The following is a 112328-nucleotide window of genomic DNA, read 5'->3' as shown; positions in this document are numbered from 1 at the left end:
CGTGGTTTAGCCTAAGCTAGTTAAAAAGGAGCATTTGTGTTTGCAAAGTATAAACTATAGCTTTCTGTCTACAGATAGAAGCTAATGCAACAGACACACTGGTTTTCCCTCTCTCTCTCTCTCTCTCTCTCTATCTTTGTCTGAGCCTAACAGTTGAGACTATATGACAACAGATGTGTTTGAGTCTGGACTGTCTTGTTCAATATTTGCTGATGTCTTTAGGAGATCAGGCCCACATGAAAGACCCTCTACTTGGCTTCCACTTGAAAGGCAGGGTTGGGCATCAGAACAGGGCAAGCCCCTATGGCAGGTGGCCTGTCGCCCTCTTTCTCGCTCAACTCAAACAACCCAAAACCCTGCTTGGTTACTCTACCCATGCACAGTGGACATCTTCCAGCCTAAATCACAGCTGGTCTCAGGAAGGAGAGCCAAGAACATGCACTTGGGGACAAATCTACTGAGTTATGCACATGCAAGCCTACAAACTGAATACAGTCATTAAAGAGTGAGCCTGTGGACTGAGTGGCCTAAAACATCCGTGATGTATGTTTGATAAATGTAGTTTTAACTTTTTCTTCGTATTTAAGAGTATCAATATTATATTGATATAAAGTAAAGTAAAGTAAAATTACAGTAGATGTACTGGCAGTAACTGACCTAGCTGCTAGTGGTAGGCTAACAATCTGATTCTTAGCTGGATTACAATTGGCCCAGAGTTACTTCGATTACGAGATATGCTCAAAATGTGCACAACACCATTAACCTCCTGAGACCCAAACTCTTCCATGGCATGCATTTTTCATTTCTCTTTGATATTTGGGCTGATTGGGACCTGATGAATGTAAAAACAAAGATTTACCAGATTTTTTTTTTAACCTGATTTTTGTTTCTAAGACAAATGAGAACCACATATGAGGATATTTGTTTAAAATTTCTCAAAAAGAGCCCGCACGGCAATCTTGCTCAGCTAGATACCAGGGAGGCCACAACTCATAGAGCCGTTTTTCACTAAAGCAGCAGAGCAGCCAGACACAATGATGATCACTGGCTGGCTTGAAAAATGAGGAACTCCATCATCTAAAAATAATTATATAACTGTGGCTATTTTCAAAAGCTGTTGTCCCAAAGACAGTGAATATGTGGCAGAAAGTACAGATGTTTTAAACATGAGATTGCAGAGTCGAGTTAATGAATGAAATGAGGCCTGTTTGGCTGCAAATAAAGTGGTTGCACCTTTGCATTATTACAACTGACAGTTGATGGAGGAAAAAGGGCAAGATGATTTGGCCATATTCCTGCGCAAGATTTCCTGAACACGGTGTGCCAAATTTCAAGAATGCGCCCAAAAAATGTAAATCTTACCTGATCCTGGGCATTCCCCTTTTAAGTTCAGCTTCTTGGGCATTTGCAGACAATGTTATGCTCACCTATCGGATTGCTCCCTGAACACCGAGCGCTTGCACTGTGTGCACATTGCTGTTTCACTTTAACAGTAACGTCTTTTTCTGACTGACTAAATTTTGCGTGAAGGATCACCTGGATGGATCGTGGATGATACCTGGGTCTCCAGCTATGATCTAGCAGTTTTCAGTTGATTTCAATTTATCCATCCATTTTCTCAAACGCTTATCTAATTCCAGGGAGCGGTGGGCAGGCCGCGAGTCTATCACATGAATATCCGCGCTTACATCACAACACCAGTTCCCAAAAAGTCGCCAGAAGAAGCTTTTAAGCGCTGTTAAGTCAGAATAAAGCAGAATTTTGCTCAGACCTTATTATGTCCTAGCTGAAGGTGCAAAATAATATTTATTTTAGGTTCACCTGTGTTGTTCATTAGTAAAATCCTCATCATAAAACTGAAATTGTCAGTTAATTTTTATTTTTATTGCTAAGTTACTGGTCTTCTTATAATGAGGATATACATGCATGCTCTTCATTTTTAAATTAAAAAACGCATTACAAAAACCACGAAAACAATGTTGAGATTCACAAACTCATTCGTTTTTACTTCACATTGGAATAAACTACATTTTTGTTTGTTTATTTTTTATTTTTTTAATGAATGTCTTTGACTAATTAAATATGATAGCACCTTAACCAAGTTTCAAACATGGAGAAAAATGGAGTCCAGGAATAAAGTGCCAAAAAACTGTAGTTCCTCTAGGTGCCACTTGTGGCTCTTTCCACAAGGGATTTAACCTGGTACCAAAAAAGAAAAGAGATGGAGTCTAGTTTATCCCTTCATAACAACTCTGAGTGAGTACATTTTGCATAACTGAGTTAAGGCTGTGGCCATATTGAATGGCAGGTGGCCTTCCAGTCTCATTAGGCCTCACCTCCGCTATGAAGTGAGTGTTTTAATGCATGCTGTTCTAATCTTGCGCAGCATTTTTAAAGGACTAGCTGAGTAATGTTTTGAGTTGCCGTGTGGTGCAGACAATCCTTTGCTTCAGATTTGATGATTGTGTCTCTGTTGAACCCACACAGTTTATTAATGAAACTTGTTAACCAGTCTAGATAGCTTAGCTGATAAATGACCCCTCCAACACTAACACTAAGGATTAATCCAAAAGGTGTTGATGCTGTCCAATGTTTATGGTGTCTGTGACCACTGTTTGACCATGTATTCAACAATTAATTTAACAAGTATGCATTTTTCAGACTCATTCCCCTGATAACTGACAACCTGATTCAGTTTTCCATTCTACCTTAATGATTTTATGGAAATGAATATTTAAATGTGTGACATATAACAGTATAATGCCTCAGATTTTCTACAGTGGTTAGATTGTAGAGTCTATGACCCACACCCCAAATGCACACACATCCCACCTTCCCCACTCAAACTTTAACTACACCCATGTTTACATGCACTTAAGGAAGTGCAGGATTTTGTTGTTTCCCTCTCAGGTAATCTGAGCATCTGATTAGAGATTACACTGTAATAACAGTTCTGTACATAAATGGATGATGAGACCCTGCCTACACAAGATGTGAAAAAGCAGAGTTTTCTAGAGAAAGTCGACTTTAATTCAGAGAGAAAATTTTGGCCAGCACATTTAAAATCAACCAGCGGACAAAAGTCGGTTCTATACTTCGAGCAGTAATTGCTCAGCCTAACATCTATGATTCAGAACTATACTCTAATGGATATTTGATGCACTGAACTGTTCCCACTGCTTCAAGATTCAAGATCCTTTTATTTGTCACGTACATAGTTATACAAGTATAACACGCAGTGAAATGTGACCCAACCTTTCCCAACCATCAGACTCCAGCTGCCTGTTTAAGAAATCAAGGAATCACACGGAGAACGTGTGCAAAAACCTCAAGATTCAAAGTGTAAAATAAAATCATAATCTGTCTTTCGCTGATACAGGTTGTAACAATTACCTGCATGTTTTTTTTTTTCTTACCTTAATAATGGTACCTTAGTCAATACCTGGGCAATAAAATGCTAATGTTAGAACTGTGCAGCTGGGCAGTGTTAACAAACTAATATGTAACACTGAGTGAACAGTTTGATAGTTTGCCATGGGGAAATGACCTTTCAGGATTTTTTACTTGTTTGACAATACCTCCCTGTAAGTAATCCTTTACACACACACACACACACACACACACACACACACACACACACACACACACACACACACACACACACACACACAAACTGCATTCAAAGTGATGAAAGTAAAAGTAAAGAAATTGTTTTTACCAGGGTTTGAGCTTAAGATTTAAACATTGTCAGTGGTCAAATGGGTTAAAACTGTAACTATTTAATCTGTTGTAGGAGAGGTAATTATTTTCAAGCCTGTGCTGACCTGTGGCTCAGGAGGTAGAGCAGGTCATCCACTAATCGAGGGGATTAGAAGATGACCTTCCAATTTGAGATTGGAGATACTGAGGCCTGTGTTGCTCCTGATGTGTTCATCCAAACTAATGTGTGAGAATGTTAGCTAGAAATCACCTAGATGTTAAAAAAAAAGTGTAGAAAATGAATGAGTGAATGGGGCATGTTGTTTAAGGTGCTCAAGTAGTAAAGTGCAATAGAAGAATCGGTTTGTTTACAATTTGGCAAGTAACTAGCAAGTGCAGGTGGCAGATGAAAATATAGTAAAAATATACAGAGTTGTCCTCTAAATGGACCCACCCACTAATAAACACTTTGACTTGCCATGACTAGAAAGGAACAGGTGTATTAAAGATGTCTGCATTCCATTTATGGGAGGCCCTGCTATTACGTATGTTGCTGCAGGGTCACGGTTTACAAGGACATTGATTGGAACTGAGTCATGAGTCATTAATGTCATCAGCTCCACCTGTGATTTTCCTGCTGTCAGGAATGAAAGTCTGTTGCAAAAACACTGTGTAGTCCTGTGAAAAACAAAACTCTTACTGCTTCCATGGGATTTAAGAGGGTAGGTTTCAGCTGCTAAGTGAGAACCAACAACCTTTACAAAAGCAGAGGGTTTGGTTTTCTGTCTGAAGCATCCAGGTATGTTAACACAGTAACATGGTCTTCTCCGGAATGGTCTTCCCAGCAAATCCTCTCCAAAGTAAGACCATACAATGTTCAGAGAAATTAAAAAAAAACAAAACAAAACTGAGAACTATGCCTCAGACTCTACAGGCCTCAGTCCATGGCAGAAATTAGAAAAAGACTGAACAAATACGCGTTGATTTGGAAGCATAGCATCCAAACATAACACAAAACTTTGTACACGATTTCCTTTGAACAGATAAGACCAAAGTAGAGCAGTTTTGCCATGATGCACAGAGCCATGGAATCCAAACACAGCATATCAGCATAAACCTTGCATCATGGTGGTGGAGGTGTGATGATTATCTTTTAGCTATGGGACCTGGGCACCTTGTAGTCATTGAGTTGACCATGAACTCCTCTGATAAAGTTTAACTACAACTGAAACTATAGAGCGACGATTACATACACACCAGCAAATCTATAACAGAATAACTAAAAAGAAGAAGAATCAAGGTGTTGCAATAGTCCCGTCAAAGTCTAAACCTCAATTTGATTGAAATGTTTAAGAGACGTGTGCATAAATGAATGACTGCAAACCTTAATCAACTGAAACTGAAATGTTGTAATGAAAAGTGGGAAAAATTCCTCCACAACAATGTGAGAGACTGATAAAGTCACAAAGGAAGCAATTACTTCGACTTTTTGTTGCAAAAGCTGTTGAATCATGGGGTGTGTTTAGTATTCTACTGAAATTCTGTAGAACTTTCCTTTTTTCAAAAAGCCTCAAAAGGTAAGGAACAACACTAAAAATATCAAACTTATAACAATAATTCACTTTCCAAATAATGTCTCAATATATAAAAATATGACAATTTTAACTTTGACTTTTGGTGTGATCAGTGATTCAGTCCCCAAATGGTTTTTTGTTGTTTTTTTTCCCCTTCTCATTGTCATGTTAAAGCCTATACTTGTGTTGTTTTGTTTTTTTACATTTTATTTTTCCCTTACTTTTTGGTGTGTCCATTTAACCTCATATTCATATATTGATGGCTCATAACGTCTGTCATCTCCCATCTTCCACATACACATTTGTATAGTAGACATAAAATTAATATAGAGCCCACTAATAAGAAGCTTTAGTCAAAGTAGATCAAGAGAGATGGAATAAACTAGTTTTCCTTTGCAGTACATTCCCCTGCTTTAGTAACGGCCCAGCAAACTATTGACTAATTCATTGTACTGCAGTGCCTCCTGCAGGCAATAGCATGCAAATACACTGTTCTCTACTGGTGCCTGTAACAGCTGAATGCAAAAAATATGGTTTCTACTATATATAACTTGTAGCTGTTCTAACAATAATATTGTTGTATTAACTTGACAAACTTAGAGATTCTTCATTGCAATACATGGAAGATTTTCATTGTAGTAAATACAAATTTCCAAATCATATACAATATATAAAATAAAATCTATGTAGAAGTTAATGCATAGGCAGAAAATTACTTAATATTACACGTGATCACACATGATTGGATTCAATGGGCAGTTATTTGGGGGGTTTTCCAGTGCAGTAGTCCTACTTTTTCATTGGAAATTAATATGATTTTAAAATACACAAACTGGAAATGAAACATTTCTTATATAAATTCTGGGTTTTTTCAAGTTTTTAGAAGCAATGTGCTGCCTGTTCATCTTGCATCAAATTGACAATGGCAGTGGGCCCAGTGAACCAAATAAATATAGTACACCGATATAAGAGACGAGGAAAAAAAAGTCTTTGCATAATTCAAAGATAAATAGACAGTGAGATCAGACTGAGCATACACTGAGGTGTTTAATAAAGTTGACAGTTTCTACTGTTTGGGACTTCACAGGAGAACAAATTCTATGAAAGAGTTGTTTACTTCATTTTATACAGAATAAGAGAGATAACCTAAATTACACATTAAAAGCCAATATTTTGTACTTTTGTGAAGAATACAAATTTTGTACAACATCTAGCATAGTATCTTAATTGTTTAATAAAAAGTTCACTTGAATATTTATGCTGAAAATAAAGGAACACATTCAAGGGAAATAAAATGTAGATTAACTTCAAATCTATTTTGATTCTGAAACAAATAATGTCATTATTGGCAACAAAGTCCAGCTTGTGCCGCCAAACGGTCTGAGCATTCAAACCGAAAACAGCTTCTTTAGTTAAGTGAACTATCAACTACAAACACTTACCAAACACGTAGTTCTGTTTATAAAAGCAGTGAAGCAAAGCAGTGTACTCTTGCACAGCAAAGTGAAGAAAGTCCTCGACAGAGGTTCATTGATTACCCTTTCCTTTCACATTCATCAGTTGTGCACAACTTGGACAGAGACCAAAAGAGCAAAGTGTATCGCAGTGCATTCGCCGTGCGTTTTCTTGCGTGTGTCCTATCTGAGACGAGGCAGGTCTGGTCATGTTTGCTTGAAATCTGCATTGTCTTTGTTTTACTGAGGGAAAGTAAAAGCGGTGTCATTTCTCTTTGGGATAAGGCATTTTCCTAACTGTGCATATAGATAGAGCAACTACAAAATTCCCTGATATGTTATCGAGTGCTAAAATATGTGCTCAACTTCAAGGTGATGCTGCCCAGACAGGCAGATGGTTTTCGTTGTAGTCTTTTATTATTGCTATTCTCACCAGCTGTGTTAAAACTACATTACATTATGGATTACTATACACCATGTGAGTATGTGGAAATTGACATAGGGTATCCAAATAAATAATTTAATGAAATGTATTAGACCTAACTTGTACTCCAGCAACTTCCTTCTGTGGCACTTTAGGAGGCTAACAGTCTTTAACACTCGTCTTCCTAATGCACCGCAGACTAAACGTGACCTGTAATGACATCATATTCTGTATGTTTAATGTGAATCGGGGTTAACTGCATAGATCATTACAGATGTGAGCAACCATGGAGCTGTTGATGGGGGCAGCATAGGTCAGAAACCTCAGAAACGCACACAAGAAAAGCCATGGCGAAGACACAGCAACACTCGTCTTGTACAGCAAACTTCTCATACAAATGTGTGCCTTTCAGCAGTGAGATTGAAGTCAGTCAGTGTGTTTTATTATGATTTGGCTGCTGAATGATTCCTTTCCAGTGAGGATGAAGAAGAAAACAAGTCACAGCCCCTCCCCCTGCACACCATCTCCTGTCTTTACATGACCTCAACAGCTTCAGATTTTCACTGTTCCTCAGGCTGCACTACTCTAACGGGAAATGGAGATAAGATGAAGTTTGCGTAGCCAATTCATGACACACATGGGTGTTTTTTGCACGCAATTGTGACGGACAGTTCAAGCAGACTTACATATTTACAACTACACGTGGGAACAGGCATGACTGGTTTTGTACGAAGGTCAGCAGCCACTTCTGCCATGTCCATGTGTCTTCCTTTAATTGCATGAACCAATAGCACGATAGCGGAAATGGCTTGAGAGATGACGCGTCTTTCAATTGAGCTACACGCATTAACAATAGATTATTCCTCAGTGAGGGCTTGGACCTTGGATTTGAATGGTGGCAGTGTATTCAGCAGCTGCTAACACAGGCCAGCACAATAGGTGAGAAGAAACCCTATTTCCCCTAGCCTTGTGATTATCCTTAAGAAATATGAAAATAGTGGAACTTCAACCTCACAGCATTGTTATTACAATGTCATCAGGACAAACAATCACCACTAAACCACTAAAAAGAGAGACAAAACAAATTAGCCATCTGGAACTAAACACATGGGAGTTTTATGTTGGCAATTCATTTTCAAAGAGACTAACATAATAGTAAATATTGACCAGTGAATGATCTACTTTTTTTTTCTTTTTCTTTAAGGGTGTACTCTTGTAAACTTGGCTGTAAACCACAAAAATATACTTTCCTTGAAAACGGTGATCATACAGTACATTCAGCATGTACTCACACCCTGGTAATATATATTAAAGTCGCTATTTACACAACAAAAGACGACGTTTGGCTCAAATGATCAATTACACAAACAGAACAGCAAATGTTCATGGCTTTCGATATCGATTCAAGATCTGTTTTACATGACTTTAAACTATATTAAAAGCACAATAACAAATAAGAACTGTGACGAAAGAAACGGTGCGTTTGAGTGAGTTGTTAGGAGAAATCAATGCAACTGTACAAAACAACACAAAAGAACAGCTTTGGCTTATATTACTGATGAACTGTTACACAAACGTGAACATGCTGACTTTCTCACCAGCTCAACTGGGCATTATCTTAATTGCACATTTACATACCCTAATCTTTTAAATTATAAAATGAATAGTTATTGTCATTATTGCAATAGATTCTGCTCCTATCTCATTTTTACCCCCGACATTTATGTTTCACGTATTCGCTAAAGTAGTCTCAACTGTTGCAACGATTTACTGTAGGATCAAAATACCTGTGTAACTTCGATAAAAAGGACCAGTGTGCTGGATGTTTGAGTATCCAACGGCAGGCGTATATTACAGCATTCACAAACATGTTTGAATTGGTGTGTAGTCAACTGTAATTGAATTTGTTTTTTACGTTTTGAAGGGAGGGAAGTGTGGCTTATAATTAGAGCAGTATTTTCTTCCACGGAGTCGGTCATGTGGGACAAACGTGGACAAACCTTTCACGTTTCTACATTGGCGGCCTCGGAAGGGGAAAAGTGAGGGATCAATTTGCAACACACACCATCGCAGCTAAATTCTACCAAATCCCACACACTGGTCCTTTAAACTGATGCGCGCCTGATCCACTCAGTCAATAAATTAGGAGAGGCCACTTAATATAAAGGTCTTGTGTGATTACAGCATGATTTTAAAGACAGTTCTTGCAGTGAAATATCATATGCACGGGTCCTCAGCCTGAAAGCAACACAATTTTCTCTGACTGTTTGCAACTTGCAAGCACAACAGCAAAAACAGCAACTACATGTAAGTGTCTGACTAGACCAGTGACTAAAGTAATTCACCGCCTATTGTTTAACGATTTTCTTTGAACATCTTTCTTCTGCAGCGTCTCCTGAATTGCACCAAGTACCTGATACCACCTGTTTGTGCATATAATTCAGTCCACCTAGCTGAGTTTTTAATCTTATTTTATCAGTCTGAGAATTAACTTTAGATATGTCCTGACACGTCTTATTACATTACATCTCAGTCATACAAACTGAAGTGGAGTTGAATAATAGCATGACAATGATAGCTGTAAGGACCCTTGCTCTCTCTCTCTCTCTCTCTCTCTTTCTCTCTCTTTCCCTCACTCTCTCTTTTTCCCTCTTTCTCTCTCTTTTATCTCCATGTCTAACCCCTCCCTCTCTCTCTGACCGGCTGGTGACTGGAGGCTTGATCAGAGCTCTTTATGTCACCCATGTGTCCATGCGCAAGCGCTTGACCGATGGGCTCTCCCTGTCCTCCGAGCCAGCAGGGGGTCTGCCCAGCCCCAGCGGGGAGTGGAAGTCTGGCCGGTGGTCCTCACGATCACTGCCATCATATGAGCTACAAGACGAGCTGAGGCTGTCGGCAGGTGAACGTCCCAGAACTTCCTGTCGGCTGGACCCTTGCTGCGGCTGCTGTGAGGGGAACCCAGACGGGGTGACGCGCTCCCGTGGCGGTGAGATAGGCTCAGACTTGATGTTTATGCTCTGGCTGGTGCTGATAGATAGGTTGGAACCCTGAGGTAGGTGACCTCCGCCACTGCAGCAAAGATAAGCGAGACATTTTGTTCTTGGTCAAAAACAACGAGCGAACAAATATGAACTGAAATAATGTGAAAAGCCAGGACTGTAGATGTGTGATTCAGTATGATATCACAGAGCACAGTGGGTGTTGCTTTTATGTGAGGGCGTCTGGAGAGTGTGCTTTTGTTTGTAAGTGTGTTACTCACACCAAAGAATTAAGAGCTGCTTGGCCCAGTTGATGCTGTTGCCATGCCGACATGGAGCCCAGCGAGAGCCCAGGAGAGCTGAAGCCCTGTAGGGAAGAGATCTCTGCACTGCTCAGGGAGTACTCTGTTAAAAAAAAAAAAAAAAAGCAACCACGCACACTGAGAACTCACTCGCATTTCAGTTACAACACTGTGTGCCACTGAGAAAAGAGCAGGAACCAACAGCGTGTTGTGCAAATAATCTCGGCCAAAAAGGTTGTTGTCAGTCTGGGAGGGGGGTGAGCGAGTCCAGACTCACCAGCAGGATTGTAGGAGGTGGTCATGCCTGAGTAGACCAGGCCCTGTGGGGGTAAGCTGGGGGTGGTGACAGACACGACTGGAGTAGCCAGCGGCTGGGTGGACTGGGAACTGCTTATCCTCTGAGTGTTCTGCAAAAAACACAAACAACAAAGAAAATACTTTAGCTCAAAACATGGCACTATAAAAATATCACACTTGGATGCTAAACAGTGCCAATAGTATCATTTAAAACACTTCATTTAGCGTCGTGTTACTCGACTTAGAGGCTGCGTGCCAAATCAGCCATATAATGCCAAGGGCAGGCTGCACTGAATACGACTTATTGATGAGTTTTCACCTCTGCCTAATGTTTTCAAAATGTAACTAAAGCATTTTCAGTTTAATGAAGCTGTAGTCACTGAATAAAGCAAAATCCTTTCTTTGTTTGTCTTTTGATCCTTTTATTATTTTACCTGATAAATACTGCAGATGATTCAGTCATTTCGCTAAAGTAGCTCTTGGGCAAAGTTAAAAGTCCCTAATGTAAAGGCTACAAATGATCCAGTTTTTTTAATGACTATTTTTTTTCAAAGTGTTCCATATTCTGTACTAAAGGTCGTGTCAAGAATGTGCATGTAATAATAAAAGCTGCCACAAGGTGGCAGTGTAGCTTCATTGCTGTAAATGTTCTGCTCTTTCTGATTTATTATTGACTGTGTGCATTAAAAAGTTTATGAAAGTAGATTAAAAAATGAGGACACCTAACGATAAACTGATATATTTAGTCTGATTACCTACAGATTCGTTTATATTTAATATATACAGAAAAACGTTGAGAGAGCTTTGCAATAAATTTAGGTAGAATTCTGCTATTCAAAGTAGAAAGCTGACCGACGTCAGTACAGAATTGCTGATGTGCAATTAAAAGCACGACAAATACATTTTGTTAGTGTTATTAAAGAGTTAAGAACACTCGTTTTGGGCAAGCTCCACTCCACAAGAGTCCACCGCAAAAACAATCAGAGTGAGCCATTAAAGTGAGTCTGGAGATCAGTTTCACACCCGAATATTATGTATATGTATATATATATGCGTATATGACACATATCAGCACCCAGAGTGACACACAGCAGAGCCCCAGTGGTTTTTAGTGCAGTGACTGGCATGCAGTCCGCAAAAAAAATGCAGCTTGTTGTGGTCATGCAGTAAACTCTGCAGTGAGTTGCAGATCCACTAATGAAACGCAGCAAAAGTTTAGAACAATACTATAAAATTCCCCAGTGTTTAATGTAACAAACATATGTGCAGCTGCCAGCAGTCGTGTTTGAAGCGCCATTGCATCATGATCTACAGTTGATGGCTTCCTCGCATTGTTCCAACACTCTCCAGCCAGATGACTTCACCGAGTATCTCGTAAGGTGATATCATGTAAGATGATGTAATCCTCTCTGGGTTAAAAAATATAAATGATTTATAATTTACTCATCACTCTTTGAGTTGTAAAACATGAAACTATGCGTAAAATAATTTTAAAAAGTAATCACTGATCTGCTTTCTCCCCCTCTTCCTTTCTCTCGCTCTCTTTCTCTGTCACACACACACTTTCACACATAAACTCTGGTGGTATATGACTAACATTGACGTGTTGGGAATAGAGGAGCCAATTTAACAGGCCGAGGCAATTTTCACAGGCCAAACCCAAAGCATGCAGTGTTAATGTTTTTGTCGTTGTTGTTTTTGTTTTTCCATGTCTTGTTTCTTATCACTGGGAGATCTGAGAGCCAGTCTCCAGTGTGCGCGGTGCCTTCAGTCTAGCATCAGTGATCACCGGAAGCACGTTCACATTGCAGCCATTTGCCCAGGCATTTCTCAAAACTCACCAAATCCATTTCCTCCTCCTCAGACTGCCCTCAACAGAAGAAAAGAAGAGAGTTACAGAAAAGCAGCAGAGCGGCTGTAAATCGCTCGGGGTGGGGGGAGGTGACAAGTGCAGGAATTTACAGTAAAAGGGACAATAATAAATATAAAAACTTCTGGTGACCAATCACTGGTAAATCCCGCTCTCTTTGAACAAAGCAGCTAAATTTGCTTTCTTAAATGTAATGCAAATACATGCTGTCACCAAACCGTAGCACGTGTGGGTATGAAGCGCTGGTGCTCCGGTTTGTTGGGCTATAAAATTCCAGTCTTGTAAATAAAGAAGATGGAGCAGTCGGACGTCAGTGAAGCTTACACAAATGAGAGCTGACATTTGTGAGTGGCACTGAGATCAAATCATAATCACCAGAAATTACGAATGAAGCTTCTCCGCTGGTACCAATAATGGCTGCTTAGTACTGTGCACTTAAAAATCCCCCCTGTGCTGGGAGGAAGAACAAGAAGCCCATTTTCCATCTTTTCTGTGCTGTGGGACATACTGTGTCCACGCCGGGGCTCTTAATACCCACACTCAATCAATAGCGGTAGGAAGACACGACAAGGGCGACAAGATATTATCTGGCTCACACCCTGGGCCCCTGATTAAGTCTTCATCTACACTCTGTCACACTGAGATGTGATTAATTTAATACCATTATGGCCTAATGACAGGCTGTCTGCAGACCTGCCACAGCCCACGCCCTCAACAGCCTCTACCAGTCGAAAATACTTCGTAGGCTCAGACAGAACAGGACCTCCCACCCTGCACCTCTTGCAACACAACCTGTCCTACTCCTACGTATTCCACAAGCAGACACAGTATCACACAGTTGTTTAAACACTGCTCCAGGCCAGCTGAGGCTCAGCAAAGGAGGAGCAGCCACAGTAACCAGAGGTTTATTTACAAAACACATCGGTTTTCTGGAAAGGCTCCTGTTACTGACACCACAAACAACACACAGAGGTGAATCAGGGTATTTGCTTGCCACTGTCTTTAAATCCCGCCCCAACCCCCCTTTTACAGTTTTCTGAATGTCGATTCGTGACTCCGAGGGTCCGCTTAAACCTCATGTGTTTGCTACGATCAGGGCACCCTGAAGCTTTCTTCTTATTATTGTTTTTATAGGCCTCAGAATGAATGTGAATAATGGAGGAAGGGTGCAGATCCATGGTTCGGTCCACACTGAAATAGAGGTGAACACATCTCAGACACTTACGCTACCACACTGAGCCCCACTTCTCAGATAAATAAAAGTCCTGAGTTCAAGTGTTCAAGTGAGGCGGAAACCTCAGCTGAACACCACGCTACGTTTTGTGATAACATCGAAAACATGTTTGGGCAAAATCCAGGCAAAGTGTTCTGCTACGAAGGGCTTGATAAAGACACCAAACAAAGCTCTGCTCTGCCCTGCAGCAGAGATATTTAAAGGTGCTTCAGCTAGTGATACTCGTGTGCAGTGGTGTGCTCTCTACTCACCAGCGGGGGCATCATCCCTTTGCTTGATGGAGGGATAACAACCCTCAGGTCTGGCTTGCGGCTTCCCATTCCCATGTTCCCTCCAGGGGGTGGCGGAGACTTGGTGGGCATGACTTTACCCAGGCCATTGCCACTGGCTGTGCTGAGGAGGCCTGGAGAGCCCCTGGGGTTAACAAAACCATTTCCTGCAGATGTGCACAGCAACAGAAACACATCATCAAACCATGCACTGTGACTGACAACACTCCCAGTCATCAACCAAACCTCTCGCGCTGTGTTGTTTTCCAGCTTGCTGCAGCATGCAGCGTTAAGTGTTTCCAACCCTCTGGGAAGTTTTAATAGACTGGGATAATTATCCTGCACATTTACAAAAATAAAATGTCCATTTCAAAATTGATGAGCCCTTTATTTTTACTGTGAATGATTACATCAAAGCCAATTCTTTGCATCTTGGGACGAGGAGCAGTTCACTGGCAAATGTACTGTGACTGCTTAAAAGAAATAGCTGAGGCCATTACAATTGAATAAGAACAATAAAATGTTGTTCTTTGTTGTTTTTCACTGTGCACACAAACAGCAGCATGTGCTAGACTATCCCCACACCATTCACACCTAGGCATTCATGATCATTAGTCATTTCCTTTTCTTGAGAACAATTCAACTAATTTTAGGAAGTTATTTTCTTGAGTTCCAACAACTTATTTTAGGAACTCCCTCTCCCTTTTCTCATTGGACAACCACCCTTGAAAAACATCGCTATATCCACTGGGTGTGGACCGATCGAAAATGAAAGAAGTAATCGTATTGAACCAATATTAAATATAAATCTTATAAAAAGGTGTTAAAGCTACAATAAATGCCACAATACAGAGAACGGCTTATAGTTATTATTATTATTAGGACTTTTTTTTTTAAAGAAATATGTTTTTGGTAGTTTCTCAATTAAAATAAATCTTTCCGAAACAAAACTGAAAATTTCTAAATCACCATAAAGTGTCTGCATCCATTAAGCATTTTCTTTTTAAAACACGTTTCACATAAAGATGTGTTCTTCCCATTTCTATCATGCTACAGTACCTTATTTTGAACCACAAGACACTGTATGACTCATCTGCACAAGATCTGCAGTGAGATTCTGCAGATTTCACACAAAAGAGCTCTGATAAAAAAAAACGGACTGCTGAATTCTTATGAAAACAATAACCAAACAAAAGTAAGATTTCAGGTGCACTTGAAGCTTAGCCTCACTTTATTTGACGTAAGTCTGGAAAGAAAAACTATACTTTAAGAAAAACACACTCGGAAATCCTGAAAACAAAGGGAAGAAGGAATTAATGATATCTAGCACTGCATCAACAGATCAGTAACACTTCAACAAGTTGCTGATTTCTCTATTGTGTTCAGTTTATCCCAGTGAAACACAAAGTGTGTGCGCAACAAGTAGACTCTTACATAGGAACATAATGGAACAATAGCCCGTCTGACTACAGATAAGGCCAGCAACAATTCAAGGTCAAATAAACAGTTATGAAGTGCACAATAGTATCTCACCGCTGAATCAACAGTATATGCAAGCAGCTACTGCCATCAGCCTTCACTTTGATCATATAAGACTACGCTGCTGCAAGACAACAATGTTTACAGAATTAGCAGATTAAATGTCCAAAGCCCCAAAAATAGCGAGCCTGATTAAAAGCATGGAAGAAGTCATTCAGTGGGAATGAGGAGCAATGAGTACAAATAGAATTTCATGTAAAGAAATGGATTTCAATTTGGCAATTTGGCAAATAAAGACCTCGCTGATAGCAATCAGTGAGCTCGAATATTTTACTTTGACAGAAGTCTGCCTTGTAACGCTGAGGAAAAACAACACGATGGAAATGACTAAAGGCCTTTTTCACATCAGAGATTTGTCTTGCAGCATTGGAGGCCAACCTTCGCAGCCAAAACTGTCTGACGTAACATTGTTTTCTAATAATGCTTTGCAGTAAAATATCAAAATGTAATCCTTGCTTTGGTTTAGTTTGTTTTTATTCCCTAATATCAAAAATCCAACTCAAAACGTATATCAAGTAATAATCATCTGGTGACACACACATATATATAGCCAAAAGAAGACATAAATGATTTTTCTTGGTTTAACATCAAATTTAACTTGCATATGTTTTTCTCAATTGCGTGCATAATGTATTGTTTTATTATGTAGCTCATTGATCTTCAGCTCAAATAGGCTGTTTAAATAAAGGATTCATTCATTGTTTTAAAATGTGTCCACATTACAATAATGTTTGTGGGTTAAATTTCCATGTATGCTTTATGTTTTCATGCACTTGCATATATATTTATACATTTATCTATATATATATTTCATTATGTCTTTCTCATGATAATCTGCTTAATTTTATTAATCTGGTTTAACTGTTTTTTTGTCTGAAAACACTTCAGGCTTAAGGTTGCAGCTTTGCTAAAACTGCAAGAAGGTTCCTTCAGAGATGTTTGTTTCATACCTGCAAGCTACGTAAGATACAACTTGCATATTCTTAGCACTTGTAGTCATACTAGCACTAAGGTTCTGTTGGTGGCCATGATGGTTTATTTATCAGTGAAAAATCTCCACAGCTGTTTGACACAAGAATATCACATCATTCATAGTGGCCACAGCACAAGCACACAAGTAAAAAAAAAAACAACAAATAGCAAAGGAAAAGATAGAAAGGATCACGAGATTAGAGTACAGAGTCTTTTCACATGAAAAGAAATGATTGCACATATGCAGGTAACGCGAGCGTTCAGCTTGACTGGCTTGTGTTATAGTTGGTTTATTATGTTGTTTAAGTATGTCCTTTTTGTGCCATGGAAACAAACTTTCATTATTAAAAACAGCCTACTTTAAAGTAGAGATGGCACGATACCACTTTTTTATGTCCGATACCGATATCATAAATTTGGATATCTGCTGATACCGATATGAATCTGATATAGTGTGTTTTTAATCAATAAAACAGTTTTTTAATATCTTGCTCCATTTTGTATAAGTTCATACTCAAGTTTAAATAAACAACAACACTAAAGCTATTCTGTTATACCTGTATGTAAAAAATACACTGCCCACAAAATATTTCATAGTTCAGCAACACTGATCAATCTAATAAACTTAAACCTACTCCATCCTTCCTATTCTGGTATTTTAAAGAGTACTTAGCAGAAATATTAAGCAACCTAACTAATAGGGCTGCAAACTCCCAGCAAAAAAAAAATAGGGAACCACCCCCACCTCATGATGCTTAATCCACGTAATCAACTTTAATTTGATGCAGTGTGAAAAAAAAATGGAGAGAAATGAATTATTTTTCAAGAATAATTAAATAGATTCAACATCTTTCTTCAACAGAATTGCAGACTGCACAGATGGTACCTTCCCAAAGGAAAAAGTACTATAGCTTACTAGGGTATATTAGACTTAACAGTTACTATATACAGTAATGGACTTCTATATATTTTACATCAGATTAAAACTTTGGGTGTAAGATTCAGATAATTATTTATTAAAAGCTCGACATTTTAAATGAGAATAAGAAAGAAAAGTATGTCTTTGTGCCCCCTTTTCCCTGTTAATGCCCTATCGGCCCCCCTGGCTAAACTTTGCTAGATCCGCCCCTGCACAGTTACCAGCCGTCAGCTACGTAGAAAAAGATCCTGGTGTAGAAAGTAATATTAAATAAATTCTAACAACAGCTTATCAAGCTTAAACGTGCTGCTGTTGTTCAGCCGCTGGTTTCCTCTTTCTGGTGCAAAGTGGGCCAAAAACAAACAAGAGAGACGGACTCGCGACAGAAAAGCCGATCAGCTGATCATTAAGCAGTTTCATGATTGAAGTAGCAGCAGGAGAGGGAGGGAGAGAGAAGAGGCAGTCGCTCCATATATCGGTTGTTAAGCTTAACGTGGGAATGCTTTACAAACATTCAGAGAAACTTACAGCACTTGCTGGTTTGGTAGGGAGGCTACAAATACACACAGCCGCTCTATCACGTGAGCACACTGCTCCGACGTGCTACGGTTATGAGCCTGAGTTACGCCGTGTCGCAAGTTTTGTGAGGTGCTTTTTTGATATTTAATGGATCGGATTACATTTTTTATTTCTCTCCGATATCCGATCCAGTAATTTACGTCAGTATCGAGACCGATACCGATACTGTAATATCGGATCGGTCCATCTCTAATTAAAATAAATCCTTAGAAGAATGCCTAGCGATGCCAACCAAGATCAGGAAACATTGAACAAAATATGCAAAACAAAACTAGAATTAAATGAAACTATTAATAAAAAAACACAATTCCTTATACAAAGACTTCGCTTGCAGAATTTTGAACACAGTAACAAATCAGGTCGATTTCTAGCTAACCAGCTAAAAATAAATAAAGAAAAAACAACTATATGTGCTGCTAAAGATTTATCGGGGAACACAATATATGATCCTGGAAGAATAAACAACATTTTTAGGGATTTCTATGAAACTTTATACTCACCACAAATAAACCCATCTAAAAATGAAATTGATCTGTTTCTTGACAACGTAACTCTTCCAAAATTACTAGACAGTCAAGCAATGGAACTGGATTCGCCACTGACGCCAAGTGAACTCCAGGAAGCCCTGATAAGTATGCCCAATAATAAGGCTCCAGGTCCAGACGGCTTCCCTGCAGAATTCTACAAAGAATTCTGGACAATTTTGGCACCAGTATTCCACGAATGTTCAGGAAATCAGGAAAATGGCAGACTACCATCCAAATATGAATTCTGCAAACATTAGTTCTGCTAAAACCAGGCAAAGACCTTTATCCCTCAAGCTATCGTCCAATTTCTCTTTTAAATGTAGACCTTAAAATAATCTGCAAAGCTCTCTCAAAGAGATTAGAGAAAATGACCCCCCTCTTAATTCATCCTGACCAAACTGGTTTCATAAAAGGTCGGCACTCCTCAACAAACACTCGTAGATTACTTAATTTAATAGACTACTCATACGATAAAAACATCGAAACCATAATATTATCTCTAGATGCAGAAAAAGCATTTGACAGAGTTAACTGGAAATTTTTATTCGCAACTTTACACAAATTTGGTTTTGGAAACTCTTTATAAACTGGATAAGAATATTATACAATTCCCCAACAGCTCGTATCAGAACAAATGACCAGACATCCTCCAGCTTCTGTCTCCTGAGGGGCACCAGACAGGGATGCCCACTCTCCCCTTCACTTTTTGCAATTTTTATCGAACCTCTAGCAGCAGCATTTAGACAGGCTACAACAATTAAGGGCATAAAATGTAAGAACATAGAACATAAAATCAGTCTCTATGCGGATGATGTGTTGCTTTTTCTGCAAAACACACAAACCAACCTCTCTGAGGTAATTACTTTAATAAACTGGTTTTCAAGAGTTTCAGATTATTCAATTAACTGGCCAAAATCTACAGTTCTCCCCATTAACTGCTCCTTCCATAATTCTTCCTCTGCCCCACTGCAATCCGGAAATATTAAATATTTAGGTATTAATGTCTCTCCTAAGCTTTCAGACTTAACTAAATTAAACCACATCCCACTTCTAAAGAAAGTAGAAGGCGATCTGACTAGATGGAAATCTTTACCCATATCACTCATGGGAAGGGTCGCCACTATAAAAATGATGATCTTGCCAAAAATAAATTACTTATTTTTGATGATCCCTAACAAACCATCACAAGATTGGTTCAGATCTCTGGATTCATATATTTCCAAATTCCTTTGGAAAGATAAACCCCCGCGTATTAGCTTAAAAACGCTACAAAGAACCAAGGATAGAGGAGGATTAGATCTGCCTAATTTTCACCAATACTTCTTAGCCAACAGGCTTCAGTTCATCTCAGAATGGTTAAAACATACCTTCTTAGTTGAGCCCTGGCTAGATGTTGAACAGGCACTATGCAAGGATCTAGAGATTTCAGACCTACCATTTATCAGCTCAAACATCAAAAGACATGAATGCTTTAAAAGTATCAACATCAGCTTTTCTCTGACAGCATGGTGGGAGTTTCTAAAAATAACGGAGTCTTCATTAATCCCATGCAAACGTACACCTATCTGGTATAACCCTGACATATTACAAAACAATAGATATGATTAATTTCCCAGAATGGAGTTGTAAAGGAATTAAATACTTAGAACATATATTAGAGAGGAACAGATTTATTCCATTTGACAGACTAGTTGAACAATATGGGATCAACAAGAAAGGATTTTTAGAGATATCAACAAATTAAATCCATAGTAAAAAAGAATTTAACCTCAAGTCAAGTTGAATTGCAAACACCACTAAGTGCGGCACATTTTCTTACTCTTAAATCCCCCAAATTATTATCTAAAATATACAGAACACTTTCTAAATTAGATGAATCAATATCCCTTCCTATTGCAAAGTGGGAAGCAGATTTATCAGTCAGCTTAGACCAAAACTTCTGGTCTCAGATTTGCTTAAAAACCTTTAAATTAATTAAAAATCCCAGTCTGCAATTAATACAATACAAAATACTACATAGAGTGCACTATACAGGTCATCGGATGTTCAAGATGGGCTTTACATCTTCCAACAACTGCTCACACTGTCAAGGCAATACACCAGACAATTACATCCACGCTCTTTGGTTCTGTCCACCAGTTCAGAAGTTTTGGCGCGAGATATGTGAAGACTTATCGAAGTGTCTGAAATGTAACATTCCAACTTCCCCCTTAGTGTGTTTGTTGGGCAGCTTAGATAATGTCACTTCAGAAAAGAATATAGCCCATATGGTTTTCACTGCCCTATGCATAGCCAAGAAAACAGTCCTCATGAACTGGAAAAATAAAAATAATCTTAATTCTAACCAATATAGAAATTATCTATTAGATTACATTAGTCTTGACACAGCCTCTGCCACCCCATTAGATCAATTGCTCTGGGCCCCTTTTATCAGCTCCATCACCTAGTGGGGGTGGGGGGTCATAGTTTGGTCCCGCCTTCACTGTTGTGATTGGTGAGGGGGTAAGGACAGGCTTAGGGCGTCGGGGGGTTCCCCGGAGGCATCTTCCTTGGGAGGCTCAACCCGGGGTAGCGGTCACGTCCGGTTGGGGGCTCTGTTGGCTCTCAGGTGACTGTTTCCTCGCGGCTGCGTGCAGCGGGGCTAGGGGAGGGTCTGTGCTGACGGACGTGGGTTACTGACCTGGCAACCTGGCTGCCCCTGGGTGGGTCCGGGATGGGCGTGAGGTTCTGGGGGCGCTCCGTCTCTGGGCTGGGGCCCGGGCCGGGCCTCGGGGGCTTGGGTCCTGGTTTGTGTGTTGCCGGGGTTGTGGGCAGGTGGGTGCATGGGGGCCCGGCCCTGGAGCAGGGTGCCGCCGGTGCGTCGAGCCGCCTGGGGGGCTCTTCAACTGGTGGGGGGGATGGTTACATCTTGCAGGAGCTTTCTTCTCTTCAGGAACTCTCTGCAGGAGGGGGAGATACAGGAGAGGTGGAGGAAGATCTCAGCCTGGGCGTTTACCGTCTTATGTAGTCTGGAAGATGAATGGATGGTGGGGTGGGTGCAGTTTTCTCTGTGGTGGGGTTGGGTGGACTGTCCAGGGCTCTGTGGAGCCGGGGGGCGCTACTGCACTGGGCCCCGGTCTGATGGGCCTGGGCCCCCTTTCCCTGGCGGGTCGCGAAGGGTGGGAGTGCCTACTGGGGTCAGCGGGGGAGCTGGCCCCAGGGAGGGGTTACCTGCCCCTCCCTTCCTTCCCTCCCCATCTCCAGCTGCCTCCCTCTTCCCGCTCCTTCACAACCACCCACACATGCAGGGCCTTGGAGTAGGGGTATGTCACCAGGGTGCAGAGGAGGCTACCCCCCCCTCTGTCCCCTTCTGGCTGCCTCTGCCTCAATTTTATCCCACAACTTAGACATTCACATTATTCACACTCTCATTACACATACATATAGGATCTTGGGGGTGGGCACAATCACGGAGTCCAAATTACCATCAGGGTGTATACCTCACCCCTGACGTCCTTGCCCACCTCTCAATTTTAAATACACTTAGTCATTGAGGGCTAGCAGGAGGGACTATGCGCTTACCTGCTGCTCCTTGGCAGGTAGCTCCATGCCCTCCTGGGTTTTAATTGCACCTTAGATCACATATGCATCAACACTACAATGAGCGGGTGGAGGGAGGTTTGGAGTCTTCTCCCACCCCCATTCTCTGCGGCCTGCTGGAGCGGGAGGGCTAGTAGGAGGAGTTGGCCGTCCGGCTGCGGTCTGGGGTGTGGGGCCTCCCTGCTGCTGCGGAGTCGGGGTGGTCTGCCTCTCCCCACCGCAGGGAAAAGGGTAACACCACCTGGGTCTGGGTGCAATTCCCCCCTCCAGGGGCAAGGGTACCTAGACCCGGTTTGTAGAGTACGCTTGGGGAGTGTGATTGTGTGTACAGCGTCTCTTTATGTCTGTCTCCACGTTGGTTGAGTGTGGAGTGAGTGCACATGAGAGCATGAGGGTGGGAATGGATGTTTGTGTCTGTGTGTGCCTGTATGTCTGTGTCTATATGTCAGGTTGGGTATCAGACGCCACCTCTCTGGGGACACCTCAGGCCCTCCAAGGTTTGGAGGCCTATCTCTACCCACCACCACTTCCCCTGCCGGTGGCGGACTCCCTCAGGTGTCGGTGTGCTGGTGGTTCTTTGTGTCTGGGGGTGGGCGTCCGGGTACACACCGGCTCACTCCTTGGCGGCCGCTTGTCGGGGCCTGGGGCCTGGGGCTCGCTCGGGCCCCCTTTGGAGGTGGGGTGCCCCCGGCCTCTCGGCCTGGGGCTCGGTCACTCAGGCACAGCTGGGGGCCGGCGGAGCTCACGGGCGCGTCACTGCAACTCCCCCTGGCTTCTGCTCCGCGGCTGCTGGGCGAGCCCTCATCTGGGACTCTCCTCAGCTCTTACTGGAACAGTGGCGCGGCTGCCCCTCTGTTGGTCTTCCGTGGTCTCTTGTGTTCTGGGGGCCTCTGGATGTCTGGAGTTTTGATCTCCTCCATACCCGCTTCACACCCTGGAGGACGGGGCTGTGGCCCCCCCACACTCCCTAGCAGATCATTACATGGAGAAACCTTTGGAATGCAAGCATGCTGATCCACACAGGTATGCACACAGGTGTACACATGGGTATTCACAGACGCGGACTAAAGCTTTCTTGGCTGCTGCCTCAAAGCACACTGTGCGCTGTCTATCTTGCGTGCTGCACAATATCGTTTATTATTCAGTAACTATTGATATCTATGACTAGCTAGTTTATTGTGATGGTGCTTTGTTTTCTCTATTATTATGTTGCTCTTTGTTGTTTGCTGTCTCCTCTGTTTGTTTTTTTTGTTGTTTGTTTGTTTTTTTTTGTTTTTTTCTCCATACAGGTGACCCAGGAGTTGTTGTTGTTTTTTTTTTTTTTCTCCCCCCTTCTCACCGTCTCTTCTCCCCTTTGGTTTTCTTTCTTTCTCTCCCCCTCTTTCTCTCATTCATTCCCCCTGTCCTATTTCTTAAAAAGAAAAAAGGGAAAAAAAAAAAAAAAAAAAAAAAAAAAAAAAAAAAATGTAGACATCCACTGATAAGTCGTCTTGCTTACTCATAGGCTGAGGTAGTGTATATGTGTATTGCATTCCTCATCCTCCGACTTGATAAACAAGCTGAAAACAAACGAGTTGCCCTCTTTAATCACATATTGAAAATTCCCTCACCATAAACACCCTGGCAGAGCATTTGAAAAAATGTTACAATCGAGGAGGCAAAAAATGAAGAACACTTTCTCTATTTTCCAAATGTGAATATTCTCAGAAACGTAAAAGAAAAACTCACAGCGTTCCTGTTGTAATATTTCTAATTCTACATGACTTAAATTGTAATATTGTCACACTGTATCTATTAACATTTCAGTTATGTCCTTTCGCCACCTCATTTAAAATACATTTGTGTCACACTATTGGCGATTTCATTACCGGTCGGAGACACAAAGACCCACAGTCTTGTGTTTACTGGCTCATTTAGACACGGAATAACCCACCTGACTTGCTTATGTGTGCAATGTGAGTTTGATTATGACTTCATACGTCTGACGATGAGTGAAGGAAATAATTCTTTGAAAATAAGTGAGGATGAAAACACGTCTGAACAAATACACGGCAAAGTTCAATGGGATCCAAGGTAACAGACACAAGTTAAGACCAAGCCTTCAGCATAGGGCATGTCACCGGGCCTTTCTGCTCTCATTCTATATTCAGACTTCTCTTAACAGATTGGTTGTGCTGGTAAATCCTCTCTGACTGAAACCTGTGCACGCTGAAAGCTGTTTGGTTTCTGTTCATTGTTCTGAATTATTAAAATGGTCTGGTAAGGGGTATTACATAAACCCCTGTGTTTACAAGTGAAACATTCGGTTTTCATTTTAAGTTTGGGGAAAGAAAACACTGTGACTTATTGTGTCCAACATCCCACACGCGCCAGGCTCAAGCAAAAAAAAAAAGGGAGGGGGGAGTCTTGATGAATGAGAAGAAATGATAGAAGTGAATCAAGGGGCTCCAAATGCAGTTTTCCAATAATAGCTAGATGCCATGTAGCCTGCGGTCCTTTTGTTGTATCTCAGCAAACTAATTTGAGACAGGATGTCCCAAGTGTAACTGCTAAGAATGAAGTCAGATGGAATAACTGTTCACGCCCCAAAAAAATTTTAGACTGAAGAAAAACTGAAACACGCATTTGACGTTGGAAAGTATCCCTCATTATTCAGCAACTGCGGACATCCAAGCAGCCTAAGATTAATAAAGTAAAACTACAACGAAGAAAAACAACTTTCAGAAAACAAACTCCGGCACCACTGAGCCTGTTACTTAATGACATCTGGTGGGCATGCAAACAAACTTTGAAAATGTGTTTCAAGACCTTGCAATCATTCAGTATTAATGAAGGCATGTATACAGCTCGCAACCATACTGCATACCAGAGAGCACTCTCCTGAATCCTTCGTTTTCACCACAACTTTCTCACCAGTCAAGGACCAGAGCTTGTAATTAGGTGTTATTGTATGAGCTGTTGTAAGAAGCGATGCACTGTCACTCAGTGAAGTACACACACTACTCAATCACATAAAATGAGGCTTAAAGAGAAGCAGTTTGGTTTGTGGAGGTGTATTAGCTTTCAAGCCATTAACTGAATGAGAAACTAGACAAGAACAACAGATGGCTTATTTTAGAGAGAACAACTGACATTTATCTGCCAGAAAATGTTGCCAGTGATGTTCGCTGTGGTATCGTGCATGCATATACAGTACGTGCGCCTGTAAGATGGAGAAATTTTACACAAAAAGCTAATAAATAAAGCGGCTATCACACTCTAATAGTTGAATGGGATTAAAAAAATTGCCTTTTGCTTAACTTAGAAAAAAAAGTTTGAAAGTACTTAAAACTATTAAATGGGGAGAAGATATCACACAACACATCTTCCATCTGGCTGCTTTGAAATGCCTCTACTGTGGTCACACTCGGCTACTTGGGAAAATCATAAGCATTTCAGGAATGGTCATCTGACATCAGGGCTAGAGAAGTTAGTCCTCCTCGTAGCCTATGCTCTGCTACACACTTGTTGCAAACAACAGCTGCAACATGCCCATACAGTGCCAAATGCTGACGCCCCTTGGCAGAGGCTCCTGACTTTACCCTGACCTGGTGCCACACCCAAACTTAAAACCAACCGAGCACTTTCTTTTTGGTTGTCTTTAAACTCTGTGACTAAGGCCGAGCCTAAAATCTCTTAAAGCTTATATCCTAGTGTTCTTCAAATTGTTATTACCTTTGATTGTCATGCAGTTTGCCAGTTTGCTAAACAAAATAAGGAAAGAGTTAAAAATCCACCTGCCTCCACGTGTCACACGACACTTTTCACTCATGACAGGCTGTCCGGTCATTGTGTACTAAGGACTTAGTGGAATGACATGGCCTGAATACCTACAGGGTTATGCTGGTCTAGGCATCTTACAGACCCTCTCCAGCCTTATAAGGGCTGCCAGGGCAGTCAGGGGGGAACAGATGCACCTGTCAACAGACGGGAAGGAAACAGGAGAAGAGGGAACTGTGTAGAGGCGACCAGCTTAAAGGAAACACTGGGTTTATTTACCTGCCCGTGTCAGTAAGACAGCTAATTGCCCCACTCTTTTACCGCTTTGAAGTACAAACATCACACAGGGTTTAATGCTGTGGAACCATTTCCCATCTCTCAAACGTGCGTTTACCAAGCATATTGTGCATGCTCTCTGTTAAGAGGACATGTGTGCCCTTTGCATGCAATGGAAAGACAGTCAAACCAATCAGTCAGTGGTACTGACGACTGTCTTTAGCCAATCACAAATAGATATGCTACTATCCAGCTCATTTGCTAAACAGGAAGCCTGTTGGGCAGAGCTACAGAGAGCTAATGAATCTCTCCAGGAGGACTTACCCGCTGGGCTAGAGCCCGCACCACTTGGCACTGAAAGGTCTGTGGTATCCAGCATGCCACCTAATAAGATGCACAGAGTGATATGATTAACCATCTGCATCTTTCTGCAAGCTAGCAGAGCATGTGATGGAGATGGCAGACCAGACATGAAAATGTCATGTAGCTCTATCTTCACAGTGCACGAAAGAGTGGAACGTGCTCTGCCAGGGTCCTTATGGTGAGGAAATTTTCAATATGTGATTAAAGAGAGCAACTTGTTTGTTTTCAGCTTGTTTATCAAGTCGAGGATGAGGAATGCAGCATTCCACTGTGAGGAGGCACGTTCAGAAAACGGTTACTTGTGTAATTCTGAATTTGTGCACCTCTGAGTGATGTTTCACACACATTTAAGCAATGCACTTAGGTCAAAAGAATATAATGCTAGCATGCCACCAGAATCATCTAAAAAAAAAAAGATAAATGCTTTACAGTTATTAATCACAAGGGATGAGTTATTCTAGAAAATTATCATTTAGTATACCCCCAGTAAACAAGAACATGTTACTACTGATATGTGGTCAAATGTCAGTGAGGCATTTCACACCTTGCTGCATGTGCTCCCATCAAAGGCATTGTAGTGAAATCTTGCAAAAGCCAACCGAACTGACTGAGTCCAACCAGTCATACCAGTACTAGTGTCACTGACATCATTTTTCCACTATGCAGATACAGTAAAAGGTGTAACAATGAGCATCTCAGAGGATGTGAAAAAAATATATCCACCAAAGATCAGATAAGAGGTGTTGAATGACGACTTGACATTAGCTCACTTACCCTGGAGACCATTTTGGACAAAAAGTTGAAAACCATTTGAGATAGAGACCACTCAGAGGTTAAATGTGGACAACCTAGATAACGCAAACCTATTTATGCATATGAAACTAAAGAGGTAAAAGCTAGATCAGTCAAGTTTTCTCTAATCTATCTGAAGTATGCAACATTATTGGCTTTGTCAAGTGCCTGAACTCTGTCATTCAGACATAGGTCACATTTATTGGTTTTTTTTTCCCCGTACCCTTGAGATGGGACTGCATCTCAATATCTAGCCCCAGAGCTTCCAGCATTTCCGTCCACACTGCCATGTGTGTGCCCCATTCCCACCTCTCATATTCCCTTGCCTCTCTGTGCACCCTGTCCTCATATCCCCCCTGCTCCTGTGTGCAGCCTCTCTTTTTACTTACGTCTCTTAGCCAAAAGTCTGCGCTTGTCCTCAAACGTCTGGTAATGTCTGAACTTTCTTTTTCTTTCTTGGGTTGTTCTGTTGCAGATCGGTCTTAATTGTGAGCATACCAATCCCATAACGTTAACTGGCATGTATTTATTTGAAACAGTAAAAGTGATACATAAATGTTGTTGATACAATTTCCATCAAAGGGGCCAGGATGCTTTTTTACAAATAAAGCCGACAAGTCTGGAAAATTGATTGGATCCAAGATTAATTTGTATGTCGATTCTTCACAACATATATCCCGCTTATAAAATTAAGTGAACTTGCATGCTGCTACCCATTGTCTCCACTCTTTATGCTAAGCTAGGTTAACAAACTTCTGGCCTCCAACTCCATGTTCAACAGGGATATAAGAGTGATACTGATCTCCTCAGCAAATTCTGAAAAGTCAAAAACAGCAGTTTCCAAATTTGTTGAGCTACTCTTTTCAAACTATTGCAAATAAAACTTTGATAATATTTCTGATGTTGGTGAGACCGACTCTTGTATCAATTTGGTGGGAAACTGCCTTAACCACCATTAACAAAAATCGAAGTGAGATTGTTATCCACTGACCTGCACTGCCTGCACTGGTGGGCCTCTGGGATCCTCCACCAGAGCCAACATTCCTGTGCAGAGAGGCCTGTGGAGGGGACAGCATCCCACTCTCACTCAGAGAAGCTGTGGCGGCTGCCAGGCCCTGGCTGCCCAGAGTCCCTCCTGCCTGGTACATGGCATTAGGATTGGATACAGGCACTGCCACATGCATGGAGAAGTTCTGCTGAGGCAATGCTGTGGGCTAGAAGAGGGAGACAAACACACAAATATTTACACAGATTACACTAAAAATCCAAGCTCCGATGAGTCTGATGAGTCACTGGTTGTCATGGCATCATTAACAGCAAGCTCCACTTGAAGGTTAGCTTTAATAAACAGATTCACAAAACAGGCAGGCAGGGCAGATTGAAGTACTGCAAAGGAGACCTCCTACATTGTCGGCTTTGTATGCTTTATAGTATACATAACATAATATTTATTCATGGTACTTTAATAAACATTCATAACCATCATTCTCATTAACATCATACATAGAGAATACACACAAATCTTCAAGTAATATCACAACATACACAAATAATAACTTACAAAACCCAAAATATAAAAACATGCTGTCAGGTGATCACTGTGCATTGCAGCAGTCAGCACTAGACACATAGATTTTCCTTTTGAAACACCATTGTGTAATGTGTTTCTCTGCAAAACACACAGCGGTGGTGGGGACTTGCAACCCAGACATCTACAAGAATCACAACTCATTTGCATTTACCCACAAAGTGCTGACTGTGCAAAGCTTTAAGTGAGAATGACAGGTGGCAGTGAGAACATTTCATTATAGCATTATCCAGTGAGCCAGTTGGGTGTTATCATTAGTTTGTTAATGGCAAAGTGATGCTCTTCATGTCAGGAACATAGAGAAAACAACTGCTTCTTAGTAAGCACTATGTTCTTGCACAAGTCTAATATTGTCACGTGTGATAAGATCACAAGAGATCTGTGATATCTTGAAAGACAGAGCCAGTGTGGTACTTGGAGAAGGGAACAGGACGGTGTAAATATTAGTGCAGTGTAACGATGAAGAGATATAATTTGAAAAGAAGAATGAAAATGTTGGATTATTAAGGTCCTACGGAGACAAAAAAATATTTATTTTTTTTACCAATCGAATAGAAATCTGGATTGAGATGGCAAAAAAAACACCCTTAAATTAAAGGATCTGCAACTGTTTATAATAAACACTCACATTACTCTTAGGGTATTTACTGTAAATTCATTATGTTGAGATAGTGATTGCAGTTTGATTTGTGATAACATGACTATGATACTAGGGTGTAATCTTTCTAGCAGAAGCATGCAACATTTCATCTGTTAATGAAATGTGATCTTATCAGGGTGTGCCAAAATATCAGCGGCAAAACAACTCAACGTAAGGAACAAATGCACACCCAGTAAAGGGGGCATTAATCTTTAGTGTAGGTCTGAAAGAAGTTAACGGAAATCTTCGGAGGGACAACAAAAAGAGGAAAGAGTTAAATGGAGAAAAAAAAGAGCCAAAAATCCGTTGTGCCACAAAGCCAAGCAAGAACATTGCATTTACAGTACTTACGATTTTATGATTTCTCATCATATTATCAAACTCCTCATTAATTTTTTTATACTTTTCTTCTGTGTGAGGAGTGAGGACATATGAGGCATCGGGGTCCGGGCTATCACAACCTCTGTGTTCTTTCTTGTTTAGCGCCTGTAGTGAACATCAACATAAAGACAGGAATCAACACAAAACAGCAGGGGACAAAGGAAGTACTTACACCGCAGCGCTTGTACATTAAATCACTGTCTTCGCTTAGTTTGCCGAAATGGTCATCCATGAGGGGGCTGTGCCCAAAACAGTCATCAGGATCAGGACTAGCACAGTCATTATGGCCTTTGTTTCTCAATTTCTGAAATGAAATTGCACAGTTGAAAAGAAACAATGTACAAGAAGTAGTCCTGTGTTTATGTTGCTTGTTACCTGTTATATACAACACTGTGCAAAAGTTTTATGAACATCAGAACTGTACATTTTTATACTAATGCTTAACATTAGGAGGAAACTGATCTGTCACAAAATAATTCTGTAGCATTACAGACACAGTCAGCCATAAATACATGTCTTCAGTGCTGAGAAAAACAACAGGTCTGTAACAGATGGTATGGCCCCCATACAACATCACTGAGTCAGTCTAGGATCAAACGAAGAGACAGAAGATGCCATAGACTGTATTTATAAAAAAGCCAATGTGATGTCACCCATTGGTTTGTGGACTCATTTTGAAGCCACAGACTAAGCACTTTGGCCGCTGCCATCTTATAGAGAGGTGGATATGGCTGATAAAGTGTCACATGTCATAAAGTAACTACTCCCTAAAGCATAACCTGCTTTACTGCCAATTTTACTCGGCTAGAATTTATGAAATAAAACAGCACGTTATGGTAAATAAGGCCTGAAACTAGCAATCGAGATCATAATCGCATAGGGGGAAAAAACGCTTACTGAGGTAATAAATAAAGTAGGCAGTAGAACAACTTAATAATAGACTTCCGTACAATAGGATTTTATTTTTGCAACCAGATGAGCACCACCCCCTTGCTCGCCATTAGAAAGAATGTAGGTTTAAGGCACATTGATGCCCAGTTTTTAAATATACAGTATAAAGCAGACACTGAGTTAACCCAATTTCAGACAAATAGTGGTGAGTTCCTCAAGATGCTTGAGATAATCTCACAGCTGAATAACTGGATAAACTCTGTGTAAGGCTATGTCATAGATGTGCTAACATTTTAAGGTTGAATAATAGATAACTTTTTTAAATCTTTGCACTTTTTGTCAAGGTAATCATTCGCAAATGTACCTGCAACCTTTGACCAGTACTGTACTTTAAACCAAATTACATGTGAAAATATTCTACTCTGTTTTTTCTTTTCAGAAAATCAGAAAAACAATTTACAAACACAGTGGGCTAGAGTGTAGAAGACTAGGATAAACTGGAAAAGTCACTTTCACCAATTCACCCTTCACCTGGAAACTCCCTTTTTCTTTTCTTGTATCCATTCCTGTCCCCACAGCCTATGCATGTGCATGGCTATATATTTCACATTTATTAGAATGCCCTGCACAAAACGACTCTACAGCTGAGCACACCTAGTCTGCAAATTAGTATGGTTGGCACTTGCATACTCTGATCAAAGTTAATGAATGTGCGATTATCAAAAATTGGTTACATATGCTTATTTGTGCAGGTCATTGAGAAATTATAGCAACATAAGGTGGTCCGTTGTGATGTTATAAAGAGCCTATTCTAACTTTAGCGAGGTAAGAAACATGCCATGAAACTAAGCTCTTTTGCTCACTTTCATACAGGCTATTCCCTGCTCCTCATTACAGCTCTGAAAAGCAGTGTTAACAAGACTTGCTGACAGCATGTGACAGTTTGTGATATCTAGGCAGTGTACATCAAAACATGATTTATGCGAGGCTCCCAAGACTTCTCTATCAGGCTGCTGCAGGTCCACAGCAGCACCCTGCCCCATCTTGAAGACCTCGTGTCTACAGGAAGGTCACTGACTCCTGTGGATGTAGGGGTTACAGTGCACACCAGAGGAAAGGAACCTACACACACTAATGAGACCTTACTCTCTTGTTTCTGGTCTTCATCATGCAGCAAAGTGGAAAATGTGTGTCTGTGTGTGTGAGAGAGAGAAAAACAGAAACTATGTGAGTAGGAGTGTGCGGTGCATATGTGCAATGTCTGTACGTTGTGTGTGTGTGTGTGTAAATGTGGTGAGGGGAATGGGGGAGGGGGGGTTTCTACAGCTGCTACATCCTCTGACAGCGATGTGACAGTACGTTTAGGTCTGTGCAGACAATGTGGCTAACCTAGCAGTTCTCACCACAACCTCAGTGTAAGTCACATTTCCTAAAACCTGGGTTGTATGAGACTCCTGCATAATAAAATTTCTCATTAAAACTAGACCACTTTAAACACCCGACTGCTCCTCCAGTTTTCGTGTACATTTTCTTTTTGAGGGATGTATATTTTAAAACTCAGTAACAATGTTGGTATGCAACATGCAATGAGAGAAATTAAGCTGTGCATAGCTGAGATCGAAATGAGGAAGCTCAGAAAGAAAGAAACAACAACAAAAAAACACCCACATCTCTTTAAACGTTAAGTGTACATAGTGCCCAAAGGAGCACAAGAGAGAGAAATCCTCTGGATAATGAATGACCAGCACTGTACCACAGATGCATTACTGTTTGGTGTGGTACAGAGTGGAGGCATTCTTCTCATTCTAAGAAAACGCCTTGCTGGTTCATTTCCTGTTTACTGAACGCAACCCCCTTTAGTTAGTGTCCTGAAAGGCCTGTGTTTACTGGGGTTAAGCTATGCACTTTCTCCACCAGTGAGCCAAAGATCTGATCTCAACCTGCTAATTTAAGTTCCAACCTGCTCATTATGGGAATATCTTGGTCGGATTGGTCGGGCACGGCTGTGCGAGATGGGCAGGGTTGCTCCACTTTCACAACAAGCCTGGCCAACCTTCAGTACACCACACCCACTAGTCCAAGCCTTTTAGGGAGGGGTAGCAGAAGCAGAGTGGGCGAGCAAGAACCAAATAGCAGTCAAGGGCAGGCGAGACTCAGATGTGTTTTATGATACATGACACGAGTCACTACAATACATATTATCTTCAAAGAGAAGGTGTTGTGTTGTGCAACAGTTCATCACTGTACTGTTCTAATGAATGCAATATTGAAGTGCAAGTAAAGCATGGCTGTAATTCTTTTTTTAAATTACTTGGCATGTTTTCGGGTGCCCCCCCACAGACACTGCCTACAGCTCTCAGTAAACGGATCACTAAATGAGCACATGGCCAAACAGGTGCTCCTCTTCCAAACACCTGTCAAGACCTGGCTCCCCATGCCAGCCAATCAGAGGCACACTCACGGAGACATAGCCATAGCAGGGACCACATGTATCCCTGAAGGCCCCCCAACCACAGACCAACTTAGTTCTTACATGCCAGTGTAAGACGCTACAGGGTTCTGACACGGAAAAGGAAGAAAATACATGATTAGGAAGCAAAAAACCCACTTTCTCTTTTCCGCATTATGAACAGCTTGTTAAAAGCAGCTTTAAAATGTCTCTCAAATGTTGAATCAAGCTTTGGGGTTCGTACTTTTTGGAAAGTATAGTTGGCTGGACGTGAATGCAGCTGAGGCTGGGATTTTCAGTAGCATGTCTGATGAAAGATACGGCCTGTTTGTTGCGGGAGAAGGTTACAAAGGCTATAGACAAGGGAACTTGTGTAATCTATTCACGAGGCCCTGAGAAGCTCACAAAGATGAGTGGGAACAAGGCCAGCTGCTATTTTCTCACAGTGGTCCAAACCTGTATTGATAGAAATTTGGCTCTTGAAATAAAAATGAGGCTGAGTGGCTGATGACAAAACCTACTGGGTCCTATTGTCTGAGAGTGCATCTATAGTAAGTGTGTCCATCAGTTTGCTTTTGTGATACTTCTCTTAAAAAATATTTTCCATTGCAGGAGGCCTTGAAGCTTCCTTGTCCTGAAGAAAACATTTATCCGTCATTTCCATCTGAGCCCTGACTAATAACCTAGTTGTTACCAAGGGAAGCATTCAGCGCAGTAATTGCCTCCTCAGGTTTGCACTGTATGTTCAGCACAGGAAGCAGCAGAGCAGTTAGATCTCACCTTGCATTCCATTTTGATATGATATCAATATAAATTCTCTTTTTGATTCAATTCTGCGCAATGACACGGACTGCTACTAAAATAAGTGAACTTTGAACAGTTTCTGTGTGTCATTAGGCATGACAGATCATCAGTTTACATCACTATGCTCAATTCTGCCTCCTAGGTTTACTTTTAAGCAGGATTTTCACATTCAACGGGTTAAAAATAAAACCCAAACTATTGCATAAGCCACCTACATCACCTGTTTCTTGAGAAGTACTTTTAGTGAGATGGGTCCAAGCAATTTACTCTGCTGCTGTGAGTCTTGGAAAACCATTTCTTTCTGATGTTCTCCCTCTCTTGTGTCAAGAGAGCTTTCTGCACTTAACTTATTCATGTACTGTACTCTACTGTACATGAATAGAAGGGAGGGTGAAAGGAGAAAGATAGTGGTTAGGTATAAAAGCTAAACTTCAAAACTGTGGGGGGGGATGGCTGAAAGGAGGGCATGAAGAGGCTGTTTCTGCAGTCTCTTCTATTGTGCCTGAATCACGGCAAAAGGCTATACTTACAGTAGCTTTCACTATTGGAAGAGCACCGCCTGACCTATGACTGGTTTACCACAGCTCCGATTCAAGGCCCTCTGTGGAAAGACAGTCTGTAGTTATAAACTGGAGTACATCATGAATGTTTAATTCACGTAGTGTTTGTTCAAGCCTCCCCGTTAAAAGCCATATTTTAACGGGTTGCCGTGCCTGCGGCCTCCCCTCACCTCATTCCAGCCGGGTATCTTGGCCCGCTTGCCCTGCAGTGCTGTGAATTAGCCCTTGTGTCTGCCGCTACACTAAGCAAGGTAGCGTGCTAATCCTCATGACATCACTATTGTGTCCAGGCCGTTCCATCTAATGTGCTTATCAAAGGGCTTCTTTGAGTGTTAACGTACTAGGAAATCAGCATGGGGAGGTGGCTTATAAGAAGGCTTTTATCTACTAAGGGATATTTCTGCTCTTATATAACATCTTAACAATCTTTCAGTGCCGCCATGTTCCCTTTCCTCTCTGGTGGTGCTGTAGTCTTCACTCAAGGGGAATAAACACTTCCTCAGGTCGGTCTTTAGCTGCTGTTTGAAACTGTCCAGCACTGGGTTACTAGGAATCCATTTTTCTCCATTTCCTACCGCATACTGTGAGACTAGAGCAAGGAGATTTTAGATAAGGAGTCCTCTGTAATTCCCAGACATATCTTGTTTAATCTCATGACCATTAAACATTACAGAGTGGAGTGATATCAGGATATGAGACTGGATTCATGTCCTTCCTTTAGCACAGTCCATTGTCTAGTTACTCAGTGGACAGGAAGAGCGAACAGGAGGGGGCAACTTGACTGCCTACATTACACTTTGACATTGTTCTCTTGCAGCTGTTAGAAAAACAACATAAATAGTGAGATTCAATCCCACCTGAAAGTAGTGACAATGGAAGACAACAATGATCTAAGGCCTCAAAGTCAGTGGACCATAAGTCGAAAGTGGGCAATGCTTGTTAAATAAAATCGTGACAGACAGATAGACATCAGGCAAACCTCTTATATTTTACTGCAAATGATTACCTGCATTTGGTTGACTAGATTCCCAATTTAATATAGTCCATTGATTTTACTGAATGAGGAGTAATTGCTGTGCAGTGAGCAGTCCCTTCAGAGCTTTCTGCTCTGAGACTGTGGTGAATGACTGATGTGACAAAGCTATTAGCTGCCAGAGTCAGAGAGAACAGTCTCAATCAGTGGACTGCATATTTTCAGTATAGACAAGAGGGAATTAAACTACAAATTGAGGATAAAGGCAAACCAATGTCATCATTATCTACAGATTAAAAAGAATGAGAACAAGCACCCTGTGCCCACGTGAAAGTAGTGGCACACATAAAAACTGAACAAACTCTAACAAACACAAAATCCTTCAAACCATTTCAATCTCAGGCTCTTCATCTCCCTCTTTCTCTGGTCATTGAGTGGATCATTAGCTGTCAGAGCCATTGAAACCATACCCCCAACCCTGAACTCCCATTCCTGCTCGCCTCTAAAATATTCATAAGGACAATTAGGAGTTCCGATAAGGCGAGTACGAAGGGCTGGGGGGCGTGCGGCAGAGAGGGCAGGATGTGCCAGCAGGACGTCTGTTCTGCAACACTCTATACCCAGACCACAGACCTGTCCTCATCAATCTGAGACACAGCAGCCTCCCTCTTTGCTCCCAGTCAGGCCGGGCAGTCGGGGGGAAGGTGGCACTGTGCCAGCTAACCCCCCCCATCCCAGCAGGCTTTGCTCTGTCCTCGCCCCTGGGCAGGAGGGGTTGGCTGCACAGCATGCACAATAGGAGGAGGGGGGCACAAGGGCAAAGTGATTGTTGCACGAACTAACTCACAGAAGCTGTTTTGAACGAAAGCAAGGTCACTGAAGAACATGGAGGGTGGAGTCGATGGCTTGAGGTTCTGCTAATCTTTATCATAACTAGTATCGCTGTTGATCTGTAACTAGATCAAACCAAATTAGGCCAGCTTAGTGTATGACCTATTTCATGTGGTTCGTGCCACAGTTGATGACAGGTATGTGGTTTGAGCTCAGTTTTGAGGCACTATGATACACAGAATTTGTGTTATTTGCTATGAAATATATAGTAAAGTAAAATCATGACACCACAAATGTTATAAAAAGCAATTAAAACTAAAAAAAAAAAGGGAAAAAAGGGAAAACAATTTCCTGCTAAATAACAGGTACAGAAGGAAACATTTTTAGAGTAAATACATGAGAATAAAATGTTGAAAGAAATCATGTCCATTACGTTGAACAGAAGAAATAAAATGTCTGATGACAAAGAAATCTAAGTTAATTTCTGGTGAATAAATTCCAAGGGCAGCTATGCCTCTGCAGTGACTTTAAAAGAACAATTCACAGAAAGCGAAGACAGGTTGGGGTGCTTTGATGCTAGGTGCAAGAAAAAAGCCAAACAAAGTCAAAATGCATAATAATGTAATCTATTTCTCAACAATCGATCTAACAAGTTTAAAAAATACCATCTAAGCACTGGTGCCAAAAAACATGTCCATCAATAGTTATCTAGGCTTTCTGAAGGTCTTTAAAAGTTCTTTGGGTATCTGCTGCGTACTGACTAATTTTCAGTCCAGTCCTTATACCTCAGCATTTTCACAAGAATACACTTCTCTTTGTTAAACCACTTAAAACTGACCAATGAGGCAGTCAAGCATAAAAAAGACATTTAATTAAAGGGTTGAACCACTTTGTGCCTACACATAACATAAAACTAAACAAAAAATCAATTTTATATTACATATATTTTGTATTTTTAGGCACTTTGTTACTAGCAGCCTAATGCAAAAATATTATTTTATTAAATCTATTAAAAAATGCCAATGAGAACACAGTTATTCCCAAATATCTGAGGAAACTGGAGATGTGGAGGACGTCAGAAGACATAACAGGCCTAAAGAACTATCCACAATAGATGAAATGTATCTGAAAGTATACCACACTTTACTGTCCTGAAGAAACAGGTGATTTAACAGCTCTGTTTTTGCCTTATATACGGCTCATGTATGTTTGAACATGTTTCAATAAACTTTACACCTATTTTTCATTTTCCTAGCAAAATAAAAAAGACATTTGTGGTGACGCTACTTTTTCACAAAAATCAGATAAAAACAACTTTTAACACTGAAATTTTTTAATGAGTATAAAAATATAACTCTCTCCTTAGTTAACTGAAGTGTGTTCAGTTGAACACACTTGATACCCTCGAGTCCTAGTAAGCTCACTGGAAAGTACTGTTTAGAATGAGACACAGTGTCTTGTGGTCCTTGTTGTTGTTGTTGTTGTTGTTGTTGTTGTATCTCTTTTCATTAGATGCTCACTAAAAGACCCTCCGTTTGAAATGACACATATGCAACGTAGTTGAGAGGGTGGAAAAAGAGCTCTGACGTCAATGAGGCACGACATGAGCCAAAAGCAAAAATCTCTTAGCAGTAACCTGGTAACAGGAATCGCATACACACACAGCCGAGTCATAATAAAACAATGAGATGTAGTACATGATGGATTAAAAATGCACAGAAAAACAGTGCTTGATTATGGAGTAAAGCCAGTCAGCAATTCAAAAGACAACTACAGAAAAGGGATACTGCTGGTTACCCAATAATCAAACTACATTTCAAGATGCCATTGGGTAACAACTACTTAAAGTATCAGTTCCACAGCAGAGCACACGTGTTAGAGAGTCACCTATAGCTTAACCATATATCTGCATGAGCATTGCAACATCTGTTTTATTACACTACAAAAGAAGACCGCTGACCTTTTTTCGCTAAAAGCCCAGAGGAAAAGGAGTCCTTGTCCTATAAAAAGTGGCACTTCTGAAACACAGCGTGTTGCTCGCAACAGAACCATTAATACTGCTCGCTGTGGCACGAGAATACCTTTCAGAAAACTCTCATCAGACTCCTTCGTGAGAGATATGAAGACATAAAGTGGCATAAGCTAAGTACTTATTTAGATAGAGTTTACTTTTACACTTTGCCCCACATTGGGTATCTCTACTCTAAATATACTGTAGACTCTCTGAGGCTATAAAATTTATACCCTCTGTTGGAACTATAAATGTATCAGAAGTATTCTAGTAGTCCAAAATAAATCGTCCGCTTTTACTATAAAATGTGTGAGTTTATTTTTATCTCATCCCACTGCACTAATCTGAAAATAACTTCTTATCTTGTATGTATATAACAGTTAGTATGTTGGCTCTGACACTCAACAAAAGTTAACTGTAGAGCCGACCTGGCCGGAAACACAGGCCCAAAGGTTAAATGTCTGCCCTCAGATACAAAAACCCCCCCAAAAAACAGTCTGTGCACACAGACAGGAAGAAGTGCATCATCTTAACAACACTGTTTGTTTATATGTACGCCAAATGAAGAGGCGATAATGGGATTTCAGAAATACTAATTAATGGCTGCCTTTGTTGCTACATTATCAACCTCTCCAGAGACAACAGACTGACTGACAGGTTTCATATTTATGTGGCAACAAGGAGAAGACACTAAAATAAAAACTAAAAAAATAAATACATTTTCATTATTACAATGCAGTATCACCGAAAACTTCTATTAACTCAAAACAAAAACTTCCAAAACACAATAACATCATATTTAGGTTGGTCTGCAGTATTGTATGTGACCTACAGTTATTAAGTATAAAAAATAATTTTAATATCACTTCAATAAGTCATAGAAGCCCCAAACTACATGTATTTTTTTCTGTAATATTAAAAATGGGCTGGCTGAAAATTTCACATATATTGAAAAGCCCTGGAAAATCAACATCAACCCAATAAATCTATGTCAACAGCAATGACATTTGATTTAGCTTAAAAGGGATATCTCATCACTGCTGCTGTGAGGTCTGTGGCGAAACACCAAAAAGGATGATGATGGTGCAGATAAAGGGTAAAGCAGAAAGATACTGGTGAAGGGCTGAGGCAGATATTGAGCTTTGCAGAGAACTGAGAATGAAGTCATTAAACCAGTCTATTTATTTATTCCTTTAAATAGCGCTCATTGCAGAGAACACAGCAACTTGTGCTTGTTTTGCCTCTTTTCAGACAACAGGGAAATTCTGTCAAAATCAAAACATTTTCACCGGCATATCATATATATATATTTGAAATATCATATATTATATATCATCATAATATATCATATATTAATGTATACACATTACTGTAAACACACCAGAAAAGTATGGATACTACCAACTTACAGAGAGAGCAAAAGAGAAAACTAATAAATGAATGCTACGTCTTTATGTTTTTCATGACAGCAGAATATAGAAACACTTAACAGCAAACTAAAAAACAAAACAAAAAAACATACAAAAAAAAAACTTTCTGCAGAAATGAAACCAAGACAATGAAAAATCTTCAAACATGCATAAAAACTTTGACTGGTGTCAGGTACAAGTAAAAATCCAAACAACAATTAAAACTAGTATAACTGAGTGGCTATCTGTTCACTTAATATAGCCACCCGACTCTTAGCACAAACATTGTGTTGTTGAAAATAAAATTCTATACTAATTCAGTTCTCCCCAATTCTAAATTTCAGTTAAGTAAATATATCTGTGTAGCTGAACTTGAATGACTTAATGTTACAATTGCAAAACTGACCATATATCATTCAAAATACCACCACCCGTTTTTCTAACCTGGAGAAATTCTCTCATTTTCCAAACAGAAAAGTATGCTATGTGTTGTTAACTTGTTGTGAAAAAGACTCTTTTTCATCGGTATGAATAACTTTCATAATGTGTACGTGTGTGGGCAGCACATACCTATTACTATATTACTTAAGTGACCAATGAATGAACAGTGCAATAACTGCAGTATCCACCAAACACATTTTGTAGCCTATGAGATAATACCTGAGAGATAAAGAAACAAGCAAGTATCGTAGGGCTAAAGAAAAAGCATGAATAGAAATAAATAATCATTTTATTGCCCTTAAAATATGTTTGGATATAAAACTTTTGGATGTTTAAAAAGAAATTTATATTAATGTGTTTTTTTATTTAAACACTGTGACATAAAACATAAAAATCACACTACCACATTTCTGTCACACTATGAAATTCCTGAAGAAACTAGAATTTTTATCTCTCTATTGTCTCCACTAATCAGCCAAGTTGCAGCAGAAGTTGCAAAGAAATTCATGCTGTTGCAGTAAAGCTGACTTTTAATCTTTTCAATTTGTGTTCAAAAGATTTCAATTACACGTGTCAGAAATCGTGTGCTCAGACCGCTCTAAATGCTTGGTTTTTCAAAGGGATTTTTTTTAACTCTTAGCTCTAATTGACATCAAAGAAAGGTGATGGCCTTAATATAGTCTGCTTGCACAAGACGGCCAATCACTTGGAAGTTGGCTTAATTGAGCTTGTTTCAGACCAAGGATGACTTAAGGGGCTGCACCAAGGCCCACTAGAGGGTAAATCGTGAATAAGGAATGATGTAAATCTAGAATAAAAGTGCAGAAACAGAAATGAGCATAATAGGAGCACTTTAAATTATGACCATAAATGTGTTTAGTGAGGTTAAAACTGTCCTTGACCTTGAACTTCTATTTCTAATCAGTTCATGTCTGAGTCCAAGTGGATTTTTGTGCTAGATGTGATAAAATACTTCCAGGTGATCGATTCTAATTATTTGCAAGACTGGGATCGACATGAGGTCAGAGACCTTGACCTTTGACCACTAAAATTAAAAATTTTCAACCCTAACTCCAGGTGAGCTAATCCCACCACGACTGCCGCCAGTGCAGAAGCACGAAATATAAATTTCAATCTACTGTTAACTAACATTTCAAGGTCTCTCTATAAACGTGAAGCTTCTGTCAGAGTTGTTTTCAGTTTTATTTATTTGTCATATGCAAGTTAGCACAGGGTCAACATTGCAATGAAATGTGTTTGAGTTGTGTGCAGTATGTATTCACCTGTTAACTCTAAATCAAGTATACCACACTTTACTGTTATTTTCTGAGATGTGAGGCTTTACTTTTATAAATTAAGATTCATTTTGAAATCAATACGTCGAGATATAAAAACATGCAATTTCAACAGTGCATGTTGCTCAGCAGCAATCTACACGACACATAATTGGCAAGACATCATCTTGAGTAAATCATGTAGCACTAATAGCAATTTAAAGCACAATTATAAATACACGCTCAGGACAAGCTGCCTCTGGTACTTGGAGTAGTTTCACCAATTCACTCTGATATTCAAGTATTTGTTCTTGCTGTTAAAACCAACACAAATAATCTGCACAGCACAATATCCTAGACAGACTTCAGAGTTGACTGAGTGCTGATCTATTAAATATTTGCAAGGCTAAAGCTCTTTTCTCTCATAAATATTTGATCAGTAATTCTGGTGATGAAGGGTGAGAACAAATTCAAATGCAATTTGTGTTGGGCTTTTTTTTCCCCATGTAAAACAAATAAAGTATTAAACAAAGCCGGAGCCACAGCCTGACTTTGTTAACACATTTGCTAAAGTAATATATTTTTTCAATTTTAATCTGAGCACCTGATCTGATCTCTCTGATCTCTGATCAGCTCTTTGGAAATTATTTATTCTGTCAAAAAGAAGTCGTTCAAAGATAAAAATCACAGCTTTTTCAAGTGTAGTTTGAAGCGTTTATTTTTAAGAAATGTCTGTAAAAAAGAAGCCTTCTTTGAGTAAAAGGACTCTCCGCTATTTCTCCACTCTCATAAAGTAATAAATAAGAAATCGCATTCACTGAATGGAGGCTTAAGACAGTTTTCTGCTTGTTTTTTTTCTCATGTTCTTCCATCTCTCTTCCTTAATCCCCCCCATCCATACACCCCCGGCCCATTCCCCAGCCTCCATTTCCAATGAGCCACCAGCAGGAGGATAATTGATCAATCATGCTAATTGAAGAGTCTGGACAGCTAGACCACCATAGCAGATGTGCCAATTTGCATTCATTAGGATAGAAATGAGCCTTAATCACTGCTCAGCCTTTGATTGACGAACATAAATATCTCCTGTCTGAAACTCCCGGTGCCCATTCAGCCCAAAGCTTTTCAAGGGATTCATTCTATAACTGGTAATAATATTTATTTTGCTTTGAACTGTAAATCACAGAAAGAAAAAAAAAACACTTGCGAGGCACAGCTCATCACTTAATGCAATGATCGTCTCCATCATTTAAAGTGTAACACGCAGAATGAGGAGAAATTAAACCTTGAATTGTGATAAATGCATGCGTAGCTTTTGTCGTCGCGAAATCTACAGCACACAATGTGTGACATTCAGTAATGGTCAACATTTACATACCTTATTAATACAGCTCAGTTTATGACAAAAGTTCATAGTGATCATGAAATAAAGCCTAATGGAAATTACCTGATAATTCTGTGCTCATTTCCTCTCACTGTACTGGTCTTGTGAGACGGGGGGACTGCTCGTTCATAAATACAGAAGGAATTGTCCCTTTCTCCCCGAGTCACAATAACAATGGCCATCTCTCTTTATTATGAGTATGATAAGCAGAATTTCCCTATGAATGATCTCACGCTGTTTATTCTCAGAAACCATCAGGGTAAAAGACATGAAAAGGAGCGCTAAAAAGTCACTTCTTTGCATATAGCACTCTCCGGGTATTTAAAAGGTATCGGTATTTCACTCCGAGCGCATTCCTGAAATTTGATTATAGTCTATTCACAAGCTTGATTTCATAAGATTAGAATTAAGTGTCAATTAATGTTTATTCCATGTGTCTGCAAACCTGATTAATGCTAACCTATACCATATACCTTAATTGCATCGAATTGCTTAAATAGGGGACAGATTGATGCCAAATTATGCCTGTGAAGTTAATATCTTATTTCAAGGTTTCTCCTGGAGAGACACAGGGATCTTTCTGTGTGCAGAAACACAGCGTGAGGTTATAGCAGAGCACAAATCTCATTAGCTCCACAAGCGGAGACGAGAGTAAGACTAAATATTATTAGATTAATCTAATGACTAACAGCAGCATTTTCATTTGTGGAATAAACAGAATTCAATAAGTAACACAATAGAAACAACACCATGGAAACTTCATTCAGGAATACCCGACTTAGTCCACTGTTACATTGAATAACCCTAATGCATGAGAATACGCTGAGACAACATGAGCTATAAATGCTAAATAAGTCGTCTTTATTTACAGTAAGAGACATTGCTGGTAGTCCCTCAGGCCATGTGATTCTGGCAAAATTATTTATTTAACAAATTAAAACAGTAGCTTGTATAAAAACACCCACCTGTCTTTAATAGTAAAAGCGGTGAAAGGTTTGTTTGATGCACACAGGTGAATTCATAAAAAGACAGATTTTACACCACTGCTCACCCTCGCCTGGAGTGACGGTAAAGTTAGCACATGCAGACAAGAACTACCAACACACACACACAACCAGGGTAGAAAAATCTGAGCCTACTGCTCTGCTTTGGACTGCGAGCCAAGTTTGAGACAAAGTCCATAGCCCTCCACTGGGTTATCAAACTGTGGCCAAGGCATGCATCCATCTGTGGAAAACATGGAGACTGTTCTCCCACACTGCACAGCCCAGCCTTTATCTACAGATGGTACTACTGAGCAAGAATGTGACCTTTGATTTGGTTTCTCACATGGAAAGGTCTTACCAATGAAAAGTGGGTGAGCATTTTTCTTTCCTCCAAAACAGGACAAATGAGCACATGGCTGTTTTTATAGCAAAGACTTGTTTAACACAATTTAAAAATTTAGATAAGTGTCCCGTGTAAGTGCCCTCATGTGAGGCCTATTTCAGTAGATAAATGAGGAAGGGGTGGATTCTTCCCATTATTATAAATGCATCAGCTCCTCTGTGTAGTGTACAAGGATTTGTACAGCTGTGGTGAAGCACAAAATCTGGGAAAGTGCTCACCAGCAAAGACGGTCAAAAAAAACAGCCGAAATTAGGCTTTCTCTTAAAATATGATCAGATCTGAGCGGGAACTTGTTGGACTGGAAAATAAAGCCAGCACAGAAATGCAAACAAAGCTGCAGTTCCTGAAGTGGCCACTTTTACAGTGGAAATAAACACAGTTTTGGCCTCAAAAGCTCATTTTCCCCTTCATTATGACTGAAACCTCTACATCACTCTATCACAGTTGAGATAGATCCCACCCCCTCACTACCCAGAAATGAACAAGCAGTTAAGAAAATGGATGGATGACAAACTGTTAAATGTATGTATTATGAGCTGTTGACAGGTGAGAGCCACCCAGGCAGCTAGTTAGCGAAACACGCCTCTCCACTGCATAACAAATAACATGGCTCAGTTGTGGCTAATTGTGTTAAATGCAGGGGCGGATCTACTGTGTTGGCATGTGGCTTAAATTGTAACACTTGCATATGTGTAAAGAAATGGCTTTGATTTTGCCACCCCATCTGATTTCCATGCCACTCTAAGAAAGTTTCTCTAGATCCGCCCCTGGTTGAAAGCTAAGTGAAGTTCTAGTAAGTTCTAGTATGTTTGCTAGAATTAGCAAATAACTTAGCAATCCATCAAATATGGTCATTTCTGGCTAATGATGATGATTAAAACAATGACAGTCATAATGCTAAAACTGGCACATCAAAACGGGAGTTCATGGGTGACGTCACAGTGGCTAGAACTATCTTCTACATGTATATATACAGTCTATGATTGGGTCATAGCCTCCACACACTATCAGGCTCCTCAGACACAGCTCTCTGAAGAATGAATAGTGAGACAGTGTGTTGATGCTGTTAAGTGGACTGGGTTGGTTACTTCAGCTCTGTTTCACATCTGAACCCTGACCACACAGCTTGCAGGCAGAGGGGCATTTGTTATAAACTGCAAAGACGCTGGCCGAGTGAGCCGGGACAACGGTGGCTTGTTCTCGCCTTTTATACAGAGGGGCAGCTTGATGGGGTCAGCCAGCAGTACTAGGTGGGAAAATCAGCAGGAGAACCAAAAAATGTACATTCCAATTACACCAAGCTGTTCACATAAACATACATGTGCAGACCACAGATAGAGAGCGTGGTGTGGATTGACCCGGCTGATACGTGGTGAAAAAAAATCCCATGACTCTCAGTGCAAGGTGTTTGCGGGAAGTCTTCGTTGTAATAAGACAGCCTCCAGAGTCATAGCAAAAGCAAAACTGTGGTCACTGTTATGTAAGGAAAGTATTTATGTATTTTTTATGCAGGTGAGCCCTTGCTCTGCTCTGAGGGCCCCTGATGGAGGAGTGACTGCATGAGTGTACGGATGCCAGAACACTCTTGTGCAGCTCTGCCAAGCAGGTAATTCACAAGCAGCAGCAGTATAAATAAAAGATAATGGGCCACAGCTGACTCCTTTATGCTGCATGTAATTTCACTAATTCCTCCAAGTGAAAGTCTTTTTTAAACTGGCATTCTTGATTTTTTTTCTATCCATTCTGGCCCATTTTAAATTCTTAATGTCTCTTAATAGTGCAGGAGTAATAAAAATGCTATATGTTTTAGTGGGCAGGTGGCAGTAAAAACAGAGAATTGGGATGTAGCAGTTTGCATGGTCTATTAAAAAGTGTCTTGCTGCAGAAAATTATCATCTAAGTCTATTTCAAATAATAGCAATAAAGATTAATGGGCAACTTCATACTGAGAGTGTGGATTCCATCAATAGGCATTAACATACATTGTGTGTGCTTTCATCTAGTCAGAATGAAGATACCGGCCTCTTAAAGCAGATCTTGAATAAGCTGAGAAACCACACATGTGCCAATGCAAGATGTTTGGAACAGGATGTATCCCTAATTATTCTCATTTACTTTGGCTTTTACGCTTTTGGCTGACAGTTTTGTATGCTGGCATAACAAGTGGCTTACTCTTCCGCTAGTTGCTGGGCATGCAGGAGCTGCCAGGAAACCCAAGTGCTTGTTGAGTTTTATAAAGCTGTATGGAATGTACTAAACACTGTATTTCTCTGAAAAAAAATACTGCAGCATTGGGCAAGCTAACTGTGTGTACTGAGGAGTAGCCAGAGAGCTGTGCCTTGCAGGTACAGTATCTATGGGAAACAAGGTCAGCAATGGTGGTCGGCAGCTACTGTGTGCATGAGTGTGCAGAGATAGGTTTTCCACGTCAGTTGATGGGCCTACGAGAAGCTGAACTTATCAGAGAGTGCAGACCTCCTGTGCCCTATCTGAATGGTGACTAGAAGGAAACTGCTTTTTGTTCCTGACAGCACTTACAAACCAAGCCAATGGTTATCAAAGAATACACACGTCTTTTAAAGTGGAAGCCAAGCAATAAAATAATTTAGCCTGCATAAACCCGAGGATATGTTTTGTATAAAAAAGCATAAGGAAGATAAACTACATGCTCAGTGTGAGGTTAAAATGGCATGGTGTGAAAGAAGTTTTTTATTGCAAATTAAGAAAGCGGTGCTTGCTCACCTCTACAATGTCAGAGTTGGTTCTGCTCTCGTGGGGCTCGTTGTACTCTGTGTATTTCAGCAACACTTTGTCCATGTCTGTGCTGGCGTACTGGAACAGTTTGTTAGAGCTGTTGAAAATGATGAGGGCGATCTCACAGTCACATAGTACGCTCAGCTCATAGGCCTTTTTCATCAAGCCAAACTTCCTCTTTGTGAAGGTAACCTGAGGAAACACAGAAAGCAGCCAACGGAGAACATTTTTATTTGTACACACAGTTTGGTTTAATTTGCACTTTAGCATTCTCATTACAACGAAAAGCTGTAGTCAGTAGTTGCTGTGTGATTATTAGTGGTAAAAGGGGCATTTACATATTTTTTAAAAATACATTTAAAATCTTCACGTAAATGCAGAGAAGTACTATCAACAATAATAATAACAGCCACTCTCAGTGTTGTCTGTAAAACTGCTAGATACTTCTCCATTAAGTCCTGTAAGCAGCGTATAATCGATCCAGGTGGATCTTATAAAGGAATGTTTGTATGTAAACTGTCCATGTGCTAAATAGCTGATATTTCAACATAAATACAACACTTGAGTGAACTGCAGCAGAGATGTATAGTAGAAAAAAAACATTAGAAACAAGCATGGTAACACAAGATAAGAAAGGCAACAACACTGCTGTAAACAAGGTGACAGATAACAAATTCATTTCTGCTTTAGTAACAACTGAAATAACATAGTGCATATCTGAAATGTCTAGTTATCAGGCCAGAGGTCAGGGTTAGAGCCACGAGTCAGCGAGCTGAGTCAGAGCTTTGGCAACAACAGGGGTCCATACATTACTGTAGCCCCTGTCTCCATATACGGAAAGCTATCTCTGTAGTGCAGCATAAGCCTTGTAACACGAGCCCTCAGATGGGACTTTGGGTCATACATCACTCCAATGGTAACGCAACCCTCTGCAAAGTGACTTTCTGTCCTGTAGCTCTGCAGCTCTGTCTCTGTGGTCACTCACACCAATTCACATGTGTCATTATGTTACACTACCTCTTTACAGTAAGCTACACTCATTTCTCAAACTAAAAACATTATTAGTGAGGAAACTGGACACAAATACAGCCGTTGTCTCGCTTGTGTGCAGAAATCTGTTTTGGAAATGCGTTGCTTTTTTTTTAATCTGACTTTTCACAGCATATGTCTTGTCAAATTGTGGCTTGAGAATGTGCTAGTAAAAGCTGCGCTCAGAGCTTTCCGTCTTACAAAGAAGTGCACGGGGTCTATATCCTCCATCAGTTTTACTGACCTACTAAGAGAGGAGTTGAGGAGATGAGCTTGCTTTGTTCAACTTTAATTGGTCACAGCTCGCGGCTATACCCTCATTTTAACTGGTATAATGCAGTATAATCTTATGTGTTGCATAGTGTATGTGTAACCGCTAAGGCAGCGGGGTCACTACAGCTGTGATAAATGAATTTTAAATCTTCCACGCTACAGGTAATTACACTGGATCATTATTCCTGTTATAGACACACCGGAGCCTGTCCTGCTGTCATTTTCTTTTCACTGCACAAATGTTATTCAAGCTCATATGACAAAACAAAATTCTAACATGAAATTTCTTAAAATCACAAGGTTTAAGTACAGGAGAAGCTGAACCAAATAACATGTTTCCTTACAAATCACAGTTACAGAGTGTTTGAGTGAGTTTGGCTGACAGCGAAAAAAAGCATTTTCTCAAGGTGGACACACAGTGGGGGATCAAGCCGGGACCAGCCTCTTTCTATCTAGTTGGAGTTGTAACCACCTGATACTAGTCTCCTCTGATTAAACACCAGCGATGCCCACTCGCTCATTTACCCGCTTGCGTATTTGTTTGCCTAACCAACTGGAAAGCAGCGACTGTCACGCGGGAAAACGATTAACAAATTGTATGCTTTTTAGCAGATGAATGTGGCTGTTAAGCCATGGAGATGTCACCTTTCAGCAGGAAGCCCAGGATGAGATGCTGAGCGAAGACTTTGTTCCACCTGGATGCATGGCTGTGCTGAGTGCAGAGCTGCTGACCCAGGCATCGCTTCATTTCAACCTCAGCAGCAGTACTGAGACCTGGTCCTTGCCCCAGCCACAGACAGAGTAACTCTACAAGGGCTAGCTACTGCTCACACTTCCATTAAAATGTGACAAGCATATTATTCTTCTGTACATACACACTTAGGTTATTTTGTAACTGATTGCCCTATTTTTATCCTTTTGTTAGAACATGTAAGACGTCCATCTAAATTTGATGGGTCACAACGCAAAGAACAAAAAACAAAAAACAAAAAAAAAAGGTTTGGGGCATATGGACCAGCATTCACAAATGCACAAACCTCAATCCACCCCCATCATTTCTGGGGTGACTGGTGCGACAGTGGAAAACCACAGACATCCTTGAGGTCAAGTGGGAGGTTCAATGGCAAAGCTTTCCTATGCTTCACCGAGTCAAATACACCCACAAACACACTCGATGCGGTTTTAGCATTTTTTCGAATTGCTCCTGCAGTAAGATGTGGTGCAAATTTAGTCTAACTCCCTGACTAATTCATGTAATTCACAGCGACAGGATTAGCCTCAGTATTGTAAAATTCTACACCACACTGTCCCGATGCATCTTACAGTTGTTCACAAAAATCGTATGCCGTGGCAAAAAAAGACAGGCCACATTTAAACTTCCAACACATTTAAGTGATCCCAGCTTTCTAGGCTTGATAAGGTCATTTTAACAGCTCACACAATACCCAGCAGATCAGTGAGCCTCTGCCACACTGAAAACTCTCTGATGTTTTAAGAAGCTCTCTCAAAGTCTAGATAAAGTAGTAATTCCACTCTCAATTCACACTTTCTGCATTTCTACCTTCTTCCCAAGAGCCCCACCACCACAACCTATGTTTATAGAGCTTTAATTGAGGTAGGTAATTTACTTTTTATTTTTTATATTTTTATAACAGACCAAACTAAATGCTGCTGCAGTTCTATCTTTCCCTAAGCGATAGCAAGTTCAGGTAATGGGGAAACCTTCTTTGGAACGGACAAAATCATACTCGAGGGGTAAATTTAAAAAACTGCATATGAACGGCAACAAGTAAATTTGGTCTCATCAGCAATACAGTGGCCTGTTTGTTAAAAATAATTATAGACCTGCTTAGCTGGTAAAATGCAATGGAAAGTTTAACTGCACAACGTACAGTATAGACCTTTAGTGTAAACTTACAAGCATGGGTCTGTCACGTTTTACTGCTGTATTTGGTTTATGTTTTATTGTCTTCAACATTCACAAGACAGGCTCTGCCACGGAAACTTGTGTAGCATATAACAGCATATGCTACAACAAACTCCAATACACACATTCACACAGAACTGACTTGTCAATCAAATGGTCTATCAATGTCTGTCCGCAGGCAGAGGTGCCAAGATGACAAACAAGACATCTGGGACTGAGAGTGCAGCTGTGACTGGAGCATGGCAGGAGATGCCTGAGTCACTAACACCTTCAGAGGGGTGAGGAGCTAGCGGCCTTATTAGAACCTCATGTCACCTCTGACAGCCCCCATGGCAGACATGAGAGCGGGCTACAGAGACAGTGAAGTCTGGCACCAGCTGGCAGAGTGACCCAGGCCCTGTGGCTGCTGCCCTGGCTCCGCAGTGGCAGAGTGTGTGGGCTTAGGAGATGAGCCAGGGCCACTGTGACTGTCTGCCTGGATCAGCTCTCTCTGAGCGAGAGAACAGCCCGAGGAACCCCATGTGGACATTCGAAGGCACAATGGGCTAATCCAGTGGGTGGGATTGACCTTGAAACCTACAGTAGCTGTGACGGATCCTGTTTAGCGGAGACGATGACATGCAAGGTAACAAAATGTAAGTAGGTTTCCTGGAAATATCTCTAATCAATAACAAGAATGATGCATTTAACGGATAATTAATTTGTTCTGTTTATTGAAAACGGTAACTGAGAAAGTGTGTTGTGTTCAATATACTCTAAGTAAACCTGCTGCCCTGTCTAAAACCAAGACGAGATCAGCTAATTAATGGACACAAGCACTATTTCCACTTTCCTTTTGGACTTTCACACACCAAACAATAAAGAGATGATGCAACAAATAACAGATTCATCTCAAAGTACAACCTGTCTGTAACGCTTTGTGCTACTTCATGCTTCTGCATCACAGTTTTAATAAATCCACGTATCATCTTAAACAAAGAAAACAGTGCAGATGCACTGGCTCTTAAGTTTAACACTTTTCTTCTGTTCTTTCCATTGTCTATCAACAAACTCTTTAAGTGTCAAAAATATATATCAATTAAAAAAAATATATAACAATGACTGCTCAGAACTTCAGGACTGAGTGAAAGCTGAAAAAGAGGCGCTATGTGCTGTGTTGCTCCCTGGAGAGTAAGTGAGAGAGAGTCTCTGCTTGCCTACAGGCATTTGACGTGCTGGAGCAAAATCCAAAATGAGCCACAGCAAGGGCAGGCAACCCTCCACCCAGCAGCAAAATCATCAAACTTTTAATGACTTGGACAATTACCCCCAGTGAGCCTGCTTAATGGCATCCAGAGGACGTCACTAGACACTGCTCACTAGGCCTCACCAACATGTACACTAACTTACGAGACTGATGCATACCTTGGCTTCTTCACTACTGTTCTCCCTATAGTTTCACAAAAATCACAGCTGCTTTGGGAAGAAGGTAAAACTCACTGAATTTGCTCAGTGCTCTTGGCCCTACTATTGTTATTTTGTAAAGAACATAAGTTCCAAACCTCTGAAGTCTGAAAGAATGACAACTTTCTATTGTTGAAGGCAAAATTTTCTTACTGGTCCGTCCAGTCTTCTAGAAACTCAAAGTAAAAGAGGAAAATATAAGAACCTTTCAATCTGCACATGATGCCTGTACCTGTCTGTGTCTCAAAAGGTAATAATTGCTGTGAATACATCAAATCAGAAGAATCGTGCAGGTTGTTATCTTGCATTCATTTGCAATCAGTAAAGTCGGTCTAGCTGATGACTCTACTGCTGCCATCATTTAGCCAAGCCATGGAACAGAAACTGGCTCTTTGCAGTTGTACAGTAAGCATTATACGACCTCAGTTTGCTCCATGTCTCGTTCTCCAGTGCATCTCTGCCAAGTCAAACAGCAGAAAGCGGCACAAAAATACTATACCCTACACATGATGTATTAAACAGTTACACATCAATTTGTCATGCATGCACAACACACTTCATTAGAATATAAACCTACCTGCGAAGTTCACAGCTTGCACTACGCTGTAACTACTTACCGTCTCAGCCTGTGTCACACACAGTGTTATAAATCCTGAAGGGTTAACAACCCTCCTAAAACACTTGCAGAGACAATGCAAGGGAGCCCCTGTTGTCCTTACACAACATCCTCTATAGAAATACTGTCTAATTAGTCCACTTAAGGACCTCTTTCATTTCACTGTTACACTATGGAAAACTAACAGCAAAGATTTAAACTGTCTCCTGACAATGGGGAACATATGCTAATGGCTATTCCCCCTTGGTTAGGAGCACGCCCAAGGGAGATGGCACTGTGCGCTTCATGGCCCACGGAAAAAAAACGAGAGAGAAAAAAAAAAAGCCACACGCATACATCACCTTATACCAAAGCTTTATTTTAGCACAGCCTATTGTCACAGCAGATTCTCTGCTGAGCCAGCTAAAACCAAACTAAATGCTAAATGTAAGCTGAAATGCCTGCATGCTGCTGATAAACTTTCTCACAAATTATCCAGTCAGACATTTAAAATCTGATGCAAACACTAGACTTTGGAAGGCATGTTAATAATAAGCTCTTCAGCTTTACTTTCCCATAAAACAACACTGCAAAATGTGTCCCCTCACCATTCTATGCAGTGCAAAGAATGGATCTTCTGAAGAGTTAACCTGCTCGCTTAGCAATCAGAAACCAACCTATTTTCATATAACTTTATGTTCTTTTTTTCCTTCATGTCACAGGTCACTGAATAGAGCTTGGATACCACCAACGAGCTTAGACCAATTCCCCTAATACCCCCCTATTTGGAACCCACCCAGAACCAGGTGTAGTGCTGATAATTGGCCCACACTGTGGAATTTTGTTTTGCACTTGACTGAACTGCTACCCTCACAGATAGAAACATAGTCAGAGTACCAACTGCATATTACCACATAATTAATCATGTTTAGCCGATGTTAACCAGATGCGTTCTATCTAGATACAGGAAACCTATGTATCTGCATTAATTGGTATAATTTGTCAGAAACAGTGCACATGCTTCCTTAACTTAGCTCTTAAATCATAGGGAGCGTAGCTAAATAAGACATACCATTTCTGCTATAGATATCTGCACCTGTTATTCATGTTTCAAACAGACCCAGGCTGTTTTTTTACTGTTTTGCTGTTTAGGAGTTTATATTTAACATGAGCAGACAGAGTGAATTCCAGCTCTTTCCCGCTTTGTGGCTAGTCGGGACCAGCGAGGCCAAGGCAAAGAAGGGTGCTGTGTGTCCTTCTGACCCACCCTACAAATGAGAGGGTGCTGTGGTGCAGTGGCTGCTCCTAATTACTACCAAACAGCTGCAAACACACAGGGCTACAGCAAAGGGCCCCAGCCATACTGCCGGGCCAGGGGACAAGCCCTACAGTGTGGGAAGGCCACAGGCAGCCCGCTGCACTTCTTGCAACACTCAGTTCACTCCCACGCCATGAGGCCCCCGCTGCGGCCCAGAGCTGCTGCTGCCTCATCAACTTCTCTGGTTGAAATTGCAGGGTGGCAAGGGAATCATGTCTGTAAATGCGACCGCACTGACAAAGAAATGTCATGGTCCCTGTTCAGCTGGCTGGGACTTTGGGGAGGGAGGTATGTCTGTTCAGATCTTTGCACACCATGACAGCTGCTGAACTTTTCCAAGAAGGAAAACAGAGAAAAACTGTAACCGTCAGATAGATACAGAGAAGCATGTAAAGATACAGAAGCATCTTTTAAAACAGTCTTAGATTAGACACAGACAAACATAGATATATAGATGAACTGTTATCTCTGTCCCACTCACCTGCCTGTTCCTTTCGTCCATGATCCTCGTGATCTGTATCTTCTTTCGCCCCATGGCTGTCTCCTTTCCTGGTTCTCTGACACCTCAACAATATCAGAATAACAACACTCGTTCTTCCTCCTCTCTCCTAGCACATTGTGGAAAAGTCTCTCTTCTTATATTGGCTCTCACACTTCTCAAGACACTCTTTGTTCTTCAGCAGACCACACCAGGATCTGAAAGAGGACCAAAAGAGAAAGAGAAAAACTGAAAGTTAATATGACACCCAACAACATCTCCCAAAGTACCAGAGGGTTCTGCATTTTGTACTCAAGCACATACAGAAACTATGAGACCTGCATAGCATGCTGTTATCTCTTTGACTGCTTCAATCGTTCCACAGCTGAAATCACTGAAAGGCAGGTTCACCCTAAATGGGAAGGAACTATTCAAGTCTCCTTGACATTTATTGTGGGGTTTTTTTTCAATTAGAAGCTCATATTTTGAAAGAACAGTTTGAAATTTTGTTAGGTTTTATATTTTTCTGACAAAGTTAAAATTAATACCAAAGCAGGTGGTGTTTTAAATTAGAAAAGCGAATGGAAACTTTTGTCCAAAGGTGACAAACTACACCCCCCCAGAACCTCTGAAGTACACCAATTAGCAAGTAATCTGTGCTAAGTCTATAAAAAGTTAAGAGTCAAGGGAAAAAAAACAATTCAATATCTTATTAAGGGTTATTTGCTTGGTTATTTCTTGGCTGAGAGCACTACCTTCCTGGAGTCTCTGGTCGTTGCCTGGCAACTGGTTTCAACTGGTGTGACTAAGTGAGCTCTGAACTTGTAGGCAAATTTAGTTCCCTTCACAGAGATTCAGGTTAACCATTTCTCTATTTCCAGGCTTTGTAATAAGTTAAGCTAAGGTAAGATAACCAGAAACTAGTTGTTCATTTGACTTTGAGGAGAGGTATAAATTCTTCCACAAAAGTCTTTTAAAGAAAGTGAAGAAGTGCATTTCTATAAATGCCAAACTTTTAGTATACTCACCTACTTTAAGTTAGCATTTGTCTTATGCTTACATTTAACACTATTTCACACATTTAACACAGAATGCAAGGTTTTTATTAAACAAAAACTTTTAGTCTCCCACCACCTGTACACATAGCCAGTTTTCAAAAGAAGATCATGCTGTCCCGAGAAGGCAAATTATGGACACTGTGTCCTCTTAGGAGAGGGACCATCTGGATTGTTACTCACACACAGTTAAAAGCAGGCATACACGATGCTAAAGGGAGCAGGTTGGGTTTGGCGGCTTTAACAGAGTAGTTGAACTCTATGCATGACACTCCCTTTCTCTAATTCTGGGTTTACAGAATGAAATGTACAGTAGTTCATTCTTTTTTTTATCCCATAACGTTTATATTGGCTACATAAAAGTTATCAAGGGACACCAGTGACAGACTGGGATTAAATAATGCGCAATACATAGCATAACTAACGTTTTTGGTAACTGGCTTTGATAGCAGAGTGTTTCCTGAAACAAATTGATTTATTTGAAAAAACCTGTACCTTCCTCAGCCAGTAATATTTTTTTTACGGTCTGAGCTTGGTTACACTGATGCCAGCTTTGCTGTTAAGATGATGAAGAGGGAGAGCATAGTTTGGTCTTACAATAGGGTGGTTGAAATCTCCAGGGTTATAGGATAAGCCAGAGGGATAAAAAGAATTTGGAATATATTCCCATATGAGCTTGTAACCTGGCCAGTGGTTCAGACCACAGTGTTCCCCAAGGAACATCTAACTCTGTCCTGTCTCTACTTCTCTGGAAGAAGAGATATAGCCCCCTCCCTGGAGGCACATCCATCACTTACACCCAGCAAATAGAAAATGTCCAAACAACTATATTTCCCCCATGAGTACAAATGTAGAAAGGTTAACAACTCGGGCCTTTAGATGCAGTCAGCAGTTGCGAGGTGAGGAAGCCAGGGGCCGATTTGGCAGTGAAAACGAAAATGACCAGTTGCAGTGGCACACAGTCATTATGGGTTACAGATGGACTGGCATTATGGTGTCTGGCTGTCTGAATCGGGGCTCCACTGTAGGCAAACTTGACTGAGATCACCTTGCTAACTTCCCACGCGTGGCTGTCTGAGCCAGGAAAGAAACTGTCTGAACCCCCACAAAGAATTTCCCCAAACCACATCACAACAGGCCAGGGAGAATGACAGTGCTCTTGTTCATTCAGCATTTTACACACAAACTAATGTTTGAATTAAAGGGAGCCCTGGGCAAAGGGTGTCTATTCCACTAAAGAAATACACTGGCCACCCTGAAGTTTAATATATTAGTATGGGAGACAACTGTAGCAATACAGTAGCTACACTGCCAAATTCAGTGACTTTACTTCTTTTAAAGTAAAATAAATGCAATTTTCAAGTTCAACACCAAACAAACAAGTTCAAAACTTGAAAGAAAAACTCACCACCCTGGTGCATTTTATCTGCAAATATTATGAGAACATCATTTTGCTCCTCCTCTGTGTTTGTTAAGTTTTATCTGTGCAAGTGAATATGGTGTCAGTTTTGAGATGTTTTATCTAATCACTTGCCAAGGCTAGTCTGAACTGACCACTGGCCTGTTATTTCAGTGTGTGCATATGTGAATAGGTTCAGTGTAATGCGAGTATAAGCAGCGCGTACACATTCTTTCCTCCCGTTTTGCAGAGGAGCTGTCACCGGAGGACAGTTCAAGTCTAGAGGCATAATAGGCTGTGTCGTGACATTTTATCTTCCACAGATATGAAATGACAAGCTGAGAGAGCCTTCAGACTGCAGGTGTGCCACGCTCCAAACTTAGTGTCCATATTCATCACAAGTTAGTCAAAATCTAAAGTGGCTAGCTAACAAAACATTATTTTCAAGACTTGAACAACAGCAATCACTGATGTGTTACTGTGGTTATCACAATATACTTTGGTGTAGAATAAATAACGCAATTTCAACGTCCTGAAGTGAGTGGGATAATTCAGCTGGTCTTACCAACCGGATAAACATGTCAGAAGATGTTCAGATTACAAAGTAGAACAATGTCTGCACTGTAGCAAAGTGCGTGTTTCTGCGTGACACTCTTAACTTCTCGTGAGTGTTGGAATGGGACAGAGTATCTGTTTATGGCCTAAATCATGTGCTCTTTGTACAAGTGAGTATGCATGTGCGTAAGAAACAGAGGCATAGACAATAAACATAAAAGGAGAAAAGCACTGAACCAGAACCAGGATACCATATGAGGCTATGAGCCCACCTTAGAAAAAATGTACAGTATAGTCACGCAGCTGTCTCCTGTAAACTCACTGTCAACAGTAAAACCTCTTTCTTTCCAGTAGAGTGATTTAGTGGAAGTCTACTGGCAGCGATTTGAATGTTTTAATTTGTGTAAAATTACCTTAAAATGATAACTGGGTTTTTGTTTTCTTACCTTCACTGCAAGTGGCCACTAAATAATACACATTGGTCCTTTACCAGCTGCAAAAGGTTCCACTCAGTAAATTATAAAACATTCTGTGGATAGTAGCAAAGTAGACGAAGAAGATGAAGTCACCTTGTTTGCACAAAGATGCATGGAAATGGATGAACGGTGTTGATAGTGACCGAGGTAAATGGATTAGCATCAAAGTTCCATATTAAATACACTTTTTTATTCCGCTTTGTTGATTTACAACTAGAAGATCGCATGTTTAATACTACCACTTATTCTTCTCTGCCTTCTGCATGTGCTGCACAATAATCTGATTGGAAGATAGTGCAAGGTTTCCAGTTCTGTAAAACTAGAAATGACTCATGCGGCTCACTAATGTTAGCTTTAGTGTTAGTTTTTCCAGCATTACATTTTTTGCTCTTCTTGGCTGTCTGTCATTATGAGGTTGATGCATTGTAATGTTGCAGTTTCATAAAGACACTGCAGGAAACATTTCTACAAACCCACATATCTGAATGGCTGCCTCCACGTACAGAAACCATATCTACTGTGAATCCAACATTACCTCGAGCTTTTTCATGAAAAGCCACACATATACTAAATGATTTTGCATTTAGGAGAAGCTTTAGTTGGTGCACACAAAACAGCACATTGTATAACAACACTACATTACAAAGACCTTGATGTGACACACCTGGTCCACTTTGATATAAACCAATCCAGCACTTCTGAAAGATGCTTACCAAACATTTGTAACACATAAATCAATGTGCAGAGAACATGTCACTGTAGCAACGGCCACAGTTTGACATAAAGTCAATATGGCATCCCCTACTATACCTGCTGTTAAACAAACATGCAGTTTTAGAATATGCCATGCCTATACAAGTGACTAAGCATTGCAGTTGTTTATTAACAGAGCCGCAGCGATCCTCTGTGATGAGGTGCGACACTGGTCAACTGACAAGAATGCTAGTCCTCCTCCTCCTCCCTTAAGACGGACCACTGAGACACTGGGAGGCTTGGTGACAGGTCTAGCCCTTTCACAATCAATAAAACATGCTCAATTCCCAGTGTAATTACTGGATCCAGCCTCCTCCCTCCCTCCTTGTAAGCCTGCGCTCATTCCACACAAAGTTGAACCATTACTCTCTCATCTGCTGCCCTATTTAAAAGGTAACATAAAATTACATTTCTGTTGTGAGATGTACCTAATGAACAAAAAACGAGGCCAGCGCTATGCAGTTAGTCCGTAACGAAGCTTATAAACTACAAACTTTTTTTTTCACTCAACATCTCAAACGTCATAATATAATAAGAATTTGTCAAAGAAGATTTTGAAGATTCATCCTATGTGGCTTGTGTTAAAGACGTACCCACCATATGTAGCTATACGCAGCAAGCGCGCTTCAACTTCTTTGAAGGTGATGGACAGCAGCCAAAGTCTTAAGCATAGCCGTGACAGTTGCACTTCCTGTGCAAGGCAGAGTTAGCCTCAGTATCCTACCACAGGCCGTGGGCAGACAAAACTTAACTTCCTGCCCCTCGACTTCCTGTTATTCAGGACCTTTCAAAGTGCCCCTCTGCGGGGGAGACAGAGGGAGCGGGGCAAGGCAGTGGGGAGGAAGAAAGGGAGGGACCACCTTGGGGATACCCTCCCTTCTGATCCTTCCCCTTATTATCATCCTGAATGTAAGTCGAAGACTAAACAACAGAGGCTCATCTCTCGTGGCTTTGCCCTGTCTGTTTACTGTGTTTACTGTAAGGATCATTACACAGGCCGGACGACGTGCACAGGATGCTTTTGGCCACTCACTTTACAATTAGCAGGCAGAGGCCTTTTCTAGTTATTCAAACACTCCAATGGTTACATAAGAATGAATCACGGTGCTCACAACTCAAGTTAATATATAAACAACATGATTAAGACAGAAGTACATTCCCGAGCATGCAACAGCCTCACGCGGTAATCTGATGTGCATTGACACACAGATTCTGTGAAATAATCCATGACGACGTTCTTAAGTGTATCAAACTCAAAGTGTCAACATTGTGGCTCGGTTATGATTAGCTTCTGGCAGACTGAAGACATAAAGCGAAGCGGCCTAAATCCACAGTTTTACCAATTTGTTTCAATGGCGCCTTGACACCAGCGCAGTAGGAAATGAACATCCACCTCTTTGTTCTCGCTTTAATCAGGAGGTGCTGTACCTGTAAATGGGGCTGTTGGCCTGAGGGGAGTGGAGGCAAGCCAGCCCTCTCACACTCTCTCCCTCTTCCCTTTTGTGAGAGTGCGCTTATCTCCCTCTCCAGCAGTGAAAGGCAGTATTGTGGCCCCAGCAGCATCACTAGTGTTAATGTCTCCTGATGCTAATCTGACACACGGCTGATCCTTTAACAACCACTTTCTCTATCCCCCCCCCCTTTTTTTTGCCCTCCCCCTTCTTTCTTTTTTTTATTCTTTCATGCCATTTCTCATGATTTATTTTTCATCGTCTCTTTTTAATTCTCCCTTTCTTTAAACTCATGTTATACATTCCCTCACCTCAGTTTCCAAGGCAACTAATGAGACATAATTAACATGAGCTATCGCAAGGGCATGTGAGCAAAAAAGTGAAAAAGGAGGCTTTGAGAAATGTAGAGAGGTGGGGCAGTCTGCAAAACATGGACTTTCTGCAGCACTTCCCCTTCCTCTGTAAAGCATAGCTTGGGGGTGACATTTCTCACACAGGAGAGATTTGAATATCATTTCAAGGAAAGGCTAAAATGCTTATGATATGAACACCTTGAACGTGTTAAAAACAAAATTCATACAGTTTGCACTAAAGAAGATCCTGCAGGCCAAAACACTGAGACTGAAATCAGGAATGGCAAGTCTTTCATAGGTTGCTTACAGATTTAAGCACTGTTAGAATGTTTCTTGCCTTATTGCATTAGGTAATACGTTTCCCTACATATTAAATCAGTCTGAAGCTAATTCGATGAAGAAAGTATAAAAATGCATTGTTCAAAAGCAAACAGTGACCTGCATGTAGGGACAGTCACAAAGCCAGCAGTGAGTGCCTGCACTGAAATGGCAGCCAAGCAGACAGCGAGTGGTTAATCTGCCCTGATGACTGGAAGCTCAGTCCAACTCTCCAATGACCCAGCTGTAATCCCACAATGGATCAATGCAAGTTCAAACAATCCTCCATGCTGCTAGCACCTTGCTTGGGCTGGGGGATGGTGGTGTAAGACAGGGACCAGGAGACAGAAAGCTACTTATCACCTGCAAAATGACATCAAAAAGAAAGAGAGCCCCACAGGATGAACTTGTTCTCACTGAGAATACGCTTCACTGTGGGCTACAGCATACTGTATAGACGACTGAGTGGAAATGATGTCGCTCTTCAGATAAACACCAGACACGTATTCAATCTGCAAAATATGAATGACGATGAGTGGATATAACAACTTGTAACTGAAGGACATCATATGCTGACAACCTTAGCAGACAGACATCCTCCATCTCACTCTCGCAGTACTGTCAGGGGATGAGAGGACTATGCAAGGTGACTTTGACTAACTGCCTTGGGGTTTCGTGAGAAAACGCCATTGACATTACATTAATTTCATGTCTCTTTTTTAACTGACTTAGTGCCACGGAGGCCTGGAGAATAGAAAAAAACCCCGAAACAGACATTTTGCTTTAGCTTCAAGGCATAGGCAGTAGGGATCTAGAGGCCAGGAAGACAACAGTGACAAATAGGTGACATGATGTGATACCAACTTTTTCCTCATTATACGAGTAATTTAACAGAAGGATGAGACATTCAGTCAGCAGATCAGGATAAATGTTAGTCAGAAACTTTCCACTGCAGCTCACGTGTGTTTAGGTTTGACGGCAGTTTTTGCCAATGAAAGACAGACAGAAAGAAAACAACAGAGAGAGAGAGTGAGAAGGGAAGTGTGTGAGAGAAGACAGTATGACTGTGTTAACTATGTGGAAAGATGTAAGGGAAACAAGACTAAAAGAAGCACCCCGCACCCATCCCAACCCACCTCTGTGGTAGTGTGGTAGTGTGCGGCAGCTGCGTTGTAACATAATTACTGCTGGGACACTTCTATTCCCAATGATCCATTTGCGTCAGTCAGGTTTTCAAGCCCAGCCAATGAATGGATTCTCAGTTTCTCAAGGATAAAGAGATGACCCTCACCTAACAGTTATATCCATTTCATGTAGAAAAGCTACTCTCCTCCTCAAGGTAAATCCCTTGATGCATATTTGAGTCAAACTTTCATGAACATAGAAAATCATGATAACTTCTTCGATGCACAGACAGGATGATGAATTATATCTCATTAAAAATGGATGTGCTTGATGACATAGATATACAGTTAAGTTGCTATATTGTCCTGTTAGCATAAGGATTTGCCTCTAAAATATTACCATCACTATTAAGTTACAGAGCTCAACATTTTAGTTCCCGGCTTTCCAGATGGTTATTTAATAAAACTTACCGACGTCCTGAAGCTCTCAGCAACTTGAAAAATGTGTTTAAACACTGAGATTAAAGGCTGCGTTAGCCCACGACCCAATGTTAGGTTTATGCCACAGCTACCTTATATTAATTGGCAATTACCAAAATCATTTTTTAATGTTTTAACGGTTAACCTGTATACGCAAGCTCTTTAATCAAAATTATATTTTTATGCTAAAATATATTTATTGTTGCTATTGTTACAATTTTACAAAAAAGCTGGAAAAAAATAGTAAAGTATATCATTATCTTTTGGTTAATTTGCATATTACAATTATTTGCTTGTATTTCTAAACAGAAATATTAGTTTAATAGTTTTAGTGGTTGCATGTTATGCTTGATTTATTTTTTGACTTCTCAGAAAAGTCCAGTGTGATGGTTTAAATGTTGGTTTAAAAATGTGAATTCGGTTAATCTAATGCAGTATTTTTGAATTTTAAACAAATTTTTGACACAGTTCCATGATATTTGTGTGTTCTAGATTTAATGACAGGTGGTCGAATAAACTTGTCTTGTTCTGCTTTTTGTTTTTTAATCTCCAACTTGAGAAATCATTAAGAAAAATTACTGTGCAAAGGCACTTTTTTCAATCAAGCAACCTGGAAATACCTTTAGGACTCACTGTCTATGCTTACATTTTAAGTTTCCATGCTAACCTGCTACTTTGGTGCAGGACTGATGGACTGACTTGCGCATTTAAAATTTATAAGTTTTGTTTGGAGGGAATATTTTACTTTCTTTTCTTGTTTGTTTCAGTATTAATATAGCTACTTTTTGGATTATTCATTTATTTATTTATTTGAGACGCCACAAATCACACAAAAGACTTAACTTTATGTCAAAACATTTTTTATGCTCTCTGGAAGAGACATTTTGATTTTTAACTTACTATTTGGTTAATTTTGTATTTGTTGTTTGGTCGAGTGTGTAGGACAGATAAACACTGGAACAGCCTGTAAATACAGTTATAGTTAAAAAACGAAGCCAGTTTCTCTTTGTTTCTCCCTCCCCACCATTGTCATTTTTTTTAATTTAAATAATTTTTTTTCTGAACATAGGCTACTGCCTTTCTTTCTTTCTTCCTTTCTATTATAAGTCTGAGTAAAGAAATCGCTGCATTTGGGTGCACCTGAAGAGGCTGCATTTGCTCGCAGCTGCAAGATGGTGCCATTAAAGCAGCGCTATTATTTTTTCTGTTGACTATTTCTTCTACATTCAACCAACATTATTAGCAAGCTTACTCATGGGTAAATAAATAAATCGCTCTTCTAAAAACGATTGGTGAAAGGCTCAGCCTGTCGTCAATAGTCAATAAATTTGTCCAATCGCCCAACCTTATCACAGTCCTTACAACTGTTTCTTTATAACCTTAAACCCTGAAAATGTGATATATATTTTTTACTGATAAAAATTGCATTATGTGGGAAATGTCCATACCAACTGGCAGCTGTAGCTTTCTGGTAAGCAACATCTCATTGGTCATTTTCTATGTGGTATACTTGCCTACCACTCTGTTATGAAATTCTAGTGTTTTATTTGTCTGTTACTGAGAACTAATTAGCAGGTATTTATCTGTGATCATAAAGGCTATGGATGTAGCTTGCAAAACAAGTTTGCTAGCATTGGCTGATAACTTAGCTCTCCCCCTTCTTTCATCTACATATAATCACTTCAGATGGCAACAGGCAGAAAAATTGGAGTCCAGAAACGAATGGGTTACACCCACTTTTTTACATGCAGTCTGTTCTCCAACCACCAAGACTGCTCTGTTGAAGTGGCACATTATGCGCCAAGTAGTGCTTCTGAAGAAAGCCGTACTACTGTACTACTGTTTAAAAGTATGTTAAACAGTAGTACAGATATTGACTCTGAGTCACAGTATGAGTTTTTATAACATATTTTCTTATTTGTATTTGCAGAGGCCAAGTGTTCAACTAGATTTTGGAATTTCTTTAGGCAACAGCATTTCCCATAGTATCACACCATGATTCAGCTTAAGAAACTTTTCAACTCCTGATGTGTATAAATTATTTATAATCAGCCAGTCGTGCTATGTTAAAGTCATGAAAAATTATGTCATCCTAAACACACTTGACATATTAACCTCTAACTGCTCAGCTCATATTAACTCTGTTAATACAGATTGTGTATCTGAAGAAAATCCCTCCATCACCATACTCCCTGTGACTTTGTATGAGCTTCAAAAGATATCGTCTTAACATGACACATTAGCAATGAGGACATTATATAAACAAACACTTCCTGTGTTACCCCTTTGCTCTAACTGATGAAGTATTTTCAGTATTTCCCTATTTTCAGTATTTCATTATTTTTGTTGCTTATTGCTCTGTTCACTGTGTTACACACAAACACACATGGAATAATAAAAATTAATGCATGCATGCTCCTAGAGGTTTATAAATTTGCATAGAATTACAGTGTGGCTCTGTGGTCTGATTTGGTATGATGGCATGTGTCCATTTGCACGGTTGTCTATCATAAGATGGACTTCTCACCAGGGAACAATAATAATGCCAAACCCATAGGGAGCAATAGTCCCCCCCCCCAACCTACCAGTAAGCCTGTGAGCTGTGTTAAGTGTCATGGCAGCCTTTTGATGTTGCACAGACCGCAACTCAGAAATGGTAAACAGCAAAGATGAACCAAGATCTTCCTCCAGGGGGAATCCACAGTGTAAGGATATTAGGGACGTTATGCATAATGCGTCTCAGCAGCAGCGCATTTACCCAATCCCAACATGTCTTTTTTAAACACTGGGAACTGAGATTAGACACAGAACTTCTAGATATCCAATTCTCCACCAGCATTTGGAAATCCACATGAAGATTTTACTAAATAAAAAGCATGTTTTGGAACACATACATGGGGTCCATATTGTTTAGGGGTATGGTGACTGGGTGTCTTTGGAGAATGTCTGCTTTTAATGGGAAAAAAAATTAAAAAGCTCAGAATAAATATTTGATTTTCTCTTCCCATTTTTATCTTCCACTCGATGCCTCTTTCCCACAGTGTTCCATTACATAAAAGGTTTATGCAATCTGAGCAGTGAGGATGGCCATGAGTCATAACAACAGTGAAAAGGCTAGCTAAAGTAGCACTGATTTTTTTTTTCTTATAATTTTATGTTATAGAATTGGTCTTTTAATGATCGCATGCAGACCTGTGATTCATGCATTTCATTTCATTTATATTACATTTAAAGTAATGAAACTACTCACTCATCTCTCCGTACCACATGGCTGAGAGATGATGGAAGTGTGAGAGAAAAAAGTAGGTTTTGCTAAATCATTTTGTCATAGTGCTTCATGTTGTTAAGGCTCCTTTAGGTCACAGTGGGTGACAGTTTTCATTTTTAATAATCACTCACGTTATCACTTTGCTTTTGTGAATGACAGTAAACATCAGTTTTAATGAGGCTTTTCCTGAAAATGTGCAAGGCAGATCTGCCCATTCTAGTCTGATATGTATTGACATGAATGATTATCATTCACTGAGCAAATAATCAAATGGGTATTTCACGAGCTATAGCCTACAGTTTCTCCCAGATCAGATGATATGTGTTAGCTGTCACATGAACACTGTGTGCAAACATGCACAGAGAGAGACAGAGAAGGGGAAGACAGAAAGACCCCAAAGGCCTTCGCACAACTTGTCTCTCCAGGAAACAGAAAGATTCCTGGAGAGGCTCTGGCCCTGTGTCCCAGCTTCAAATAGCTAATTGCCTCAGGCCCTCTATCCCAGGGCCAGCGGCTCATGATGAATCCCGACCTCCCTAATCGCAATACCTGCTGTGAACACCTCTGTAAGCTGGACCAGTGACAGAGGTTCAGAGGAGGATTGAAACAAAGTAAAGAACAACCCAGTCTGACATGAATCCAGGATGGCAACAGCCAGTGGAAACACTACACTATTTTCACCTAGATCGGCAGCCCACAGCACACAGATGGAAAGTGGACTGGGAGAAAGGAAGAGGACAGACGGGCAGACGCACAAACAGCGGGCAGACTCAACACCTCACTCGCAATCACAGTCACACTATGAAGAGCTGGGATTTGGAGACTGGAGATGCAAAGACAATCATTTCTGAATGCCCTGGATTTAAAGGGACAAGTTTTGACTGAATTAAAATGCAAAAAAAGAAAGAAAAGAAGAAAACATGGCCTGACTATGTACAAGAAAGAAAAAGTAATATTTAATTTTCTGGATGATTTCAGAAGTAAAATGATATGTAACTATTGAACTCGGCCAGACTTGCACTTTAACTTAAGTGGGCAACATAAAAAAGACAATCTAATCATCCTGAATCTACAGAAAAACATACTCAGTGCACAATGGTTTGGAAACTCAAATGCATAACTCACTGCAATGTTCATGGTGCTATAGCTGTGCTCAAACAGTAGAGAGGAAGACAACTTTAAACTGTAAGTCAGAGCCCTGCGGTGAACCGGAGCAGCTTCCACAGAGCAGAGGGGGCTGGGGTCACTTCCTTTCCCTGTTCATATGGCTGATGTGTGCTGGAGAATAATAGGAGGAATCACATCCCCCCAGCTGTTCTAGTTCACAAAGCTTCTCAGACAGACAGAAAAACAAGGATATTACAGACAAGGCCTTCTTCCTGCAGATGAATTGGCCACAGGGCCGGTCCAGCTGCAGGAGATCCAACTGTTCCTTCCCAGAAGCTACTGAACTTTTAGTCAATGGGCTTTGTGTATGAGCTGTGACACCTAAGTCTCACAGCTGTAATGAATACACCAGCCATTGATAAACACTTTTTAATGCATTCGACTTTTATTTTTGGTAACCTAATGGACGGCTAGATTAAGTGGCTGTAACTGATGAATCAAAGAGCCTATATTAGCCCTCTCTAACAGCACAGTAAACACCTCCATCACTTAGACAACAGCAGACTTTGAAGAGAGTTTTACTTTGCACACAGTTCAATTGTTTGTCTGTTGATGAGGCTTCTACTTCATCGCCTCTATACAAAGACAGAGAAGTTAAATCTCCAGTGAGAGAGGCTTTTTAAGATCTACAGTAGAGCATGAGTAATTCAATACAGTGGGGTATATTAGCAATCATGGGAGATCTTTTGATCTAGTAAATTATATTATAATATATTCCTTTGATTTATGTGTTTTTCAAAAAGTCTCATTAAGATGCGGCTAAAATGCAACTCAGCAAAGACATGTCTTTCTTAACTTCAGCTTAGTTTTGTACGTGATATTGTTTAGCTACATCATTGACTAATATTAGGTCTCCATGCAGGACAACAAGATGAAAACAAGGTGAAAAATACTGACTGAAAGCACGGGACGCACATGTTTTCGCTCTACGTCTTTTGAGTTTGGCTCACTCACTTCAGAAATGAAGCACAGTGTGATTCTGTGGTTTTTCGTGCAGTCCAGAAAGTCAAAGAGGCGAGGAGGCATCTTAAAGGTGTTAAATGATTTGACTTGTTAAAGACATCACCTTTGCTCTAGCACATGCTTCCACAGTCTACCCTCCCAAACCACACCAACTGTGCAAGGCCAGTTTATGCTTAACACAGTAGCCACAACCCAAGAAACCAAGAAATTCTGAGTTTAAAAAAAAGCAATAGCATAATTTAAAAAAAAAAACATTAAGACTTGATACTTCACCATTATAGTCTGCTTGCATTATGGATGCAAATAAACTGACAGGGTAGAGTGGCAAAAGCAGGCTGACAGCATTACAGTGTGGCTCTGTGTGAGGATCTTCCTGCTGAGTCTCCTGTGTGGTCCAGGTTGCAGAGGTGAAGAGACCTCCAGCCAGGCCTTGTTTGAAAGAGCAGGAGAGACAGGAAAAGACGGTGCGGCCTTAAGCTGCTCTGCCCTGCTCAGCAGCACATGTGCTGAGTGAGCCAAAAGGGTGGCTTACCACCAGAGGTCTCAGTCAAGGGCAGGACAGTTGAAAGGTCACTGCTAGCTGTCTTGCTATACAAACAGTACCTCAGTGAGTAATGCCTTCACCCTCTGAGCTGTTATAGAGCTTTAAAAAATACTAGAGATGATGAGCATAGTTTATAACTGTCAATTAAATGTAAGCATTCAATCAAAGAGCTATGATTTTTTTAAAATAATTTTTCTAAATTATTTTATATTGTTTATCAGCGCCTTAGCACAAGTTTTGCCAGTGGGCTTTGTGATATCTTAATTAAATTTCGGTTTATTTTGTGTATTTTAATCAGTCAGATACTTCACGCAAGTTGCTGTTGTCAGTCACCCAGTGCTAGTTCATGCCCATATCAGTGGTTCACGGTCACAACACATGAATGTTCTGTCTTTAAAGTAAGGCACCGGCACTAACCAAAGACCCATAGTGACTCCCACAGTCCAGAATTTATCAGACATCTGATCTGATTAGCATTAACAAAATTAAAAGAAAACATGTAACTAAACATGAGTAATTATATGTATATATTTATAATAACAATTAATAGTCCATTGGGAGCAGTCTACAGTTAGCTGTAGCCTAAAACATTATCTCCCAGGCTCAAGATTCTGCATCCAACCTCCAGGTCTCACAGAGGAACGCTGGAATCTCCATGCTGATGATACAGCTCCAGTAAGGAGTTCCAACAAACAATGAATCACGCTAAGATGTTTTAGTTAGGAAGACTGATTATTGTTATGCATCTGACTCTTTTAAACATAGATATTAATTCAAGTTCTTGCAAAGAAAAAAAAGCATACCACAAATGTAAAAGAACGATAGCCGTGCAAAGAAGAAAAACAGAGAAAAGACAACTGTGCGTTAAAAAAAAGTGTCGCCTCAAGCTAATTGCCGTCAGTGAACAGACTCAGTATCTTGTAGCAAGTTTAACGGACCAAACCAACTCACACAGCTGGAGCGGTGTTGGGGGGGTGCTAGAGAACACAGTATAATGAGTTTAAAGTTAATAACTAGCCTGGTATAGACACAACTTCAAGGATTCACAAAATAAAACTAGGGATTCAAAACACAGACAGATAAATAACCATGCAAGAAATTTAAAATAAATATAGCAATCAAACTACACTGTATAATACTATAATAGCCATAAGGGCCTTAATTTTCTTAAGAAATCTGCAGCATAAAAGAACAGCTTGGCTTACCAAACAACCAGAGAAACACTATCCTCTTTAACGGGCCAAGAATGTTCAGCTTCTATCTCTTATTTTTTATTCAATGCATCCTTGGCTTTCAGCTCTCTGCTGTTTTGTCCTCCTTGAAAAAAAATGTCCTGGGAGGAGGAGAGTGAAGGAGAAAAGACTTTCACTCAGTGATTCAGAGGCATCGTGTAAACGCCAGCATTCTCCTTCTGACAACCGGCGTTAATTGCAGATCCGACTCGCCCACACACTCCACATTTCTCCTGGAAGGAGAAGCTGAGACACTGAGATTGAAGTGGGATGAGGAGTGCAGTAAAAGATGCTGCAGCTGCCCATTCCTCGCACCGTCACCACCTCTCATTTCTCCCTTTCCACTGAGAACTTGTGCTGAGACGCAAACAAGCGCTTACGCACATTTACACAGGCATGCAGGGGCACACAAACATCCCATATAACAAGGCTAAAACAGTTACTAAACACTGGTAGTCATTGTGCAATACCAGCCATAACGATTAAATAAATACAGGACAAAACTCTCATATTATCAAAGCTTTCTGTGTGCTTGTCTAATGGACGCTATAGAACATTTGAGGTCTCTGAGGTTAGTGCAACAGTTCACAGCACACGTGAGAAAGACATTTACGGCAGCCCTATCTGTGCCTTCATACTCATTCCTTTGACTAATACATGACATAAATTGTTAAAATGATATTCATTTCAGCACGATGAAAAAATCCCTCATCCACACATTAGACACAGGAGCTCACGTGATGTAGATCATGAGCAACAAGGCCCATTACTGGCGAGGCCTGGGGCAGCACAGAAGCTAATGACTGCAGATTGGAGGGTGCTTTAATGCTTTGCTTTAGAAATCACTGGCAACCAGCTGGTACGGTAACGTGCATGCTTTCAGAGTAGCGGTAGTACAAAAAGGACAGTGAGAAAATGCAAGTACCCTTTCATGCTGCTGTAACAACTCGTGCCCCTAGAAAAACAATGAAATTTGTCATTAGTTCAACCTGATAAGGGGGTAATATACTGTAAGCAGTAAAATAGTTACAACTGTGGTAAAGACAAAGTCACGTTTTATATATGCATGCAACATACAGAGGGGGGTTTTTTTCAACACGGCAAAACATAAGTTTGATTTTGCTGGGTTTTATCCACACAAAAGGCAGTTTATACGTTCAAATGTGAAGCACAACCAAATATTTTCCACACAGTAGATCCACTCATGAATGAGCTTATAAAATCAGGACAATTTCAAGTCTTATTTTCAGTTTCAACTGAATAAAAACTACTCCTTCTGTGCAATATTAATGAGCTATGCAGGGTGTAGCATACACTAGAAACATTTGAGAAGGTCAGGTTACCGTTGGCCATTTCCCACTCTGGCCAGGGGTTAAGGTCACCAGAGTGCCAGAGATTCAAAGAAACACCAGGCAGCAAAGGTTCTCTCGCACAATCTCCGCTGGCCAAAGATCCTTATGCAGCTTAACTTAAAGGTGCGATGCCCCTGTCACTATGCCTGTCACTTAAATGCATAAAATGTGTCACCTTCAAGTGAACTTATTAACCAGGGAGAAATCTTTAAGGTCAAAGATCATCTAAAATATCTCACATCAATTCACTTGATTGGGCACGCTTTGGCTGAGCATATTTCAGTTTTAACCAGTCGCATATCCCTTCATCTATTTCAACAAACTATGAAAATATAGAGTACATATATGTATACATATACAATATAGGCAACTACCTCAGCTTTGACTTTTATCATGCCAATTGCTCTAATGAAAGAAAAAGTTTTTTTTATTCACGTTATAATGCTGTACATCTACAAATAAAAAAATACCCCTGCATACATAAAATGTATTTTATTTTACTTTTTTTTTTTATTAAAAGAGGTTAGGTGTTTAAGGAAAACATACAATCTGCAGTAAACTCACGCCAGACAACTTTTTTATTACCACTGTCACCGTGTGAGCTCGCCTGATGTTGTCAGTGTGATGGCTCAACAGTGTTATTATATACACACTGATTACTATTTTCCCCCAGGAGACTCGCCCGTTTTACAAAGTATGGCTAATCATTTCACACTCTGGACAACAAGTCAGAATCTGTGTGAGTTTTAAGACTCACAATTGACAAACCGACCATGTAGTCGAGCTTCTAGTACAACTTATTACCGGCTTAGAGATGAGTCCTATAAAAGTTTTTAACAAATGACAGATATCAACAGCGCGCGCGTCTAGCTACACCCTCCCAAAATACGACACTTGGGTATTTTACGACACGGAAAGCGACTAATTACCAAGTGTGACTTATATTAAATGACGCCACTTTTTACGCTGTCTTCTCGCAAAAGCTACATGTTATTAGGATACGATAGATAGATGTCTCCTAATGTCTCCCAAATCCACACTCTACGTCTCCCTCTTGCGCTTTTCTACACTCACTCTCACTGTAGCTACAGTATCGCTGCCACACTCCGCAACATTGTTTCTATTTCCGTTACTCACCTTTACTCCCAAGTCAGTCGCTGTATATAGACACTCTATATCGGTGACTCCAGTGGATAAACGTAATTTCAGTTCACATTTACACGCTGACTGCTATTTTAGGGGGAGCTGACAAACTCAGAAAAGCCAGTCTCCCTCTTGTCAGTGAGACTCCTCCCCTCATCTGACGAACTGCCTCTGCCCCCCACTCCCTCCTTTCTCTCTCCCTCTCTCTCTCTCTCTCCACTATCTCTCTCTCACACAGCGTCAAAACATGTAGAGAACAAGCTGTCTAAACAGTGTTTCGTTTTTAAACTTCAACATTCATGTGAGGTGAACATTAATCCATTTTGTGCTCATTTTCAGACATGGAACTACCCCCTCAAAAAATTGTACAAAATCAAAGAAAACAATTATAGAAGCATGTCCTCAATTCCCCTTCCTTTAAGGCGCATTTTTATTTAAAAAGCTACTTTTCCGAACTCACTGGCCTCGGCCTCATTACAAACTACATTTGACGTCATATCTCTAAGACAACAGCGATGGAATTCGGTTTGAAGGGCAGTTCCGTCGGCCGATGAAAACTCGCAGCGCCCCGTGAGCAGCTAATCGGAGCGGGAAGGCGGGACCTTCGTGACTCCCATACGGGCATGTCACGTGTATTTGCGGGGGTCATCGTCACAGGAGGTGTGGCTAGCAGGGGCTGTAGTGGCGAGTGGCCCGCCCCGCTGTTTATACTGGCGTTTGGAGGCAGGTGTCATTTTCTCTTGCAATTATGCGTTTATTATAGATTTGATAGACTTGATTCTGGAGCAAATTTACAAATGAGTGGCTATTACGATTAAATGTGGCAGTTTAAAGCTGTTTGAAGCTAACAGGGCTTTCTGGTTTGAAATGGAGCCTGAATAGAAGGACCCTTTTCTTCTATTTTAAATACGAACTTGGACTGTATTTACCAAGAAACTATTCTAGCTACAATTTACTTTATAGATTTATCGCATAAGATTTATTTCTTGATGTCTTACTACCCAACAGCAGGTTAACATAAACTCTGTCTTAACAAGGTACGCCAGGTTAAGCCTCACACAAGTTAATTATTCATTTTAAAATAATTACATTTGTTAGCATAATAACCCTTTTCCCCTCCAAGATTAAAAACATAAATGAAAGAATGTCCTTGATATCCTTTTGTGGTTTTGCTGCTTTATTAAAGGATCCACTTCCTGAATCCTCAGTCTTTCTAAGAGTGAAACCCAGAAGTCTCACAAAAGTTTTACACATTAAACTACATTATCTATTTGTGAAGGAATAGAATCACTCTTTCGTATACAATAGCTTTTTGGGTAGCACATTTTTATTAATATACAGCTGATAAAATCAATTTTAGATCACAAGGAGTAACCAAACTTTCAGTGTCTGAATGTTTTCACTTCCTCTAAATACTTTAGAAATGGTAGTCAGAGCAGCAATTTTGTATCTCTGCAAACACACTGTATGGTTTGATGGTGCTATGATGAAACATTTTATACTTATTCAGGAATGACAGAGAGGGTTTTGTACAAAGTTGATTAGTGTTTGTTTCGTCTGTGGTGCATTGTGTTATCTAAGTCACCAGTTAGTTTGAGCTGTAAAAAGAAAGGCTGTGTTTAGTGTTCCTGGGACCTCCTGACTCCTCATAAGTCTAAAGCAAGAAGTCAACATACCTTTAAAAAAAACTATTAAAACACAAAATGTCACAGCCTTGGAATAATTAGGCCAAGAAACAGCAAACTAACAGATTAAATGGCATATCAGTTATTTTCATTCTATCATGGACTTGTGACCTGTCCACACTGTATCCTGGAATATGCTCCAACATCCCCCACCCCCCACCACCTTATTAAACTGAATTGGATCAGCACTAAAGAAACCCTGTCTTTCTCAAGACTTTTCTCAAGACTTCTCCCTCCGTGCCAAAAAACCAAAGAAAAAAAAAAGCCAAAGTGATGAAATTAAATTTTAGAATAAGTCCTTAAACAAAAAGAGAGTAATAATGTTTCCATTCTATCTACAGCTGTTGATTTACACTGCCCTACCATTTGATTCTGAAAATCATGCTAGCATTTTAAATCATAACATCATATTGCCAGGTAACGTACATTTCTGGTTGTTCTTTCGTGGGAGGCCATTTAATTATTATTTTTTGTGTGTTTCCCAAATTTACTATGTATTTATAAGCACCACATGACAGGGTTAGCAAGTTTTGTTTTGATCTGTTTTGTTTGTTAAATATTGAAGTACTTTTAGTCTAATGAGCAATTCATGCAGTTGTTACACTTTGATGAAGTCATTGAAGCCTTTCCTGTAATTTCTGGATGGCTGAAAATTGTAGTCAATAGCAAAAAATGAATATTTTGCACCCAGCAGTGCTTATATTATAACAATGCTGGTGCGAGATCTATCTTTGAAAAGATTTTTCTTTTCTTTATCCAGACAGAGAAGAACATATACTTTGTGTACTTTAATAAGTATTATTATGTTGTCTGTGTGGTAAAAGTTCAACCCTCTTTGATATATTGTAGCATATAAAAGTGGTATAATATATTACATAATATATGATGTATGTTTTCAAAGTGACTGAATCTGTTAGCGACTCATGTGTGGTATTCTGTTATTAGAAGATTAGTACTACTACATTGTTAGTACAACAATATTACATCTCATAACCAAAACAAAAATCAGCATTGTTTCAGCTTTGTCGTGATCCTTTATGAGTTCCAGCTGGTTCTTATTAGGGGTGCAACGATACACAAAATTCATGGTTCGGTTTGATACTTTGGTGTCACGGTTCGATATTTTTTCGATACAAACAAAATGTTCATGCCTTTTTAATTTATCATTTATTAAAATTATAAATATATATTTTAACTCAAAAGTACAGTTTTTAAATTTAATGTTGCTGAAACAACAAAATAAAAAAAATTAATCGATCTGATCGAGAAATCACTCATCTTGGGAAAAGAGAGTTTATTACAGAGAAATGACTCTTTCCAAAATAAAAGCTATACTATACGCTTCTTCTGGGGTATATTCTCAGCAGCATATTAAACATATCAGGTCCCCATAAGGAGAATCATGTGCTAACTGCTGTCTAAATGACTCGGGTAAAGTTTGTAGCATGTGTGCTTGTTGTTTTTGTCTACTTCCACTTTGCACTAGAATGATGTCAGTGTAAATGTGCTGTCATATTCGTTGTGTTCCCACTAGCGCTGTCAGCGTTAATCTCGTTAAAATGACATTAACGCCATAACGCGGCAAATCTCCGTTAACAAGTTGCCATGGATCACCCCGTGCTTGGGGCTGGACAGCGTCAACAGGTTAACAAGCTAACTGCGCTAACGCACTAGTTCCCACAGCTTGAGCATTGCGTGGCACATCCGACATACTGTTTTACTTTTGTCCATGACGCGCTTACCATCAGGGTCATGCTTCACATGAAAACCAAGATAGTTCCAAACGCCAGATCTGAATGAGGGTGGGGGAGGTTCAGTTTCGGGTAGCGTTGAGGCAGTTGCCATGTTGCGACGAGCTTAGCTTCTGTCTTGCTAGCTTGTGCTGCGCTCAGTGGATCTGCACTCGACAGTGCAGCCTAGGTGGAGTAGGCGCAGATCCACTGAGCGCTCAACACAGACAGCATCGTCAGAAGAAAAGTTGATAAAACAAATAAAAAATTTTGTATTGTTCGATACATATGCGTACCGAACCAAAAGCACTGTATCGAACGGTTCAATATCGATACAAGTATCATTGCACCCCTAGTTCTTATATATCTAAGTTCTAAGATATCACCTTAGCAGCACTTTTGCGTTAACATGTGTTACCATCATCTCAAACTGAGGCTAGCAAAAAAGAACAAACAACAACAAAATCTTCTGCTATTAAGAATACAGAAGAACATCATTGTAGTGATCTGCATTACCTGTGTCAGTTTAGTCCAATAAAAAGCAGTAGACTAATATATGAAAAGCTATGTGCAACCCATATTATCCTGGATGGGAGATAAAACTTAAAATGACATTAGCATCACATTTCACTTCACATCCTGTGTGAGGACTTCAAGCCCTTTGTGACACCTGTGTCTTACCTGTTGTTCTACATGCGCCTTCACAGAACCTGCTGTTCCGATCTCCACCTTTCCTTCTGCAAGCACTGACTTTCCTTTTTTCTTCTTTCCGTTCTGCCCACAAGTCTTCTTTCTGCTGCTTTGTGTCACTCTACCCACTGATTTACCTCAAAGCCAGACCAGCTGGCTTTGGATGCTTCCCTCAGAGCCCTACGAGGCCCGTCTTCACACCCTGTTCTTTCTCTTGTCCCTTGGTCTCTCTGCCGGCACAGAGCAAGGGGCAGTGGTTTGAAGGGTAGGACCCCAGATGGACATAGACATGTCGGGCATGCATTATGTGATGGGGCTTGGCTCACGGCTCTCTAGACCAGCCACAGCTGTCAGTCATAGCTTCACAGATGAAGGTGTTGAGGACTTTTTTTTAAACCCCCTACTCTGTGAAAAGGATCATAAGAATAAAAAACTATTTTTTTCTAACACAAACAGTTTTTTAAAGAGTGAATGCTAATGTAGTTCATGAGAGAGTTTGTTTTTTTTGAGTGAAACAAGTCACAAGTCACAATATTTTTCTCATATATCAAACGTTTGTTTGCCTTTATCAATTAAGCAGCTTTTTTTTTTACACATATGACACAGCAAGTGATGCATTTCAACCAGCTGAACGGACATGCCAAATAATGGTTTGTTCCAGCAGGGTTTTGATGCCGACAGCTGGCATTTCCAACTTACATTGCGCCAGACCACAAATAGACCCAGACACTCTCCAATTAAAAAATGCATGCAGCTAGCTTTATTAAGCCGTACAAGTCAAGTCTGATCTATCTTATGATCGCGAGGAAAGAAATAGATGCTTGTGTTGTAAATGAGAAAAACACAAACAGAACTCAAAGTCACACAATTTCCTAAGACAGCAGTCAGACTACAAGGATCTAAAATAACATTTCATTATCTGAGGCTCATTAAAACAACAGTTCTAAAACCCCTCAACACTCCTCACCAATCACTGGTTCTCTCCTCGCTGCACATTGCACCTTAGTCATGGGACATGCAGTGCTAAAAACTGTCATGCTGAATATCACTGATATAACTGAATAACTACACTTATAATGACTCTGATATATAAGTCAACCATTAGAAAAACAGTAGTATACCTTCTTAAATAACCACCAAATAAGTTTATTTATTAAATGTGAAAGTAACAGAGTTGCATAAGATGAAAATACTTTCAGTCTCGGAAGAGATTTAACAGCATCATAGAAAAGTGTCGATTGATTGAAATTATATTTTTTTCAAAGTGCTACAGCTTTTCCTCCAGACTGATTTTAATCATATTAATGGTACAGAAAGTCTTCCAACAAAGTCATATCTGAGTCGACCGCAGCAATGTGTTAGATAATCAAGATCGAGATCTAAAAATACTCCGTGTCTCACAGTTTGAAAGTCTTCTCTCATTACCCACTGTAATTAAAAGTAACCAAGGCATTCAAGCTCCAAATAGCAGACAACTGTTAATGTGAAGAGGTGACACTTGAAACTAAATTCCTTAGGATACAAGTTTGCTGAGGAGAGCGGAGTAGCTAACACGATATACGTGCACTCCAGTGAATGTGGGTCTGGAGAAAGGTGCCCGCTTAGGCTTAATGGTCAGCTAGCAATCAAATGTTTTCTGCGCAAAGCAAGACGCTGCGGTTTCGGTTTATTTGCTCTATAGAAATAATGACAGGTATAACTTTGCAAGAGTTCTGTGATGTTTCTCGCTTGTTATGTCTCACTTCTGTACAACTTTGACACTCTGCAGTAGTTTTGTTGAGTGGTTCCTGAGGCAGAGAACGACAGCATACAAAGGTCCTTATGATGAGCTGATGATCCCTCTTGAGATTATCAGTCTCTTGGGTTTCTTAATGTATTCGTCTCTGTTTATCGCACTACTGAATGCTTATCAGCTGCAAGGGGGAGTAGCTCAAACATCCATTCTGTCTTGTTTGCTTGATAGGCCCCCTTTTTCCAGCAGATGTGCAGAGATTTGGATAATAATGCAAGTTCTTTAATTATCTGCAATATTCACACAAGTCTATAGTTCCATTTTTGAAATTTAGTCTCAATTGTACTGAGCTCATTAAAAATTGAACAAGGTCAGGAATTAATCTGCTCTTGCCATTATTCATTTTGTCTCCAATATCAATTTAATTAATCACCTGGAATGACTCAAATGATTAACAGTGCCACGTACTACTGAGTGATTTCACAAACATATTGTGGGTTTTTTTTCTTAACATCCACCTGAGGATCTCACTTATTAGTAGAAGAAAACATTTGAAGTACTTTCAGGGTTTGTTTTTTTAATAAATCTTTAATTTTCTATGAGTGCAAATGATGATTTTGTACTCGGGCAGTTCACTGTTGGCTAATTTCACAGATTTTCTGACTCGATGATTGCATCATAAGCAAAAACGTGTGCGAGCGTGTCTGTGTACGTGTGAGTTTCTGACATTGCCAAAGCCAGTGAGCAGGTGCCATCACTTCTCATTCCCACCATTTCCAGTGAAAAGACATGTTGAGAACGAGACGGATCAGGGGAGTCTGCGGAAGGGAATGTGTGGGAGAAACCACTTTAATTCCTGCCTTTCAGCCAGTTCTCCTTGGCATTTTAGTTACGATTGCACATCAAGCTAATGCTACTGTAATTGAATTTGTCAGACTGTATAGCAGGAAAGCCAAAAGATATCTAAATCTACTCTCAGTGTACAGTACCTGTAGGCAGGATTTAAAGAAGACAGTGTCCTCCATTCTGATCCAAATGCTGTTTAACAGCAGACTCTAATTTAGCATATAATTTGAAATGCCATTACTAACTTGTGTTTACTGGTTTGTTTACATATGTTGCTGCTAAACTGCTTTCTTTAAGCACAATTACATGTTCCTTCACAATGCTCTATTACTGCAGAGTTCCTGAAAAGCTAAAAAGCTACCCTAACATGCATTTGAAGGTAGTAGGTGCCCAGTTCTCACTAAGCATTATGACTCACACCAGGCATACAGCAGCTATCCAACTCTAATCCACAAGAGATAATTTGGTATTCATGTTTTACAAATGTGCTTGAGAAAAATCCCTAAATCTTTTTGGCATGTGCAGTCGAGAAAGTCGTGCAAGCATGTCATCCACCATGAAAAGGCAGCTCGATGGTTGAGCAAAGCGAGGCTTTGTCTCCCGAATTCAGCCCGAAAGACATTGCCATCATCATCTTCCTTTGTTGCGGACTTTGTCTTTCCAGTATTTTACTGGTTTCTCAAAGGTAAATAGAGGCTTGACTCACTGGGACATGTGCAGTTTTCCTACAACAGGTAATAAATTTGCGTGTCAGGCCTGCGCGTCACAGATTAAACATGCTTTGTTTAGGATGATTTATGAGTGCAATGTCGCACTGGGTGCACTTGGCTGCAAGAAGCTGAGGGTTTGATGGTACGAGGGGGTAGCAGGTGGGGCGGTGGGTTGGTAAGTGTCAGATTTGTCTTACAGGAAGACTGATCTGTAGCTGCTCCGAGGGTGCCCACTGCAACACACACCTCTGTCATTAATCACACACAGCCTCAGAGAACAGAGTGCTTTGTCTTCTCCTCCTCACACACCAGTGCTGCAAGCTGTCACCGTCCCGAGAAAAGCTTACTTCAGAACAACTATCAAGAAGTAAAAGAAACTGCCTGTGCCCCCTGAAACTGCAGATTGTATACTCACAGAAAATGGTACAAAGTTGCAGCACTAAAACACGACTTTCTTTGCTGTTCATGCAGTATGGCAAGACCATAAACTGTGCTACTCTTGCATTCATCCTCGTGCAGAGAAGGTTACCTAGACATACGGGATTAAGATCATTCACTGTCCTCACGCAGAAACGGCTGATTCAGCAGGTAGCACAAACCATGTTGACTTATAATCCAAATACAGCTGACTGCTGATGCCCCACTTTCCACTGATCACGCACACTGACTCCTTCCATTCTGAGGCTGAATTTGAGGTAATTAATCACAGTGGTAGCAAAGTAGCAGGCTATTACGCCCAGAATCTTCTCACAGTACGATCAGTTGATTTTGACTTGAAGCTTAACATCAAGAGAAAAACACTCCCAACAGTAACAATATATTGCGCAATAGTGCTTCAGTTTAAAACATCACGCAGGAAGGGCCATTCTGCGTCGGTGAGGCGAGAGTTAGTCCTCAAAGCTATATTTGCATTAGTTGTGAGTGCCATGTGATATTTTGTGCAGTTTCCTGTTTGATCTCTTGCAGCAAAAGTCTATCAAACCCTGACACAAAAAATCTCTCATCTGGATTTTACTGCAGCATCATGTTCATAATAGGAATAATAGCAGAGGAGGAAGGGCGTTTATATAAAGGGAGAGGCGAAAGTAAGCCGATATGATAAAACTTGTTGAGTAACATATAGGCCTTAACTTGCCATTGCCCAGTTTGTTCAGTTAAGGTGAGCAAAAGGAAAAAGCGCAAACAACAAATAGTTTTAGTTTAAAAAGGCAGAAGAAAAGACCACGCATGGCTCTGAAGCTCAGGTCTAAATCCAATATTTAGAAAAGAGATCAAAGCATCTGACTTGTTTCAGATGGTTTTACGTCTGCACTTTGATTAGTTTTTCTGCTAGTTTTTTTTGGTTGTTAGAAAGTCCTGTGTGTGTCTGTTTTTTTAATCTTTACCCTGAGTCTCTCTTTTGTGATTTCTGCTTGCACCTTGACGAGTGCATTTGCTAGTATCTTGCAGGATCTTTATGCATTGTGTGTTTTTGGAACCTTGGAGTCTTTTTGCTACCTGACTGCTTTAGTTACAGTGCAGACCGCCTCCGTGTGCATGCCCTCTGCTGAGTTCATTCAAATTTGGGACTTTAATCTGTGCCCTCACTAGTCTGTGTTTAAATCTGCGTTTGGTTCTAGATCGTTGGATTGGTTATGCAGTACGTTCGGTCACGTGAAGAAGAAAGTTTTTGCATGACTCTATGCAGTCCTGTTAAAAACAAACTACACATAAGTAAGCACGCAGGACATTTGATAGCTTGTGGAAAAGACCTTTAGGAGCAATAACTTGTAGTAATCATTTTCTGTATGACTTTATCAGTGTCTCACGTCGCTGCAAAGGAATTTTGGCTAACGTTTCTGTTCAGTTTTGCTACAGTTAATCGACATCCATTAATGCACTGCTCTCTTAAGGTCCTGCCACAGTGTTTCAGTCGGGCTGGGGTCTTTGACTAGGTCATTGTAACACAGTGATTCTTTTCTTCTTCAACCTTTCGGCTTGTAGAGTTGCTGCGGCGGTTGAGATCATTGTCCATGACCTAGTTTCAGCCATTAGCTGTCAGACAGATGGCCTCACATTTGACTTTAGAAGACTTTGGTATACAGAGTTCATGATTGACTCGGTAACTTCAAGGTACTCAGGTCCTGTGGCTACAAAAAAAACCCTTAAAAGCCCAAATCGTCACCCCTCGACCACCACGCTTTTCAATTGGTATGAGGTACTGATATGCTGTGTTGTGGTGCACTTTGATCTTGTGTGTCCAAAGGACGTTGTTTCAGAAGTCTTGTGGTTTGCTCAGATGCAACTTTGAAAACCTAAACTGTGCTGCCATGTTCTTTTTAGAGAGAGGAGCCTTTCTCCTGGCAACCCTTTCACACAAGCCATACTTGTCCAATCTTTTTCAAATTGTACTTTCATGATCTTTAATATTTAACATGATAAGGGAGGCCTGTAGAGTCTAAGAGCTCTTGGGGTTTTCCTGCAGTTACTCTGAGCGTTGTATGGTCTGACCTTTGGGTAAATTGCTGTGACGTCCACTCCAGAGAAGATTGTGACACTGTGTTAACGCACATTTGTGGGCTCCAGACCAGCAAACTGCCAGAATGTCTGCTTTTATCGATGTACTCACACTGGCTGATAATTAATTAATCAAGTGCAGTTGATTAGCAGCACCTAGCCGCTACTTACCCCCTAATTCCTATGCACAGTTAGTTTTTTTTTTGTTGTTGCTTTTTTTGTTTGTTTTTTAACAGTACTGCAAAAACCTGCAGAACTGGACTCTTGCAAAAAACTTCCTTTTTTCATGACTGTACTCTAAGATACCTTAGACAGAGTACAGTCTGCACTTAAATACAGGCTGCACTTAAATACAGGCTAAAATTTGTAATCTACCCTGAGCATCTCATAAACGGTTAATTTCTGAATGTGACCCTTGGTGGTCAGGAAGGGGAATAACGATCTGTCAAAATAGAGCTCAGGTCCACAAAGCCTGCTTTCAGTGTGGAGAGCCAGATATGTGAAGTATATAATTGCATGCACTGTTTAACATTTATTACATTCAGTACACCATTGCGGTTTGTTTATCGTAACATACCAGGCAAACAGAGTAAATGTGCCTAGGCAAATATTTGCAGCACTATATCAAATTCAGCTACCAAATTAAGGATATCAGAGAGGCCAAATAGGGTCGCGTGTGAAATAACAGAGTTGTTAGGCCATTCACTGTTCCATACACACATGCCCTATCACACGAGTGGTTGAAGTGTTTGCACACAGAGCTTTGCCGCCTGCGGGCTTATATATCACACTGTGTCTTATTAAGAGCTTTTACAAAATCTGGCTTTCACTAGCCCCCCTTAGTCACCACTGTGAGGGTAGCGGACTTCGGGACCTTGGTTTGTACACAGCCCTGACTAAATGCTTTTTCCTCCCTGAAAAGATTGGGGGCAGTGCATGTGGATGATAGATAAAAGCAGAGAGTGGAGATATCATAGATGTTCTGTATATATTCACGGGGAAACTGGTTTAAACTGATATCCTTTAAGGAGATCACATATATTCAGCTTTCCTGGATGTCATGGCTTGAGGTGATTAGATTTAGTGTCTATTTAGATGTGCCTCACAACAACCTTTACAGCATTCCAAAACATACAAAAAGTGACCAATACTGAAAAAAACATTCGACTCTTTGAAAATGTCATTTATAACCAGATTGTCTAGTAACTTGTTGTGATAACCATGGCGACAGTGCAGTATTAGCCTCGTGTTGCAAGTTCAGCTGTCACAAAGACAAGCCAGACAACTTTGCACAAAAGTTATGAGCAGTGACCACTGACCCATAAATTGTCTCCAGCTGCACGCTGAGCCACAGAAATGACTTCACTGTAATCGTTGAAAGTTGTTACAAATTCTGGGTGTAGCCTATGTCCTATTCCTATAGTCACCAAAATAGAGGACTCCATTTTATTATAGAATGCTGGGAATTCCCCACCATTTCCTCTTGCTCTTGACCTCCCACCCTCCATTGTATGTGCAAGGAGAAGGTCTGAGGCCGGAGAAGAGTGCGCAGCTCTGCCAGGCTGACAGATCGGCTTGCCGTGCCCTCTGCTGCTCCGTCTGCACTGCGGCTCCATTGTTCTGCCCTTTCAGGTCGAGCCCCCGGGCAACTCCTCAACATTGTGTCGGACAGACCTGCAACCTGATACCACAGCAGCAGGCGCCTGCCTACATCCCCATGGAACACTGATGCTTCATCATGCACTGTATATGTGCATGTGGGTGTGTTTGAGTATGTACATTAAGTTTCAGGAGAGAAAAAAATTATTTCTATATAAAACTATGGTGGAGTAACTGTTCACCACTTTAGTCTTATCTGTCGAAGATGTGAGCGATCAGCGTGCAAGGAAATCACTTATACGTTCATCACATGGAAAAAATGTTTACATATTCAAGGAACCATAAGAACAGGGGCAAACCTTAGACTACACTGCAGTGGTATGTATGTCTACACAGGCTTGATGCTCTTATTTAGCAGCAAACTATACAGCCGCAGTCACATCTTTACAGCAACAAGAGGAAGACTGACATCTTATCTCACCTCCACAGAGAAATGGAAAAACTGAGTCTGAAGAAGCCTATAGCAGACACAACACAACAGCCTATACACATCAAAGCAAACCCCAACCAAGCTGAGCATGCCGTTGTGTGTCACTGAGGAATAGTCCTCTTTTTATGTAACACACAGATGATTAAAGAGTTCAACACAGCAAGCAGACTAATGACTCCACTGGGTTGCAGGGGAACTCAGGAGAGAAGAAGGCAGGGCCTCTGGAGAATATGTGCTGAAACAGGGATAGGTTCTAAAATATACAAATTTATTCATCAGAAAGCAGTCTTTTTTATGCCATCGTTGTGTGCGTATGCGAGTGTGTGCAGGTGGCAGAGAGTGAATGTGAGCAAGGAAGGCGGAGGGGGAGAGAGGGAGAGAGATGAGAGAGAAAAGGATATAGCAAGTCTGATAGTATCAGCCTTCTGTGAGCTGTACAACATCAAGCAACCAGCAACAAACACTGCAACAAAAAAACTGCAACTCTGCCATAATGTCAGTTCCACTTTCTGAATCTCTCTTTTTTTTTCTCTAATACTATAATGTGTATTTTTAAAAATCATTAATAAGTCATCTGGCACCATTTAACAGAGTTTTTCATTTGCTTTTGTCCTCCGTTTGTGAGACATAGCAAAGGAGGCAGAAATATATGAATACACATACATACACATACATAATCCATTTTATTCCAATTGTTAAGCTGTCCATCATTATTACAGGAAGGATTCATGACCACAACCTAAATTAGATTTTTTTTTAAAGTACTTACTATACTATACAAGAAATTTCCTCGCACAGCACATAATAGATACTTTTCCTACTCTTGAAATGATTTATCATCAGTCATATTCATGTGCTGTTTGTGCACGGTTATTGCTGTACTGGTGTTAATTCCAAACACACCCACAAACTAGTCCTTAAAGAAACATTTTGTATTTGTACAGCAAATTCCACACAATTTTTCCCTGCCCAAAACAAAGTTGATTTTCCACCATTTTTTCTAATGCCTGTCATGGGATACTAAAGCCTGTCTCAACACATACTGGAGTAAATGAACAGAGCATAGCATACCAGGGAGATTCAAGTTATATCATTAACTTTGTACTGTTTTCATCTCTTTCATTTGTCACGTTGTTGTATCAGTGGATAGCTCAGTGCAGTCAGTACATGTTTGTGTGTTTTTTTTCCCTTTTAAATCCAGTAGCCATGTGAACGGAGACGTCTAAAAATTACAACAAAGCAGCGTGTCTTAAATTTTGGGGAGATTCCATTCCCTCTCTTGTTCACTTAACTCTGAGTTTTTTGTAACCCATTGTGCTCTGAGAGGAAACATATTTCATCCTTAGATTGAGGTGCTATTTTTACACAAACAGGTAGCAGAGTGGCAAAATGAGTCAGTGGTAGAAAATTACATCATATTGTAAATATATAAACTAGCCAGCTGCTTTCGTAGGCACATCTTGTTAAAAGGTTTGACTCCAGAACTGCCTTAATTCTTCATGGCATAGATTCACAAGGTGCTGGAAACGTTCTTCATAGATTTTAGTCCATATCAAAGAATTGTTTTTATTTTTATTTTTTTGTTATTGACACATATTTCTGCTGTAAATCCATGCCCATCTACTTGTGCATTTAGAGATATTCTCCTGCATATGTTGGTTGTAGCAAGTTGTTATTTGAGTGACTGTTGCCTTTCTATAAACTTAGAAAGGTTCAAGGTTCAAGGTTCTTTATTTGTCACATGCATAGTTATACAAGTATAACACACAGTGAAATGTAGCAAGAGTTCTCAGATCTCTGGTCTTAACAGAGATGTCGGCCATGGCTGATTACATATTTACATCAACATGCAGTTAAGCACCTGTACCGAATGAAATGGCTGGTGAATGTATACTTTTTACACAGCTTCTATATGACTGAATGCAAACATTTTAAAATATGTTAATGACAATATGTTTCAAATGGAAACAGGTTGTTTATGTAGGTATTTCCATCCATCCATCCATTTTCTGCTGCTTATCCAATTCATGAACTCTGGGGGGCCACAACATATTCTAGCTGCCAAGAGGCAAAAGTGGTAGATTTTGAGACCTTTAAACATGACCACAAAACATGTATCACTTTATTTTCTATCATTATTATCTTACATTGTGCACACACTGTATTGAGCAAACACACATTTCTCTAATTAGTATACCGCACTTTGGAAAATTAAAACAGTTTCCTCTTTTTACTTAGTGGTGTTTAGATCTGATTTGATTCTGCATAATCTGAATCTTTTTCTAAGGAATCCAGGAATTGTTTAATTTCAGCATTATATCCTTAGAAGCTTTGCTACTCCTTCTATTTGGTTTAAGGCTTCCTTTAGAAAAATAAAAACCCACAATAGTACAAACACACATGTTTTCCTTATCCCTGGGCATGGCATTGAAATAGTAAATGTAAATCCACTAAATTGGTTACTTCTCACGAGTACAATCGAGAAGGGATGACAACATAAACAATGGTGCAGAAAGTTGTTCAAACCAGCTGCACAGTGCTATTGTTAGGATTAGAGGGGTAATCTCATGGCTGGAAAATCTCATACTACAGACACCTGATCAGCCAGGGTGCTTGTTCCTCTTTCATTTTGCAGTTATTGCAAACAGCATTCCTCAACATTAGTCATATTATCATAATATACATTTTTACCTCCCTTCATGAAATGTCTATTATTTTGTGCCATGCCTTACATATTTGTACAACCTGTACTACAAGACTGGCAAGAGTTTTTAGTTTTTACCTTGGCAAAGTAAATCTTATTTGATCAAATATTTCTTATGATAAAATGAACATTCACTATGATATAGATAAAGTGAAAAGTAGTGCCTAAAATATGCCTGTAGCATATGAGTATTACACATGAAACAAAGCAGAGGAGGGCTGAGACTAGGCCAAGAGATGAAGGAATGAAAATAGAAAGGAAGAGAAAACAAAGAGAAATGAGAGCTTGTGTTTGTCTGTATGGGCAGAAGGCCTGCAGAGCTTGGCAGGAGTCCCGCTTCTGACAGCAGCTGCGGCCTCAGTTTTATATCTTAAGGTGGTGCCTTGACTCCACACCAGTCTTTCAATCTCCAGCTCTCATGTTTTCAATCAGAGGGGACCATAAATTATTGTCAGCAGTAATCACAGCTGTCCATGATGGGCCTGCTGAGGGGTCCCAGCCTGTCCTGGTGCATTAAGTCACACTGAAAAGTGGCACCTCCGATATTGGCAGTGGGTTGGACCTGCAAGCGGCCTAAGACACATCACAAAAGTTAAGAAGAGGTGTTAAGAAGAACCTGAAGCAAATGGAAAAGAAATGCTTTGTTGAGACTATCTCGCTTTGACTTAAAAGATTTGATTACTTGCACATGACAACCAGTCAAAACACATGAAGACCAGTTTCTAAAGAGCTGTAGTTATGCTGCTAAGCTTCAGCTTTTTGTGGCAAATGAGTATTTGATATCTCTTCAATTTATATTTTTTGTTCTAACCTCAGGGGAATTTCAGGGATGAGGTCTTGAAGTTATTAATGAATATTTAAATTTGAGTGAGCCCTTTATTCCGTAACAGTGGAACGCAGTGCAAATGAGACTGTACATCTGTGATCAAACATGATCATTAGCTGTTGCAGTCTTTTAAAAAAAAAAGAAGACACGACGTTATCTGTTTGTAGCCCTGGAAGAAATGACAGAAATGCCTGTTAGATTTCCACTAAATGCTGGCACAGCTCTCCTCCCTGAAGTCGTAAAGCAGAAAAAGTGGGCTTCCCCTCTTTCTTATGTCCGCAAAATTCATCTGGCTCCCCTGGCAAGTTGCCCGGGTAGTTGTGGCATGGTCTATGTTTTTTCACGACAGCACTGTTATTTTGCTGTGAAAACTCAGCATGGGGTGGCACACCCACCTCTGGCAAGACACTGCTGTCAGAGCTGATCAGCAGAGAGCAGCCTTCCCTTTCAATTAGCCTTGTCTGTCTAAGAACAGGGCCAGGAGCACCAGCATACAGCCACACAGGCACCCAGTGAAGGAACAGCAAGGAGAGCAGGTGGGAGAAGAGGGGAGAGCTGGAAAAGTAAGCCCCAAAACTCCAGACGGGGACTGAAATACCCTCCACTGCTGTGCACTAAGTCCCTCTGTACCAGAAAGGGCCCTGCCATGGCACGTCACAGTAAACACAGGCAGGCTCCATGGAAACATGGCCATTTGGCACAAACGCATGGGATGAGATATGGCACCAATGAGGCAGATAATTCCCTGAATAACTATATCTTCCCCCTCATGTGCTATCACAGTGAATAAGAGTGTAGTGCATGTGCATGTGAAAGGCAAGGAAAAAGAGAGCATGCAGGAAACAGCCGTCTCACATATTACCCATAGTCTTACTCGGGATAAGAACAGTTTATAAGCCAGTGATCAAGATACAAATTAGAGGCTGTTCAGGAGCCTATAAACAGCATTGAAGGATCTTCAGGAAGAGCACTGGGAGTGAAGAGAAAGGATAGCAGCCATGCCCCTAGGTTGTTTATTACAAATGCCACATCCAGGTGGGATTTGCAGAGTTGCACCCTAGCCAGCATCTTTCTCTCAGTGGAAAGAGCCTGAGGTGGAGGATGGTAAACATGGGCAGCTGTAGTACAAGCACAAATCCACCCATATGCTTGATGGAGAGTTTCGAAAAAACTGCTAAGAGGAATGAATGTATCAATAACTTTATTAATTCCGTGGTTATACTTAGCATTCAGCATACTGCTCACAGATTTTATCAGCAACACTACCTGTTTAAGGTCCATTAAACTTTTAAATAGCTTAAGGTTAAACAAAACACCTTGTTCATTTTTTTATTATTATTATAAACTTTGGTTTATAATAATAAATCCAAGCAATACAAAGTGACAGAGAAGGAAAGGACATTGTGATATGCCCTTCCAGATTTCCGTGCTCCTTTCTCCCTAGATGCCCTACTATAATGAGTATCATGTGTTTAACTCTGCTGTAGAAAGTCATTGTACCTATAAAACCAACGGCTCTGTCTTGAAACCTTGAAAAGTCATCACTGGCTAAACCTCAAAGGTAAGTACAGGTAAATGTGATAAACAGACAAAATCAGCACAGTTAATTCAAAACTTGTCGCTTCTGTCATGCAACCTCCCATCTAATTAAAGCAAACATTGCAGTTGTTGAGAATATAATGTCCCTACAAGGACAAAAAATACTTGTTCTGGGAATTTAAGTAAGATCACACGGTCATCATTGGCAGATTGAATTTGCCCAGTCGTCCTGCACTAGCAGATACTTGAATTTCCCCTTTTTTCTAAGCATTTTCTACATTGACGGGAATAAGATGAAGGTAATGATCTGTACGCAACTGGCAAAGCCCCAGTCTGCTGATTGAGATACCCATGTGATATGACTGAAAGGTCCAGAGCACAGTTACTGTTTCCCTGGTAAATGTTTTACACTCCAAAAGACACCTCAGTTGAATGACAGACAGCTGTTGCACTACCGGGAGCTCTAAAATGTTTGCATCCCATTAAGTCCAGTATAAAGTCATCAGTTTGGGACATATTGCTCAGTTTGTTTGTACAGCTTTGTCTTTCGTGTCATAACAACTGGAAGGAATATGACAGGCCATTGCTGGGTTTTGTACAGATGAGGACACCAAACAGCGTATCTAGTAATAAATTTGTTGTCAGTGATATAACACAGACACAGCATTATGTTTGTTATGTGGCAGGGGTGATTCTGTGTGCTCTTTTCCCCCCATTATATGGTTAACTCAGTATCTCAGCACACTTTCAAGTTATTCCAAACTCCAAAATCCTGTCGGTCTTTCATTTCTCTAGTCCCATATGTATCCTGTTCAATCCATATGTAAGTGAGGATATGAGTCTGCTTCTTTGTTCTTTTGCCATTCACAACTATCAAGACGGCATTTGTGGATAATTTATTTCATCCTTTTCTGACCAAAGTTATCATGTGTATTTTCTTTTTGTATTGCCAAATCACACCGCACGCTCAAATACAACTTGAACTTCAAATATTAGTGTGCGTGGTCATAAAACAGCAATAAAAGAACACATGAAAATTTTGAGAATTTAGCAAAAGTACAGAGGGAAGGACAGCACCCTCTCTTGCCTTTCCAGCTGATGTGTGGGATGAGGGCCCCTTTGGTGAGCGTTGTTGTCAGCCGAGACAAACTGCAGCTCCTGGGAGTGCCCCAGATCTGACAGAAACCTCCCCCTCCATCAGTCACGTCATCTGAGTCAGTGAAGGAGTCTGTGCCCTGCTCGCGGTCACACTAACCAGGAGACACAAGCTGTTCCTCTCCAGGTGCTCATTAATGCACTTGTCCTTGATACCTCCACCGTACAACAACACAAAGACAAACACATGCCTGCCGTGTTCTAATTACACTTGCGCGCACACACTCATGAGGATGTGCATCATACATTTTACTAAGAGACTTGTAAATGTCAAACAATGGCAGACGCCCCTTTACTCCCCCCTCCTGTTTTTCATCTTTTCTTGTTTGCGCTGGGTGCAGTTGGGGAGAACTGTTGTTCCAATGCAGGAAGAGATGGAGTGAATGTAATGCTATGTAAAGATGGTTCAAGTCTTTGAAGTGGGGGACGTTGGGGACAGCTGACAGCAGAGCCAACACTGGAGTGGAGAGCTAGGCTGGAAGAATTCATCAAGCTTTTCCAGCAATTAGCATATGGGTCTAATTATCATATGAAACCGATCCTCCATAACTAGCTTCTGCCTCCAATATGACTTTCTATCTTTCTAAATTATCACCCATCCCACTGAAAAATGGTGAGCATGAATGACCCCTGTATTGTCTTATAGCTCTCCTCTCCAAGGCCTGCTTGAATAACTACCATACCTCCAATGTTCGTTTTTCCATTATGCAGTTAAGTCAGACAGTTAATTATCCAGGAGCAGGGGAGGCCAGGTCTCTTTGCTGGCTGCGATAACGATATGCTTTGCTGGGCAGAGAATGAAGAGGGCCAGCCCATAGGGAACCGTGCTGATGTCAGGCAATCTTTCAAAAAAGGCCCAGGCAATTAGATGCACCAGTGCTACCAGGGATGACTAGTGTTATTGAGGATACTGGCTAGCCTCTCTAATGGGGGTATTTAGGGCAATTATGATAAAGATGTCAAGGCGACCTCCCTGCGATTGCTGCTTTTACAAGGGGTGCCTCTAAGTGCAAGATCACAGAGCAGAAATAAGGAGTGACTAAAGATGTGGCCAGTCCCGTGTGGAAGTCTGGCCACCAGCAGAACTGCACTTAAGACTCGTCTCATGTGGAAAACACTGTCAAGAGGTGCTAAATGGGATAATCTGCCCTCGGAGTTGAGTTTTATGGGAATTTTGGAGTCTATTATGACAGTCTCAAGAAAGTAAACACTCAGTGCTCAATTAAAGAGTAAAGCCCGGCTGATTTGTTTCCATTTCGCATCATACCCGTTCAGCACATCTGGCCCAGGGAGACACAGAGCAGTGTTATTATTTAATGGACGAGGGAAGCTGACCATCTGTAAGGTAGAAGAGCCCCACAAAGGGGCCTTTCATGTGGCTACTGTTGAACACTGCTTGCAACTGAACTGAATTGTTTCCATACACATGTTCACCTTAGCCATCACCTTTCCACCACTGCCATTCTCCAACTCACATCAAAGTTACAGTTCAAGGACATAACTGAGAGCTACTGGTCACCACACACACTTATACCTAGCCCGCCCATTTACAGAGTTAGCATATGCCATCCACATGGCTGGCATGACACTAAACACACACTGACTAATGTCTGAAGTAGGTTCAAAGAGGTAACAGCAGAGGAAAAGTGCAACGTGGATGCAGCATGTATCCTCGTTCCTCCTTTAAAACAGTCAAACAGCTGGTCGTGTTCTTACAAAGCGCTCAGTACATTTCCATGATTGTTTTTGTACCGTGTCTGTGGATAATGCACCATGATATCCCTCTCTCTGTAATAACCTCTCAGGGCAGACACTAGACAATCAGGAAACAGCAATCCCACTATCTAGATGAAGTAAAGCTCTTCAGTGAAGCACATTCCAGAAGTAAGTGTTTCTTTTGGTTGTAGTTGATGGAACAGAGCCATACGCTACTTCAGAGGGACCATGGAGATTAAATATAAGGTTTAATGCAATAAAATCCTCAAAGCACACTGAGCCTCTCATTTTAATGTTTTAATAAAGAAGTGCTGCTCAAGAAAATTAAAAAGGCAAGAGACATTAAGCTTAAAAATCAAAAGTTTTGGTCTTGAACCATAGTGCCACAGCTTTCTATATCACTTTTGAGCTGTCTGTGTGTTTGGATGGTCTATTCAGACGTGGGGCATATGTTATATTTTCCAACTGGCAATATCATGGGAATAACATTTGTTGTTAAAGGATCATAGTGCACAACCTTTAACATTTGGTGGTGATGGAAATGGGATGGGCTTGCTAGCTTAGAAATTTGTTGGGCAAAGAAGTATTGAGTTTGATGGTTTGCTTACCAGATTCCATGTACACGTCAATGCACAACTCTGAAACACTGAGTCATTAGAAATCATGGACAATGTTGTAATCTCAACATTAGCATTTCAGCCACCACCATAGTGGTGCTTTGGAGCCAATATTTGTACAAGAGGGCAGAATGCTTAGCTGGTGGTTAGCAAGTTGCTATGTTGCTAGTTAGTGCTAAGTAAAAAACAAACAAGCATAACAAAGTTATTCACCAAAAACTGAAGCAAGGCTGTAACTTACTGCAGGATATTTTCTTTAGCAGATAACTACCGCAAAAATGCTCTAAAAACACTACATTACCACATTGCCACACCGCCTTGTTTCATACTGTTTATCATATCATGTACAGTACAAAAAAATGGACACCACTACTTGTTTTCTTAATTCCAAGTCTTGAGCTAACAAATTGCCAATCTTTAGCCAATGAGCATACCCTGGATAACTGTCCTTTCTGAAACACAGAAAGATCAAATGAACAAAATGGATCTTTTATTCAGTATGACCTCAAATGAGTGCCTATTTCTTCAAACTTCTAGTGCAACCACAGCTATCATGCCTTGCTGGTCATTGTAAAGAAAACAGATTTTAGACACTTCATGTTGGCTTGAGGCCCAGAAAAGTCCTTTACACTGTCTGTGGGATTGGCTAACCCTTGGTGCCATCCTCAAGTGGCCATTAGAGAAGATGCAGTTTGCAGACAAGAGATGTCAAAGTTATTTTACACCGAAGGCCACATACAGCTCACTTCGATCTTAACTGGGGCGGGTTAGTAAAACTGAAAAACTGACATTTCTATAATCGTGAAAAACAGAAAATTTCCTGTCATTTAACTGTTTATCTATTACTTAACTACACTTTAGTGTAGTTTAATGGGTGTGGGGGTCTTTATTAGCATGAAAAGCTGCAAAAAATTACAGATAAAAGTCCAAAACTGTATGCCCTTCTTCATATTTTCCAAAACTGTTCAGCAGGCCAAATTGGAGTCTTTGTCAGGCCAATTCTGGCCCCCGAGCCTTATGTTTGACACGCCTGTTATAGATTATGTTGTGAGGTTTGATGTAAGTGATACTGACACAGATGCATTCAGATTTGTCATTTTTAAACACCATTTCTAGTGTTATAAACTAGAATGTCATTCATGAAATTTATTTGCCACATATGAGTTAAGTCCAAATGCTCCAGAAAAAAATACTAAATTTTCTCATCTGCATTTTTTTTTAACTGATAAATAAAATACTGCCATATGAGCATTTTAGTCATTCTACAAAATGCTGCAAAGTATTCCAACTTTATAAGCAAATGGGAATACAAGCAATCAATCAGGTCAGGTTTGCCCTTCTGGAGAAACAAGGCGCCATTCTACCCCACCATCAGTCATGCACCACCTCTGCTTGTCCTCTTGCCTATTTTCACACCATCCCTTTCACTCCACACCTAACACAGTGACTTATTATGTTATCCAACTTGATTCCCCTTGATGTTGCTCTCTTCTGCTCTCTTTCTGCCCATGAGTTACAATCCCATCTTCAAATGTTTGGCAGATTCAAGAAAGCAGGGGGGGACAGAAGGAAAAAATATCCTTTTAATATCTACAGCCAAATGTCTTCAGTTGGTGTGTGTAAAGCTTCTATGTTTTGCACAAGGTCAGTTAAAAAGTATAGGATGTAAAAAGGCTTTTCATGACAAATTGCTCCTTGTAAAAATAAAATTTATAACACCAGGATCATGTGGACGTGTGTTGTCTTCTTGGGGGGTTAAGTCTTCACTCCAGTTTAACAAAAAAAATGAAAAAAAAAGTCAAAGCATTTCCCAAAAGGGTGCAACATATGCCTGTACTATATAAGGTCACCTTTAAGACTGCTGTGCTACACAGCTAAGAGGTACAGTTAAAACACCTGGTAAGCAACAACCCACAACTTTAGATTACAAGTGCAAATCGTCATGAAAATCACTGAAAAAAAAGGCAGGTTAAGCAAAGTCATCAACTACAGCCATTTGTTAATCAATCGCAGCAGAAAGATGTATTTCTCTTAAGGCAGATAGATAATCAAAGGCTCTGCATCAGGTCTGAACAAAGGACCAGCATGACCTGCTGTGTGTACATAAATCCCAGCTGTAATGATGGATGGCTACTTGGCAGAGTGTTGTTCTACGGTGCAGTTGAAGAAGAATCCCACTGTGACTTCCATCCACCATCACACACACAAACATATTTAAACACCACATGTACCCTTTATTTACAGATGCTGAGATGGTGATGTGTGACCACTGATTTAAGGTGTGTAATGAAAGTGTATAAAATTGGTGTTTATGCATATGTATGTTTTCGTGTAACACACAAACATAACCGTTCACTTGGTCTGGTTACATCAGAGGGGTAGAAAAAACAGTTCTACCTCTGCTGTTTTTGACTCGTTCTTTCATCAACAGGAAGATAACAAAAGAAGAAAGAGGGGGAAAAAGCAGACAAAGAGAGTGAGAACAAGACCCACCATCCTTTCAGGAAGGACCCTGCAGGGTTTGGGGCCCTGAAAAATAAGGCTAATTTGAAGGTCATTTAAAGAGCGCCAGGCATTGCAGCTCAGGAGGGGGGCCTCAGAACAAGTGCAAGGGGAGCGGCTAGGTTTGCACCGCTGTGAGGTAGTCGCTCCGACAATCCCTGGTGCTCTTCATCAATCTCTCCCATCCACCAAGAGCCTCCTCTGACCCACATACCAGCCAGGGGGAGGGGGGTTGCCTTTCTTCCATTATTGATATCACTGCATCACACAACCTGAACTTATATGAACCAAGTCAGCAGAGGAGCCACAAAAGGTCAGAGAACCACAGGCAGACATTTAGCCTCTCATTCACATTCACAGTCAAAGGTAGGTGACATAACCCCCTTTTTTGATATGCCTACTGTAAACTAAACACTAGTGTATTCTTGAAGATGGGGGTGTTAACTGAGTGGTCTTAAGCAAGAAGAGAAGATATGCCGAAAGAGCACTAACTACAGTACAGTACTGTGCAGAAGTCTTGAGTCACTCCACATCTCTTTATATTTTGCTTCCAAGGAAGCAGACATTCTTCTTGAGCAATAGTTCTCCAGGCTTTCTGGAAATATTTCAAATGTCTTCTTTGGAAATTGTTTACTTTTTCATTCATTTTCAGTCCAGTCTTTGTACCTTTTTTTTCATTTTTCTTGTGTAAACTCAAGACCACTTTGCAAAGAAGCTATTTTAAATTCTAACTTTCGGCTCTTTGGTGCCAGCAGACTGTTGCATGAACATATAATTCGTTCCAATTTTTTTTATCTAAATCTACAAAAAAATGCCAAAAAACACAGAATCCGACAGGCTGAAAATAGTATTTCTACACTAACAAGGTGCTTCACAAAGTGCTATTAGCTGAAAACATGCCGTGTCGTGACAAGGTGTGCTTAAAGTATTTGAAGAAACTGAACAAGTTTCTTGTTCAGGAAAAAAAGAAGAAGAAGGAGAGACAAGTCTAAATAAAACTGTCTATAGCTGATCATAGTATGTGTATGACATGACATATCTGAAAGTCACGTCCTCAAGAAATACGGGGGACCTGGGGACTGCATCTGGGCCTTTAGCTGAGTCATCTACTGTTCACAACAGTTGTGTAGTGGATCTATATATATATATTCACTCCTTACACACATTCCAGAGAGCCCAAACGTGCCACTGGACTAAAAGTTGTTTAGCTAAATGTATTTGAAAACAAAAACATACATGCTATTTATCCGTGTTTGTGTACAGCACTTTGTATCTGCTGTGGCTGTTTTTAAAGCACTTTATGATAGTATTGTATGGTACGGTATGTAACGTACACAGATATACACGTACTGTACACATCGCCATTAGTTTTGATATCAGCTACTACACAGACACGCACACAAAGTTATAAAGATTGTGATAATGCTGGTACCCTCAGCAGTCTAAGACTGCTATATGTGCAATTCTTTTTCTGACAAAGTTGTACTTTTGTATTTTCTATTTCATTCCATTGTACATAGTATTTTATTTTATTTTATTTTATTGCATTCCAGTGTTTTCTAATTTCTGCTACATAACTTTGCACTTTTGCTGCAACAAAACAAATTTCCCACCTGTGGGACTAATAAAGGTCATCTTATCATCTTATCTTATCTTTTCCAGCTTTATTAATGCATCAAGAGGAGTTAGATGGTTACCTATTAAATTATTAAGGTTTTACCAAAAGTCAACTGCTAACATTACTAGCTGTAACTGTTTGGATATTAAAAGTAAGATCTTTTGATAGAGTACAAACACAATTAAATTACTATAAATTTCAGATTTCTTTCCTGGTTGGTATCAAGGTGAAAATGTGTACAAGGCTCGAGCACTATTCACCAAGGAGCTGCACCTTCCTCTCATCTCTCTGAGGGACATCCTTGGCAGTTGTTTGTGTGTATGTGTGTGCCTCTTTTGGTGTTAGCTTGGAGGGATATAGAAAAAGTCCTTTACATCATTTTGGAAATGTCTTGAGAGCAGTTGCTGATCTGTGTTTTAGCACCTAAAGCTCGATTGCCGGTTGTGGAACGAGCCAAAACCCTCCAATACACATATCTTGCTGTCACAGTGCTGCTAAAACTGTGTTTACGAAGGAATATACATGCTGTCAGCACACAAAATGGCCAGTCTATTGGTTTAGACCGCTATTGTCTAAATAAAGAATACCAATATCAACTCCAAAGCGCCATAATCTTTGATTTTGACACTGAACAGAAAGAGAAGAATAAGCTTTAGGGGAGAAACAATAGTAGATTTGTTTTCTGCGTATGTTTCAAATTAGGCCATGGTTTAGGTAAGGATAAACACTAGTTTAAGCCATTCCAAGTGTTTACCACAGCAGAGAATTGTATGCATATGAATAAAAAACACTATTGTTTAACAAAGCACTGGAATGGAAGGATGCTGCTGGATGCAGAGAGAGCTTATCGCAGTGTAACTATCACGTCTTTGCTATAGATGGCTTAAGTCAGTTCAAAGGAAAGGGTTCCTGGCTTAAGTGTCCGCCTTTGTTTCTACTTCTTAACAATGGCTTTACTTTCACAAATACTGTGCCACTGGATATGTTCCTCCAAAAACCTCGCTTTATCTAAAGTGTAGCAGCTGTCAAGGCATTTGCATATTTGCTGTGAGTCAGAATATGATACATTTGTTGAAGGGGTAAACCAGTTGTGTGGTTTAACGGTTAAAATTATGATTTGTCGAATCGTGTCCCAAAATTCAGACTGATTTAAATTCAAATGTAATAAACAATAGAGTCGTCAAAGATGAAACAGGAATATCAGAGCTCCTATAGAATTATTAATGATTTAAGGCATTCCTGAAAGCTATGTCACATTAAATGTTGTCTGCTTTATTTGGCCCCACGCTACAAACCATCTCTGACAACAGGGACTCGAGTTTATCGCTGAGGGGTGGGTGTCTGTGGGTAAACTAACACAGGAAGTGGGGACAGCTGTCTAAAAGACAGGTTCTACTTTGTGGCTTCGACAAATAACTGTGACATATTTGACAAGCATGAGCACAATATGATTGATGAGTCTTGCTGATTGAATACGACTGCAATAAGAGCTGAGTTTATAGGCTTCATTTATCTGTGAATTGGACCCATAAATTGATTTCTTGTTATGCAGGACTGGCACATTCCTGTGTGGAAAGTTAAAGCTGGGTATGCGAATAATAAAACGTACATTATAAATTATTACAAAAATATATACATTTTGCATTAAACTGCTTGTAAAAAAGACAAAAGGATCTTTTGAAAAAAATGCATGATGTTGTTTTATTGAGTAGAATGACTCGTGTCAAACTAAAACCGCAAGACCTTAAAATTACTAACAATTCATGACAACGCCATTAACTTCGCATTCATTTCCCCTTTTGATTCAGCTCATTGTGGAGTATATTATATTTCTGCATGTTCATAACGCCATCCCTTCACAAGCCGGGGACAGTGTGGTTTGTTACTTTGCCTGTTTGTGACCGCAAAGTTGTGTGGCAAAGGTTTACCATACAAGCGCAGAGAATTCACCCATGCTTCCTGTGCAACTGCATGCAAGACGCAGGTTTTCTGACTAATTATGTGACTTTTTAAGATCCCAAGTTTGGTTTCTGTAAAAACAGTGGAACATCTATGTTAGCAGCACATTGAGGAGCAGTTGCCCTGCTGCCTGCATGTTTTATTTTTTCTGCTGAAGAAAAACCCAACAGACAAGGAAGTTTTCAGTTTTCATCTAAAGCTTTGGCTTTGCTAGTGATGTTGACAAGGTTGCCATGAGCCCCTTGAACTGTGAACAGAAGGGCAAGTGCTATAGTGCCTGAAGGCAGGTTTCTATGGTGACTTGACAGATGAAAATTGAGTAATTGCAAGCTAAACCCAGGTAGGGGTTTGTCCTAAGTAAATTCAATACTAAATAAAAGTATTGCTTTTGTATTGATTATTGTTTAAAGAGCTAACATGTATGATTTCAAAGCAGCACTTGAGAAAGAAAACATTCATCATCAAATAGTTATAATCTTTAAATCCTTGCAGGAAGCTTGGCTTGCCTTCTCCTTTGTCTGTCAGAGAAACGACCTAAAATAAAGTTATTCACCGCTAATGTTTTTGGAACGATTCCATGGAAAATTAAGAACATGGAAAGTCAGAGGTGTATAGGGTAAACATACATTAAAAACTGTTTTTCTTCCGCAGTCTATATGGGCTGTAGCTGGCAAAGATCTGGCCTGGAAGCTCTGAAGGGTTATCTTATATCCTCTGTTCCTACTAAGCAGTGCAGACATAGGAGTCTGTGTGCAATGCAACATCTCAAAACTACATGAAGAAAACACTAAATGTTCAATGAGGTGTCATAGTTTTTAAATCTCACGGTTTATATTTGAATTAAGATTAAGGGAAGATCAGTTTTGCTGAGTACAAAATACTGCTTAAGCTTTAAAATGCTCTGTAGATAGAAATGCTCTTTTGTTAACGCGTTATCTCGCTACATGACACTCTTTGGAGCTAATATTAGCGTAAGAACATTTTGTTAGAAAACTTGACCAAGAGTTGCGGATGCGAAAGTCCACTTAAAACCCAATACTACAGTAAAACAAAGCTAAAGAAGAAGAGACTACTCTTTTGGAAATCCTTCCCGTTTGTACTGTGTGTATACCATACGTTTGTGCACGGTGCAGTAAAAATAAAATAGAAGAATGTGCGTTTGAATGGCGTTTGGCAGTGGTGAGCAATTTTAAGTACTCACTCTCCACCTCTCATCACCCCCACACACTCTCTTGAATATCTACACATACACACAAACACACACACAGATGTCAGAGAAGCCTGAGTGACTCTAGCCCTGTCACTGGGTGCCTACTGTGAAAACACTCCCCCCTCTCTCCCTCTCCCTCTCCCTCCCCCAGCCCAAAGCCCCCTCCCTCTTTTCTGGACGCCAGCCTGACATACCAGACCTTGTTCGTTAGCGCATATTTTTACCCACCGTTACTAAATTAGGAAGCCAGAGGGAGCAAATGGTGTGTAGCTGCCAAGGCAGAAGAAGAAGGGTCTGATCAGGCCTGGGTTTGTTGAGGGCCCATGCCAACCCTACCAGCTTCATTAAGAGCCACTTGGGTTTCAGAAATAGAAGCCCAACAGGGACTGGGGCCAAACAGAGCCCTGAATGGCCAGCCAAAAACTCACGGGACAAACAAACAAATAAACGAGTTGTCTCATGGCCTGCCAGAATCAACCGGCAGCAGCCATCCCAAGGAGCCATTAGAAGTTATCTTAGGCAGTCTTGCACACAAAATGTGCCCTGCCCCGAGTTTAAAAGTGGTGACAGTATACACACACTCCCAGCAGCACGATACAGAATAAATTAACCTAGAAAGCTGTCTCTGGAGACCAATTTCTCAAAGCAGCCACAGAGACGTTATTTCTTGTTTATTTGGCATGAATATTGGGTACTGATGTAAGAAAGTATATTTTCACAAGGAAATGTACATTTCCTCCTCCTGCTATGGGTATATAGCTTTTATATTAAAGCACAAAATGATGGGAAACACAGGTATGGGTTATCGGCACTTTTACAGCAACATTTTAATTTGAAGGCCTTTTAGTTCTTCGAATACACCTGTACTAACAATTTATAGCCATACAACTGTACTATCATACCCTTTATAAAAAGGAAGAATGTTGCACAGCATCGAAACAGACTGCATACCCAGTGACAAATAATAAATTAACTTAATCAAGGGGAAAGCATGTTGCTGTGTAGAACACTGAATCACACTTATTTGCACGAGATTTGGACAAACGACAGAGCTTGTGTGCAAACAGCATACTTTAATCTCTGGATGTGTAACTTCAGCAAAGTACAAACAATTAGAGAACACAAGAAAAAAACTCCTTTAAGCAGTAAAATTAGAAGCCATGGAAGAATGTCTTTCAGGTTCATTGTTTACCATCTCATCAAAGTGGCACCTCTCAACCTGCGCACCACTGCGACTTCAGCCCATTTAACACCCACCCATTAAAACTAATGAGCTACAGATGACATTGAACAACTTAAAGGTCAATGTTGCCTCCCACCCATAGGTACATTAACCAATAAGCATACAGAGATTTTTGTTTTTTTTAATTCTGTGGTCTACGCAGGTTGTTGTCATCATAAAATACTTGTGAAGGCGTTGTGAAGTCATAAGTTTTTGCCATTTGTGTGACTGCTGAAATGTACAGATGACTAAATGATGATTTTTATAAATTATAAGTATCTTCCTAAGAGCTTTAAGAAAACTTAATCCAGAGGATGAAGCCTGGATGACACAGAGAAAAAAAAAGAAAAACAAAGGCCCTGAGGTATACATATTTGCACTTTACTTTGAAGTGCGCATGCCCTCAGGGATGGCCAAAACCTCAGCCATCACTTCTTAAAACAGCAAAACAATATTATAATACTCCCTTGAGCTCAACAGTAAAACCCACGGTTTGTCTGAGTCCACAGCTCTTGTGTTGCTACACTGACATCTTGTGGCCTTATTAAGACGATAAAAAAACAAACCCTGATTTTAATGAGACAGTTCCTTTGTCATTGACTGTCTTGACCCCTCTCTTACCTCGGGTCATAGGGAATTAGAGACAGGGTGCACAATGGACAATTCACCAGTGCATCAAAGGGGCTATCACAAGAATACAGACAATGACACACCTATGCACCTTTGCACCTATAAACTTAACAAGCATGTCTTTGGTATGTTATCGGGAGATTAAAGCACCTGGGGATAACCCAAGCAGGCACAGGGAGAACATGTCGACTTCTCACAGAAAGACAGCCTACTTAAAGCAAATTTTGTATGTCAAAAACCTTGTCTGTTTTCTTCAAGCCAGGGGCTAAACGGCCACTGGGAGGTTTTATGGTGGCTTGAAGTTTGTTTTTGCCTGCTAGGAACAGTCAGGTTTTTCATTGATTTTCAGGCCCTTAAAATCCATCTTTCAATGCGCACTTTAAAAAAAAAACTCCGTAGCTAGGACTGTCAGGTGTAAGGAAGCTGATGTATTCCATCCTGTAAATTGCTGCCTCAGTTTCAGCTGTCCCCTGTTCACAGCCAAAAATATATTTCAGGTTTTTGAAAATGGTCTGTACTAATGTGTTGGGCTTTGAATACTAGAGCAAATTAAAATGTGGGACACCATCTCAGTATGTAGAACAGCGGGACAAGGACTAAAAATGACATGCGACATTACACAAAGCTGCACAGCAGTTCACTTAAGCGGTTTGTTCGTTCATTAAAGCAGCATTGGAGAAGACCAGAGATAGGGGGTAGATACAAACCCTGCCTAGAGGTGGACAGATGATCCAAATATTAATATTATCATTACCAACCCTGGTATTGGTATTGAATCGATACTAGTGGAATAGGAATCAATACTTCACCAGGATAATCTGGCATACTAAGGGTTTGCCCAGTGGGCCGATGCGGGTCAACTGAAGGAGCGCTGTGCACCAACCCTACAAGCACTCACAACAGTCCATTTGTTCATTTTCATTGCAGACAATGTATTGCCCAATCAAATCTCTTAACACAATCAGACCCTCCCCCACCTTTGATGTGCACTCATGAGGCTTGTAAAACAGAGTTTAGTGTGGAAGGAGTGGCAAAAAACTAAAAATAAATGCAGAAAAATGTGTCAGATTAACCGACATGTTAGCTGTCTCTATTGCTGCTGCACCGTCAACACCAGCAACAAGTAACAAGCCGTAGAGACGTGCAGCAGGAGGAACTACAGTCACAACAAGAGAGTGAGGAAGAGACAGAGGAAGGGGAAATTAATGTGGTATGAAAACAGATGAAGGAACATAATTAGGAAGTAAAGTGAATGGCTACATTGACCATTAGCCAAAGTGTGGCTTTTAATTATCACATAGTGCACTGCAGCTAAGAACTAACCCAACAACATAAAACATGTTGCTGTTTATTTTTTGTTGTTTGTTTGTTTGTTTGTTTTTTTGAGTGATCATGGTGGGCTGCGTGGACCAAAAATGCCAGGGCTGATTTCTTTTGTCCCAGTCGAGCCCTGATGAAGCCTATTTTCAAACAACAGCAGAAGACCCAAAGTGCTTTAGAGACACACACATTTACATTCCAGGTCTCAAAAAAAATTGTTTCAAAATACAAGCTGAAAAGTGAGTGTAGTTGTCGAAAGTAAAATCAGAGTGATTTAATGGTCATTATAATGTGTTTGGAATAATTTGCTAATAATAATTCATCTCATAAATCATTACACACTGCTCTCTCCCCTACATAGGCTGCCTTTGTAGGTTATAAGTACTGGTATCGATATTGGTATCAGCAACACTGACCCTGTATTTACTTGGTATCGGATCCAAAATGTGTAGAATTGCATTAAGTCAACCGCCTTAATGATAAATGAATCACAAGAAAAAGAAAACGTGGATGTGGCTATTCTTTGATTTAGTGACTTTCTACCCAGGCTAGTTCAAAAAGCACACTGAAAGAGCGTTAACAAGAAGACTGAAACATGCAGGCGCAGTTTAACCATTAACGATTATATCCGGTTTGATGTATTTCATTAAACTAAGTCGTGTTGATGATGTTTGTGGTCACATAAAAAATCGTACTACACTTAAAAACGACGTGTTCGTCCACGAACAGTGTAGTTCTTGAATGCTGCCCGCTCCATGATATGCCAGTTTGCGCCTTCAGGAAGCGCTTCAGCGGTGAATATTTTTCAGCAGCGGACCCTAACGGCATCGCTGAACAGAGCCTGGCTTTGGTTTAGCTTGTAAGACGATGTTTTTTTTTTTTAGCTATTAATTGCTAGACTGCTAAATGTTTCCGGTGAATAACGTGGACGAGGATCCATTGTTGGTCACATTAACTTGCTACTATCGCACGCGCCGTGTGTAACCAAGGAAACCATTCTGCTGATGGCAAATAAACAAATGAATTAATAAAATTAAGTAATTTAGTGAAGTGAGTCATCAAGTGAGTATCCTTTATGTTTACCTTTATTTGTTTAATTCGTTTAATTAGCTCCGCTAGGTAAATGTTGATCATTTTATTTACAGTTAAAGAAAATTAAGCGTTTCTGTAAGGTGTTGGTAGTTTAAGTGGTAGGTTAAATAAACGCAAGGATTTACATATGTTTCCTTCCAGGGAAAAAAAAGTGTTAACATGACTTATTCGATTAAACCTATGGATGTTCCCATGAAAACATGGCAAGCAGAAACAGGGGTGCATATTTCTTTCTTTTTCATGGCTCAGATGTAGGGAAACCTTCACAAATAAACAGTGCTAAGAAGACATTTATATAACGATTCCTCCCGAAGAAAAGCTCCAATACTTTTAGAGGCACGCTCGAGCCCATGAGGACCATTGAGAAGTGAGTACGGTATAGGCTGTAGTGACACAAACTACCCTTTTTTTTTCTTTAGAAGTCATATTGCAGCGTTTATGAACAGATTTAAACATTACAAACAAAAACAAAAAGCTCCAAGCTCCAGCACATAGACCAATCCCAGTCGATCCGGTTAGTGCCATCTTTGAAGCAAAAGTGGAAAAAAAAAAGAGAAAAGATCTGATTGTGGTGCAGCTCAACTGCTAAGTGATCACTTTGGGGAAATTTTCAGTTGTTTAATGTTTGGTTTAAACACCCTTGAGCTTAAGATTTGAAAATCCTTAAAGCTGCACCAAAAACAGCTCGAGTTTTCCTCCCACATGCTGACATTTTAAACTCCTAACATCAGACAGCGCTGGATATGTGCTGCAGTGTACACACAAAAAAAAAAGCAGTGATAAACAGGCAGTTATAACATAAAACACAAAATCTGTTACAAGTATAATGTCCAGAATATAGTCACAGCCCAGTTAGATGGAGCTAGCCTGGGGCAGAGTATAATCCAGGGCGTAGTCAGGGCCCATGATCCAGAGTCCAGAAGAAACAAAGGCAAAGCAAAAAGGAAGTGTCTGTCACTTCCTGTCAGATTTCACGAAACAGAAATAAATGCAACGATACAGTCAAAGTCAGTGAACATTATAGAGCAGGAAATAGACCCACCCTGCAGAAAAGCAAAAAAAAACCCCTAAAAACTGTCTTTCTTGTGTGCCATTTGGTGACTCCGGTAAAGATGGAAGTATTCACAAACTGATAATAGTGCAAGAAATGTTACGAGTTCTTTCCAGGATATAGACACAGACCACACCAAGGCAGTCATTTAGCTTTTGTTGAACCATTGTGGATCTCACGCTAATTAAAGCTGTGCAGATTTTTCATTGTCCAGCTATTACTGATTGCTTTTTGTCATCAATGATGTTTTTAAACCAGGTTTTATCCAAAATAACCTGACTAAAACAAAGGGAAACATGATCACCAAATCTGGTGTTTTAATATTTTAGCGTTTCAGTTTTTATTTCTCTGAGATGTTCTTTTGAATAAAAGCCATCCCTGATGAATTTGACTGTTCTGGTGTCAGGCGCTGAAACACACGGGAGACCATTTTGCATCCCAAAGCGTATAAAGAGCAATAAATAAAGGCTGGGATGCAAAATAGCTGCACAGAATACCTGTGACATTTCACACTCTGAACTCCTGGACGTAGCCACAGCCCAACACAGACAGATAAAGCAACTCAAAACTAATCTGAGGACACAATCAGTTAACGTGTGACACCAGCTGACAGATTAACAGGAAGTTTTGTTTTGTTTTTTGTGTTGTTTTTTTGGCTTTGAGTTTTTCATTCTGGAGCATTTTGACAGAACAAAATATTAAACAAGAGACCTAATCTCCCCAAACAAGGCAACCTGCTTCAAGAGCATTCCCTTTTTTTTTTTAAACAAAAACAAAACAAAACAAAAAAACCCCAAAGAGAACCACCCTCCCTTCCCTCCCCACCCAAGGCTCATGTAAAGAGAAACAGAACAAATCAAAACAAAAAAAAATGTATAATACACATCAGGAAAATACGTTTTTATATAGTCAATAAATGGTTGTTTTTTTGTGATGAGAGAACTCTATATCCAAGTTTTTCCAGTGGTAAAAAAAGCACCTCCTTTAACCATTGTATGTATGAAGGAGCCTTATTAGACTTCCAGTGGAATAGAATAAGTCTACGGGCAAGCAATGTAGCAAATGCAATGGCATTTTCCTGAGGAAGTATGTATACGATTCAAACAAGATCTCCACTCATCATCAGATAAAACCACCCCAATGTCTTTTCCCCAATTATTTTTAGTTTTTTCCCAAGTAATAGGCCTTAAGCTCTGTATCAGTTTGTATATGACGGAGATTCGCCTTTTGCCAAAAGAATCCATTTTCAAAATAGTATCCACTTGATTTTTAGGAGGTAGGTAAGGAAAAGAAGGAAACAATGTTTTTGCAAAACTTCGTATTTGCAAATATCTAAACATATGTGAGGTTGGTATATTGTAATCTCTCATCTAAGCGTCAAAGGTGTTAAAAGTTTCTCCTGAAAATAAATTGTAAAAAAAACTTCAAACCAATATTATGCCAAATTTGGAATGCTTTATCTGAAATGGATGGCAAAAAAAGGGTTAAAAGCAACAGGGGAAAAAATTACTAACCTGTTTCAAACAGAAGTGCCTTCTGAATTGAAGCCATATTTTAATAGATGTTCTTACAACTGGATTTGTTATTTTCTGTTTTTGAATTAGAGCTAGGGATGAGGTTAAGAGGGGAAGTGGATTAGACATCAGTTCCATTTTTACCCAAGCTTCACCCTCGCTATTTTCATAAGCATATTTCCAATGCAATAATTTGGTGATATTAGCCTCCCAGTAGTAAAAGATAGATTTTGGCAACCCTAACCCACCAGCCTCTTTTGGTACTTCCAAATATGTTTTTTCCATTCTGAGATTTGAATTTTTCCAAATAAATGTTGCTATTAATCTATCTAAATCTTTGAAACTTGATTTGGTTATGAAAACAGGAACCATTTGGAAAACATAGAGAAACTTTGGTAAGACCGCCATTTTAACTATATTTATTCCGCCTGCTAATGAGATTGGAAGTGTTGCCCATTTTTTAAAATCTTGTGATGTTTGTTCTAACAAAGTGTCAAAATTATGAATCCGCAACTCTTTCATTGTGCGGGTTATATTTATTCCCAAATATTTAAACGTTTCTTTTTCTAATTTAAAGGGGAAGGCAGAGAAATCTTGCTCTATGTTATTAATAGGAAACAGTAGGCTTTTCCAATAGTTCACAAACTACACTTTACAGTATATGTGCAGCACACCCAGATGCTCGATAAAGTGCTCACTGTTGTCAAGGCGCAGGCTCAAATGGAAGGATACAATATGGAGACCACACATTATTTGCGTGAAAATTAATTTTATCTAGAAACAAAAAGGGGAAAAAAATCGAACCCTAAATAATTGCATTGCACTCATCAATAATGTCTTGTGCGGAGATGTGCTGTATTTAGTAAATCAAAAACCAAAGCAAGCAAATCTAAAAGGTCTGGAGGAAAGAGAGAGAGAAAGAGAGTGGTTTATGTACAGTATATCTGCAGAAGATTAAAAAACCAAGTTTCCAACATTAGCTTTTGTGCTTTATTAGTCAGACAGAACACAAAGTTTGGATTATATATAATAATATAAATCCTAAATAAATCCATTAAGTTGGGCAAGGTGAATGACAGTGCTAGTATATGGGGAGCGACACCTGAAACTAGCAGAGGCCCATGCTAGATTTGCTAAAGCATATTTCAAGTTAAAAGGTAATTTTACATAGATGCTGTGAGTACATTGCGAATCTCAGTCTCAATATGTAATTGCCTTGTGTTTACCTTAATCTTTACATACTTCAACTCAGGATTAACATTCCGCTAGGTCTGGTCGACCTTTACACAGACGTAGTTATGACAGTGATTAGCCATTTTTTCACATGTTGCTGTTTGGGTTTCTTTTTGTAAATGGTGTAAGGAGAATGTTCAGATCCGCTTTGTATCAGTTTTAAACTCTGCCCTATGATCTCTGTGTGTGTGTGTGTGTGTGTGTGTGTGTGTGTGTGTGTGTGTGTGTGTGTGTTTTCCTCTAGGCTGGGGACTGCAGGCCCAGACGCACTCGGCTCTTGCAAGAGAGGTGCTAAATTTCCTGTCCACCTCTCCAATCACAGGTGAAAAGGTTAAGATTTTCACATGTCTTCTAAATGTAAACCTCACACAAGGTGGTGCGTTCCCTCTCACGGTCAAACATCGTTACCACAGTTGCTGATATAGTATTATATATAGCAATCAGTTCAACTCAGATAAACTGAAAAAGTCCTTGACTTATGAACTTTGCCTGGGGCAAAATTATCTTTTCTGAAGGCAGAACATATCCTGAAGCAGCTTCGTAAGTGCAGTGTTATCACCCAGGAAGAAAAGATAAAGACTGAGCTGGAAATATCCTCTGGGTATACAGGTATTTTAGTCAACAGATAAACAGCTGTAAACATAAAACAGAATTTCAAATTTGCAGCCATTAGTGTGTTATATCAGCTGCTACTCAGTTTTCTGATGATCTGATAATTTCCTCTATTTCCTTAAACTGTCATGCTCATTAAAAATAACTGAAACACTTATGGTTAAGTATGGTACTTTATGTTTTAAGATTGACCACAAGATGGCGATAGATTTCTGCAGATTTGCACAAAACTACCTTTTAGGATGTTTTTGGAAAGGGGAATTTTTGCTGACCACTTGTAAACAACAGCCTTTCAAACCAGAATTTCCCCTATGACTGTCCAGTCTGCTCGGCAGTAAGCAGGGGTGTTTTGTAATGGTGTTTATAGACATGGAATGTAGGACTGCTGCATGGCAACCCAGTTAATCATTAATGAAGCAGAGGCACAGATGGGAAAGAAGCGCATATTTTTAAGCATTTCTCTAGGCTGTGGACTGCAGGCCCCAGCCTAGAGAAACTAGCTTCATTATTTTTTCTCTTTTTGTTTAGTTTGGCTTCCTCCTTGGCTCATAGAGATAGTGTAAAGCTTGAAGTTACTCTATTAAATGTCACTTCCTTTGTTTGTTTCCTCTAAACAGGCTAGCATTTTTATATAACTGATATGTTTACATCACTTTAGAAAATACATTACCACCATATGGTCGTATTGACAACAGAAGTCCCAAGGGCACTACTGCATGCTCAGGATAAGATTAAAGAATTAAAGGATCACGGTGACGACACCTTCCACAGATATCAAGTCCTGTATGCACTGTTACGGGAACTTCGTGGCCTGGCAACATAAGAAATAGCAGGCACTTGCATAGTTTAAATCATGGGGTGAAATTAGAAGCACAACTGGGAGAGAAAATATAGTGTTGCCTGGGTTTAGGCCAACAAACGAATGCCTTTGTATTTATTTTGATCCTGTTGCTTGCTTTTCAATGCATGTATCTTAAGTCACTTATAACTAAGAGCACTGAGGCAAGGTGATGTAGACTCAGAGGAATTTGTAAATGATCCAATCTTGTTCTGTTTCAGAGAGCCAGAGTTTGTTGACATGATGTGTGTAATTGAAAAAATGTGCAGACTCTGGCTGGTGTGTAAGCTTACTAAATCTCTTTTGTTAGGTGATGAGTAAGATTTTGGCATGCCTCTAAAGCTCTATCAGTCACCACTGTTGTGATGGAGGGGAATGTTCCCACCAAAGCCTGGAACAATAAGCTCAGCTCTAGCTATGGATCCTGGTCCAAATATTTAGGTCCATTTTTGATTAACACACAAGGTGTGCACTAACAATATAATCAGTAGATGGGATATTTTTGTGCCAAACCTTTATTGCTGAAGTTTCAAATTTGCTGTGTTGTTCTTATATTGGCAGGGCATAGCCAAATAAGATGACATGTTTCTTTTTCTTGTTCTTTATCTTCAGTTTCGTAAATCTAGAGATTTTGAAAGACTTTATTACATTAAACATTTGGAAATAGTATTTCCAAACTTATCTCTAGTTAGATAATGAATTCATATTTTATGAGTCATACATATTCCCTCCAACCTTAATTGACAACTCGTGTTTATGGTCCGTATTCACTGACATTTAGTGTCTGTTTACCAGCTTTGTGCAAAAAGTTTCCAAAGTCTGAACTGTAACACTTTGCAGCTGTAGTTATTTAATTTTCTTAGGCTATTGATTGTATAGTTTGTGCAGTGTAAGTATTATAGGTCAGATGTCAGTAGTATTCTCTTGCTTGGAATGAAGTATTTTTTTTTCTTTTCAAAAAGAACCCCTTTCTCTCAGTTTACTTTTGTTCAATTAGCTTGCTGAAATAAACCAACCTTTACTGGTTTATCTGATTTGTTGTAGGCCATGGTTGCCAATCAATACCCAAGAGAAAACGGGAATTTGTTTCTCTGTGATGCTGAGTCTAAATGCTATTAGTTTGAAGCACCATACCAGTATGCTGGATCAGATAGCTGTTTTTTAGTCTCTCTGTTTTTACTTTGGTTTGCCCTTACTATATCATTTTCCAAATGAAAGCCCAACAACCTTGCGTCAGTCATGTACTGGAAACGTTTACAATAGTGAACTGTGTGGCTTGCTTGGCAACACATCTACAGATCCCTAATTATATTAATTTTCCTGCCCTGTGGGCTTTTGGTATATTTCAGTGGGATGTGACATATTATCCTTCTGCCAGGATGTGCGTAAGGAGGTAGAGTGAATTAAAAGGATAGAGAGGCATTGTATCTGTCTGTCTGTCCATGCAGGCAAAGCGGTGGGGCTTGAGCCATACTGGAATGTAGTGATGGGTTCAGCCGTAACTGCTGCCCTAAAAGGGTCTAATGTGCCTGGATATATGGGTGGGGCACTTCTTCTATCCATCAAAGTCTGTTACCATAATCTTAGATTCATGGGAAAATTCAAAGAAATGAGCATTCACGCTGTTTTTGTAACCTGTGCTGCTGGTACATAGCCAGTAAGCCATAAATACCTAAATCCAAGCAGTGCAACGATGGGAACATAACACTGTTAGGCTTAGACTTTTGGTTCCCATATACTCTGCTCCTAGTAAAACAAGAAAAAATACAATTTTGATATTATGATAAACTGTGTGGCTTTAAATCAAATGAAATTCTTTTAAAGGCTGATATTGTGTTCATATCTAGAGAGTGTATAGAAGTGAGTATTTGCCCTCCTATAAAGGCCAGGCCCTTGACTGGAGAGCTGAATTAAATTTAGAGTCCCTTAGTGGTTTAAAGCTGTTGGCACAGTAGCCTGATGGATCCAGTGTCCTCGAAGTGGGTAATGCTGCCATCATATCATGCTGTCTCCTTCCTCTCCAACTCCCTAGTTCTGTATCAGTCAGAGCAACTCAGTATGACAGGAAATGACACACAGTTGTGGTCAGAAGTTTACATACACTCGTCATGAATGACATTGTTTTTTGAGTCTTTTAATTATTTTTGAACAGTTCTTTTTACAGGGTGGAATGACACGACTTTAAAAACAAGAAATGTGTACACAAGTTTGAATTTAGTCATCCGCACATTGTCAAAAGTATACATTCAGGATTAAATCTATACATACACCCCCCACTATGGGGCGATCGTAGCTCAAGAGTTGGCAGTTTGTGTTGTAATCAGAAGGTTGCCGGTTCGAGCCCCGGCTTGGACAGTCTTGGTTATTGTGTCCTTGGGCGAGACACTTCACCTGTTGCCTACTGGTGGTGGTCAGAGGGCCCGGTGGTGCCAGTGTCCAGCAGCCTCGCCTCTGTCAGTGCGCCCCAGGGCGGCTGTGGCTACAATTTCACCTTGACTGGACACTTTTGGTACCCAACAGGTTGACGTCAGGTTTTTGGGAAATATGAACCCCTATGCGCAAGCACTTTGGCAACAGTGGGAAGGAAACACTCCCTTTTAACAGGAAGAAATCTCTGGCAGAATGAGGCTCAGGGAGGGGCGGCCATCTGCCGCTACTGGTTGGGGCGAGAGAAGGAAGAGCCTGTATTTGAGCCTGTATGTTTGCTTTTGACTCTGTGTAAATTAGAAAAAAATCAAAAATAATTTCAGACTTGTGCATCCAATTCTTGTTTTTTGTAAGTAATTGAAAGATGTTTGCTGTGCAATTATTCCATCCTGAAAACTCAAAGAAATAATTGGAAATCCAAAATTACGATGAAATCCATGCCAGTGGTGAGTGTATATAACTTCTGACCACATGTCAATAAAAAAACAAACAAACAAACATGCAAAATAAAAAAGCACACAATAACAAATGGGTTACAAATTGGTATATACCATTGCAATGGTATATACGCACATTAAACCTGTGAGAACCCTCACAGACATATTAAACCTCCAAGCTACCCTGTTCTGTCAGTTCTGAAAGTGTAGTTTCCACTGAGGCTATAAGAATCTCCACTTATTTAGA

The 112328-nt window shown here is 40.2% G+C and overlaps 2 protein-coding genes across 15 annotated transcripts in view; one reads left to right on the top strand and one right to left on the bottom strand.

Annotated features, from left to right (window-relative positions):
• Nucleotides 1-6049: 6049 nt before the first annotated feature.
• Nucleotides 6050-76255, bottom strand: mef2aa (myocyte enhancer factor 2aa). 7 transcript variants are annotated; one of them, XM_005933046.3, is made up of 11 exons: nt 71876-72051; nt 70312-70341; nt 54252-54466; nt 47174-47377; nt 29986-30120; nt 28398-28620; nt 14084-14268; nt 12570-12593; nt 10709-10838; nt 10411-10534; nt 6050-10220 (listed from the first exon to the last, which is right to left on the bottom strand). In XM_005933046.3, exons 3-11 carry the CDS (start codon nt 54303-54305, stop codon nt 9884-9886), a joined length of 1416 nt encoding a protein of 471 aa, XP_005933108.1. In that variant the 5' UTR covers nt 54306-54466; nt 70312-70341; nt 71876-72051; the 3' UTR covers nt 6050-9883. The 7 variants fall into 7 exon arrangements, with proteins under 7 accessions (XP_005933108.1, XP_005933105.1, XP_005933104.1 ...); XM_005933043.2 differs by lacking the exons at nt 70312-70341; nt 71876-72051 and adding an exon at nt 75978-76255; XM_005933042.3 differs by lacking the exon at nt 70312-70341 and having other exon boundaries at nt 71876-72052.
• Nucleotides 76256-103515: 27260 nt separating this feature from the next.
• LOC102297023 (pyroglutamyl-peptidase 1) overlaps nt 103516-112328 on the top strand; it is a 24959-nt gene continuing 16146 nt past the window's right edge. Inside the window, exons 1-3 of one of the 8 annotated variants that reach the window (XR_006054939.1) lie at nt 103516-103939; nt 108012-108097; nt 108283-108376. The gene's annotated coding sequence lies outside the window, so the exon portion shown is untranslated. Of the gene's footprint in view, nt 103940-104218; nt 104337-108011; nt 108098-108282; nt 108377-112328 lie in introns of all 8 variants that reach the window. The other 7 variants (XR_006054940.1, XR_006054938.1, XR_006054936.1 and 4 more) reach the window with 7 other exon arrangements.

Source organism: Haplochromis burtoni, unplaced genomic scaffold (genome assembly GCF_018398535.1).
Source record: "Haplochromis burtoni strain Fernald_Lab_line unplaced genomic scaffold, NCSU_Asbu1 Contig_164, whole genome shotgun sequence".
In the NCBI taxonomy this organism is placed as follows: domain Eukaryota; kingdom Metazoa; phylum Chordata; class Actinopteri; order Cichliformes; family Cichlidae; genus Haplochromis; species Haplochromis burtoni.
The sequence above is the reverse complement of the archived record's forward strand: the minus strand, read 5'-3'. Positions and strand labels throughout refer to the sequence as shown.

Bases quoted from the DNA above. Each gene is read 5' to 3' on its own strand.
- mef2aa (XM_005933043.2), bottom strand. From the start codon at position 54,305: ATGGGGCGAAAGAAGATACAGATCACGAGGATCATGGACGAAAGGAAC. The intron at 30,121-47,173 runs GTGAGCAAGCAC...TGTTCACTACAG, and splicing joins CCAACTCTGACATTGTAGAG to GCGCTAAACAAGAAAGAACA. The intron at 12,594-14,083 runs GTGAGTAGAGAG...TGTTGAGGGCAG, and splicing joins AAGGGATGATGCCCCCGCTG to TCTGAGGAGGAGGAAATGGA.